Source organism: Indicator indicator, chromosome 2, assembly GCF_027791375.1.
Source record: "Indicator indicator isolate 239-I01 chromosome 2, UM_Iind_1.1, whole genome shotgun sequence".
Taxonomy (NCBI): domain Eukaryota; kingdom Metazoa; phylum Chordata; class Aves; order Piciformes; family Indicatoridae; genus Indicator; species Indicator indicator.
Window position 1 is genome coordinate 50438755 of NC_072011.1, and position 121896 is coordinate 50560650.

General features: G+C 39.1%; 2 protein-coding genes across 4 annotated transcripts; one reads left to right on the forward strand and one right to left on the reverse strand.

Moving 5' to 3' along the window:
* Positions 1-72484: 72484 nt before the first annotated feature.
* On the reverse strand, positions 72485-118054 carry BICRAL (BICRA like chromatin remodeling complex associated protein). Of its 3 annotated transcripts, none has more exons than XM_054392972.1 (12): positions 118042-118054; positions 91551-91599; positions 89129-89177; positions 88978-89046; positions 83024-84724; positions 81161-81260; positions 79848-79945; positions 78080-78141; positions 77809-77954; positions 77562-77656; positions 75987-76089; positions 72485-74263 (listed from the first exon to the last, which is right to left on the reverse strand). In XM_054392972.1, the coding sequence occupies exons 2-12, from the start codon at positions 91592-91594 to the stop codon at positions 73464-73466; spliced, it is 3267 nt and encodes a 1088-aa protein (XP_054248947.1). In that variant the 5' UTR covers positions 91595-91599; positions 118042-118054; the 3' UTR covers positions 72485-73463. The 3 variants fall into 3 exon arrangements, with proteins under 3 accessions (XP_054248947.1, XP_054248936.1, XP_054248956.1); XM_054392961.1 differs by lacking the exon at positions 118042-118054 and adding an exon at positions 107023-107053; XM_054392981.1 differs by lacking the exon at positions 118042-118054 and adding an exon at positions 105997-106199.
* Positions 118055-118230: 176 nt separating this feature from the next.
* TBCC (tubulin folding cofactor C) lies at positions 118231-120784 on the forward strand. The gene has a single exon (XM_054397126.1). The coding sequence runs from the start codon at positions 118231-118233 to the stop codon at positions 119266-119268; it is 1038 nt and encodes a 345-aa protein (XP_054253101.1). The 3' UTR covers positions 119269-120784.
* The last annotated feature ends 1112 nt before the right edge of the window (positions 120785-121896 follow it).

Below are 121896 nucleotides of genomic sequence, written 5' to 3' on the forward strand. Positions count from 1 at the left end.
GAAGGACTTGGAGGTGCTGATTGATGAGAAGCTCAACTTGAGCTGGCAATGTGCACTTGCAGCCAAGAAAGACAACCAAATCCTAGGGTGCATCAAAAGAAGCATGGCCAGCAGGTCAAAGAAAGTGATTCTGCCCCTTTACTCTTCTCTTGTGAGACCCCATGTGGAGTACTGAGTCCAGCTCTGGAGCCCCTAACACAAGGAAGACAAACTGTTAGAGCAGATCCAGAGGAGGGCCACAAACATGATCAGAGGGATGGAGCACCTTGCCTATAAATACAGGCTAAGACAGTTGGGGTTGTACAGCCTGAAGAAGAGAAGTCTCCTGGGAGACCTCATACCAGCCTTTCAATACCTGAATGAGGCTTACAGAATAGCTGGAGAGGGACTTTTTATAAAGGCATATAGTGACAGGAAAAGGGGTAATGACTTCAAATTGGAAGAAGCAAGATTTAAATTAGACATTAGGAAGAAAATCTCCACCATGAGGGTGATAAGGCACTGAAACAGGTTGCACAGAGAAGTTGTGGAGACACCAGCTCTGTAAGTATTGAGAATCAAGTTGGATGGGGCCTTACGCAACCTGGCCTAGTAGGAAGTCTCCCTGCCTATGGCAGGGAGAGTGGAACTCAATGATCTTTAAGGTTCCTTCTAACTCAAACCATTCTATGATTCTATGATTGCTCAAGTTTCTTAACATCATGACCTAAGTGCATGCAGATTCCATCGAATACAAACACTAATACTAGAAAAAAGCAACCATCATCTTCCTGAAAATCATTTGAAGACCTAAGTTTTTTGTAGTCAGAACAGATGAGTTATTCACTCCACAATATCTGAGTAAAGCAGCAGATTTCTTGTGGTTAAAGGGTTTTAGAAAGGGTTCATCAGACCTGGCATCGTTTTGCAATTCCACATTGATATTGATTCCTTCATAAGCTGATCTTGATTCCCTCATGGTTCTGGCATCAATAAATCATAGTAGTTTAAAAGAAGGTCATGTAGTAGTTTAAAAGAAGGTCATGTACACATTTTCATATTTCATGCACGATCCTATTGCACAAAATAAATTACCTGGATTACTTTGTTTGAGGGTTGTCAAGTCATCAGTTCATTTTGGATTGACTTTAATACATCTCCATGGAATACTCTCTTCCTTTTCTCTTTCAGAAGGACACTATACACACATTTGTTCCCAAACTAGTTTCAGGAAGGCCTAAAACTCATCCAAAGTTTAACAGACCACAAAGTTTTCTCTTACAGACAAGTACAGTCCACCTCATTACTGTCTCCTAAATGGAATGTCTAACCCTCTTTTAGGCACCTCAGCTCCTTTTGTAGTTTTTGAGGATGTAAAAGAACCTGACAGTAATACACAAAGCCCACACCACACCTAGTACCTGCGCCTTGCTGGGAACCTCTGATCTCCTATACTACCCCTCAGGAACCTCCATCTAGCTGTTTCCACATGCTGAAGTCCAGCTAATCCAGTCCTCAGGCACCCACTCAGGACATACTTGTCCTCAGTTGCTCAGTAAGGTTGCTCTGGTTCTAATAATTTATTTAAATATCCTGGCATGACCCAGAGCACAAAGGAACATGGTACACAGAGACCTGTATACTAACGAAGTGACCAGGTTATGCTTAGCAGGGCTGGCATTGGACTAGAATTAATAATATAAACTGGATCCATGCTAGCTCCATGCTAAGTCAGACTGATGCTTTCGCTCCCTTGATGTCTTAGGGAATCACTGTTATTCCAGTTTTCCCATCATCATTAGGGATAGCTCTGTGTGGTATTATGCACATGGTAATTATGCTTGATATTACGGAGTGACTACACAAAATCACTTCAGGACAGAGCCTACACCTGAGCATACTTGTCCCTAACAACTTTTCATTCCTTTATGAGTCTAGTTTTAACTTTGCATCTCCAGGTTTTGTAATTGGCAGTCAGAGGATATCACTCTCTCTTTGCCATTTACTTTGCCATTAATATGTTTGCACAAACTCTTACAATTATTACTCGGTTGTGGGGTTTTTTTTAAATATGGTTGCATTTACTGATTTTATTTGTAACTCAACTTCTGCCTAACATAAAATACAAACCAAACTGCTGTATATCAGGAGCTTGTTCTGTATGATTATGTTGTTAGACCTACATGAAAATCAAACTTAAGACAATATAGAAAATGATATCCAGTACTTAGAATAGGTCTTATTTTTTAAAAAAGGATTTGGTTTCATGCTTTATGCATCCTTTTTTTATACCATACCAATACACTTCACATGCTACTAACTTGAGCTACAATTTTTATTGTGGTTGACTCTTCCTCCCGGCAAGACTGTCATGGTCCACACTGTAAACCCCAGAGCTAGCAACAGGTATCTATTAGTAAGAGATTAGGGGCTAAGGGGGTTGCTCCAGACCCTATTTTCATGCTCCAGAGAAAAGTTATGTATTATTTTGACTGCTGCTCCCTGCTGTCTCCCTGCTTCACACATGGTCAAGAAACTTTCCTGCTCCCACTCTCTCATGCCTCCATGCAGGCAACAACTTGTAATTACAAGCCAACATCAAATTTATTGAAATGCTACTCTGAAGTGCTTACATCATCAACACCATATGGACCCAGCAAAGGATGTCAAAGAGAGGGAGGAGAGAGAGATGAGAGCTTCTAGCTGAGAAGCACATGGATTCATGCTAGCAGCACCCAGCAAGCTGCTGGAACTTATTTACCACTAGAGCTGTTAACCAGTAATTGACTTCTTCCAATTATTGTTTTCACAAACAATAATCAGGTTAAAATTAGTAATCTGAATGCACAAGTTTTCTTGCAGAAAAGGGAATGCTGTCCTGCAGGGGTAGGGAAAGAGGAAACACTCGAAAAGGGGAGACATTGAAAAACATTGTGGAGGTGGGAAATGTGTTTTGTATTGGTTCAGAGCTGCAGGACACCTTACAGCACACTTTCAGCTCCCTTTCTCACCTCAGGGATTGCCAATTGCCACTGCGGTGACAGTGGGGATGAGTAGGCAACCAGAGCAGAGACTGTAAGGCCTGAAAACATGTAGGTATAAGAGAGGGAGAGAAAGAAACTGAGAGATGAAAATTTAACAGCCCAGATTAAAGTCTCAAATATATAACCCAGTTTTGTATTACTTTTCTTGCTCAATTTTCAGTTTGCAATTAGAGACTGAAAGTAACAACTCAGTGTGCATGTTTGCGTTCTTAGCTAAACCATTGCATTGCAAACATGTACCAAAGTCTGTTTTAAGAAACAGCATTATTGAGAGTTGACAGATCAAGAAACAGAGGTACAAATGTAAGAAACAGCATTTTCAAAAATGAGGTTCTGATTCTGACTATTTTGTTTATCACAAACCAGGGACTTATTTTAAATCTTTCATTCTGGTGACTGTAGCCAAATATAAGAGAGAAAATTGTAGACTGAACACAAATATCTGACTCCTATCTTTTTCTTAGGCCACCATGTTGGATTGCCACCAGTGCTAACAGCATTTCCACTGAGAATTGGCAGCTGGGCCCCTTAACAAAATGTGGAGATATGTTGATGGGCTTTGAGTATTTATTTAATAAAGAAATGCATTTAAATCTTTTAAGCCAGAAGTTCTACTGGGAAATAAGCAACAGGCATTGCTGTGTTCCAAATGTCAAGACTTCCATCATTCTCCTATAAATTGTAGGCAGGGCAAATACAAGGGGGAAAATTCCCAACACAATCCTGCATACTGTGCAGGCCAGAGCTCTGGAAAAGTACAACACCAAGAAACTGTGTTATCCATATAGTTTTCCAGCCTTTTAACATGCCCAAAGGAAAAAGCACACCCCAGGACAGGAAGTGATTTTACTTAGTGTAGAAGTTAAGGTAGAAATTATGGGAAATACTTGTGCAGGAAGAACTCGGTTTCCTACACACTTGTCAGTGTCACTGACTAAGAAACAGTAATAACATCTCTTCAGAGGTTGCACTACCCTTTCTAATAGCCATGTGCAGAGTGAAGTGTTTCCACCAGTCTGCAAAATCCCATATACAATATTGAAGCATGTTAGAGGTGAAGGAAGTGAGGATCACTAGCTACAAAACACAAAGGTCAAGATGCAACCCTTGCCCTGGGAATTCCCTACTCTGCAGATTACTATCTGTTCTGACATTTTAACGATGAAAGTATCACTCTAATATTGCTCTGATTTTACACCCATCTCTACATCTGCTACAGAGCAACACATCCTGGGCTAAAATGAAGGGTGTTGGCATTTTTCCAAGCATTTATTGAATTTTTGCCCCATGTGTTCTTGCCTTTAAGGTATATTTTCTTCCTTCTTCTGCAAGTAAAAACACTTTCAGTCAGTAAATAAGAATTTCACAGCCACTATTTTTAAAAGCACACAGGAAAGTAGGCTTTAAACTCCATATTTAAGTAATGAATAATTTCTAATCAGAGCAAGTTTTAACATGATTTCCTGATGTGCTGAAAGACAAGACAGGAAGTACCAGGACATCCAAGCTGACCTCAGACAACAGATTTTCACACAAGGGGCTTGCCCAGAGCATCACCACCTCCTGCTCTTCTTTGTACACAAGATAGACTACTTCATTAGATTTGCAACCTCAAGATCATTCCCATGGCAACTCATTGCACAAAAAAACATACAACGTTAATCACCATTCTCAGACTTCATCAGGAGAGAATAAACTGGGCTATGAGCTGACAGACTTGAGTGACTCTGAAATAAAGTACAACAAGGGAAAGTAGAAGGGAACAGGCTGCCCGGATAGGTTGTAGAGTCTCCTTCTCTGGAGACATTCAAAATCTATCTGGATGAGTTCCTGTGTAACCTAATCTAGGTGATACTGCTCTGGCAGAGGCATCAGACTAGATGGTCTTTCAAGGTCCCCTCCATCCCCTAACACTGTGATTATTCTATGATAGCATGCTACAGCACCCTAGGGATAAAGAGGATCCAAACCACTCCGCAAAGATTCCCTGTATGGATCTGGATCTTAACTCCCCCACTGTTTGACAATATTAGGAGTCAGTGCTTCAACCTGTGTCATTCAGACTTTGAAAGAGATAAATCTGGGCTCCATGAAAACCCTGGAGCCCATTCCCTGACCTGTCACTGTTCAGGGCACAATCAGACCTAAGTCACAATGCAGTCCAGAGTCAACTGATGTAGCATTCAATTGATCCACTTATTCCTGCTAATTGCACCTCTAGTGGAAATGTTTCCTTATCTGAAGCCCCAGTTGAAAGATTCTTTTTTGAGAGGGTGTGAAAGACTTATTTATTCTTATGCTTCCCTCCTTTGCATGTTTTCATTTTCACTGATAATCCTGTTTTATTGCCTGGATTTTCTTTCACTCTCTGAGATAAAGCTACCTCAGTACTAGAACCTTACTGCTGATGGTGACCCGCTTTCAGTGAGACTGCTCTGTAATATATTTTCAGAAGAAAAGACATTGCAAAACTCACATCTAAGCATTTTTTCTAAGTATTCAATTTTGTAAACTTGCATCCAATTTGGATAGCAAAATAAATATTATCAATACTAGGACAGAGGACAATATATATTTAGATAAACTAAAAAGGTTTCAGACAGCAAACATGAATCAAATTCATACCTCTTTCTCAGGTTGAGAATAAGAGTTTGATTTGGGAAAGGCCACAAAGCAAACCTTTGATTGTAAAAAGTTCACTGTACTGTATCCTTCAAGTAAGTATAAATCCCCTGTTTCAGCTCTCCTTGGACCTTGTGTATAGAAGCTAATCTTTGATTTGCTATATAAACACAGTTGCACATTCCAGTTTAAGTATATCTAGGGTGTATTCCTGCATCCTGCTGGTGTGGGTATTTCTTGAAAGCCATTACCTCTAGACAATTTGTTCATTAATATCTTTCTCCCACTCAGTGCTTCATTGCATTGGTTTCATCTGGAGAAAAAAAAAAATCAAAAACAAAACAAAAACCAATTCCAATAGGATGTTCCTAGAAGGTGAATGATTACAGTGTTTTTATTCAAGCATACTCTCCAGGACTGGGTATTTTAAAAAGACTGAGTGCAATGTGAAGTGTGCAGTTTAAGTATGCCAGACTGGAAGACTCCATTCAGAAGGACTGATGAAAATCTTTTCTTAAGCTACAGTTTTCACAGATCCATGTCTATGAACTTTATGCCTGTAAGGATTCATGCACAGAAGAAAACAGAAAGTTAGCCAAATTTCAAAAATCTGGAAATCCCACAAAATTACTGAATCCTACATAGTTCCTGTTCAAATGTATAAATTAATTACAATTTGTTTGACAGTGCTGTCAAAAATTTTTGAACAAGCAGTCTGAACTTTGCAACAGACATTTCATGTGATTGAAGGGCCTAACAACAGGCCTTAAAGATTTGAAGGGAGTCTCAACATGCAGCTGGTCCCACAGAGAAATGCCAATCAGAGCAGCACATCCCCTGCTGAATGCTGAGTTCAGTGGAAAAGCCAGGAGCTCAAGCTGAGTGCTGATGGTTTCCAAATTCCTTTGAAAATCACATGAGCTCTTCTGAATTTCCCCTGCAGTAACAGGCAGCTCCAAAAGCATAAATGATTGCTGCTGTGGTGAAACAATCACAATGATTTCATAAACACTAGAAGCATGACTTGGGAAGGCATTTGGGAAGTAAGCTAAGCTTTAGATTTATCCTTTGTAACTCCGGGTACCACCAGAAAGTAAGCCAGATCTAACAGCACAGTCACTAAGCCTTTCTCCACAGACTGGAGGAAGCATTGAAAGGCTCCTCATAGTAGTATTCTTGATATAAGGTCAGATAAGGAAAATGATCGAAAACTTGAGAGAATGAGCACTACATACTTGTGTATGTGTTTGCTTAATGAGCTTTCTTTTAATTTCTTTGCTTACTATATCTCAGCAATTTTTTCCTAGGTTTTTTGGTATTGTTCATTTTGGGGGGGGGTTATGGTTTGTTGTTGTTAGTTTGGTTTTTTCGTTTGTTTGGGTTTTTTGTTGTGTTTTTTGTTTGTTTTGGTTTGGTTGATTGGGTTTTTGTAACTTACCTTCATTAGACATGGAAGATGTCATTAAAGACAATGTCAGGTTGGAAAGAGGCATCTGTTTTCTAGATAAATCCTCCTACAAAGACAACAACTAGCAACTGGCATGTATAGCAGCTGAAACTGTAATGATGCATAACAATGTTTAATTGGGCATATGTGACACACACTATTTAGCTTTCTCTTCGTTAATTCTCAGGAGGCTAGAGAAGGTCATATCCATGGCTGAGTGAGAAAATAACATTAAAATTATCATTACAGGCCTTCCTCCCTTTGTCTTAGCTGGGTGAACCCTAGAAGATTTAGAGTTCAGGTTCAGTTCAGATAAACATCCAAAAGTTCACAGGTTTACCAAAACTATCTGAATCTCTAGGGCCTCAAAATAATCTGAAAATCTCTAGAAATGCATTTTCTTCTGCACTTCCCAGTTCTGAACAAAATTCAGAAGTGAACAAAAAAAACCAAACAACAACAACAACAAAACCACACTACTAAGTATTAATTAAATATTCCAATACCTCAGCACAAATTATTAATTTACTCTCCAAAAGTCAGAGTCTGCTCAGATTTCTTATCAAGTGTTTTGGTAATCTTTCTGTTATCTTTGAATCCAAGCATATTACTTTTTCACCTGATTTCTCTCACTATATCCCACTCATTTTTACCATCAGATTTTTGTGAGTGGAATCCAGATCACATGATAAAAGGAAGCTCTTTTCTTCTACACATTTACAATACATCTACACAGCACATTTAGTTCTTGCAGAGAATATCTCTCCATGTAAAATATTTATTAAAGCAGAGGCTAAGAAGTAAAGAGACAGGGAGTACAGTGAAGCAGTTTACAAAGTGCTGACATCCATGACAGATAGCCCTCTCATTGGCATAGGAGCTGCTGGTTTCCCTCTTTGACACTGATATGGAAAAAACATCAGCAGCTGCACTACCAGCAAGAACTTGAGCAACCCTCTGATCCACCATTGTTCACTATCTCAGAGCAGGTTCCCACCAGTGGCCACTCGTTCTCTCTGTTGTAAAAATGTGGTTTCAATCACCTTTGGGATGAAGACACATGATCTGTATTAAATGAAGAGCACATTGCCTTTTAGCTCATCCCCTTTGCTTGTAAAGGCAGAGAGGAATGTGGGCACCCTTGCCACAAGCATGGTTCTTCTGGTACACATTGCGGAGCCCACCTCATCACAAAACACCTTCCCCATTCATTCAGTGATGTGCGGCACCATTTGTACCAGGCTAACAAGAAGTCACTTATTAGGTTTCCAAGTGAAGAAAAAAATATATTTCATAATCTGGCACTGCCATACTGAGCCAATCAAAGCTTTCTGTAGGCCAGTTCAATAACAGTTGTTAAAAAAGGAGTATATACAGAGTAATTCTCTCCTTACTGTACTCACCCACCTACCATCAGCTTGGAGACTTCCTGAACCGAGACTTTGCACTTGCACCATTGTATTTAGTATGCACTCATAAATTTATCCTCTTCTTATTTGCCTAATTCTTCTCTGAGCCTGCTTGTGCTTTTGTCCAGAACAATGTGGTCCACAATTTCACTTCTTTTTTGCTTATCTAAAATCAGGTATCTGAGAATTAAGGGAGTCTTCATAGTTTTTGTTTAGTGAGAAACAAAGACTGGAGAAACATTCACCCTTACTGCTTTTAAAGATAATGATCATCTGTTCCCCCACAGTCAGTCTTTTCTAGCCTAGAAAGTCCATCAGGCTTCGTCATGTAGAAGGCATTCCATAGCATCATTATGATTCATCTCTGTTTTTTCTTTAAAATCTTAGGATTTATAGACGACCAGGCATGAAAACTCTATCACATGATGCCCTATACTTAGATTTTTAATCTCTTCCTATCAACTACTAGCATTCTAATTCTGCCATTGTCAGAATTAGCCATAATGACACCTGAGGTGCTTCCCCCAAATGGGAATGCCTATCTCCTCCTAGTCATCACATAAATAGAATTGCATTAGTTTCTGCACTCTTCATTTATTAAGATTAGAAAATAACTTGAGAAAAGAAATTCATCCATTCAGCATCCTACTATCATCTGCAATTCCCAAGGGATGATTTGAGTTTCGATTTTCCTGAATAGTTTTGTGTCATTGGCAAATCTTGTCCTTTTACTGCTTATCCACATTTTTAGAAAAAGAATAGTTTGAATAACATAGAACAGATTTTTGTCAGTAAAGTCGTCCTCCTGTGATTGCCATACTTTCTATTACACCATTGTGATGTTCCAGTTAATTGAGAAAGTGCTGTGATATGTTAGCTCTTTAAGACCTGATATAGGAAGTTCAGCTGTATCTCTTTTGTTTTTCTTGGTTGGCTTTTTGTTTTGGGATATTTTTCTCAGACCTGTTCACTGTTTATCCAGGGCTTGCCTCCTATCACTGTTGGCTCAAATGTCTGAAATTACTCAATATCCCAGTAATGCTCTTAGGTTTTTTAGTTCTGTCCCTCCAACTGCACAGCAAACCCAGACCCTGCTACAATTTAACACTCTCCAGAAAAACCTATCAGTCAGTCTGGCAGCTGAAACTCATGTTTGCTGCACCTTTCCAGGGAAACATGTCTCATGGGGTTTGTCCAGCTGCTGCTGAAAGACAGGCTTAAGCATGAAATCCACCGTGACTTCAGTGGCAGCTCAGTGTCGCTGTACCCAGTGCATTGACACTGAGGGAAGAGGGGTACGCCACACATGCATAGGCAGGCACACAGTACATCTTCTCACCAGATGGTGCATCAAACCTCTGGGAGTTTAACTTTTAATTAGACTAAGAACTAGGGGCCACATTCAGTCACCACACCAGTTTCATCCAAACCAGATGTCTACAAGATACTGCAAAAACTGTATTCATGTGAGTCCAAACCTGGGCTGTGGGTGGCCACTGCCCAACCCTCATATACAATCTCTGTCATGACAAGTCCTCTCCAGCAGTGAACTGATAGCCCCTTTGTTTCTGGCCTGAAAGCCTCCTCTATCCTGCATGGCAAACATGAAACCAACACTCCTGCAGCACGCCACTCTTGCTAACTGAGCACAGAAAACAGCCTGCAGAAAACCTGACTTAAATATTCTGTTTGGTTTACCCAACACTTCCCAAGGCAGCGTATTTCTTGCCAAGGCACCCAGTAACTCTGCAGTCCCAGACATGCACTGTAGTCTTGGCTAAGAGCAAATGGGCAGGAAAACATGGATGCCTCTACAAGGCCTTTAAAAGCCCCTGGATAACATTTTCTGTAGGTGGATGGAAAGAAAATTGAAAAAAAAAAGACCCAGGCCAAGCTGCATGATAGCCCTGCATCTTTCCTGGAGCCCTGACTCTAGATCTCCTTCAATGTCATACAATTTATATGAGTAAAACCTAAAGCCAGCAGCCTACCTATAGTGTTATCTGTCAAGCAATGGTTAACAGACTAGTACAGATTTTTATATCCTAGGCATTGACTCAGTGTCAAATATTTAATGGGAAGAAAAAGAAAAAAAAAAAACTTAAGAAAAACAAAAATTAGCTGATCCAAGGACTGGCAGTGACTGTACTCAAGGATCCAGTCCCATCCCCACACTTCATCCTAACTTTCCCTCCCTCTCTGCCTTTCTCACTTGGAAGACATTATTGTTTTACATGGCACATTCCCAAGCTGCTAGACCAAGACGGTAAAATTATTCACTGACTTTACTGTACTTTTCTACTAGCCACTCATTTTTTAAGCTTTCAGCCCTCCTTCCCCCTACCCCCACCTCCTCCATTCCCCAATGAAATTCAGTTTTTCCCTTCTCTCCCTCCCTCTTTGCTAGGCAGAATCTGGAAAAAAAGAAATCAAGGCCAAACTCAACAAAACTACTGCTGCGTAATAGCAATGCCTTTTCACACACAGATGGTCAGTCAGAATAATGAGCGCTTTATAAGACAGACATCGTGCTGGTCTTTGCAATCCTGTTCTTCCAGACCTCAGCAGGAGTTTTTCGTCACCAACGTGGATAATAACTCTGTCAGACACCTCATACACACAGGTATTAATAAAAAAAAAAGAAAATACTGTAGTGATTGATTTTACAAGAAACTGTGAATCTTAATGTGACAGTTAAAAATGCACACAATGATTGTGCACAACCAATCGCTGAGTCAACAGGGGTTTATAGCAGGTTGCTAATAAGCAGGGAATGTGCTCATGTGTACATCTATGGTTTTCCACTTTATTGACAACTTTTCCATGGCCAAAGCCCATGTACTGTTTCATAGTCATGAACATGCACATGTTGTATGCTTGTAAAAACATAGGTGGCCCTAGACTTCTCCATACTTGCATATGGCAGCGCCATTTGCATAGGTATTAGCACTTTACAGCATTGCTGTCTGATACACGACAAGGTGCTACCAGTTACAGATAACTTTATTTCTGAAATTTGGCTGAATGTATAAACAGGCTTAGACATGTTATTTTAAAAGAAAATTCTGTTTTTCCCAAGACTGAGTTTTGATGGCCAAAACAGTAGATTCCTGTCATTACTAATTCAATGCCAAACCATTGTTTTTTTCTTGTGATAGAAACAAAGTGTCAAGATCACATATGAAGACACATACATTAGTACTTGCTAATGTAGAAACACAACTCCCTTTCATTAAAATGGGAAAATATTTTCGGGAGCTCTATATTTTCCTACAATAAAAGAAGCAATGCTACAGAAAATCACTGCAGCAAGTTAAAAGTAGGAGCTCTGTTCTAATAAGTCACCTTCCTCTTTCTTCCACAAATGGAAATTCTAGGAACTTCTGTAGCTCAACATTTTCAAATTCAAACAGAATAAAATTATGTGTGAAACTCTCACTTCATTAGTCATCCCTTTCATTAGTCAGATGAGAAGGGGTAGCACTTTATACTTATGTTCATGAAAGAAGTTTCTTGCAATAAAGTACTTGAGAGCTATTCTGATATTGAAGCTTTTAAATATTGTACTTTGTACTCAATACAGCTCAATGAAGGCATGAACTCCTTGGACACAGTAATAAGAAATATCCTCTTTTCCTACTCTGGCTATCCGATTTCTCCTGTTCTCCTTCACTAGCCTATCTTTCTGAGCCATTTCTTTTCACTACTGAAGTTTCTGAAAAGTACACACCACCAACAGCATCACACTGATGATTTGTACTCTCCCCTGGGTGCAAAATTAATTCAGGATTTTGCCTAGGAACTGCCAAAAAGTAGCATATTACCTATCATTAGAGAGATGCATGGACAAAGCTGTGAATGAAGACTGCCAAGGACTGGGCTTTGCTATGCCCACCTCAGTTTGGTGCTGTCAAGCCTTCAGCTTTGTTCTCCAAACACAATGAAACAAATTAAGTCAGCCTTTTCATCATCAATCTCATCCATCATAGATTAATTTTTAGGGGCATTTTCCCATGGATGCAATCCAACTGACCTGGATTCCATGCTTCTCTTTCACACCAATCATAAAAATTAACAATAAGTGTTCGAAATGATGTCTCATACATACAGAGCTCAGAATAAGGTTTAGGAATGGGAAGTTAAAAGCATTTAGCCACTGGGGAGAAAAATATTCTTTAAAAATATGTATAGTTTAAACAGCAAGTCTCTGAAAGTAACAAGAAATTACTTAAAATGGGTTTGTGTTATAATGTAGTACAGCACAAAGAGATTACATATTAACTCTGAATGCACAAAAATTACATATAGTCCTGTTTTCAATCAGACTTTTCAAACCTTCAGACACTATATTTTTATTATTAATGACAAGCACTCAGAATTCAGCACAGCAGCAGAAGTCTTAGTAAAGGGGTTAAGAGGAGAGAAGAAACTTCCCTTAAAGACAAGTTTTTCAGCAACACCTGTCTCAGCAACTCATGAAACCTCTGTCACAGACAGTGCTGGTGTCTGAAACAGAATGTAGAACTTGGCTGGGGTTGGGGTAAGCAGGCTGGTCCTGACATTAGGTGAACCAACTTTTTCAACTGAGAATCATAAATGGAGTAAGAGAAAACAAGCAAATTTTTCTTTGATAAGAAAATACATGGAAAAGGGGAAACAATGAATTTCAGTGTATATACTCATCCTCTTTCTCTGGATATCTTGGTCTGACAAACTGAGTTTCCACTCCCAAGAACATCAGTTGCAGTGATTACCAAAACAGCCATCTTTTCATGGCTAAAGGTCAGGAAATCTTAAAACAGATAGGGTGATGCATACTCAACCAATATTTGTCAGCCTAGCTTTGGACAATTTTTATAATCCTACACAAGTTCCAGAGTCTTTAAACAGAAACTTCTGTATTTTCTTTCAGAATTTCACTTTTTCTGATTTGAGTTTCAGAATGTTTCAAATTTAGTATGAAAATAAGGGAAGGTATAAACCAACCCTGCAATGCTCTTGCGTAAACCAGAAATACACATATGTGAATTATCTGTCAGAGACTGATATCCCAGGCTTGCAAAACTAACCAACAGACTTCAGTATCATCAATGAAGGCAGAACTGATCTGTGGTAATCCAGAACTATTAAGGCTGTATTTAAAAAATTGAACTAAAAACATATTTCAGCCAGATTTTAACCCAGGAAAACTCTTCTGATTGTAATAGTATTGCTACCTTTTTATTCCCACCTGCACTCTTTCCCTGTACAGTTCCCTCTGCCAGCAGCTCCCCTACTTGCCCTCCAACACACAATGTTCTTTCTTCATCTCAACCTCAGTCACACAAATTGCTCTGAAAGGCAGAGTCCCCAGGCTCTCATGAAGCTCCAACTGAAGTTAATAAAACTTGGCACAAGATCCTCTTATAGAGAATGATTTACAAGAGCAACACTTTACTTAGTATTGGAGACAACACAAAATTAATCTCTCCATTGACAGCTTTCATCCTCGGCTCTAATTTTTACCCATCAGGAATATTTTTTGCTTTGTATCTGACTTGACAGTTATTAATACTACTATGAGTACATACCACCTGACTTTACATGATTTAGAAAGAGGAGAAAGAGCAAAGATAACAGTTTCACTATAAATTTGAAGTGCCCATAGGTCTTCCTACATCAATCTCCCAGTCTCCCAAGAGGGACCCTCCAAACACTGAAGCCATGCCTATTTGGCAAGAACTACAGACAGGGATTTCTTTTTTAGCCTTCTTCATCTCTACAGAGGGCAAAAGTCTTGGATAGAAAACTTTGGTCCACAGGCTTTTTTCTTTTCCTCCAGCAGTTAGAGGAGCAGTAATGGTTTTAACAGAGTTCTCTAATGACTCTGTTGCTACTTTTTATGACTATTTCTTGGAATAATAAAGTGACAGAGGCAATGATATTGAATCACTAACTTTCCTGCAGTGAAAGAGAGATCATAATGAGTAATGCCAAAGGACTCTTTCTTTTTTTTCCTACTTGTTCTTCTTTGTCATCCTCTTCCTCTTCTTCCCTTCTTTCTTCTTCTTCTGCGTAGTCCACTTCTTTTGGCTAGAATAGGCTGCCCTGGGAAGTGGTGGAGTTGCCATCCCTGGAAGATGCTCAAGAAGCATGTAGATGTGGCACTTCAGGGTATGGTTTAGTGGCTGTGGTAGTTGGGTTATGGTTGGAATCGATGATCTTAGAGGTCTTTTCAAACCTTAATGATTCCTGTGATTCTTATTCATATCCCAGCACCCAATGCTGAATAAAAATTCTTTCTCACCTGTGTGCTCACCTAGTTAATGTCCGAGACAAGCTCACATTGTCCAGCTACTTGAGGGGTAATTTCAAAAGCGGCACCTCGACTTCTGTTTTGTGACTTTCCAGCAACTGTTCTTCAGAGTGCCCGCAATAGAGCAAATCAAGGCTCCCTTGAGCACCTGAGGGTCTTGTGCTGTCAAGGAAAGTGCAGAAGTAGTGAACAGCTTTCCAGTCTGGCTTTTCCCATCTTAAAGGCAGCTGCTTCCACAGTCACATCCAGAGGATGAATCAGATCATTTTATCCCAGATGGCATAAATTGCCCAGTCTCTCTTGGATGACCTTAAACAGGGACAAGGCTCCTAATTTGGGCACTTTGATGACAAAAGCAGAAGTGGATGGTTCTAGACCCTCACACAAGCAGTTTTTCTAACATCAGGGACCTTGCAATATAAAATAAAGAGAATATTTTTTACTACAATCTTTACAAAACTGCAGAGTAAGATTGGGAGACCCACGAAATGGCTGTCAGGTGAAACACAAGTTCCACTGAAGCAAACTGTTTGAGTTTTAATGGTACTGGAATTTCACTCCTACTTATGCTCAAACAGCTAGGTTTATTAGAGTGAGATTCCCCTAATCTCCTCCAATTCAGTAGAAAACTTAATGACTTTACTAGAGTGTATCTAAAATCACTATCTAAGCCAATCACAGTTGAATGCACACACCTCATTAACCAAAGCCAAATGCATTTTCCTCTACAGTTTAGTTCTTGATACAGCTGTAGCTGTGACATGGTTCTGTGTTATGCTGCATGCTACCAAGTCATGTCAAAAATGCAAACTGAAGCGTAAAATTATTTCATTTCCAAAATAAATAAATCCCTTTGGTCAACATGTACAAAAAGGGAGGTATTTTAAATTAAGGAACTTGAAGGGAATTGGTTCCTCACAAAGTCTCAATTACCTTTTAGATTATCTCACTCATGATGTGTATAAATATTCCTAACCAAAATTCACTGAAAAATGAATTCTCGATACTTTTATTTAGCTAATAGTCAACAGAAGGATAACAACACACATGCAAATTTAAAATAAAAACACATGTGCAGAATTTTTGCACCAAATAAAAATTTGAAACAGATGTGCTCTTTTAACTGTATTCTCCACCCAGTACTTTTTTCTTTGCTGTTTGAATTTTTAATGTTTTAGGGGTTTGGGTTTTTTTCAAAGGTACATAATAATTTATTCCTCCTTTTATCTGACAAGCGTGGCTTTCAAATAACACATTCTATCTTTATTTCTTGCTGGCATAACTCATTTATATCAATTGGTGTTTTGCACAAAGGGAACTGACACGGTTCAGCTATAAGCAGGGATATTCTTTTCATTAGAACTGTATTTTAAAAATCAACATAACAAAGTTGCAGGATGAAAACATTATAGTATTTGTTTGTGCTTCTGCCAGTCATGTATTCTCACATCTTCCACTAGACCCCTGCTTTTATTGGACACTGCTATTCTACTTCTCTCTTCATGTTTTCAAATAGTAGTACCTAATGTTTAGAAGGATAAGTTAGCTGTAACAGCTTTTCAATCCCAGAACCAGAAAATATTGGAAAAATATATTTGATTTCTCTTTTTTGCCCCCAAACTTGAACTGTAACTTTTGTAGAAAAGCACTGAACATCTGGTAAAGCAAAATTCCATGCAGCAACAGAACACAAGAGGTATCAAAGAGTCAACTCTTTACCAAATCTACCAAACCCAAGTGCCTTCTCCAAGACTCAGAATTTAGGGTATGCTCATCTGCTCTGCTTTCTGCTCAAGTTATTGTCATGGGCCATGACAGGGCCCAGCACAAACCCAGACAGGCCTTAAGATGTCTAGACAGGTCCCTTTTCTCTCCCCTCCTTCCTGCAGAAAACAGGGCAATGTGGGAAAAAGAAGAAAGGGGACAGGACTCCTGCCTGTCTGGTAAACAAGATGTTTATCTGGGGTGAGAGCACATAAGCTGACCACTGCTCCTCCAGATACAAGGCTTTGCTTCTGCCTTTTATAGTTATAGCCTGGCAGAACGCCTTTCCATTGGGCAGCTACACATTAGCTTCAGTGCCCCACTGGACCAACCGATCTCTGGCAATTTGTATATATCCAAGCGACTTGGTAGTCACTCTTGTCTTGCCTTGCTCAAGCCTTGCCTTGCTTCAAAACTCGCTTCAAGCCGACTTGGACCCTTCTTGTAGAAGCTGCCTTGAGTTGCCCTGCCCTGCCTCAGGTACCTGGTCCAGAGCCTGGGATAAAGCCATGAGCCATACACATGCAAGCCAGAGAAGCCACAAGTCTAGAAGCTGAATGCGCCCAGTCTGCTTCCCCTTGCCACCAGAATCGTGCCGTGCCTCAGTTTACCCAGGCACCAAGCAAGCGCCCGTCACCAAGAGCGTTGTTAACTGCCCGCTGTCTGCTGAAGCCAGACCAGCCTGGGACCAGGCAGTAAACCTTTCTTGCCAGCAATCTGCCATGCTAGTGATGTATGAAAGCACTGTATGTAATGCAGCAGCAGCAGCATCCTCCATGTGGGTAAAACTAGCTGTGAGTAACTAATTCACTGCCCTTTGGGTTTAATGCTTCTTACCGAGCCTCCCCCGCACTGTAACTGAGCACTATCTGCTCTCGGGGACTTTCTCTTTCCAAGCTGTTGCCTCCTAATTTGCATAGAATAGTTTATATTTGCCCTAAGACTGCATAATTCCCATTGCGAATATATCTTCCAACCGTACAACGATCCTATTCAATGAGTTTTCGCATATTTATATTAATAAAGGGTTACTATTTTTATTAATACCCATTTGCCATACTGTTTATTACTGTTGTGAGGGTAATTAATAAATAATATTCCCCCCCTCGACCACAACAGTTATTCAAGAGGTTATTAATAGCAAGAAAGATCCCAACCAGGAAATGCCAAACTGAATTCCTGAAACAAAACATCTTTAGATTTTCTTTTATAATAAATTTTGTTCAGATTTTTCAGGGACTTTTAACCATGTCAAGCTTCATTATCACTCACTTGGTCATGAGGTGTCTTTACTGGTCATTACAATACAAACTGCCACTGCATGAAAGTATTTTTGTTCAGCACACTCAACTTCCAAATAGCATACTCACCTATATGATTTCATATTCAGATGATCTGGAAATAGATTTGTAACAAGCCCTCTATTTACAAAACAATGTATATTTAAGATGTAAAACCAGGAAGTAGTAAGTTAGGAAATGTTCCTAAATATCTACTGGGCCTAATTGGCAGGGTGGGGATAGCCAAGGTCTACAGAGACTCTAGATGGAGGATGCCTGGGGCTGATCACTGCAAGGTCCTGCTGACCCTGCCACTACTGTGACCATCTGAAAACTGCAGCCCATCAGGGGACCTACAGCAGCTCTGCTCAGACGTAGCTAAAGACAGTAGACACTGGGGCAGCAGGCAGGCAAGGATGAGACATTGATAGGATGATGAAAGGTCTGCAGGCATGCAGGCATCACTGCAGACATGGCTAGTGACATGCTCTTGAGAGGAGGTGCTCCCTGACAGAGGAGAGACACCCTCAAAGGACTGAGGTCATCCCATACCAGGGAGGATACATCTCTGAAGGACTGCAACAGTGTGCGCCCCATGCAAAGCCAGGGACACGCCTGAAGGACTGCTGTCATGGGTGATCACAATGGTGCAGAGGAAAACAAGAAAGGAGCAGAAGAAAGTCATTAGGCCAGTGACTCCAACGTGCTGTGCCACCTGTCACCTCGTTGAGGGGACTGAGAGACTGTGAAAACAACTGTGGTGACAGGGGATGCTGAGACCAGGAAGGAGGGAGAGAGGAGTGGGACTGAATCTGAGACCCTGGAAGGGGGAGGAAACCTGTTTCCATAAGTATTCTGTTAATTGGTTTTTCCTCCATACTTGAATAAGTAATTAAAAGTATATGTTAATTGGCAATAAAATAAATTAAGCAAAATTCTTCAAGTGTTGTTGCCCACAACAAGCTTTACATTTAGGAAAATCCTCATCTGTCCATATCTAGTGTTTTCACTCATGCCTTGTTGTTACATGACAGAACCTTCAACTGTACATTCAATGCCAAACCCTACCACAATCACCATGGGGGAAAAGAAAGTGCTTTCACATGACAATGGATTTTTTTGTTAGTTCCTCTTTCACTGTGCTTCCAGAAATTGGCAACCGGCTTCTTAGCACTTTTAATGGTACTCCCTAGAAGCTTCAAAATACAACATTCAAAAGCAATTTACCACATGGTATCAATGAAGAAATTACCTTGGTAATAGCTGAGCAAAGCTGAGTTTTTCCACCCTCACAAAATGTCAATGCTTCATATAATTCAGACTTTATAAGCTAAAACATTTCCCAAAAACTATGTTTGGATTCTGATTTCTGGAAGAATGTGATAGTTTCATCAAATAAGTTAAGGTTTTCTAAGGTAGATGTCACAGATTCACAAATTGCATTGGGTTGGAAGCGACCCTTCAAAGGTCATCTTGCCCAGCTTCCCTGCAGTAAGCAGGGGCACCTCCAACTAGATCAGGCTGCCCAGGGCCACATCAAGTCCAGTCTTGAATGCCTCCAGTGATGGGGCCTCAACCACATCCCTGGGCAGCCTGTTCCAGATTTTACCACTGTCATTGCAAAGAAATTCCTTACATCCAACGTAAATCTACCCTGCTCCAGTTTAAAACTATTACCACTCATACTATCACTACAAGCCCAGTATATTTCTGGCTCAAATACTCAAACCTCTGATTCAAAGCACACAGCTAACATTATTTTTTAATCTTTTTAATGTTTAATAATTAAAATATAAATGAAACAGCGTTGTTTGGATGTTTTCTTTTCATTTCTCTGAAAAATGCTAGAATACATTGGTGTCTTTTTTGTCCAAGCAAACACATTCTGCTCAATGCAGACACCTGACAAAATGTAAATCTAAAAGTTAAAAAGTCTGTCAAAGATAAAATGACTGAACATGGTGTCTTATTTAATGATGTCTTACAAGAATAGTTTTATGAAAATGGATAGAATGGTCAGGCAAATTCAGTAACTGGGGAGCTTACTAGGACCACGATTACTCTGAATATCAAAGAGTTAATTAGAATACTTTTGGAGCTTTGCTGTCCTTGAAGAAGTGTCTTTTCACAAAATCAGATAGCAGCTTTAAATATAGGAAGATTTTGCAGACCTGGTGCCTATCACTGAAAGTTCACAGCAGAAAACTGCTTGGTTTTCTGCTTGGTTTTGACTGCACCAGTCAAAAAAAATCCCACCAGCTATTAAGACTGAGACTGGGAGATGGTGCTATAAAAATCATAATCAGACTTGGGAACTGGATCGAGTGAATTACATGTTGGCCTTTGAGCAGCAAATCAAAATCAGTAGAGAAATCGAAGGAGCAATTGAACATTGACCATTGGAAACTAAAAGCAGCAGCAACTCACTGAGGTTTTCTCTTTTTTTTTTTAAAGTGAACTCAAGTAATGCTAGTAAATCTCAGCAATTGCTAACATACCACCATAAATACAGGTTTAATAATGTCCCATAAATTTTAAGAATTTTAAATTCATTGCTGCAGAGCAGCTTATGCATTTAGTTTGCAACACACCCATTTTCACACTCAAAGACATCAGAAAAGCAGATGAAAGTTTATTTTTCTTTTGATAAAGAAGTTAAGCAGGTTTTGGCAGCTTGCCAGCAATTTGACCCCATCCTCCAACTTCCCCCCAGCTCAAACACTATAAATTAATCTTACACTGGTTGAGAAGGGGGGGGAGGGGGGAGAGGGGGGGAAGGAAAGGAAAAAACCTAAAAGAACTTAAAAAATAAAAACTTCCAACATTCAAGTCCTTTGGCTGAACCTCTCAAGGGCCTCTCCCATGACGATAATCTTTAGTCTTGACTATGTCAGCCTGCCTCTTCCCCAAAACTATGCCGATAGTGGAAACTTCTCCCTTATATTCCAATTCTATTTTCTCTTGGTCTTGATTATTACCATCTCTTGGCTTATGATATTGCAATAAACCACAATTTCTCATTCAAACTCTCTAGAAATACCCACTATGAGTCTCTTTTTTAGAATAGCTGCTGGTCTCCACACAAGCACATTTACAGATTAACTTCACTCATCTGAAGTCACACCAGGTTTCCACTATGAAACCTAAGAGCAGAGTACAGGCCCTACAGATTTAGTCTCACAAATTAGCAGCTAAATCCTGGAATGATGCAGGGAAGAAAAAGTTTTAGCTGATTTTGACTGCAAGGCGAAATAGAGTAAGATTTTTCATAACTTGTCTGCATAGCAATGAACGTACAAAGAGTGAACAAATAATACAAAGGGGTTCCCACTTCACACACACTAAGTGCAACACCACAGGTTATCCTAGGCCAGTTCTTAATCCTAAGAATACTAACATCTCAGTCTTCCTTCTGAAAGTTTAACCATTGTTTTCTGATAGTGATGCTTCAATGATTTCCTACAATGCTAAATCCCACTTCCTCACCTTTATAAGCAACCACCTGAAACAATTTTTCAGGACAGGCTGGAAACTCTGAATTTTGTGAAACAAAAAGCTGGTTGTTACATCGCTCTGTGAAACAATATTTACATTGGCTCTGGCTGTAAGGTTACATTTCTCAGTTCATGCAAGTGGCAGGAAACATGCAGAATCTAATCAAGGGATAGTCCACAAGGCTTGTTAAATGAAATGTTGAATAAAGGTTCGTAATGAAAACAAGAAGATGCAGCTCAGGAAATTAGTTTGGTCATCTCACAAATCTCTGTTATTCCACAGCTGAACACTGGCTCAATGTTAGATTATCATTATAAACAATACAAAGGGGAAAAACTGCATTCAATATTTATCCTAAAAGTAAATTTGAGGAGCACCTAAGTGACTTATGAGCCTCATCTATATTCAAATATGACTTAAAAGACCATTCAGATCTTCGTGAAAACCTGGCAACGTAGGCTGCCCAATCCCTTTTGACACCTTTACCTAAAATCTAAAATTTATACATATTTTATGCATGATCCAGAAAAACCTGCAAGAAAATATATTCACAAACTGTGAGCTCATATACAAGGAAAGTCTTTTCACATGGGAGAGTTCTTCTTTAAGAAGGAAACTTTTTATTTTTCAGTGCAGAATGTCAGCGCTACAAGAAAATAAATAACATGAAAGAGGCGGAAGAGGACAGGGGAAATTGCTCTGGAGAAGAAAAACAAAGAACAGCAGTCACAAACTTCTCATGAACTCCTGAACTACCAAATTAACCAAGGTAATCTGTTGCTATCCTCCATATTTCTGGTCCAGCTCTTCTTTTGTTTCTCCAGCCTCGTTGCTGTACCTTTTCTACATTCATAAGGGTGAACTATGCATTAGCATTGTGAATACGATCTCTGACTTTTCAGTGGGGTTCTTGAGCTGGTACACATCAGTCTCTCATTGAACATTTCCTAAGATTGAGATTGTTGCTTCTGTTTTTATTTGACATCATGATTGCATTTATATTGGAGGGAAAGCCTATACAAAGGGATGGCTTTTGAGCTTGGCTCCTGTACGCACTCATAGCTCATAACATGGTGAAATTAATAGCTATTTTTATTTCCTCTGGCAGAGAGTTTTCCAGTCAACGTAGGATTGCATCTCCTGTGCATCCCCTGTGATTCTCAGATTTCCCAACAGTTTCATTTCTCTATGCTACTTGAGGCTGCATTTTCAGCGAGAGAAGGGGCTATCTCATACAACTAGATCTCTGCAAGCCAGTTAGCATTCTTGAAACACAGTCTTTGTTCAGTGACAAATAGGAAAAGAAAATTAGTCAAGTTTCATTGGATAAAGAACCATAACCAAATAAAGAACTTAGGCTTAGAAGTTACTATCAATCTAATAAAATTTAACTAACAAAGTTTAAAGCAAAACCCAAAATTTTCAGCAAAAGCTTGACTACGATGGAATGATATTTTAAAACATCTTCAGTATCTTCATTGCTAACATTAAAATTCAATATCCTTTTGTTTCTAAACCAGAAAAAAGGGGAAAGGAAAAAAGTAAAAAGACAGCCAAGTGAGCTGGTTGTCTGGACAATCAATGAAACCTAGACAATCAATGAAAACAAATACATGGTTTGTTTTTACTTTCTTCTCTTCCTGAATGAATTAATGAAACTTGAACTTTGGCCTCTTCTTCAGGCTAAAGCAGCGCAAAGACTGACAGACTTAATATCCCCCACAGCCCACAGTAATGCTGATGGGAGATTTTAATGTGAGAACACTGTGTGCTCACTTTGTGTTGTGTTCCCTAGAGGGAATATGGTAGACATTGTATAGATTAAATTTAGCTGGAATTGGACACTAACAAACACATACTTGGTGCCTCGATAGTAAAGATCAAGAGAGGTCACTCTATACTTGGTTTCCTTTGTAGGTTTACTATGCCTTTGCCTTTCTCATTCTGTTTTTTCCCTTTTATGTCATAACTCTTGCATAGAAGACAACCATTTTCTCTTTCTTAGTGATGCTAGTTAGGAGCTAGTGTCAGGAAAGTAATCAGGATTCTCTGAAGCACTCTTGAAGTCCTTTCAGCATGACTCATAACTGACTTCAAGCGCCTAAAGAAAAGTCAGATCCTGCAATGCAATTTTTCTTTGGCTCCAAAATCAGATGAATTAGCGTTCTTGCCATAGGAAAATAAAAAAATCAGGTCTGAAATGGGAGTTTTCTTGGATTTTCTTTTTGTACATGAAATGTCACTATTCAGAGGTACCCTTGGCATTGTATGAGCTAATAACACAAGGACAGTGATCAGCAGCCACTGCTTTGTACACTATAAAATGCTCATTTTTAAAGTGTGGTGCCAACAACAGTATCATGTCATTTCCCAGCTGGCTTTTCCTGTCTGCTATGCTTTTCAGAGGTTTGACTCTGTTGTCTTTGCAGGTTAAATGAAACAAAAAATCCAAATGGAATCCACAAAACTCAACAACTCAGCCTTTTTGATCTAAGTGTTTTTAAGCCTGCTTATCACCATGGGATCCAAGTGCACTTTTTCACATTTCAGTGTTTCTAAAAGGGTCAAGTCATGGTAAGATCATAATGCTTGAGTGGTTGTTGCGAGAAAAGATTGCTTTAGAGAAGAAACAAGCCTTCTTCTGCAGAAGTAAACCTGAATAGGACAAATTAAATGTGAAATAGGACAGAAAAGAGAAGGCTGTTTTTTCTTGGCAAAAAGATCAGTACAGTTGGCAGCTTATGGAAGCAGAGTTGTAAACAGCTTGAAGAAAATGCTTTCCTATATCCTATATCCAGCAAAGAGGTCACAGTTCTTTCAAAGGGCTTCCCTTGGGATAACGGACCATCCTATACATCACAAATTGAATAACCATCTGAAAGCACAATCATCTGAGATAAAATGAGATTCGCTTCTTGCATTGACATCTGCTCTAAAAAATAACATTGAAAATCTAGTGCAAGGGTCATTTGGTTTTCTATGTTAATGATAACACTGCCAACATCCAGTACCAAAACAATGACTAATTTATAAAGATTGGGCATTTTACATCCTGCTCAATAAACTCAAAGGTTTGAACATGACGGCATATTGCAATGTAGTAACATAATATTATAAATTTGCAGAGCCAGATTCAACCCAGAAGCAGATCCAACATTGATTGCAATATATATGCTTACTGCAAGCTGAATGAATAATATGAATACATGCTTGGCTGAATACACCTTAACCTCTCTATATGTGGAATGAAAAAAATTTATGCTGCTTCTCTCTAGTTATTTTATATAGTCATGTAAAAATGGTTGGTTTTTTCATGCATATTTGTGTCTGTATTTTGGCAGTGAGAAAAGTACACATTTAAAAGTAGGACAAGATCACTGGTTTTGGAAGACCTAACAGGCATGCTTTAGTTAGCATAACTTAACAGAAATACAGCTAAGGCATTCATTCAAAAAAGGCACAGTAACTTTGGAATGAAGAGAAAGCAGTCTAATGGAAGATGCAATCTGCTTGATTAACCCAGTATTAGACAAATAATAATGGAGAGTACAGACTGGTCAAAGTGACAACAGGAAGAGGGACACAATAACCAAGCATCAACTCCTGCATAGGTGAGAGGCAAGTTAGTACCCTCCAGCAGATTGCTAGACTGATCACCCACCAGAATGCCTAAAACATACACACACCCCAGCCATCTTACACTGTCACTCAAGGAGTCAAAATGAACAACCAGGATAAAAATACTGATTCTGGGAGTCACATTGACAGGACTTTATCATTTGTCTTCCCAGAAAAGGGAAGTTTCCCATTATCATGCTGGGATGTGGTGGGCTAACTGCCTAGCTTACCATGGGACAGGAAGTCAAGTTGATTTTGTGGCTTTGTGTCATTTACAATCAGCTGCTGTTTGTGTTAAATGAACATCATCAGAACTGGCCTGCAAAACAGCTGAGGGAGGGAGTCTTGTGAAGATAAGACAGCTCTGTCTTGGGTAAAACTAATGAACCAAGGAAAAAACAACATAAACATCCAACTTCAAAACAGATTTTGAAGGCCAGAGCACCCAAATGAAGACCTCTGCCTAATTATTGCAATTTTTAATATTAGAGTTAACACCCCTTGGAATGCTAAACATATATGACTATATTACTCAATTCTCTTTCCACATCATGCTAAATGTCACCTAGAAGGCAGTGACAGCTGGGGCTAGGGTATAAAACCTGCAAGAGCAACATCTCTCAGTGCACACTGCCACCGGCACCAGCACCACCACCATCAGCAACAGGTGCAGCAGCAGCACTTGGGAGAGAAAGACAGAGACAAGGATAGTCAACAGGCTGTGCTCCTTTTCCTCCACTCAAGACAGGAAGACCTTTCCTGGTAAGAACTGGACCTTTAATACACAGCTTACCTCTTGCTGCGTTTCTGTTATATATTTAGAGCTACGGCAAAGGTTTGTGTCTCTGACTTTTTCAAATGTTACCCAGGATTTATTAACCTGAGATTGTCTTGCAGTTAGTGGTTTTGTCACTGGCAATCCCAAATCTGTTGTATCTGTTGCTTTAAAACATTAAACCATTTGATTGTTTTAACTTTCTGAACTTGTGTCAATGCAAGTCCTTATTGGGGCACTGGAAAAAAAAAGAGAAGGAAAACATTGATTTTGTCAAATAGTTCCAGTAAGAATCCTGGACTCTAAGACAGGCAGACATCAGGATCTTACCCATAGCACAACAGACAGGACAACCACCACTGTTGTCTTCACTCTCCTCCTGAACAGCTGATGAGACTGCACTCAGAGTAGGAACTCATCTGGAAGGATCACAGACTGAGCTAAAGACTGGACAATTCTTTCACTTCCACAAGATAAAAAAAAAAAAAAAAAAGTTACAAAGAAATGGATTACAGACTAACAATTTGTATTCTTGCTCCAAATATTGGTTAATTTTCCATGTGAAGAGTGAAAGTCTTCTCTAATAACAGAGTTCCTCTGTCAGAAGCAAACATGGGAGAAGTGACCCAATGCTATTTTGCTATTCAAGACCCAAGATTATCTCTTTGGCCACGTAGAGCTGGTGGAGGCAGAGGGGGAAGCTGCACAGTGTGGAGAGAGAGCTCTCTAATCTTGTCAGGAGAAAAAGTGTTTCTTGTCACTCAACAGCATCTCCACAGGGCAGCTACAGAAGAAGCGTTGACAGCCTCTGAAAGGAATCACATCCAGTCATCCTCCAGCAGGAAGAGGTTGCCTTTGACACAAAGCTTAAAAGGTGGGTGAGATTAAAGTGGGGGGAAGGGCCTTCTGGGCTCCATGTAGGATTTTGCCTTCCTCTGCCCCACTAGGAGCCAGAAGAGGAATGCATTAGCAGTCAGCTAGCCTGTATTTTCTGACCCCTTCACCAAGCAGCTCTGTATCTCTCTCATTCCCTGCTTTCCAAAATTTCAACTTGCTAACTGCTGCCAAAAATAAAGACAGAAATAACATCAGAGTTGAAAGCCGTTTCAACAAATGGAAGAGCTTCAGGTACAGACTGGGGATTCTTGCCACATGACATAGAGTACATACCATCCCACACCATATGCTGATAGGTACATTTTGCAAACAATTTTAAAGGCTTGTCCTGCTTTTCTTTAGAAAACATTTATTCAGGCTCTTTCAATTGCTGGTGTACTTGAATGATTTCCAGTGGTACAAATAGATACAGTGTAAACAAATAAAGTGTGGACAAAGAGGTGAAGAGACGAAGTCACCCAAGATATCGATGAGGTTAAATAAGAATTCATTTAAATAATATAATAAATGTATCAGTGCAGAGTTACCTTCTCCAGTGTACAAATCAGAAATCATACAAAATGAATGCCATTTGCATTCTACCTAAGAGCAACAACTCCTTACTGAGTGCACGGGATTCACCATCCCTGCACATGCAAGAGCGCTCCAAACACCAGGGTATTAAGCTGTGACTAAGAACCTAAATCCTTTTCCCAGAAGTCACTGCTAGAATCATGCTTTTAAAACACAAAGGTGTCTAGGATAACAGATGGGTATCTGAATTTTTACACAAGGTATTCCTGTCTAAGAGGTTTATACAGCATTTTTACTCCAGCACGCTGCCCGCTTTCTACATTTCACTCTGTGCCAGCAGCCACACATCCCTCTCAGAGATCCTTGTCCTTCTAGGCCCTCAGCACCTCTTTAAAGAGACAATAATTCCTGCCTCAGAAAGCAAGTGAAAATTGAAGGTTTTGATGCCAATTGAGAACACAAAGAACATCCTCTTGCCTATGGATGGGGAATAACATTCAGAAATCCAGCTGTTCCTTTGTTTCAATTGTGTTTAAACATTTTCCCCCATTTGGTGGATTAAAGCTTAAGGGCTTTACAGGAGACATTTCTGTTACAGTAATGTAATCAATAAATAATAATAAAAAAGAGACAGAAAGACTGATTTATTAAAGGCTAGTCACATCTATAAAGTAAAGAACTGAACTTTCAATTTAAGTGGACATTTTTACTGCCAAATAAATCTCCTTGCACAGATATGAGAGGAGCAGAGACTTCATGCAGTAGACATAAAAGGAAAAGTTAGAGAAACTCAGATAATGCAAGTGAGCACACAAGGCCAGACTCTTGACGGATGCTGCTGTTGTACACAAACCTAGGATTGTTTATATATTCAGCTGCCATTGAATGAAAATATTATACACTAAGATACAGTAGAAATAAATTGGGTTTGAGTACATGAAAATACAGCCACATGCCTATTCAGCAGCCTTTGCGCTACAAAAATTCAGAAGAAGTTGATATTTGCTTTGCCCAAATAAGGACTACCAAGACTTTTGAAGTAAGCCCCTAAAGTTAGGCATTGCATCTATTTTTACACTTCTAAATGTCCTGAAGCACATTTGGGCACCCAGCAGCTACCATGGACCATAAAGAGTAGTGGCATTTTTCAGCAGAGCACCACTGATCTACCTTTGCAGATTATGATGGAGATGGGTCTGTAGATTGGGATGAACCTCCAGAACCAGAGTTCAGGTATGTTCGGTATTGTCCACTACTTGCCTCATTGTTCCAAAGCATGAGAGGCCAAACCACTGTTACTGTACAGAGAGCCACGTTGTAAATGAGAATGGACTGATAGATCTGATAGACCGCCACAAGAACCATATTTGCACCTGATTCGTTACCTGATTTGGGCATTATATGTGGACCAATCCAGTTATTAGTGAAGCAGAGTGTGACCTGAGCTTCTGATTACTTCTGAGACATGTTCTGACCAAAACCTGGTGTCTTCTCCTTAATATTCTTCACTGATTTCTGCTCCTCAGTGCAGTGGTAGCAATAGTCCCATTTCCTCATTCTGTGTGGATTCTTCCAACAGCCTATAGAAAGGGAATTTAAAATCTACTCTGTTGAATTTTCACCAGCTCCACTCAAACTGTACTTTTCCAGTGAACCACATCTTATTTCTCCTTGATTTCCCACAAAGTCAAAAGTACAGCTGACACTCCCTGAAGTAACATAACAGATACGGGTACACCTAAAACATGGGAACTCAAGAGTGACTTAAAAAGTTTTATGTATGTGAAATAATTGAATTCACACACCAGTGACTTTTATCTCAAAGAATGGCCACATAAAATACCGAGCACGATTCCTAAGTGGTGAGATATTACCGCACTTACAAGATTTCCACCTGATCTGATGGACAGTCTTGACAATTTTATGGAATGTGGTGTATCCCCTCAGGCTTAAAGTGAATTTTGACAGGTCACAATTTTAAAGGTCCAAAACTTGAATTTCCAGAACAGATTTGCAAATCTAAAACTTTTTTTTTTTTTAATTAACAAAGCAACAAAACAAAAGAATAAGACAGCTATGGGAGAAAGAGAAGAAATACACCATGCAGGGGTTTTATATTTGTTTTATTGATTTATTTAATTTTATCTGCAGTTTGTTTAAACACCTACCTCTGAAGCTTCTTCTATTTGTTTCCTTAAAAATTAGAAGTTCACACTTTAACAATGAAGAGCCAGTTAATATTATGTATTATACAGGTACAAGTACAATTTAAGAAAAATAGAGTAGCCTTCTTCATTCTTGGCTGATCTATTTCAAGAGCTTTGCCTCTTTTTTTGATCACATAAAACAAACCCACATTTCTGTAGCCAAATCAATTGTGACCTTTTCTCTAGCCTTGAAGTAGGCTTTGAAGTTAGAGAGTCAGAGTGATGAAATTTAAATGCAATAGGACATTAGTTCACTGAGTTCTTGTACCAGCAAAAATCTGTTTTAAGATTTGAAAATGAAGTTAAAAGCACAATAAAGATACAAATTCCTGCTAATCTGAAACTTTCTCTTTCTCACTTTGTCATAAAAGCCCTTTATGCCTGTAACCACAGTCCCTTATCTATCCTCTAGACTCTGCCAAAAGGAAGCTGACACCTCATCAGAAGATAACTGGGGAGAATGGTACTGCTTGAATCCTGCACCTCTATCTTCAGAATGGTGTTTTAGTCTTCAAGGCATGGCAAAGGATTTCCACAGGCAGATAGATCCACAGAAAATGTAACTGAACAGCTCATAAACAACATGTCTTCTTCATATCCAGCTAGCTGGGTTTCTGTTTCATATTCTTTTAAGGATTCAGCTGTGACTATGTATTTGCCCAAAACCTGTGAATTTCGTTTTCCTAGCTGCTACCATAGAATTAGAACTGATTTAAAAATTATTGTAAATTTTTCCCTTCACTGCCAGTATTACTCTGGTTTTGCTGTGGTAGTCACATAACTTTGGAGGGTTAAATAGAGCTATCACACTTAGCAGAAGCTAAAGCAGTATAGTTTTTCTAAGAGATTGGAAGAGAGAGGCAGGAGTGTTAAGCCTATTTAGCTACTGTGCAGCAGAAGTCTGTAGCACCTCTTACCTCACGGTAAGACTAAGCAAGCAAGGGTTATACTGCAGTTAAAAAAAAAAATACTCTTTTGTAGTAAAATCATGCACATAACCACTTCTTCACTGCTTTTGTATTCTTAAGCTATATTTCATTTTTCTGTGTGTTTACAGAGCATTTCTGCAAAAGAAATCTTGGAACTTAAGATTTTTGCTCAGTCACTTGGCTTGGACAACTTATTATATCAAACTGCAAGTGTTCATTGATGCCTCTTTATTACAGTTTTTTATCCAAGATAAACAGTTCAGCAGGAGCATATGTAATGATGAGTATAGAACTAGGGACAATGAATGATATGATATGATCTCTATTCAAGAACATCGTTTATTGTGCATGGCACAGTCATTAAAAACAATGTTCTCTCAAATACTCAGGAAAAATGAGACTCAGAGTTAGCAAGCCATTTAAGCATGTGCTTATCTTTAAGCCTGTGGAAAGTCTTAGGAATGTTAACTGGAGTAGTCATGTGCCTGGAATTAAGCATGCTTAGAAATACTTCACTGGACTCAGAGCCAAAATCTGTTTGCATTATGGTTTGGGAATTGTAAAGGACAGAGAAGAAAAGGAACATTAACTCAGAATTTGGACAAATAGCTGTAAATACATTTTGTGTGTGTGTGTTATTAAGCCAATACTGGCTCCGCTAAGAATGCACTGACTGAACACACAGTCCTAATAATCACAGCTGAAAAACACAGCCCATGGATGTTTATTGATTTAGACAAGATCACTCCTCACAGGAGAGCAAGCCTCTAGTTTTACAGACCTTTTAATTCCCTGTACACCATTCCTTTCGCTTTTACAAATCTCCTGCTGTGAAACTCTAATGCACTCTTGAGACACTAGAAATCATGGAACTAACTCTGTAAATTGTCCATCAGCCCAGAGAGGAAGCAACTCCCAAGATCATGCTCTTATCCATACTGTATTTCTGTCCAAGGATAAAACAACAGTCACTACATACACCCAGAAATGGAAATGCTATTGCAACAGAGATAATAGCTGCATTTTGTTGTTGTTTCTATTGGTGTTATTCTTTAGTCACCTCCTACCTCCCCAAAAATGGTACCTAATATTTGGTTTGCCTCCTGGCCAGAAACATAATTTCTTATTTTTAGCCAAATCCAACCTTCCATGCAAATAGAACTTCTGCAGTACAAAAAGTCCCTTCAGAAAATGCGGAACTGATTAGCATTATGGAAAAGTGGAACTAATTACTACAGTGATATAACAAAGAAGCAAAGTGAAAAATTAAAGCCATCCAATTCTTACAAATAAAAAAAGATGGCATATTTCCTGCATACTCAGTCTTTATGCACATTCATTAAAAAGTATAAGCAAGAAAATCATAAATCCCCTATATAACTCATCAACACATGACTCTGCAAATCCTTAAGGACCAGAAGTTTATCAAAAACTGTACAAGATGTTCACACCTAGGCTTGAACACTTTTCAGGAACTCACCAAAAGGGACTAGTTCACCCCTTAAATTTGAGGTTTGTTAGCACAAGCCTTATCTATCAGCCAAGTCCCATGCAAGGCTGAGGCAGAGACCTCTCGCTGGCCCTTCATGGTAAATTTCACCTTTGGAAAATATAGGCCATGGCTCCTCTGAACAACACGTGTCTCTTTTTTTGAAGGAAGACTGTCAAGGCCATAGGGCCAAGTCATTAACCTACCCCTCAGCAGTCCCATCTGGATGGTCTTATCTTGTAGGAATTTAGTCGTTCATTTATTTTTTCAACCACCGTTTGTGACAGGGTTTCTTAAAAAGCAGACTCATGACTTATTATTAGCACATGGGCAGGTCAGCACAGGGGTTTATTTGCTGTTAACCAACATCCTAGCCTGCTGTGTTTAAAATTTCCAGAGGGACTATGAATAGGTTGTAAAAGTAGGAGGTTGAATTCCTGAAGGTAAAAGCTTATGATGGGGCCACTGTCAAAGCAAGTCATATTTTGCTCTGATAACCCATGAAAATTGCTATGCAAAAACATACAGTTCATACACACAAGTTTCTGATAATTTCCTTTTTAAAGGTACTTTGATGTCCAGCCATCAGCTGTGCCACCTAGGGAAAATATGTAAGCATTAAACTTTGAAAATGTACAGTCCAACCAAGAAAGGTAAAAGAAGGGGAGAAGTTAGGGTCAAGGAGAGAGATTAAGGGAAAGAGAAGAGAAAAAAACAAATATTCCCACCAAAGCATATGCAGCAAAATTCCTGCAGGCTATTAAGGAGAATAAATACTTCCATCACTCTTGTCAGGGGCAAACCCTGAGCACAAGGACATCACCTGTAGGACACTGGCAAGAGTATTCGGAAGGGAAGATCCCATTTTCTAGCTGGAATGTCTATCAGTTCCTAGGCTATTAGGAGCTTCACCACTGGAACGACTCACCAAAGTACCAGTGTCCATTATTGTTGACATAACACTGTATGCACACAGCTGGACATGACATCTCAGGAAATTATTCCTAGTGGAAGAAAACATACCACATCACCTCCAGAAAAAATTATCCACTTGCTTGCTTTCATCTTATGCAGAGTATTGAAAAGTCTGGAAAGAGATAAATATCTATTATACAGGGATTTACACATTTCATCAAGACAATTGACTTAAATTTCAAGCATGAAGCCAAAACTGACCATTTGTCAAGTTAATCTTCATGATGTATTTAGTGTCTAACAGTAATACACTCAATTCTTTCACAGTCTGCAGAGCACTGGGCAAGGGGAGAGCACCTGTTAAGAATAAAGAACTGAAAAAAGATCTCTGCAGTAGATTACAATTACAAATACTGGTCCTGATCCTGCAAATGCTTGACATCCACTGAGCACCAGTGTGAATGAAGTTACAACTGGTCACCTTAGTGGACTGATGATTGTTTTAAGCAAGGACCACCTTCTCAGTTCACTGAGGGGCATGCAAAAGGATTAAATTATCAGCACAATCCACTATTTCTATCCTAGTGAAAGAAAGGAGCAAATGAACCTAACCTGATTACTGCATTAACTTAAATTGTTAGGATATCCAGCAGGTTCCTTTCACCACTACTGCCTTGATGTTTAATCATCACCAAGAAACTTTTGGGTTGATTGTCACTTTCTGTAATACTCCTGCCAAAAAAGAGTATTAAAAAAAACTGTAAACTCACAGCTCAACCAACTCTCCACTGTCATACAGAAGACAGGGTTTTTTAATTATGAATTCTTCCACACAGTTAAGAGTCAGAATATCATTTTCTTTCTTGAATGAACGGAAAAAGGCAAAAATTTCTCAAACAATACCCTAATGTCAGCAGCACTAGGAAAAACTGTGAAACCAGTGATCAAAACTGAAGATTTAGTAGGTAAGCATCTTAAAGCCAAATTAGTCATTTTCCAAAGTTCTGCACATTAAACTTAAAAATAAAATAAAATATGTTAATAGAATTTATCTTTTTGATAAACAAGTACAGATATTAGTGAAAAATAGTCAAAACCTGTATGGGGTTTAGAATACAAATCTGCTGCCTGGAGATAAAAATCTATGCTCCTAAATCTCTTAAGCATATTTTTAAACGTTTCCCTGTTTTGTGAATGGACACTGTCAGCTTTTAACATTTGCTTTGATTTTCTAGTAATCATTCCTACATATTTCATCTAATTTCATTTTCACTGAATCTTTCCTCTAGATCTGTTTCACTGTAAACAAAGTGAGCAAACTACTCATTCTTAAAAGCAAAGGGTCTCATCTCTGCCATATAAATGTAGAAGAGTGGGCATACAGGTCAGTTTCTTGGCTGCCTGTAATCATCACACATCAATGCATGCCGACTTACAACAATGCTACATTCTGGTGGAGGAGAAATGATCTCTTAGATCTCTAATTAAATCACCATCTTCCCTCTGCTTTTTTTTTTTTTTAGTTACAAATTTTTTAAAGGAGGGGGAAAATAATGATCCCAGGGTGCAAATTCACACATCTGGGTAGCAGGGATATAAAGCTATTTTGTCCATTTATACTAAAAAATGGGGTTTATGTCAAAATGAGAAAAATACATAGGCTCTGTAGCAATTTTTGAGTAATTTGAAAAACAGCAAGAAGTACAAACTACGCTATATGCAAGGAATATAAAAGCTACTTTGGCCTGAGTTTTTGCTTTCATTTCTGAACTGATGCTTCACTAAGTGGCAAGCAGCTGAGGTCAGAGGCCAAACAAAAGGATAAGTGTCAATGGGAGGCCCTGTGGTGTGACACAAGTGTGTAGTGGTATACTGTCCACAGCCCATGGAGAACTTGTCAACAGCTCAGTGAGAATCCCTCAAAGGAGCATCTACAGTTTCATTACATCCTGCTCCCTGGAGGCAGGAGCAGATACCCAGGGAAGGAACAGCTAGATAAGCAAGATGGCTCTCGAGGAACTCTACTGTCTTATAGTATTTGGGTTTATTTATCAGAATAAAGACTATCAGTAGAAAAAGCTTCCAAATGACTGGAAAGTTCTATGTGAGCAAGAACTGCTAGAAACAGAATAAAAGAGCTGGGTGTGCAGGCAAACCTCATGAAGTTCAATAAGGACAAGTGCAGGGTCCTGCATCTGGGGAGGAATAACAACAGACACCAGTACAGGGTAGGGGCTGCCCTGCTGGAAAGCATCTTCACGGAGAAAGGCCTTGGAGTCCTAATGGACAGCAAGTTCTCCATGGGACAACAATGTGCCCTTGTGGCCAAGAGAGCCAATGGGATCCTGGGGTGCATCAAGAAAAGTGTGTCCAGCAGGTCTAGGGAAGTTCTACCTCTCTACTCTGCCCTGGTGAGACTATGCCTGGAATACTGCATCCAGTTCAAGAAAGCCAGGGAACTGCTAGAGAGAATCCAATGTAGAACAATGAAGATGATTACGGGACTTGAGCATCACTCCTGTGAAGAGAGACTGAGAGACATGGGGGTGTTTGGTCTTGAGAAGAGAAGACTGAGAGGGGATCTCATCAATGCGTATAAATATCTGAGGGGTGGGTATCAAATAGAGGCAGCCAAGCTCTTTTTGGTGGTGCACAAGGAACAACAGGTACAAGCTTGAACATAGAAGATTTCACCTCAACATGAGGAGGAACTTCTTTACAGTGAGGGTGACAGAGAATCTTGTTCTCTCTGCAGAGGGTTTTAAAGGAGCTGCAGCTTGAGTGTCTACAAAATAGGTAAGGAACTTGCCTGGGGTTGCAAAGCAGATTTTAGTGAATCTTCTCTGGCTCTTGGTGAATTCATGCATTCTGTATCTTCTATCACTACGCTGGCTGCCAATAACCTTAATGCTGTAGAGAAATTTTTGCTATCTGAGAGGCTGAGTCAGGTGGCTGCATTATTTTTACCTGTTTGTAGTGACCTATGGGAATTTTCTCAACTTTTCTATCACATACATTATTCCAGATCAGCTGCGTTGAAATAAATAGGGTTATGGCAGCATGAACCAAGCCTTTGCACTGTAAATACAATACCACTTGCAAGCTGCAATGTTACGTGTTTTCATCCACGGCTCCCCAGACCAGAAGGGCTCAAGCTGCCTCACTGAGCAAAGCAAAATCTGGACCACGTTTTTGAAGAAATGACTGACAGGGAACCAAACCATAACTCATAGATATTAGAAGGTGGTTTGAGCTGCCCTGAAAAAAATACTACTGAACTTATAATAAAATCAATACATTATGACTGTTAATAACAACAGTTTTATGCAGTTGTTCAGTCCCCTGAGGAGTCTTAAAAACACTAATAAGTCAGCTCCTGTCAATTCTAGCAGGAATTGTGACTTCCTCACATCTATAAAAATTAGGGTTTCAGACCTAGCCCAAAAGCTGTCTTTGGAGCACAACTCCTTTGCTCCAAGCAAGATATCCGCATGCTCATGTCAGAGCTGAGTAAACAATGCCAAAGAGGAGTCCCAGTTCCTGGACTTACAGGCCACAATTTCTCAGTCTGCTATAATTAAGTTTATAAGTTACGGTTACAAGCACTCAAAAAACAACCTTGGCACTTTCTTCTCCATAGTTATAATGCAATCCCAGTCTTTACAGTAAGCTTACCTAGAAACAACCTGACTAGAAAACAGCTTCCTGCTGAGAGATGTTGTCTTCACAGAAGAGGAGCGATGTGGTGAGCAGGCTTATGGGGAAGCACAGGCTAGCACGTAATGCTGCTGCTGCTGATGCTGCTACAGGGAAGGAAGTTGATTTGGGTCCATGTGAAGTGTGTTGTGCTCTCTGCACAATGGCATGCTTTGATTAGTTGCTTTTAGAAACCTGGGGGAAGTCCCTTTAAACACAGTATTTGAATCTTCAGCAATAGGAATCTATTCACCTTTCCATCTAAAAATTTCCTACTAGGATACAATGGCCTTCAAAATCACAACCATACTCATCCCCTGAGGCCATATTTATTGGCTTTTGCCTTCTGAGCTCATTCTTCATTTACATCAACAGGAGGTGTACATGGAAGCTAAAGACTTTAAGGGATTAGTCCACTTCTGATCCCTTAATGCTCAAAACCCTAAAAGAAGGGCATCTTAAATTAACTAGACATAGCTTTCAAATTTCCTTTCAAATCTGACCTTGGTGCAGTTTCTCCCTTCTTTAAAGCCAAAGTGGTTTCAGCTTGTGGAAGCAGAATCAGGATGTTTGTCTATCCACACAAAGATCAAGATATTGCCTCTCCTCCAATGAAACATTTTAAATGCATTACCTTCTTACACAGGTCATGATAAAGTTGGATTTTGGCCTTGTCTCAGTTCCAAGTAAGAAGTCAACCGTATTTTTCTATTTTCCCATAAGGGATTAACCTTTCAGAGGTGAACATTTATTTCTGAAAAGCAAGACTTTCCTCCCTCCATTGTGGTGGCACTCCTTTGTCAATAGCACCTCTGTATTGCTCTGATGCTTAAGGAGCTCTTCATCCTCTAGCATACCAGTATCAGCATTAACCATGCAGTCTGCTTCATATGTAGGATGTCTGGGGCCATTCCCCATGGTCACACTGTGCCTGACTGTGTGACACACCAACATGCTGCCATTTGTTACAGATTGTGGGTCTGGACACAGCTGAAATCACTCCCAAGGATATTCAGTGTTAGTAGAAGGGAGGAGGAGGAAACCAGAAACTTTTTTGCTGTAAATTGCATGAAGGATTTCATAGCATTTTCATAAATCATAGAAATGACAGTCATTCACAAACCTCAGCAACTGTTGAGTGATCACAACACAGAAACAATAAACTCTTCAGATTTCTTTGTGAAATGGAAGAGAACAGTCTTTTGAAATAAAGGATAATTATCTGGCCTCTGAATGTAGAAAGTTGGCTGACTTGGGACAAAATTCAAATGACTTACAAGATCCTGCTAAACTTCTGCTTGTCTACCTGACCAAGCCCATCCAGCATTACTAAAAGCAACTTGACTTCACTGCATGATGGGCACTGTAAGGAGATGCAGAAGTGAGAGTGACTAAGCAGAAAGAGAACAAAATTTATGCAGGTTTTATTCACAGACCTGCCAATCTCTGGACAATCATAATATGGGAAACCAGAATAATGCACTGAGCTCTAAAGATGAAATGTATGTTGAAAGCAATAGGTATCACTGTAAAATTAAAAGATAAACAACATCTTTCCCTTCAATGGCACCAGTACCAGGTGACTCTTAATAAAGTATGTGAAAACAGATTTACAGGCTCATGCCCTAAACTTATTCCTCCTTTGATGAGAAAATGTGCAAATATAATGATCTAGAGAAGGAAATTAAATCCCCAGGACCGGATCATATTCGGAATGAAAACAAAGAGGTTCTTCAAAAACTAATCTCTCAAAAGTCTCAGTACAACATGATACTCTCTCAAGGTGCAGATTTCTCTATCTTGGTGCTTAAGTATGCACATTGTAACAATAAAGAGTTGTTGGTTTTTTAATTTGTTTAAAAGGTAACAAATTATCTTAAACAACAAAAGAAGGGAAACAAGATTCTAGAGCATGAAGTTCTAAGTGGTAGGAATCAGATTCTCAGACAAATACAGAGATGTCACTTATTATGTGCTATTAGATATATTTATTTTATTAAAATCTAGAATATTCTATTCTTTATTGGCTAGGGTATCAGGCACTTCTGAAAAAATATATTCAGATATTCAAAGCAACTCCTCCGACAAAAGAAAGTGAACTTTATTATTACACTGACTTGCAAATGAAGCCAACTGCCAAGGGTATTTCAGGGAGTATCACCTTAACGAAACCAAAGCTGGCAGTTGCCTTTCTGCTGATTTCTCAAAATCCAGAATAATATGAACTGTCCCACAGGATTTACAGAGACTCCTACCCAAAGTCTTTGCACTCACACCCCTCTACTCTGTTTTCAGCTGGACAAATTATTTCTCATCACTATAAAATCTGCCTGCGGAAAAGATTGTTTTCGTTTGTACCATCACCATAAAATACAAAACGCACTCCAGTGCAAAAGGTCACCTGTGGAGTTGGAGATCTAGTCCAGTGAAAGTTGCCACCATGGAAATACAGAAACTGTGGCTCCTGTGGATACATGGCCACACAGGAATGACAGTAGCCACAAACTTAATGAGTTGTGTTTAGCCAGATTGTGACTTTAGGGCTGGTAGTGAAAATAGATGTGGGAAAGAGCTGTAGATGTCATATGTTCAAATAAACCAAAGGAGATACAAGCTCATATCCTTCTGCGGAGGGTTAAGCCCTGTGGTGCAGGGTCCGAGCATGAGAGTTACTATTGCACAGGCAAAGGAGATCTCTAGCCATTATATCATGACAAGCTCACTCTCCATACATTGTCAGAAACCCAGACCCAATGCTCCAGGGCAGCAAGGAACCCCTGCTTCTTCTGTAACACAAATTGCAGCTCCTATATTGGTAGAGTTAAGGACAAACCCCAGAGATTTGACTCCAAATCTCCAGTTCAACCAAGATGCCATTTCTTTCTCCTTTTATCTTCCTCAAAATTAATTAGAAGAAAACACTACCACAACCTCTGTTCCCTAGCCACAATTAGGGAAAAGATGCCACCCATCATCTTTGAAACATGTAACTTGACAAATTATGAAGACAGCAGGCATTTAGTCCCACTTCTGCATGGATCACAGTCATGCCTTGAACTTTGACGCTGGTGGGAACTTCTGCATGCAGCTAACATAAAAGCAGGGAAGTGAGTTTTCTCACAGACTGTGGCTGGCAAAGACCATGTCAGGGGAATTCTACAGCAGTGAGATGTAGACCCTTTTTATTGATAGCTCCATCCCTGCTGTGGACACTACTTCTTCAAAATCTCTGTGTAACCACAACCCCAGACCACTCAAAGAAGGGGAGGAGTAATGATTTGCATACTTACTGTACCCTTTCTATGATCTTTGGTGCTGAAACTTTGCCCAGCCCTCTACTTCTTCCCTGCCATTTAAGGACAAGTCTTACAAACTGCCAAGATTATTAAATGTCTTTTGACTTGGTGTTTCAGGCTTTCATTGAGTAGAGGGGCTGAACCTGGAAGACTCCTGATTCAAGATTTACACATTAAACTTATTATTGCCTTTCCAATGGTGTTTCTTGCAATTATCCAACATTATCTCCAAAAGGCCACAACAGAAACTTTAAAAATAAATAAATACCTGGTTCCCAGACTAGCTTCTTCCTAATTTCTGAACCAGTGAGGAATACATGACAGAGGTGTCAGGTCAAGCACATGATTGACCTTATTCCATCTGTTCATTTTAGGATAGTTACAGAATTCCAAACAAAATTTACTTTAGTAAGCAAGAAATTATGACGTTTATAGATTAAAACATACATCTTTAACACACTCTCATTTTCTTCCACTGGACCTGTGAAAAACTTAACTATTTGTCAAATACCTGCAGACTGATACCCCTATAGCCCACACAGCTTTTGTTTTTTCCTCATACAGGTTTTATTCAGAAGGTAGGCACTAAATATTGAGTGTTCATAGTACTAAAAACTCAGCAACTGGGTAAATGCATGAGTCCAGAAATTGTTAAATTCTCTGTTACATTTTGCTAATTATGTATCAGGCTAAAAGGAGAAAACAGGGGGGAGGTTTTGTTAGGTTTTTTGTTTAATGAAAGGTCATTCTCTCACATAAAGTCTCTTATATGAACACGTACCAAAAGCTTCTCTGTCCTGGGACACACTGATGACTGTTCTTCAATTCATCTTCAAAACTTAAAACTGTTTGCTGACACTGTCATATTTAATTAGTATACTTATTGGCAATAATTCCACATTGTTCCAAAGAATTTCTCAAATCATCAAGCATGACCGAAAAAAGACAAATATTGCTTTCATTGTTTCAAAAATAAAAGTGCATACATGATGCAAAAATGTATTAAACAATCCAGTGTAAACTGGATGATTACTTTAAATACATACTCCAAAACCCTGAATGTGTCAGCCTCCAAGTTCACTTCCTATGTTTTTCTGTCTGCGAGATCTGTAAGTAATTTAGTCTTGTTCTCACAGAGCACAAAGACGTTCCATTTCTTTACACCAGAGAAAAATTTTACTGAATTGATGCAATTCAATTGATTAAGTAATGGTTTTCCTTCTCATTTGAGACAATTTTGTCCTTACAGCATGACATAAAAAGAGGTAAGTGATTGTCATCTGTGTTCATACTATGTGACAGGCAATTTATCAGGTGTGAGCCTTCCTGCCTAATGACAGGACCTTTTTAAGAACTGAATTCAGTTTCAATGCTCCTAACCTGTTCTGAAAATTAGGCAGGTGATTAAATAAGTTAACAAAGGGTCAGCTGTAGGCCAGCTACAGGTGATTTAACTGGAGGGACCTCTAGCAGTTTAAGTGAGATTAAGCACATATAATTTGTCCAATTTATACATTAAAAACACCAGCTTCTCATTATCTATCATCTTTGTGATAACCCCTCTTTAACAAGATTGTTGGACTTTCAAGTCCACTTTACTTTTTTTTTTTTTTTAAGGAAAAAGCACACAAAACTCTGTATATTCTGTATCAGCATGGAGTAGTATCTTAGAATAAAATGCACAACTAGCTGCTGCTCTTGGAAGATAAGAAATCCTTAGCAATCTTAGTAAATAGAGCACCTTTGCAATACTGTCACAACAAGAGAAGCATTTGCCCTAACATGCTTGCACAGTGCTAATCTCAAGAGTGTTACTGTACCCATCCACAGGCTCTTCAATACCTTAACATAGTCTCATTTTCTGATATTAAACTTGTGCGAGGTACTAGCCACCACAAACAAGCCCAGGGATGGCTCGTTTCTCAGGTCATCATGGGGGTGTTCATGGAGAGACAGTACATGCCTCAGCACACGGGCAAGCACAGTGATGATGCTTACCTGTACATCATCCCTAACGACCTACCAGAAAAGGTTTTTTTAGTCTTACTTCTGTGAAGTACCACTGACATCTAGTGGACAGCCCTTCTACAGTACTGCATCTCTTGGGGTAAACCCGGGTGACTTTCCAGTTTCCTTGGGGGAGGCTACAGAGGCTCAAAGAGTACCAGATTTTAAAACAAACTGCTCTAATGCAGAACCAACTATACCTGTGTTGTTCATTAACAAATACTTGCACAAGCAGATCTTAAAAACCTTCTGTGATGTAGTCACAGTCACACCAGTAACATTCACTCCTGAGCACTCCAGCAACAAGTTAGACAACGAATTACTTGCTGTGCTGCAACACCTTTTCTTTTCCCTCTTGTCATACTCACGACAGGCATGGAGGACCATGAGTGCTTATAACTTACCTAGTTGCCTGGATGAGCATGGCATATAAACGGCCTGGACAGCTTAGCAAGCAAGTCATTCTGCAACACGTGCAACCTCAGCTTCTCACAAATGCATGGTTTGTCCAAAATCAGGTGAAATTTCACAGATGCTGCAAAGAAGCACATCCCTGGCAAGAGAACAATGCCACAGCCAAATTTTAATTCATTATTCCAAAAGCATAAAGCCATTTTACAATCTCATTTTCAGCAATGCATTAAAAAGTAGCCTACTCAAAACTCTCTGCTCACACTGAAGCTTTTAGCTCCAAAAGCTAATATTTAGAAAACATGTGCAACAGCAGCAGGGATTTTTTAAGAGACAATACCAGGCATTTGTAGCTCTTAAGTACAATTTACTTGCTTCTACCTGTATATAATGTAGCAGCAGTTAATCTTTCCCTAAATAACAATGCTCAAATGATGTTTCATTTTGTATACCATGGTACAGACTTGATAGGTTTCAGCAGTAATTCCAAATAGTATAACCATCTAAAAGCTACAAAAACAACAATCAGTTATTTTCTGAATAAGATTCTACACTAGCACTTTGTAGACACTCCTGAAACTTGCTTGAATAACACAAAGTTGCTTTTTTTCTAAGGTAGTATCCAGACCTTGGTGATTAAGGCTGCTATGTGTGCTTCACACCACACAGCAACATCTGCTAGCAGTTAATTTGGAAAATGGGAGACTGTCACCACAAAATGTAGACCTTTTAAAATAAACACAAGAAAAATATTACCAAGCAAAAATAAAACTGCATAATAAATATAAGTGGGTGGTATAGAGGATTTTATAATAGATCAAACAAATCACCATACTGAAACTGCCCACTACAGCATGCTTTCAAGAGACTGCTGCTGTCAGGCTGAGATCTAGACCTCTCTTTCAGCCCTCTTTCCTATTTCTCCCCCTGTAAAATAAGTCATAATTACCTATTTACAGTCATAGGATGGTAATATTAAAAATTCAAACCTTAAAACCGAATTTCCAAAGTACTTAAAACAAAAACAAAGTCAGAACTCAGTTACTGGGACTCAATGGAATTGTTCTTGGATGGACAGTTTTCTGTTTGCACTAAGTAACGGAGTCTGGAGGAAAAGTAAAGTTTTTCCTTATATCTTTATATTCCTCAGTATGAACAAACAAACAACAACAACAATAACAAGAGTAATTCTGCAATTAAAAAAAAAAAAAAGACCAACCAAACACAAACAGACACATCGAATAGATAATTTTAACATATAGGACCAAAAAAAAAAAGTCAGAGCATTAAGGCCCTCAAATTGAGTATTCTCTTTTGGTGCACAAAGTGACCTGGATTTGGCCAGTAGGTTTGACACAGTTCCAACTGAAGATAGTGGAGGAAAAACAAAATTAAAAATTGTGTTATCAGTGGGGCAGGATTAAATTCCTGCTGAACATTGACACTGCTGGGGGAGATTTTCAAAAAGGTCATGGAAATCAATTGCCTGTTTACCACTTACAGGATTTTACATTTCAGTTGCTTTCTTCCTCGTTCTGTGTTTTTGCTGGGAAGACTGGAAGATGCAAAGTGAGTGCAGAGGCAGCTGTTTTCATGGCTCCAGCACATGAAGGCTGCTCTCAGCAAGTCACATCTTGTTGATGGGCAATGCTTTCAGGCAGCTTGGTCTAGACAGCTCAGGTACCTCCATCTCCCCACAGATGGTAACTAATTCCAGGAGTCTTGTGTTGAGTGAGAGTCTGAACCAGATTTCTCTAGAATGTTAAGGTCTTACAAACCAGCTGAAATTATTGGAGACTCTCACCATCACTGTTGTCATCCTAAAACCCTGTACCACCAGTTTGGGACATTTCCTCATCCAAAACGGCAGAATAAATATTAATACATTGATATGAAAGTCTCAGATAACTTCATGATCAGCACCACAGTAAAGTCCACAAAACCAGAAAGCTTTATATATAAAGGATACTTTGGAAGCATAGGACCCAGAAGAGCTGGTAAACTACATGGAATTATAAAGTGAGACACTGAATAACTGTTCATCCATTCAGTGAGTGCTATCAATCCTGTCCCCTGTGCAAGGCAAATATGCCCTCAAAGTTGCTTGTATGTACAAGCAAAGAGGGCCCTCTTTTACAGTGGAAACGGGAGTTTCAGACAGTCTTGAAGAGACAGCTCTGCCCAGAGGGTTCTTTGGCCCCTTGGGTCTGGCAGAAGCTACAGGAAATTATACTCCCTAAAGAAAAAAAAAAAAAGGCTGGCTTTTATAGGCAATTGAATGCACTGCAACTGATAGTACTCAGGTCAGATGTCAAAGAAGGACTGGTGCCAGATGGTGATATATGGCTTGGGGCATCACCATCGCCTTCTATCAAAGACACAGCCAGACATGAACAGATAACATCCACTCACACTTGGAGAAATAGGAATTCCAGTGCTTCGAAATATTCCCATTCCAAAGGCAGTTCAAATGAATTAACTGCTGAAGAACTTGTAAGTATTCAAAAATACTTGTTTATCAAGCTAAACACATACAAACAGAAAAACTAGATTCTGACAAGCATTTTCAAGTATGCTAAGTGACCGATTTTGCTGTTTGATCTGATAAGGTGTATTAATGTAAGGTCCCTCTTCCTTCAGTATGGGTAGATATAGCAGATACAGTTCCCTTTGCTAAGGGCAGTGATAGTTGCTGCTGCCACACTCTTCTAGCCACAAGGCTGTTTCTGTACTACAGCCAGCCCCTGATTAACCAAGCCTCAGTATGTTAGATGTACTCTGTTTGCTCCCATTCATCTGTTGCCATGAATATAGCTACTAGTCCATCTTCATCCTTTTCCTCTCAGGTGAGGCAAGATCAGAACACAGCATCCCCTTGGGTCCCACAGCACTGGAAAATTTTACATGCAGGAAATCAGTCTCTGCTGCCAGACTGAAGAGCACTAGAGATCACTTGCCTGAGACTCTTATGTTTATTTCATAGCAATGATTTTGACACCAAATCTGTCCTTATGGGAACAGTGCTGCTTGTTGGCTGCAACTATGCCCGGAATCCCTAGGAATTTCAGATGAGAATATCACATCATCTGATTCTTTTAATAGAGCTTCTCATTACCCTTTTATTTTTACAATATAAAGTTAATGAAACCATCAGGCATTTAACATTAACAACCTAATTGTAATTGTCTAAGGGGTTCAGCTCTTTCTGATGGGTGCAAATGTCTCAGCCACAGTGAGGACTGAGAGTCTGCTCTCTATGGTAAAAGTCAATCTCTCATGTCTTATCTGTCTTACAAGCTTTTAGAACTCAGATCTCCATATCCCTACATGGTTTTGTTTCTCCAGAAACCTCACTATTATACATTTCACAATTGTAAGTTATCTTTCACATTTCTCTTCCATTACTCAAAGGAGACAGTTCTCGCAAGAAGTATTTAAATTGTTGTACTTGCACAGCCTGTGTTAAAACTGGCAGGCAACAATGAAGACACACACGAGTCAGTGCAGCTTTTGCTCACATGCTCGATTTGCCGTTCAGATTCCATAGCTGGTTTTTACATCTGTCACAGAGTGTCTGTCATCACTTCTCTTCAGAAGCCCAGCAGGGCATCCCAAACAATACCAGCCTTGCAATGGGGAAGAAGGTTCTTTTCTTCCCAAGGTTTTAGTTGCAAAATTTCAAACAACAGAGTGAAATACTGTGTGACAGACTCCAAGCTGGAGAAATTAAAAACAAACAAACAAAGCAAGCAAAAAAAAAAAAGCCAAACAAATGAAACAAAACCCAAGCTTTTCCACACACCCATCTTTGCCATGAACTCAAACTCTCCCTGACTTATGCCAAGCACCCTGGAAAATATAAGATTTATCCAAGTTAAAAGACTTTATGTCCCAACCTTCCCTCCTTTCCAGAGAAAATCATAGAAAGCCCTCCTGAATTCAGTCTGCTCCAGCAGGAACAAGAAATTCTTGCTTACCCTTTTTCCTAAGACACTGTGGGAAGAACAGAGAGAGGTTTTGAGGAGGACTATGTGGTTCTATGTCCCAGACATAACCAGTATCACTAATTTATTACCAGATACCTACTGGTACCTGCATTTTGTTCACGGAGAGAAGAAAAACAAACCAACCAACCAAACCAGAAGTTTTCCCTGGCTTCATGGACTTTCTTCTCAGCTCAGGGTATGTACCACCACACTCTGGTGTCCTGCCCATCAGACTGCTGTCGTCGCAGGTGCATTGCCCTTCCAGAAGCTTTTCCAATCATTTGTCCATGCAGGATCCATTTAAAGTCCCCTTGCACAGTTTCTTAATCATACCAAATACCTGCTGCACTGTGTCTGGAATTTAATAAAACAGACCCCATGTTTCTGAGTTGTAATGATTTCTTTGGAGTGTTCGAGGCTGTCTCAGCAAAGCTCTCCTTTCAGGGAGAATATCAGAGGAACATCATGGGACTTTAATCCCTTCAGACTACAGACTACTTTCAAGAGCTTTTTCAAATTACCTTCACTTTATTTGGTTAGATCATGCAGGAAAGAATCCATGGAAGATCTTATCTGAGCCCTGGCATGCAATGACCTTGTTGCTCCATTTCATCACTGGCTCTGGGGCCATGTTATTAGGAATAATACTGGGAATTATAAAATTATCTGAGGGTTCCCAATACATTTTACACTGAATAATTTATTCTGCCTTCCCTTTCATGAATGCTGATGTAATTTATGAGAGAGAGGGTTGATAAGACTCTAAATGTATTAAGCTTTCACGCAATCACTATTGTTTGAGGTTTTATGGAAACTCAGTCTGATTTGCAGCTGGGTATTACTAGTATCTGACCCCAGACATGTGATGGTACATTAAAAGTGCTAATAAACTATCTGGTTAGCAGATTCATGAAGTGAAGTTAATGAACTAGTACTATATGTACGCCACTGTGCATGTAAGTTATATCTGGCTGCCATGTGTGCCCAGAAGCAGTTCTTTCTCAGAGAATGCTGAAAAGCTCTGTCACCACAAGTCAGGCACACCCTTGATACTTTTCATAAGGGTCCAGAGGAAATTAATGTTGGTTCTTCCAGGGTATAGAATTTATATGATAAAAAACCCTACACCAGCTGTATCATGTGGAAAACAGAAACAGATCAGAACAGAGACAGGTAACATAATCCACATGCAAATGGTAATTCAAGTACAAGTCCGATGTTCAACATCTGACAGAATGATAGATGAGGCCAGGGTTTACCTTCTTAATACATCCAATATTGGTGCAAGAAATGAAAGTAAAAATAAAACAAAGAAACAAACCAAACCAAACAAAAACCCAACAACAATTGTGCAGCCTGATTGTGACTGAAGGTGATCTGCAAAAAGGGAATAATAGCTATCGAAAGCAACCTTTTAGACTGTAGTAAAGCCCCTAGTTATTTCAGTGTGCTTTATGCAAGGACATATGTGACCAATATTCAGATATCAAGGGATTTTCTGTATACCACCAAGCTCTGAAATATTTGGTCCTATAGATGTAGTGGATATACAACAGCAACTAACACTTTATCCTTGCCAAAGTTACTAGCCTTATGCACAGGACTGAAAGGCTCTTAGTTAATGCCTGGGTGCTTAATAAATGCCTCAGTGAGACACTGAGATAAAAAAAGCTTGGAGATTACTCCCATGGAGATGCATCAATATAAAACTGGAATAATATCATGGCAAGTCAAACCAAGAACATACCAACCAACTAATGTAAAGGCATATTTCTTGACACAGTGCATGAAACTGGTGAGAGCATCAAATTGAATCCTGCAGACAGAAGACATTTTCAAACTCTTTTTGTGCAAGAATGCGAGGCACCCTATACAAACAAAGACAGGCTGTGTTTTATGGGAACAGAGGAGGTGTGATTACAGTGAAATCCATCTTGTCCAAAATTCTGTGCCAAATTTTTCAGTAATTACCTCTACCAGTAGCTTGTAAATGCAGTCCTTGGATCTTAACTCAAATGTTAAATATAGCCATACAGAATTTGTCATTGTCCACACAAAAATTCCTCTTCAGAATCCATCATTTCTTCAGTATCCCAGTTTGCTATTTTCACTATCTCTGAGATTGTTTCATCAGAATAATTCTTCTTTTGACCTGATTTCTTCTTATCAAAGCAAATTCTATCTTCATTAACATACAATTTATGACAGAGAGAATGAAGATTTATGACATCTCATCTACCCGAAACAGGAAACACTCTACACCCAACACAGCTCAGTGCGTCTGCAACTGTAATGGGCTGTGATGGAAGCCCATTGTCTCATGACATTAAAAAAAAAAAAAAATCTCACTTAGAGAGGAGGTTTCATACTTTGCCAAATTTAGAAATCTTAGAAGTCTATTTTTTTCACGGCTGAACTACTTTGCCAATACAAAACAAAGGCCTTGAGCTGGGGCTCCACTGTTCTAAACAAGAAATTTATCATAGTTCTCAGATATTACAGCGACAAGCATGGTGGGTATGTAGAAGTCAGATAGCGAAACTTAAATCCCCATTTTTTTGACTTTTTGTCTGTCACCTGGTGCACTGAACATTCTTCCATACACATGACACCAGTAACCCAGTTTGGTGATATGGAGACCAGGGGAAACAATCACAGAAAGGTACGGGTTGGAAGGGACCTCCAGAGATCATCTAGTCCAACCTCCCTGCTAAAATAGGTTTGCCTAGATCAGGTTGCGCAGGAACACATCCAGGAGGGTTTTGAAAGTCTCCAGAGAGATATTTTTTTTTTCATAAGCTACCAGACAGCCCTGCAGGCAGGTCGTTGGCACCAAAGCAAAACCAGATCTTTCTTCTTTCCAATTCCTATATCTACTGAGCAAAAGAAAGGGAAGAGTAGAAACACAAGTAAGACTAGCATGTCATTGGCTAACCTAACCCTAACCCTAACCCCTAGCCCTAACCCTTCCTTTTCTTTTCCTGACTGGCTGTATGCTCTCATCACAGCCTGCCTGGGGGATAAGAGACCATGGCAGTGCAGGAGCTCCAGTATCTTATAGTGGGAAGTTGAGGGAACCTGCTTGCCACTTGTTTCATAATAACTGGTGGCACTGTCAGTGAAAATGAGTAAGCCAAAGGTGAAGTAAAGTAACGTGAAATGATCAAGGCTCTCTACATTTTTTTTCAATGGAATATTTGGAATTTTCATTCCTAATTAAATTTTATCTTGGAAAAAAAAATGTACAAAGTGAAAAGATAAAAGAGATCCTCCTCCTCTCAAATCATAAAGGAGAACCTTTTGAGCCTGCTGACAGACTCAGAAACAGACTCTTGATTCACAGTAGTGACAAAGCTATCCAGACTCCACAATTCAAACTAAAAATAATTTATTATATTTGTCTGTCCTGATGCATGTTTTCCTAGCTCAGAAATGTATTATATGTGACATCTGGGAATAAAGCATTCAGCCTTTAAAGGAAGAGGAAATACATATGAACAAAACCTTGTATGGGAATAGTCAGTGCTGTTCTTTCCTGACTAGCTGTGCAAAAATGCTACTTCAACTTTGGCTATGTTTTCTCAACTTCAGCTGCACTATGACCTCAGATAACCAAGACTGTTATGAATCTGTACATTTGATCCAGACTACTAAACAATTGGCGTTACTTTCCATCAGCGCTAAATCAAATCTGACCTAGATAGAAAAGCCCTTACATTGCTAATCCTTTCTGTTCCATCCAAGCAGTGAAGCCTTTAAGCAAGTACAGCACACAGAATTTAAGAACAGCAGGCAAAGTTTCACAGAAATCTAAAAATTCAGGCTTCAGGAGATCAAGACAAGTAACAGTTTCCATATTTCCTAGAAACATATTTCTCCATGTTGCAAAATGCTTTCATGCCATTCTGTGATGGCAAGAAAATTTATCTTTCTTCTGTGTTTGCCTATATAGGATCAGACTAGAGCAACAATATAATCATTCTCTCTCTATGGTCTTCTAAAAAGGTACATCTTGCATGAACCCTGTAAGAAGTTAAAAAGAAAAAGGTTACAATTTTTAAATATTTTGCTTCAGCATGTCAGACGTACTGTTTTGCATTTTTTCCCTTAAAAATTGTGATTCTCAGCCACAATCACTTCATCAGTATAGAAAAAGCTGATTTACCCCACAGTCTCTCCAACAGTCAGACAACAAACCTATACCAAGATGGTTCAATTTCATTGGAGTCAGCACCTACTGAGCAATGTGGTTTAAGTTTCTCTTCAGCATTCAAGAATGCTTTTCATAATAATGCCAGATGGCCTTGCAATCAAAACATTGACATTCAGGTCCTTACTTCCAAATTCACTGCTGACAGTGTGTGGAGATTTGACTTTGAAAACATATACAGAACCTGGTTAAGATTTTCTCAAAAAAAAATTATCTCTGTAGTGACAAAATTTTCAGCTACATTTACTCTTCTCTGACATCCACAAACCTTTCCAAATATTTTGTAAAGAAAAGTGAAAGAGAGAAAAGAAAGAATAATTTCTTGACTATCATCACAAAAGAAATTGTTCCTTAATTACAAACAGGACACCCTTAAGCTGAGAACTGAAGAGCAGGGCAATGACCTTTCCCCATCATTTTGCTTTGAAATATGGAACAGGCAAAACCAGTCAATGTGAACAGATGTAGTAAGAAACACTGGTGGCAACTTTTTATGTTTAACAACACTAGGCCTTCTCTGGGACAAAGAATGAGAATACTTGTTACATACTCTTGTAAAATGTAGCATGCATTTAAAAATACCTGATTATCAGGTGTGGCTGTATAATGTCAAACATACGGTAGCTACATGGTATGTTAACCTTACCCCCAAGCTATAAAGAAATTGGATAGATAGTTGGTTTTCCAGTGTCTTTAAAGTAACCAAAGATAAAAGGTCAGACTTAAAGAGAACAGTAGATAAAGCTGCCCAACCAGGCCAGCAGAGCTGAGGAAAGGTGCTCATGTGCGACAGATATCCCAATGTTTGCTTAGAAATGCGACATAAATGTAGCATTTAGTGATGGTTTAAAGCACCCTACATGAATAAGCAATGGAATTTACACAGTAATGGAAAGGATATGAAAGAATGATTCAGAGAGTAGAGAGGTGGCCAAGTTAACACTCTTAGACCAATTTTAACTGGCTCTATGATACACTACCATAGTTATTGGTGTTATAATCATGCATCACAGTTAATGTAACCACATTTCCTACAGATAGCCTGCAAGAAACACCCAGCCTCAGAACAGTACCCTGTAGATGTTAAAGTCACCCTGTAACAGCCTTCTGTGATGACAAAGTGATGAAATGGGGAAAACGTGCCTGGACCTGCTTGGGCTGGACTCAGTGCCCTCTGAAGTCAGCTGAAATAAGTTTTCCACAGATTTGACATAAAATTTGAAGAATTATAAGCACAGTTTGAGGTACTTCCTATTAGAATTTGTTAAAACTTGGAATAATTGTTGGAGGGAAGTTGCAAGTTTGCTTCATGACAATTTAGAATAGTCCAGTGTTTCAGAGGAGGTCCAGTAATGCTCCTGTGCAGGCAGACATTGCGATCTTATCAGTAACATGACAGAGCCTATACCTATACACAGGACTTAAAACTCGACTGTTCAGCTGGTAGTGAAGTAGTCTTGCTCCCTTACCACACTCAGAAGCTGTCCTGAGATCTTTCCTGTGTCCCATCTCAGTGGAGCAACATTCGTGGAGACATGAGTGGGATTCATGGGACTGAAAACATCACATGCCTCCTCCCACCACAGTCCTGAGCCAAAGCCTGTGCTCAAAAATGTTAACGGATGTTAGAAAAATCACTAATTTAATGGAGATGTCAGTGCCAATCTGAATAAACTGTTCAATCTGATATTCCCCCATTGTAGACTTGTGATACTGTACTTGGCCTTAATTTTTAAGAAATTTTATTTAATTCAAGTTTCGAGTGTCCCCTCTGACTTCCATAAGTTTGAGGTTTATTGTGCACCAGTCAGTTCTCTCACATCCAGCATACACTGCCTGTAAATTTCAGGTTAATTAACTCACATCTGGTTTTCCACAAGCCGAAGTACTAAGTTCTGCAGCCAACTACTATTGCTAGATGAAGTGCTTTGCACTCTCACTTGTCTGGTGATGAAACTAGTGCATCTTTGACTTTTAAATCTGTATTCTTAAAATCTGATGCCTTGTTAGTAGGCCAAGGTTTATTAATTTCAAAAACAGAAGGTAGAGTTTAATGAATAATGAATAGCAGCTGTTGGAAACAAATCTTTGTAGCCCTGGGACTGTCTTTCCCTATGTTACAATTACACTTTCATTGACCTCAACAATAACTAAGAAGCATACCCAGCTGGATCATAAACCAAGTACATACTATGTCCAGATATGGTGTAAAATTTCGCATCAGTGAAACACTGTCAGTCTAACTTTGTCCCATCATGTGTCAATCTGACTTATAAATAACTTATTAGAGCTGGGATATGCATTTCCTGTGGAGGGGGGGGAAGGGGAAGTTCTTTATTGGCAATGAAGGCACAGTTTTGAAAAATTTTGAGTACATAGATACTGCTCTACCTCTGAAGAAAAGACTTCTGTCATGACAGACATGTGGGGCTTGGTCACTGTGTGAATATGTAAGGCTTAAAGAAGGAGAGGCATTTTTCCAGGTTGCCTAAAACAGCCATATCCCCAGAGTTAAGAGGCCAAAAGCAGAGAAAGATTAAGTTAGGGCTGATCAAGCATTTGACATATTTTCTCTTGTAGAGGTATTTTCTGCACTGGGACATCGTGCTTTAAGGGGTCTGTGGGTGGGAGGCCCCTGTAGTTCACTGGGGGTTCAGTGCCTCTCTCCTGTGGACAATCGCAGAGTCTAACACTTTAATTTGGGATCTGTCTAAATAAACAGGAATAAAAATGTAGAGACATCTATACATGCAAAACCAGAAAAATCTAGTTTGTGCTGTTTGGTGGATGGATTACTCACAGTTTTACATCCTGTTTTATCAGATAGTAACTTTGGTATGTAGCCAAACAATATTAGGGATGAGCCTCTGGTGAATAAAATATTCCAGACTTGGGATTTACATATACATTCAGCTTTCTAACACCTTATCTTCCCTCTCCTGACAGTTCCAGGTGAAACAGAGAAGCAACAGATCTTTCTCTTATCAAGTGATTGCACTCCTCATAGGCTTCTCATGTAAAACAGGTATGTATTATTTGCATTATTATTATTTCTATTACTGAACACAACAAACTGATTTGTCACCATTTCTTCCTATTCATAGATTACACTATTACAAACCTAAGAATACTTTTACAAACACTTTCCTAAAGTGCACAGCACAGCCATACGAAATTACTTAGATGTCCAAACATCCCAGGTTTAGTTTTTCAGCTTTAATTTCCTCAATGTACCCTTTGAGATCGCATCATGGCACCTCATACAACCTGCACTGAACAAGATCTGGCTCGGCTTGCAATATGTGTTGTGCATTGCAGGACTGTAACTGCATGCCCTACCTCTCTCCATCAGAAATTAAGGTCAATCACATTCCATCCTTTTGCAGTTTCCCCTCTTGTATAATCAGTTGAGAATAAGTCAGATTGCATGACAAACATCAACATTGACTTTGCCTTCATTTGTACTATTGTTTGTCTTTGCTTTGTTTACTCCAAAAGATATTTCTGCTCTATAATGGTGCATCATTGATCTCGGTCTTAAAGAGAATTCCTGCTATAAGGGTTTCCTGACCTCATTTGTCTTTACAGAGAATTTCTTTATAGATTCTTATCTGATCTCAACAGTTTTTGCTCAGGGGAATAAATCCTGATGCAGGGGAATGAATTGTATACTCCCACTGATTTCAATGGAATCAGAAAAGTTATCAATTAAAATGCAGTTGGCAATGCCTTGATTCCAGCCACATGGTTGCAGATACAAGCTGTAGTATACTTTTTTTCCAACATAAAGAAAAAGGGAGAACAACTCCACTCACCAGTAGGTAAACCTACATACCAACACTAGCACAATGCAAACCCCCAGTACCTCACACCATCCCCTACCAGTTCATCAGGCAGAGAAGCTGAGCTTACAGCACACTAACTTTTGACAGATGCCAGTCCAGGTGGATGGATTTGGGAAGTGAATTCCAAACCCAAGATCAAGATTCTCTGGCTGATCCCAGTTACAAGTGTTGTATTGCATGAAGGGAAGCAGCCTCCTGAGTAACCACTTGGGGCTTTATAGCTTCAAACTAACACCTTGAATTCTGCCCAGGAGCTTATTAACAACCAGCAGAGCTGATCTAAAGTGTTCTTGGCATGAAGCTCCACATTGTGCACCAGCTCCAGTTTCCAAGAGTCTCAGCACACAGGCCCATATGGAGTGTGTGGCAATAACATAATACAGCATCAAGGTGTCAAAGGCATGGAGAACTGCAACAAGGTTTCTCCACTGGACAGAAAAGGCCTATTTTTCTTAATAGCAACATTGAGGGGAAAAGAAGTGAATATTTTGTCAAAGATTTTTCTTAACATGTTTTTATGCCCTGGAAACCACTAATCTTGGAGCCCTTGTAAAAGTTTGGTTCCAAACCTGCTCTGTGCTTTGAGAATTTTCTGACCTCACCCTGAAGAAATTAATAAAGTCACCTAGGTGTGAAAGCAACCTGGGGGGTTGCGTCAGCTCCAAAGCTCCTCAGGTGTAAAGATTAGCTAGGACAGACTGGAGAAATTTTAGTGGATAAAATTTATGCCTTTTTTCTGCATGGAACTTATTTCTGCCATGCCCTACTGAAGGCTTCTGGAGTTTATTTTTCCCCAATCTCAGTTCAGGACTGAACTGCACCAAGCCGATTTTTCTGAAAACCACTTTAAAATCATGTACAGTTGAGCTGGTTTTCTCTACATTTCTTCTTTTGATACTTCCTGACTGTAATTACAAATTGCTTTAATAGTGCAGAAGAATCTAAAGTAATACTCCATTTTGCTGTAACAGACTTGCTGGACCAAAAGCAGAAATAAACAAATACTGTAGATTCCTGCATATGTAAAAGTAATATGAGTCTCAGATAATCCAGGTACAAACGTCCAGCACAACCTGGGGACACAGTCCCTGGAACACACAGACTGTGTTACCAATTTATGAGTAATAATATGTAGTAGGTATACAAATTATTCTACACCAAACTAATCAATGAACTAAAGTTAGTAGATAAACAAAGCAAGGCATTATTTTAGCTTCTTGTCCAGTCTGGAAAACTGTAAGAATTCCCTCTATGATTGAATTGATCTATGTAAACAGGAGGCTATGTGTTAATTCCCAAGGATGCATCAGGGCATTTGCAGCTAAGTATCATCTTCATGAAAAATTAGTCAACTACATAAAGTTCATGGCCTAAGTAACAACCCTGGCTAAAAAAGCAGACATCAAAAGGACATTTCAGTTAAAAAGCTTTCTAAGAGAAAATGGTCACAGAAACTATCTAGGGAGGAGAGACAGACTGACAGAAAGAGTGACTGAAAGATTATAGAGTGGGAAAGCTACCTCCTCCATGATACTGTGAACAGCAAGCATTAAGGAAAATTCAAGAAGTCTGATGCCTTAGAGATTAAAAAAAAAAAAAAGAAAAAATTAAAATAAATATTAAAAAAGAGGAAAAATAAAAAAGACCCATTTCTGAAGCAAAATCATTTTATAGTAAACATACGTTCAAAAAGTATCTCTACTTTAAAATCCATTTACTACACTTAGCTAGAAGAGAACTTTGGGTCACTCTTCTCTCAGAAGAAATAAGAAAAATGTAGAGTTCAGAATCATTCCCACAGAAATGGTTGCACTTAGAGATGGATACACAACAAGGAGACGAAATTCAAAAAATTGAGTGATTAGGGGGCTCTTCCACATCTTTCCCCTTACCTTGGAAGGTACACAAGTTGGAATCCATCTTCAAGCCCATTTTCTCCAAATTTTCAACTCAAAGATAAAAGCTGGACTCCAGAGAATTCTTGAAAAAAGCATGTGCCATGCAAATCCTGAAAAATACCAGTTATTGCTATACAACATCTCAAGAGAAAGCCCATGTTCATTCAGAACTGGTGATTTCAAATAATAGCCAGGACATTCACAGGTTTCCAGAGTCTTTGGTAGAAGGAGAATGGGAACAGAGACTTTCCACAACACAGCATGATTCCAAGACATTTTAGCAATGATACTGTGCTTCGTATGGTATAAAAAATTGCTCCAGGCAGCTAACCTGCAGACAGAAGTTCTTTTTAAAGATGAATGCTCAGCATTTTACTAACTTGAGCTCCAAATATGATTAAGATTATGGTTAAACAACTGAAGAACTTAACAGAGCCCATCACTATCCACTCTTGAAATCTCTGCACAGAGGTGACCATTCCTTTAGGGCTTCACTTTAATAAAGACAAATTATTTTAGATATTGTGTGAAGGCCCTGAACATGAAAAAAAGAAAAAGTCTTTCTCATGTTGCTGTTCATCACCAGAACAGAATAGCCACAAATACCAGGAAAGAGGTCCCTACATATATCACAATCAAACCTTACAAAGCACCCACAGAAGTACACACAATGAAGTGTGTTACTTCCACCAATCTGAACATCCCTAGCTTAAGATTTTCCCCCACTTCCTTCATGACAGGCAAGTACTTGTTCCTAAGTGTATTATTACTTTTGTTTTTGTTAAATAAGTAAGGTCTCCTGCCTTCATCAACAAACGCTGAGACAATCCAAGCATAAAACTTCCATCCTATACACTCTGAAGTGCCTTGTACGCTGTACTAATTCTACCAGCACATATTTCACCTCCATTTTAGGAAGAAAGCATACAACTATTTAGATTGTATTTGGCAGGACTGAAAATAAACTGTAAAAATATTATGGAGATTAACCAGTCACATAGCACTGGAATCCAGGAACAGTGAGCCAGATAATCAGAAAAGTATTCATTTAGCAAAGGACAATTCTCTGTACCGAATCCCACAGTAAAAATGCATTATATTAATTTTGTTAATTGTAACTCCATTTCAGAAGGGCACTGATTTTACTTGCGACTGACAGAAGCTCTAAACAGTGAGGTGTAAGAAATCTGAAATCTTTCCTCTGACAGCAGCAAATATTTTGATGTTATGTCACCGATGCAGACATTAAATAACCTATCTTGAAAACATCAAAAGACAAAATACAGAATTTGAGGAAGAGTTTTTTAGTAATCATGCACTTATGCAAGTAGGTCCATTACTCACTAGGAAAAATATTTTTTTTTTAAATGCAAGAAATACCACATCATACTACAGAAAGTGTTCCTTACAGGAAAAAAAAAAATCCCAAACTACTACCAGCTCTCTCCACACATTAAAAGAAAACAGAGGTCAGATATGACTCTAAAGAACAGCAAGTTAATAAAGTATCCTCCTCCAAGCTTCCAGAGAAGAAAAATAGACAGGAGTGTTAAATCTTCTAATAAATCTTCAGTAAAGACAGCCAGAATGATGCTGCTTTTAGCCACATGAAAGAGAATAGCAGGATTTCTCTTTTTAAATTAGTCTTTACTGTCTGCTTCATAAGTTGTGATCACATGTGGTATTTATTACAATGAAATTTTATTGTTGCTATAACCCTCTTGCTTGCATTTGGTGTTTTCTTTTTATTTTAAAAAGAAAAATATCTAGAATTCCTTTGGTTCTGCAACCAAAATTTTATGGTTCTGCACATAGCAGGTGGCCACAGTGACAATCAAGGCACCTGTGTAAAACATACACATTTTTAAGTTCAGATTCGATGCAGTAGAAGAGTCTAGATCATGTTATCACATCTCTCCATTTCATCCTCACACAGATATCTTTCTATATGCAGGATGGGAATTTAAGTCTAACGAGATTTTCCTGTGGCCTGTGTAATTTCAAGACTTGCAGCCCACCAGAATCATCCCATTAGGCACAATTATTTAAGGCTCTCAACAACTGACCAAACCCTTTACAAACTTGCAAACAGGCAAAGCCAATTCACAGATTGACACAAATTCACCTTCCCACTGAGGCCATGAATCACCACATATATAAAACCTAAAAGAGACACTGATATGACCACAGATAAACACATTCCTCATTTCTTTTTTTTTCCAGTTGGAAATTGACCCACATTTGGTTTGAATTAAAGATTCATCACACTGAAACAAATAACTAAATGGAAAGATAGGAGTCCCTTTGAAGAGTGTGCAAATCAAATTTGGGTGATAATTAGCAGCAGACAATTGAAACCTACTATTTATTTGCACAGAACCTAATGTTACTGAAATGCGGCTTGAATTCCAACACACTGAGAACCCAGTGACTGAGTTTTCAAGAATTTAACAGTTTAATATCTGAAGCAGAAACAACCATGTTTTTAATAAAATGAGACAGATGGATATATGTTCAGACCCTTCATTCCAGCTACTGTCCCCTACTGTACAGTTATTGTGCTTTTAAGACTTTTCCCCCCAGCACACACACACACACACCCCCCCACCCAGAATACTCTCTTGGGAGAATGATGCACAGAGATGCCATAATTGGGAAGGAGAATAAGCTTCCCATAGTCGAGTTGTAATGAAGTATTACCTCCTATAACGTCTGTCCAACTCAGTCCCTGTTTGTTTAACTTAGTTTGCCAGGGAGTATAAATACATGTGTCATCAGCTGCCTGTTTGGCAAACCAAGCACTGTTTTCTCAGGATGTGTTTGGCCTCAGCATAAGAGGAAGCACAGTTTTGCAGCACAAGTGAAGACGAGAAAAATTGCTCTCCAGAACACAGCAGGCTAGAATAGCAATTTCCAGAAGATAGATTTGGCAAGAGCACTGAAGTGAAATTTTGGTGTATTTTTCACTTCACCACATTTTATAGATTTTTTTTTTCAGTCAGTTTGAGCAATCAGCAAATAAAAGAAAGCCTGATAAAGATTTTTTTTAAATAATAGAAATGATAGCATTTTTGTGATTAAGGCAACTAGCAATCAGGATACACAAGAAAAAAATGCTGCATACAGATCTCCCTGCATCAGAAAACTGGTCCCAGTTTGAGCTATTAAAGCTATCACTCCAAAAACAGACAGCATTCATTTCACCTTTGCTCTTGTCTGTGGAAGTTTCTACCCTACACCAACAAAATTCTACTCCTGTTATTATTGCCTCATTTTATATCAATCATCCAGAATGACAAGTATGGAGGAAGAAGTCATTAGAGCAAGGTCACCGGCAGGAGAGCAAGAGTGGCATCCCAGGTTCTGTATGCCAGAGGCTGTTGGGCAGTTTTAAGAAGCACCAATGGCACCTACAGAGTGCACCATTACAGAGAGACATTGCTGGTGTTGCCAGCCGCAGGCATGGATCAGCAAGGAGACATTCATTGCTAAGGAGAGCAAGGACCAAACCCAACAGTCTGGTCCTCACTCCAGCCCAAATCAGCAGGGATGTCATCAAAACTTTCTCTGCAGCTGCCCATTAGTTTTTGCTCTGAACTTGCTATAGCTGGAGAATTTGAAGCAGCCTCTCCCCTTCACACCCAGAGAGAAAACAGAGTGAAGCTTAAACGCATCTGCTCTTTTACCTTGCTAAATATGACCTACCTCCCACATAGCATATGCCCAACTTGAGTCCTGTATCAATAATAATATAGCAGAGTCATGTATTCTTCTGCATCTCTGGAGATAAATTTTGCCTCTTCTGGGACAAATAACTGACATAATTTAGTACAGCTCCAGAGAGCAGGTATATGTGGCCAAGGTTATGTTTTTCAGGATAAGCAGTTTTCTTCAAGTAGTTTGGAGGGTGTTCTCATATATTTATCCTTTCACCTGGAGAAAGCATGTTACTACTAAATGCCCACATTACCAAAGCAAAATGATTTATATTAAAACTAAGATTCTATTAACCATAAATATGGTCATCTGAATTTCAAGCCTCTAGAGAGGAATTAGGACTTGGTCATCCTGCTGATTTACCACACTAACAGATTGCCACTAATTAACTTCTGTTACAAAACATACTCTTTTCAGCTGTCACGGAAGCTAGCAAAGCTTGACTCCCGTAAATCTCTTTCAGCAAAGTTTGTTAACGTTATTTAGTTTGTCACAAGCTAACATACATGGAGGAACAGAGACCAAACCTCAGCTGAAGTAGAGATCACATATCCAAACTGTTAGAAATTTCCTACTATTATAGGCATATCAGTCAGTAGCAAAAAGAAATTATGTCCCTAACTGGCAAAGCTATGCTGGAAGAAGGCTGCATGTATTTTGGCAAAAGTAAGCATTTTTTATTTCTTTTAAGGAACCGGGATAAAGAATACCAGTTTATAAAAAACAAAAACAAACAAAAAACACACCCCACACTAAATTTTCCGTTCAACAAACCATCTGCCCTTGGCCTCAGAAAATAAAAGCTTTGAAACATTATAGAATACATTCCCTTGTACATTTCAGCAGAGGTTCATGAACATTTTCCCTGATGACAATACTGTTCTTTCTAATCTCACAGCACAGCTCACAAAGTCTTCATTTACGGCAACATAATGTTTGAGGCAACATCAAAAGCAGCAGCCCACAGAAAATGCTTGGGCTACTGGGAAGCCAAAGAGTCTTTTTTTTTGTAAGCTTCTAACTGCAACACTAGACAAACTTCTGCAAAGAATGGTATAGGCATAGAGGATCCCGTATTGAGGATGATAGGGTTCCCCAAGACCCCCTTTTTCCTTCATTTTTTCCAAGGAATTTATTATTTCAGTCTTCAGTTTTAGTCCTGTGCTTAATTACTGTAAATCACCTGAATAACATTCCATTCCAATGGCTTTTTATCTTGATATAATAAAGTTACCCCCATGCAACTCAGAAACAACCTTGGCACAGCTGCAAATACACTTTAACACTTTGAACAATAACTTGCATGACCAGCTAAAACAGTGCACATGAGTATTTACACAGACCTTTTTTTCAACATGAATTAACTGAATTTTAAAACTAGCCAATATTTTCTCTTCTGGGCTGATCTATTTCATCTCATGCGAAAGTGAAAACGGGATGATAGGGTTTAAGACAAGGAAAGGAAATTGCAAATTACATGGGGCTTGATTTTTAGGACCTGCAAAGACTGAAAACACAGGACTCAAACACACAAGCTTGGGGCTAATTGTGCAAAGCAAATCCTTTCAAATCCCACCACAGTCAACAGAATACCTAAAACACTGTTCACAAAATCAGAACCCTCAGCAGAAATCTAGTAAGAGTTACAATATTTTAATTACAGACACCAGCTGTTGCTTTTCCTGCTGGCATTGTAACCATAAAGAACACCAATTACATAGTGAAATTGACGTCTAGGAGCAAATACACTGCAGTACACTGAATCTCAGAGAACCAGGTTTATCTGCCAGATGACAGGAGAGGTGCTGCACAGCTGTAAGACTAAACTTCTCCAACGGAAAAGCAGACATGATCACGCCCGTGACCTTCATGAAGCCGTGAAAGAACTGATGAATCATAATATTGAAATTCTCATTATTGTTTTTAAAAGGAGAAAACCAGCAAGAAAGGACAGGAGGAAAGAGCCTCAAGTTGCACCAGGGGATGTTTAGGTTGAATATTAGGAAAACTGTCAATGAAAGGGATGGAAAAGGAATGCAAAAGGCTGCCCAGGAAAGTATTGGAGTCACCATCCCTGGAGGTATTTAAAATACATGCAAATGTGGCACTCAAGGACACGGTTTGGTGGTGCACTTCACTGTGGTAGATTACTAGTTGAACTTGATGACCTTAAAATCCAAACAATTCTATGATTCTAAATCCTCAGAGTCTGTCCTTGCACACTCCTTTCATGCAGTCCAGCCAGCTGGGCAGCGTGGGTGGGAGAGGAGCGGAGCCCGAGCCCTGTACTGTTGCCCCCAGCCACTTCCCCAGCTGAAGTCCCAAGCATAAGCTACTTCCTCCACCTCGTGGAGAATCATGAAACTGATGTGCAAACTCGCACCCACCAAGAATCAGTAAAATACTGGTACTTTAAATCCAGAGAAAAATCCTTTCCCCAGCCCAGAAAGCTCCAGAATTTTTGGAAATAGTTCCCATTTGATCTACACTAAGTGGTTAACCTCACCCTGTTTTCATTTTATTAGTATAGAATGAAGTGGGGAAATTCACTGATTGTTTTCCACAAAGTGTTTTTTCTTTCTGTTAGAATTTCTATTAGAAAACTTTCCCAACAGCTCAGAGAGATTAGCTTCTAGACTTCTAGACATAAATAATTGTGAGGCCTCAAGTGAAAGATAAAGAGACAGCTGCAAAGTGGTGACCCAAAACTTCAAAGGGGCCAAGATAAAGATTCACACACTAAGAAGCTGACATCAACAAGAAGTAAAATGACTCCATGCGTATGTAAACCATTTCCCAGAAATTTAATGAATAGCTCTAAGCATATAAAGTTGGGGCCACTTTCAGGCTGACGCAAATTTGGAGGGCAATCCCTTTGCATTCAGCACCGTAATAAAGCAATACCCTGGCCTAATGGTTATCAGCTATTAGGTTTTGATCCCTGTCTCAAGAACATCACTAAAATTACAAGATTCAGAAAAGCAACTTAGAGATCACCATTGAAAAACAAAGGTCAGGTCTTAAACTGCCTTGAAAGTTTATAAATTTTACAAATTGTTTTCTCGTTAGAAAGTGCACAGAATCCTCAATCAGGGTGACTGCTCCAAGTTTCAAAACTTTTTATCAGTAAATACCATTACTGTTGCACAAGAGAATAACTACCATTCTGTTATAATTCTGGAACAGTTATACTCTTCACTAAAGTTTTTTGACCTCACTCAGTGCTTACCTGTGTTTCATTACCTGTTCTGTTCTTTATTTCAAGTTTACATAGATGTATCTGATTGACCTTCTCTGCATCAGTCACTATTTTGCCAGGTGCCTTTTTACCTTATACCCACAGGAACATTTTTTAATTTCCTGTCTCTCAACTTTCTTTTTTGCGGTTGTTTTTTTGGTTTGTTTTTTGTTTGTTGGGGGTTTTGGGGATTGTTGTTGGTTAGGTTGCCACCCTCCTTTTTTTTTTTTTTTAATTTTTTGCGGGGTTTTGATGACGTAACAGAAATTAACACTTTATATTCACATTCATTTTAATAGAATTACAATATGACCATCTCTTTCTGGCTTATTCCTGCTTCCAGAGCCTCAGATTTCTTTTGATCTTTGATTACTCACTTACCTTAAATGGGTATTTTGATTGAAGTGCCCGTACTGACACCCACTCCAGCACAAAGTACCATGCAGCTAAACCAAACAAATGTATTAACTGGGTATTAACTGCATAGCAAGCAGCAGTGAAATTAGATTTCAAAATCAACACTCCATTAAGACACCTGGGACAAATTCACACTTTGCAGTACTATCCTGCCCGTCTGCTTACAGAATCTATGCATGCTATTTCTTTCTGAAAAAATAGACAAAATTCAAGGAAAAAAAGAGTCTGCAAAACAAATTCTAGCTTTTATTTACCTCAAATTCCTTCCTCCTTCTCTTAGGAAAAATTAAAAGAAAACCTACACCTAAAAATCTCCTTTTCCAGAGGGAACAAGTGATTTAATCTTAAACCCACTCACCTGGCTGATGGTAAAGGACCCTTGAAGAGGCTCAGTGCATTCAGGAATCCCAACAACTAAGGTGGACTCTAACATCTGCACCCAGCCAGCACCACACAGCCCTGTTTGACCCTGGAAGGTCTTTTGTCCCTACAGGCAGAAGAGTAAATGGGACCATGCAGTCTTGAACACAATCTTTCTGCAAGAATCTCTACCAAAACTACATGCAATTGTAAATAGCTGTTATCCATTACCAGAGCTTGTTAGTAATTTCACTACCACCTTTGCAGGCAGCAGTTCACTCACCAGATTTACCCTTTTCCCTGATGTGGCAGTTAACCCCCAAGCCAGCTAGATGGCAGGTTGTTCTTTGACTGGATCCACTGTCATACAAAAGCACTAAATAAATTCTAAGTTTTTATCACAAAGACTGATTTCAAGGTGCAGAAAAAGCAGGCTTCAAAAGTTTGCCATCTGTTCTCAAGAAAGCATTTTCCATCACTGCTTTTACCATCAGCCAAAGAAGAGATCAATATTGTCCTCAAAGAGGAAGCTGGCAGCTACTGCACTAGTGGGTAGCAGCGTAGATAACAGAGACTGTAGATGAGGATAGACACAAATATTTTTAATGGTCACAAGAGACAAGGCCTGTTAAAATGAAGAGCACTCACTCCCATCCAGTGAACCCTTTATAATGACTGCCTGAATTAGGAGCTACTATAGCATTTAGCAGACTCCCCAACACAGGACCAGTAGCTGTGGCATTCAGTAACTAAACAGCCACCTCTGCTAAAGATGACATCTACTTGACTGCCAGTTGCTATTTTGGCTTTATAAAGACTAGTATTGACAGCATCTGTGATATTGGCACTCTCTTCCCAGCAGTGAGAAGAGGAAATTTGTCTCTTAGAGAATGCTTAGGAAGCAGGAATAGATGCTAAGCATTTTGCTAAGGGACAGACACCTACCTGGGAAATGGAAAGGCTGTTCAGAAAGGGCTTTGGCCTTTGGTGTAACTTTTACATAGAATGCAGGCAAGCCTTTTGGGTAGACCTGACTACAACACAACATACCTATGCTGTCCTGCACACCAAGACAGGCATCCTAGGAAGAAAAGCAGGCAGACATGTAATTAAAAAGCTGTCTGGCAGCCAAGGATAATTGCAGGTGCAAAAGGTCAGATTATGGTGTGTGTATGTGAACGCACTGTATGACAACATGCACACAGCAGTGCTAACATGCTTCCAGCACTTAAACTATGAAATCATAAAATTAAAAATATGCTCCTTTAAACAGAATACATAGTTATAGAGGCACACATAATTTTTAAACTATTATTACCATTTTCTAAAATACTAACTGGTAACAATTTCTTAACGTGTTTCTGATGCTATGTATTCGTCTAGGACAAGAAGAACCAAAACTAGTGTATTCTTCAATACACCCAGAAGTGCAACTCAAAACTGCAGTCAGCTAAGCAAAGTTTAGTACATTTAGTACTGCATAGTTATGTATCTTCACTATTTTTTCTTAATGTTAGTGTCAGAATAGTTGCGATTGGAAGGGACCATTTGAGGTCATCTTGTCCAACACCCATGCTCAAGCAGGGTCAGCTAAAGTCAATTGTCTGGGACAATGTCCAGGTAACACAGTGCTGTAAGAATTTTAAGGCAGTGCTTGACATCTACTTAATCAATCACTGCATTAGATGTTTCTTATATTGTCAGATTTTCTCCTTATAGGCCTAAAGTTTTTAGTTGATGCTTTTGATGGAGGAAAGGCAAGCAAACATTATTCCAATGTCCTCTGAGACTGTAGGCTGCATCACTAAAAAGGAAAAAATAGCCTGCCTATAAAGATTAAATTACTAAAGTAGAATATGTGTATGAAGGACCAGCTGACCTGATGATGCACAAAAGAAATAGTATCTGGGGGAAAAATCTTAATCACAATGAAATTTGATTACATCTGTGTAACTTTCAAAGTTCCCCTCGTTGCTCACAGAACCACAGAATATTAGAGTTTGGGAGGGACCTCTAGCAATCAAGCCTAACCCCCCACACATAGCAGGATGACCTAGGGGAAGGCCATACAGAACACATCCACGTGAGTTCTGAAAGTCTCCAGAGAAGGAGACTCCACAATGTCACGGTAAAGAAGTTTGTCTTAAAGCCCACCAAAACCACCCAATTATTTAAGCAGAACTACACAAGCCCTTCTACAAATAGCCAAACCTTTTACAAACTTGCTGAACAAAGCCAGTTCAGAGACTGATACAAATTCACCTTCCATGCATACACACAACAAAGCTAGATTTAAAGTCAAATATTGCCTTTGGATTGCAGATCTACACCTATGTGCCTATGACATTTTGAAGCTCCTTTAACCTTGTCTTGCCATTCCTATCATGGCTAGCTCCAGCCTCCAATCGTATGTTCTTTCAATGCCTGGATCCTGGTATTAGAGCTGTAGCCATAAAACTGCTATTATCATCATCTCCAGGTCTGAAAAAGAATGGCAGATGCTCTTCATTTCATTGTCACCAATAATCTTGCCCTGATATCTAGATTAGCATTTAGTTCTACTAAACTAGCCAGGTATTAAAGAAAGTAACATCACATTGCTTGTGGTATATGTCAAATATATCTGCATGCAACTAGCATAGAGGTTCTCCTACAAAGTTTACAAATTAAAGGCCTGCATTTCCCCCAAAGATACTACATCTCACTTAAGGAAAACGGGAGCACAGATAAATAGTGATTTGTACAATTCTGCTCGATCACAATGGCTCCAAAACAAACTGGGCTGGGCAGTCTCCAACAGAACACTATTGTGGAAACATGTCAAAGTGACTTAATGTTGGAAGTATCCAGAAATGCTTCTTTACTTAGGGGTTTCACATTTGATTGACAATGGGTAAAATAACAATACATAACTGAATGGGTAGATGCAGGGAGAGCACTGGATGTAGTCTACCTTGACCTTAGTAAGGCTTTTGACACTTGTCATAACACACTTGTGAGTAAGCTCAGGAAGTGTGGGATAGAAGAACAGACAGTGGGAGGGATTAGGAACTGGTTACAAAACAGAGTCCAAAGAATGGTAGTCAATGGTGCCAAGCCCAGCTGGAGAGCTGTAACTAGTGGAGTCCCCCAGGGATCAGTGCTGGGTCCAGATCTGTTCAACATCTTTATCAATGACACTGATGGGGGGACAGAGAGTCTGCTCAGCAAGTTTGCTGACAACACCAAATTGAGAGGCTTCGCTGATATGCCTGAAGGCTGTGCCGCCATTCAGCAAGACTTGTGGACAGGCTGGAGCGCTGGGCAATGAGGAACCTAATGAGGTTCAACAAGTGCAGAGTCCTGCATCTGTGAGGGAATAATAAACTGCACCAGCACAGGTTAGGAGGTGATCTGCTGGAGAGCAGCCCCATGGAGAAGGACCTGGGAGTCCGGGTGAATAACAAGTTATCCATGGGACAGCAATGTGCCGTTGTGGCCAAGAAGGCCAATGGGCTCCTGGGGTGCATTAAGAAGATAGAGTGAGTCTAGCAGATCGAGGGAGTTTCTCATCCCCTTCTACTCTGCCCTAGTGAGACCTCACCTGGAATACTGCATCCAGTCTTGGGCTCCCCAGTTCAAGAGTGACAGGGATCTACTTGAGCAAGTCCAACAGAGGACTACAAGGATGATTAAGGGACTGGAGCACTGCCTTGTGAAGCAAGGCTGAGAGACTTTTTAGTCTGGAGAGAAGACTGAAGAGGGGATTTAACAAATGTGTATAAATACTGGGTGTCAAGAAGGAAGGGACGGCCTCTTCTCACTTGTACCCTATGACAGGACAAGGGGCAATAGATGTAAACTACAGCACAGGAAGTTCCACCTCAACATGATGAAAAACTGCTTTACTCTAAGGGTCATGTAGCACTGGAACAAGCTCCTCAGAGAGGTTGTGGAATCTCCTTCTCTAGAGATTTTCAAGACCCATTTGGATACATTCCTCTGCAACCTGCACTAGATTCTATGGTCCTGCTCTGGCAGGGACGTTGGATTCAAAGATATCCAGAGGTCACTTCCAACCCCCAACCTCCTGTGATCCTGTGAATACATCAGAGCAGGGTGACACCTCTCATTTGGCTTTGACAAATCAAATGCGGTACAATTGAACTCAAAAAAAAAAAAAAAAAAGTCTTCAAATCTTGGTGAAGTAAGTTTTAGCTCTCACACTGGCTGTGACAGAATTACAACTGCCTTCCTTACCAAGATAAAACTAATGCAATGTATTCCCAAACTGAATACTAATTATTACAGGTCTCGTATGCTTGTATACTTTTTCTCTAATAACTCAAAATCTACTCTTTTCTATCAATAGGGAAAATTTATCCTCATAAAAAACTACTAGCAAATAGTTCACACATCCTCCTTACCACTTGGAAAGGAACATGCTGTAAACAATGCTCATTCAGTATCATGAAAACATTTCCCCATTTCCACAACATTTTGGAGTTTATTCACAACTTTTAGTAATGTTCTTGCTCAGTTTAAAACCAGACCTTGTACATTAGGTATATTCTTTCACAACTAGCTTTCAAACTGTGCGGAGCCTATCCTTGCAACAATAAGGCATACAAATCTACATCTGAGTATAACATTCACTACGTTAAATTCATTCTTTGCCCAGTACCACCTACTATTTTTACAGAGGTGCAAGGGTGGGAAAAAAAGACATTACGTTTAGTATTTTTTTCAGTATGTTAGCTATGTGATCGAACACAGAAATAGAAATGGTATAAGATTGTATCAATGTATACAATCCATCCTTTGTTAAAAATCAAATTTAGTCATTCAAATCTCAAAGGTCCTCAACAAAATCCATCCCCCACATGCCTATGTGGCCTTCCTGTAAATTTCTTCCAAATCCTGGAGCCACAACTCCTTCAGTTTCATCTGAATTTCCTTCTCCATGTACAACAGTGTCTAAGTCCCTGCTTCTGAGCACTCAGTATGCAACCTTTCATGGACACAGCAGACTAGTCTGTGATTTGCCCCTGCTAACAGAGGCCTTTCACATTCCTGATTTTACCTTGAAAGCAAGGTGAAATGCAATTCTTCAGCCTCAGCAGTATTAACATGTATTTTTACTGTTTGACACGTAAGCCTCAGGGACACCTAGTAGTATCACGCTGTGAAATGAGCTGCAGTCTGTTTCCAGCAGTGTTATTCTCTTCTGCTGCTCACTCAAAGGATATGCACCACACATGGCCATACAAAGTATGGCTTTTAAAAGAGCCTAAAGCATCTACTAGGAAATTTCTGTGTATTACTGAGTTTCAGAGTTAGACTTTGGAAAAAGCTCTGAGATTAAATTACTTTAAATTGAATTTTAAAAAAACATTCAAATTTAAATAGTGCAGCAATACTGTTTATACCACTTAAAGTAGAAAGCAAATCAGACGTTTATATATATATATATTGTCACTGCTGGTCCCAGTGGCTGAATACTGTGATGCAAGAAAAGCATCTGCAATATCTCTATAATAGTAGACCCTTGACTTCCAACAGTAACCAAGGAAGTCAAATTTGGCCCAATTTCCTTTAACTTAATTTTTCTGCATGCAAACAAGTACATGCTCTCTTGAAGGCTGTCAGCTGCCTGATTCATCAACAAATGGAATCCACTCACAAAAAAATTATAATGTAATTTAGGATTACCGCTTCTGAAGTTACATGCAAATCTTAAAAAACAAGCACTTTTTCCAGAGTTATGTGCCATCTGATTTCAAAAAGCTGTAAGTTTTGAGTATCTCCAAAGTAATTCCCCAAGCTTAAAGTCAAGGAGAATCCAATTGCTGAGACACAGCTCAGAAACTACATGCGTTATTTTAATGATTCCAACCTTGTACTTCTCAAATTAAATGTCACAATTCCTAATTCCTGAATTTCAGCTGTAGTTTCGGTAACAGTAATCCAGACAGAACTTTAGCCTAATATAAACACCAACTAATTTAGCTGACTTTTATAATTTCAGACACTTTCCCACTTCCTAACTATTTGTATTAACATCTCACCATGACTTGTGCATGGTTCCACATCTCAGTACAAACATCTGAAAACTTGAGCACTTCCCCTATGAAGAGAGACTGAGAGACCCGGTGCTGTTTAGTCTTGAGAAGACTCAGAGGGGATCTCATTAATGTCCAGAAATATCTGAGGAGTGGGTGTCAAGTGGATGGGGCCAATCTCTTTTCCATGGTGTGCAGTAGTAAGACAAGGAACAATGGGTACAAGCTTGAACATAGAAGATTTCACCTGAGCATGAGGAGAAACTTCTTTACAGTGAGGGTGACAGAGCACTGGAACAGGCTGTTCAGTGAGGTTGTGGAATCTCCTTCTCTGGACACATTCAAAACCAGTTTGGATGCATTTCTGTGCAGACTACCCTAAGTGATCCTGCTTTGGCAGGGGGGTTGGACCAAATGATCTCTGGAGGTCCCTTCCAACCACTAACGTTCTGTGATACTACCTGCCTAAGCGTTGAGATGGTTATTCCTGTAGAATCTGGAAGCCTTTACATTGCTTTCCACCCAAGCCTACTAAATTAAAACACTGTTTTGTAACAGTGCTGAATTACAAAAGTCACAGGAGTAAGAGTATTTTGCAACCATATTACTTAAAACTGAGAACAATCCTCTTCTGGAAATGTAAATACTCAGCTTGGTTAAATCAAGACAATCACAGATACACATTTTTTCCCAAATCTTTGGCTGTATTGCAATGGTTGTTTCAATTTGTAATCTTCAACTAAACATTTCCTATCCATGGATTAACAATATAATTACTGACTTGTGTCTTTTAACAGTATTTCTCCAACATAACAAAATAAACTGCAATTTGTTATACTTTTTTTTACAAAACATTTTATAAATATTTTTACAAAATGTATACAAAGCAATTTCAAGTGAGACATACTTTACAAATGAAGGTATTTAAGCAAATAAAGTCCATACCACACAGACAATAAGTGACACATCCTCTTTAAGTGAAGTCAGTCTGTAAGGCCTCCCTAATCTAATAGATAAATTATACTAAAACCTTCAAAATTAACATAGTTTTCTTAATTGCCAGTTTAAAATCTGGTTTACTATTAGGCAGTATTATATAACATTGAAATCACCATGCTGATCCAGCAAAATAATGATAACATGTTTAAAGTCATGCACATTCACATTACTTTGCTGGACTTAAGCCCACATGATTAATAAATTCATAGTTTGTTTGTTTGTTTTTTAAAGCAGAACAAAAATACAATTCATTTACTGCTTCATCACGTACCAGAATTCCTTTAGAATTGAATTCAAAGGAATGAACAACAAAATATCAACAATCTCAGACTAATCTTGCTTGGATTATTCAATGGGTTCCTCTCCTAAGCAGTTCAGAGAAATGTGTCTGACCAAATCAACCACAATTACTTCTTGTGATTTGCTATTTTCTATATGCTATTGTCCCCCATCCTCAAATGAGAACCAATAGAAGACACTTAGCCTGATACCTCAATTATGTATTTGCTGTAGAGAGGCTGGAAACTCCATACCCATTTTGATGTGGTACAAAAGCAAGTGAAACGGCAAGTACACAATTATACTTTTTTTTCCTACAAAAGAAAACTTTCACTAGTCAACATACAGCTGTGTGACTTACTGTTTTCCTTCCCAGATAGTTTAGAACAGTTAAATTTCCAAAATGATAAAATATGCATCAGGATACACACCATGAGCATATTATTAAATGTAAAAAAGGCAAAAGGTGAAGAGTTTTGCCAATATGAAAACAACTAACCGCCTGAGAGTCTATTCTATGGACACCCAACTACAAATTTAAAACTGGCAACACCTATTATTACCTTGAATATTTTATACAACACTTGGGAATGTTGGGTTTTTACAAACATGTAAAATTGGCACAAATTTTTTAAACGGCAATTAGTAACACAAAACCAGTATTTCTATTCACGATGAAAGGGAAATGAATTTTAATTAAATTCATCTTTCTCACATTGCTTTCTAGATTTGGTTTCCTTTAGTGGTCAGACAGTGGACTGTAGCTCAATACTGAATTGCACTTCTACTTTCACAAGGATCGAACTCTCCTTTCTTTTGCTCTATTCAGATGGACTGAATTATGTGACGGTAAAGCCTTTTTGTATTCTTCCCTGGCAATCTGACTTACAACCACAGCTAGTCACGATGAGCCTTTAGATCATGAAAACTGTCATCAGCAAGTCTGGAAAATGACTGGTAAGTTTTGTAAGAAACTGTGGAGAAGGTCTAGGGGAGAACATGAGCCTACTTTTGGAACCACAAAACCTACATCCTCCTGAGAAGACACATGTATTACATGCATGTGACAAATGACAGCACATTGATGTGCACAAAAGCACTCATGGCCAAAGTAAACTAGGAAAAAAGCAGCATGGGCAGCAAAAAAAAAAATATATAGAATAAAATAAATAAATAAAATAATAAGATTCTATCTTAACAATATGACAGAAAGCCAAATGCAAACCATGCAATGGTTTCACTTGGCTCTACAACATGAATTTAAAATTACACACTTTTTGATATGTTTAAACAATGGGATTGCTGATCGACTTTGGTCTGTACATATCTTGATAATTACAACTGCTATGGTGGATGATTTAACATTCTCTGATAGCAAAACAAAAAAAAAAATCAAAAATTAACACTGGCCTTTAAATTTAACCGGAGTAATGCTAATGTCCTCTTAAAATATAAGCTACAAATATCATAACAGTTTTCAAATAAAAGTGCTTTTGACACTTGGTCTAAAGAAAACAAAACAACAACAAAAAGAGTAAAAAAAAATTTATGCCACTTCAGAAAGACTTACGGTTGACTACATCCAAGTATAAAACGCAGAATCTTTTCCTCAAGAGTTAACATATATATGTATTATATATATAAATTCATGGCTCTATCTTGGCCTCATCCTGTACATTTTGCCATTTATTGGCTTCCATTCCACCTTCCTTAGTCAAGCATTTATTACTTCATATCATGCCACTGTGACTAAGATCATATAGTATCATCCCACAGACTAAACTTACCCACTACAAATATATCATCAAGTAGTAGTTTCTGCTCAGAAAGCAATAGAAAAGCACTTTAAGTTTAAATTATGATGCCTTGTAAACACACTGATGATATCCTTCCAACTTAAGAATTTTAAAACACAGATTCATAACAAAGCATGTAACCACTTCTGAATAGAGGTACAGCGGGTATTTCAGAAAAACTAAAGATTTGATGATTTGTAGAAGAGAAGGGTATGGGAGAATTGTTGCTTCCACCACTTTTTAAAAACATTTTCTTAATAAATATATCCTTTCAAATGACTGTGATTGTCAGTATATTACCGTATTACATAGGGCCTAACAACCTGCAACCTTGTTACATTGCAGTACTGCACAATTATCAAAAGCACTATCATAATACTTGAAATAGTAAGGCCCGAACAGACTGCATTCTAAAAAGGATTAACTTTACTGGATATCTCACTGTAACCACAATGAGTATTGCTCTCAAACACAGAACAGAATCTAGTTTAGAAAGGTTAACCTTAAATGCATGTCAGGCTGTACTTGTGGTGTCATTCACATTTGTTTCTGCTAAGAGAAACATAACTTGTCCATGGTACTGTAACTATTAACACTCTAAGATACTATTTACAGCTGCTTCTAAAACAGAGTCAGTTTCTACACCTTCACTGTGGTCTGGAATAAATTTTTCCAGGCAGTTTTCCTGTGAAGCCATAGGTGAAAAATTAGGAAATTCTAATTCTATCGCACCACTACTTGTTGCCTCATTTTGTGGCTGTTTCCCAACTTTTTTAAGTTCCAGGATGTTTTTAAACGTAGTTTCTAAACTCTTACTGAGCAGTAAGTCTTGCTGGGGTTCATCAGAGCCTTTTCTGTTATCAGGATGTAAAACCTCATTCTTTGGAGAGCTCCTCAGAATTTTGTCTTGGAGGGAATTATTACATGTTACCTTTGAGAAAGGCTGAACTATATTCCTTGATATTTTATTGTGTGTTCCATGGCCACCTCTTGACATGGTTTTTGACAAGTCTTCAGAATTTGAAGAATTTTCAGTGGACTTGGCAAGATCTTTCCCAATCACCTTTTCTTCAGAAAGGGACATGTACTGACTCTCAGAAGAACAATTAGCTTTTTCAAACTTTAAAGCTTTATTGAGGTTCTCTGATTTTTTAGTAGAAGCTATTCCTTCTTGTGGCGTCAGAATGTTGTTAGGCACTAGAGGAAGTTTACTGTGATTTGTGGACTCTGCGGAGCTCAATTTTGGTCGGTCTCTGGCTTGGGTTTTGGTAGTCTGACTTCGAGAAGGTAATGTTTTGTTAGACTGGTAGTCGCTTTTGCTGGACTGTGCTTCTTCAGCTGTTTTATCAAATTGTTTGGCAGAACAACAAAAATCAGCCTGATAACCATCTGAAAAATAAGTAGGAATATTTTACTTAATTACCTACACATCAAAATAACACTATAAAGTAATTTCTGAGTATTAAAATTCACCTAACATCCACAGCCTGCAAATTCACATCTGAAGAGATATACACATGCTTAAGTGTTCCACTGGGTCCACTGTAGAAGATTATCACCAAATTAATCAGCATACAGGCACATGTAGTCACTATAAAACTATAAGGACACTTCCCAGCATTCTAAATACAGTACCTGGAAGACTAGTACCTCCTTCAATACAACCTCTGAGTATCTTTTAAAATATGCAGAACATTTTAAAAAACAGTAACTGTTATCTTACACATGTCTCTAGTTGCTACAGTCTGGTTAAAAATGCTGCCATCTAGCATTCCAAAAGCAGTACTTCATTAAGATGAACAAGAGTACTCATGCTTCATACAACACTCTTCTTTCTGGCAGCCAGCAAACTCACAGCTGCTTCGCCACTAGAACTAAGACCATACAGGAGTGATGACTACTGTTGAAAGGAACTCAGAACTATTTCTGTGCCAAGCAGGTCATTTTTTTTTTAACCCCCAAATAACTAACTGTAATATTACAGTTTCTCTAGATTGTTGAATTTGAGAACTATTAAAATTTAACTTGCCATTGCTTATTCAACACTATAATTCAATTACTGGAATCCCTAGCAATCACAACTTTGCTGTTACCGTAACTATTTATAAACCCACTAAATGTGGATAAACTCAGTAGACCTGAATGATGGGATTGAGTGTACCCTCAGCAAGTTTGCTGATGATATGAAACTGAGAGGGTTGGCTGGTACACCAGAAGACTGCGCTGCGCTGCCATCCAACAAGATCTGGACAGGCCAGAGAGTGTAGAGTCCTGCATCTGGGAAGGAGTAACACTGGGCACCAGTACAGACTAGGGACCATCCTGCTGAAAAGCAGCTCCACGGAGAAGAGACCTTGGAGTCCCAGTGACAAGCAAGTTATTCATGGGACAGCAATGCACCCTTGAGGCCAAGAGAGCCAATGGTATCCTGGGGTGCATCAAGTCTTTTCCAACCTTATTGATTCTGTGATTCTGTGAAGTGTGTCCAGCAGGTCTAGGGAGGTTCTCCTCCTGCTTTGCCTTGGTGAGACAACACCTGGAATACTGTATCCAGTTTTGGGTTCCCCAGTTCAAGAGAGACGGGTATCAACTGGAGGGAGTCCAACAGAGAGCTACAAGGCTGATTAAGGGACTTGAACATCTCTTCTATGAAGAACTGTGACAACTGGGGCTGTTTAGTCCTGAGAAGGTTGAGAGGGAATCTTATTAATGTCTATAAATATGTGAGGGGTAGGTGTCAAGATGAAGGTGACAGTTTCTTTTTGGTGGTGCCCAGTAACAGGACAAGGAACAACCAGTATAAGCTGTAACACAGGAGGTTCCACTTCAACATGAGGAGAAACTTCTTTATTGTGAAGGTGACAGGGCACTGAAGTAGGCTGCCCAGAAAGGTTGTGTAGTCTCCTCCTCTGGAAACTTTTAAAACCTGCCTAGATGCATTCCTGTGCAGCCTGCCCTAGGTGATCCGGCTTTGGCAGGGAGGAAGGGGGAAGGAGAGGGTGGTTTGGACTAGATGTTCTCTAGAGATCCCTTCCAACCCCTAACATTCTATGAGATTCTATGATACTTGTGATACTTTTTTTTAAAGATTCTTAAGTTAACCGTTACTTACCAGGATCCACAAGTGCAAGACGCTTATCCCGGGTTAGGGATGCCCTTTCATCCTGGTTAAACATCCTATCAATCATAACCATTTCTGCAGAGGGATTTATCCGCTGTAGGAAAAGAAAAAAACAAAAATAAAGAAACCAACCAAACAAAATAAACAACCAAAAATATGCCTGTGACTATTCATATGTTGCTACCCAAACAAAACATTTTTCCTTAGTTACTCTCCAGAGAATATTATTTTCAGAGAATGTTTACAACTCCACAGCATCTTCAACAATCCTTACTGCAACCCCAACCACTACTGAAACTGAGCCACAAACTATTAGTCTCACTTTATGGCACATTACCTGTTAAAGATGATAAAACAAGGAATTACTATTCCAATTGCAAGAACTCTGCCTTTTCAAAACTGAGTATGCTTATCAAAATACACCAAAATTTTTTCCATCTTTCTCTTTTAGAGAGAAAGCCAGCAAAAACCTTGCAATGGGACCAACCCATCATCTTGTCTCTTCCCTGCACTTCCCTTCTATCCTCAGTTATAACTAGCTAGTGCTGAGCTGAATTTTGTTGACAATGCCTTCAAGCCAGGTAGATCCATACATCACACAACAAAGTTTACTGGCTATTTAAAAGTTACAACATGGACAACTAGTTTCAAATCTGAACACTACGTGAAATAACCTCTTCAAAATGACTGAACAGGATTTTACCATACAACATAACAGATGCTAAAAGAACAGATTTTAAGCTCCATCCCTTCCTTTGCACCTGCTACTACATGCAAATATTTCATGGTTAGTATGCTTTCTAACGGGACTGCTAGATTCCAATAGTATTAATTCTAACACAAGTATTCTTGTCTCTAAAGCAGAGTGATTTAAATGTCTATTATACTCAAATTCAAAGCTTTTCCAGGCTTGAAGACTAGCGTGTCTGAAGCCACAATGACATTTCCTGATCCTTGCAAAATACATTTTTGAAGTAACTTCAACAGTTTTCTTTTTACCTCATGCCTGGGATTGTGAAAGCACTTAAATCAGAAGAATTTGAGATGAAAATGTCAGGCTCCATCTAGCTTCTAAGGAGAGGCAATGATTTCCTAAATTGTAATATGGTTTGGCTCCAATTATTGTGTGGTTAGAGACCTCTGAAGGGAGATTTTCAGGCTCTATCACTCACAGAAATCATCTGCCTGGCTATTGCAGCTTGTTCAGCGCAAGAGAAAAGCATAAGCAGAGAGCAGAAGTTCACTTCAATTACTACAAACCTTCCTAAAACAGCACCCTTATTTAGGTGACATGTCAAATAAAAATTCAACTCACTTCACCAATTTTAAGATGTGTGCATACCCTTAAGGCAGGTTGGCCACCAAGGCTACTAGCATGGTAACAAGTGGCTATAAACATGCAGGTCCAAACTTTACGTATATATTTATCACCTTCATAAGGTGACAAATAGTATCAACAAAATTAATTTCACTGCTAGCTCTCACCTTCCTGTAGCTGTATTTTTGTTTTATCAAACTGAATCACATCCTATAAACATAAAATGTACCTGAGTTTATAGACCTTACCATTGCATCTTCTATAAGCAAACATCTATATTTGTTTAGCATAGCCTGTGTCCTCTTCAGAAGCTGTGTAGCTACAGATTCAAATTCACTGTCCACTGGAAAGAGAAGAGAATACTTTCAAATACCATTCTTCAATAATGTGTGAAAGTTTTAAAATGTTCCCTTTCTTACTACTCCAACTTACACAAAGAATTCTCTCAAAACATTGATTACAAATTTATTGGCAATTTTTAAAAAAGAAAATTACCTTTTCTTAAGTCTTCCTCTGTGGGCAGTGATCCCTGGCACACATGGTATGAAAGGAGTCTCTGAACCGCATCATTTAATGATCTGAACTGGCTTTTATCTGGAGTCACAGCATGCATTTGATCCTTCTGTAATTGCTGTAGAATACTATGAGGACAATTAATGACAATTAACAGATACTCTAATGGAAGTTCATATATGCATAAAAACTAAAAAGAAATTAAGGTTAGAGAAAACATCCGCTACAAAATTACAAAAGAAGAATGACTTACAAGGCTCCTTTAGTTAACTGTTTAGCAGCAGGCCTTTTCTGTCCAACTAAATGACCATCCACCTAAGTTCAAAATAAAAGAAAAATTACAATGTATTTTCTCCTTTACAGAGATTGTATTTCAGCATTTATTTCTGAAAACCAAGTATACTAAGTATAATCACCATGTAAGTATATATGCTTTCAACTGCCTCCTATTTTCACAGGGTACTGCATCAAAGAAACGGGGTAATCACTTCTCTTACACAAACCAAGGGTCTGAAATATTTTCTGCAAGCCAGTTCCACTGTAGCGCACATTCACTAGGATTCACTAGGAAAAAGGCTGGTTGTTGCATTTAGCAAGTAAGAAGAATGAAAGGCACAACTAAAACCTTTTCCAAAGAAATCTGCTCTTAAGAACTGTCTCTACATGTCTCAGCTAATGCCATCTTGCCTGACTTTGATGGATTAGAATATCTGCCAGGAAAGCAGGCTAAGGTTGCATACTTGAATTCTCAAAAGTCATAATGGCTGGGTAGAGGGTACAAGCAGTTCTAGGAATTCTGTTCCAGTGCTGATGCTACAGATACATCCACCAGATACATCTACTTTATCTTCTTTCCTTAAGCATTTATGAAGTCAAAGATTTTCAAGGGAACACTATCCTAAGATGTGAGGCTCTCTGAGGTGGTAAAGGCTCATATTCCTACTGTGGAACAAGACTGCAATCCAAGTACTCTCCAAAAGAAACCATCTGGACCAAAGAGTCTTTCCTTAATATGAAATATTTTGGGGGTTTAAGTCAATGGAATTAGTCACAGAGCAAGAATTACTTACAATTAAAAAAAAAAAAAAAAGATTGCATGGCAGCTCTTTTAACTACAACAGTCAGAAGTAACATGAAAGCATGTGGTAGAGAGAATCCTTCTTCGCAAAGCAGGAGTAGCACACGGTAGTGGAGCTTGCTGGCCAGAAGGCCTTTAACCTCAAAGCATTGAAAGTGCTGACCACCACAGGAGAACCAACAATTGCAGATACAGGCTGAACTCATAATTGAGCACTATTGTTACCTTCCGCTCTACTGTACATAACTATGATGAAGAAAAAAGAAACATTCCCATCATACCGTGAGGAACAAAAATTCTAAACCAGATCCTCCCTTCTGCTTCCATGATTTACTAGTTTAGTTCCATCCACAATGAAGCCCACACTTTGAAGCCCCCATCATCTAATCCTTGCTTCTTGCTCTCAGCTACTCAGTCCATAAGTGTAACAATCATATCCTCCCTCCAGAAATTCTTGTATTACTTCTCCAAAATAGCTGGCCTCCCCCCTTTCAGCCCTAGGCCTTGGACATAGTATTAAATATATAGGAAAACTTTTGGTGGTTAAAAAAAGAAAGAAGACAATGCAGTAAAAAACAAAACAGAGACCAGTTGGAATTTTTCTGCCATTTCTCAGACTATTGCCTTCCAATCAGCTACAGAATAGCTGAGTTTAAGTCACAACAGCAAGTCTAATATGTCCAAGTCAGTGAAGAATTGCTATGTCATACGAAATTATCTTTATGGAACAGTCAGAACCTGCTTACTGAATTAAATCTCAAAGCAGCATTCACATTACCAATTTGTAAAATATTCACCATTTATTATGTCACAGCAGAACTGGACAAGTTTAAGCGACTTTATATACTCCAGAAAAACCTGCAAGAACTCCTAGATTACCATGTTGAAATATCTCTAATTTCACTAAAATTTTAAGGGAAAGAGAAATAAAAGTATTCTCTACCTGTATACTCTGTTGAAATGATGATGATCCTAATACTTTTTCTTGTGGCTGTGCTGTTCCTAGAGATTGCTGTATGATTTTTCCTCCAGAGTCCTGTCCTATAAAAAAAGGTGTTAAAAAGACTCTCGTCATCCTGAGCAAGAAAAGAAAAATATCTTGGACCTATCCTGATCATTTTACTTAAATTAACTTTTAGGATAAAGATACATGTCCCATATGCTTAAAAAACCATTAGTGCAACTACCCTATGGAGTAACTGACTCATAGAAATTCAAAGGGACTTACATTTTGTGACAGAAACTACAAAAATCCTCAAATATAAATAATACCCTACCATAGTACTGCAATATAAGAAGATATTCAACTACTGTAAGAACAGTGTCAAAACAACTTACTGAAAATCAGAGTGTATTTCATGAAGTTTTTCAATATTAACTCTCCCACATGCATATAAACCAAACGCTTCTAGAGCTCCTGAGAGTATTTAGACAAGAATCATCTTTTCCCCTTCTAGATTCTCTAAACAGGCAGGTTTCCTGAAATTGCCGTGCTCAGAAATTCAAACAGCATCTTAATCAGACAGAATTTATTATTTATTTTTCATTTAAAAACCAAACCAAAACAAAATAAAAAAGCCAGAAACCACACACACAAAAACCCCCACGCTTATTGCAGAGAACTGCCCGGACAGTTTGCACATAGAAGTACACAAGTCAGGGGAGCAGGTAAACAACAGCACCTTATTCAAAAGGGCTACTTATATATAAAGGAAATATGAAGGTCATTGCATTTTGCCATTTCCTTTGAATATATTGGGTTTGAAAAGGCCAGGATTTTGCCATGAACAACATAGAAACTATTGAAACTGAAAGTGACACATTCAAAAACAAATCCAACTGATGACAGCCTACACATAAGTTTGGAACCACCATTTTTCTTTCCTCTACATCTGAAGCACCCATCACAAGAGAGGGCCTAGAAGTTTCATACAATTTTTAGCAGGTGTCCATATTTTGGGGGAAAAAAAAAAAGGAAACAAGAAGAATGAAAGAAGGTAGAACTTTCAATTTTACAGAGGTGAGAAATAATCCTTATTGTGGAGCTTCCAAGCTGCAAAATAAAGTGCCATGGCTGGGGAGAGATAAAAGCACATATTCGGAAGCCAAAAATTTTGTTTGCATTCTACTAAAAACGCAATTTTGATAACCTTTAGGACCCTATAAGCATGAGCCACAAAAGTCTGCCACATCAAAGGATCAATTTCTGTTGCTGGAGAAAATTAAGAAAATTATTTTAAAAAGACCTTAGTTGACCTGATAGTGTGTTGCTCAGAAGACTGGTTAGCTGAGGCTGTCTCAAATTATCTTGCGTCTTTAATGCAGAAACTGGTGATGTCTGGTTTAGAGTTTTCTTCTGTGCATGAAAAAAACAACAAACAAAAAAAAAAACGCTGTCAAATATTTACCGAAAGCTTTAACAAACAGGCAAAAAGTGAAAAAACAACTAAAATTCAGCTCTATGCATCCTTTTTAAAACCTCAAACTCCTAAAAGGTGAAATCTCAAACACCTCAATTCCTCCTAAATTCAAGATTTTATGAAGTGAATCAAGGGGGAATAGAAATTACACCAACACTACAGGTATACATCAGTCACATTCTAGAAGACTGATGGATTTACCACTAAGAGTGGTTCTCAGAAAGACCAGCTTTTCAGTCTCAAAACTGCAAGATGACTCAACAAGCAATCTCTACAACAAAAAACATACACAGTGGAACAAACAGTCCTATGTTTAGTGACTAACTGATATATATGGTTTACAATGCAGTTCAATATTTAAAATTCAAGTGCAAGCAAACTAAAAAGATTATGGTAATCAGTACAAGTTGTTTTGTAGTTATTCACTTTTAGCTCAAAAATTGTAGCAGAAAAACAAAATAATTTTTTACAGCAATAAGAAATACTATGCTTTTATCACTGCTGAAACTCATTAGCCCAGCACATTATTCTAGAAATAGGAATATGTAGACACCTAAAGATACAGTCAAGCAAAACTCAAATTACTCATCCACAAACAAAATGTTGCACCCTATGCTAGCAGCTTTGGAAAAGACTAAAAATGTGGCTCCATAGTATTTTTGCCCTTATTTTCCAAATATATGTTATCTTCTAAGACATGTTATTTTGTTGCTTTTTTCAGTGTTGGTTAAAAAAAAAATCTATTACTGAAAGAAGAGGAAGTTCTAAGATAATTAGTGCAAATGCATTCAGAGACAGCAGTATTTTATGATGACCAAGTCAAGCAGGGGGAAAAAAAAAAGGTCAGAATTGAAATAAAAGCTTGTTCCTAACTGTGTGACAAATCACTGAGCTCAATCGTCACAGCGTTTAAAGTTCCTTTATGAAAACAGACAATCTTGAACTGAATATACACATCAGCTGCATCAACTGGACGAAACATGACCACTTCTCACCTAAAAAGTAAATCCAGGAATTTTTAAAATTTATTTATTACTAAGCAGATCCCTTCTTAGAGAAAATATTTTTACATATTATTTTACACACCGCTTTAAAAGGTATTTCCCTTTTAGGGATTCTCAGGAATCCCTCTTGCCTTGCCTTTGCTTCAAATTTGAAAGCTTCTAACTGCTTCAGACACATAGAACAGTGGGCAAAATGCCATTAGGGTAAATAACAGAAGAAACTTTGTAATCAGTTATTTGAATAGGTCAAACCTTGAACAAACATGTATTGCTTTTAGTGAGGACAAAAGGCTTCTAAGTGCAAAGAAGGTACCCAAGCTTTTACATCTATCTATCTGTATGGTAAGGTTTTCAAAAGACCTCATAGTTGTATAATCTTACAATGTCCATTCCTATTCTTTTAAATGGGATCAGAATGAGATCAGTGTTGAGCAGTTCTGAAAACATTACTATAAATTAGCAACAAAATCTGAATTAATGGAAGTGATACACTCATTCAAGCAGTGAGAAGATTTCAGAATAAACCAAGTGACACTATGACTCTGGTTTACAGTAATTTTCATCAGCTGCAGGGTATTTGCAACAATACAAAATAAGTGTTCTCTGTATTAGCAGCAACTTCAATATTTTGTTAAATAGATTTTGGCACAGCTTAGAGGCATTTATTTGGCTACATTCTCAAGCAGCATTCATACCTGACCACAGGCAAACTGTTGTTGTGTTACTCCAATCGAGGTGTGACTAAAGGTGCTGACGGACTTGGAAGAGGAAGCTGGAAGACGATGCGATGCACTGATGGGAACTTGAGTTCTGTTTTGTGTGAGCTGATCTCCAGTAAAGTTTCCTCCTGATGCAACAGACTGAACTGATGGTCCCAAGCTAGGATGCACTGAACCAGAAGAACTTGCAACAGCAAATCGATTAGATGCCGACATATTTGATACTGTAGACTGCCCAGGTGACATTGTAGTAAAACTTGATCTGCCTTGAGAAACATTAGCTTGACTGGGTGACAAATGCAACACTGTCGGTGATGCCTGCTGCAGTGGCACCTGTCCACCAACAATTTGTGATGTTCCATGATTTACTATAACTTGGTTTCCAGGAGCTGTGAAAGTTTGGCCAGAAACAAGTTGAACAGCTGTGTTCTGATTATTCAACATCTGTCCTGAATATGACTGGTTGGCTCGTAGCATGTTTGTAGAGTTCCTGTTGAGCATTACATGCTCAGTGGACACTTGGCTAGGAACCAGCTGGGAAGGTTGAGTCTGAAGAAGCTGTCCATTTATGGCCTGGACATGATGAACTGAATTGGAATTGACAGACAAACTTGTAGGTATGAGAAACTGGTTTTGAGGTGCATGAGGCTGTCCCATAGGAGAATGGATAACAATACTACCACCAGCATTGCTAACTGTCTGAGGTGTAACTGATTTTCTTGTACTTTGTTGATTAACAATATTAACAGACATATGAGGACCAACTACTGAACTCTGAGGTGAGTTTGCAGAAGCAAACGGAATGCCTTGCTGTACGTGATGTTGCTGTATTCCCAAGTTGTTCACATTGTAAGCAGTCTGCTGACCCATCTGGACAGGCTTTGGTTGGATATTAATGGGAACTTTGTTAGAGTTTGGTGCCAAACCCCTTTGAATGATGATATTATGGACAGGCAATGATGTCTGAAAATTTGTGCTGTTAAATGGAACAGTTACAGGTTGTGCTACCGGACTTGAATTTGAGTTACCAAACAGTGAGTTACCATTTGGAGTCTGTCTATGAACCAAGAGGCCACTACTCATGTTGGCAGGTGTTTGTTGACCATTGCCTTTCAGTATTATCTGAGAACCATCAAGGTTATTAATGGTCATCATGGAAGGCTGACTACTAAATGAACCAATTAGCTGTATCTGCCCAGAACCACTGATCTGGCTGCTATTAGACAAATGCTGGCTAGGAACACTAATTCCAACATGTTGCATAAAGCCATGTTGCACACCAACTGTATTGCTTGCAAAGGATGCTCCAACAGGTTGCTGTACCACTTGAGTAACTCCTATAGGTTGCAACGTCTGACCTGAGTAATTAGAAACATTAGAAGCCTGAGTAAAGGATGCTGATGAAGAAGGATGAAGCTGAGCTTGTGCAAACTGTTGGCTAGAACCTACACTGGCATCCAAATATGCCTCTTCTGCCAAAGTCTGTTCAGTAATATTGGCCTCCTGCAAGGACTTCTGAAGAATATCAAAAGGTTGATCCTCAGTAAGATCAGGTAAAGGAGATGATACAAGTTCATCTTCAAGAAACTGAAGGCTAGTGGACAGCTGCAGTCCATCACTAGGCCCCTCTCCAAGCTGACCACTTACACCTTTCACAGACGACTTAGGATCAGTGTTCTGAAATGTAAAACAAGAAATAAAACATTTTCAGAAAATCCAAGCTCTACCTTGTTTCCCCCTTAAGCTTTTTTCATCCAAAAGTAATCTTTCTTTACAGAATTAGACTCTTTTGCATACTATGTATATACAGTGACCTTTGTTCCATACAGTGGGCCAGCATAAACATGTGTTACTTACATCCCACTCATGCCCTCCTAACAGACTGCTGCAGATACTGCTCTGCTTCTCAAGTCTCCCAATTCTGCAGCACTCAAGCTCTGCAGCTGCACTGTTTTCAAGAGGATGTGACATGCTCTTTAAGAACCATTTTCCCTTCCTCAAGCTCAGCACTGTCTAGACAAAAGCATAAAAGAAAGAGGAGTGAAAAGACCTCAGAACTCAGTTTGGGGCAGGGTTTCTGTAGCAACAGTAGTGGCAGAGAAAGAGCAGTTCTTTCAATGACTCCCTCTATTAAATGAGATCCAACTTCAAAACCCTACCATTATTTCTGTAGTCCTGATCATTTCATAAGGCTAAGGAATTACACTAATTCTTGTGTAGATAAATTTTAGAAGCAAAGCTGTAAGAAAGTCAGTGCTACAGAGACTTCATGGTCTATGCTAGTAAAAAGATTACAGAGAACTATAAACACTGAAACTGCAGCAAATATCAAGTGGCACCTTCAATGAAAAAAATCCTTCAAATCTACATCCATAATACTGTGATAAGTAAAATCAGAATCTGCTTCTGAATGTCTCTGTGTTTTATGAAACTTCAGTCATGTTTCAAAATATTAAGACAGTTTTTAAAATCCAAGAAAACATTTTCAAATGCAATTTTGAAATGACAATAAACTTTTATATTTACGGTAACAGGAGGAATTAAGCTATTTGTATTGGGTTTGGCTGAGCTGAAGTTAATTCTCCTCATAGCATCTGTCTAGTGCTGTGTTTTGCAGCAGTAGTTGATAACACAGCAATGTTCTGGCTACTGTTGAGTAAGTATCCAGGCTGTGTCTTTTCAACATTTCCCTTCCCCAAGAGTACACTGAGGGGTCGGCAAGATCTTGGGAGGTGACACGGCTGAGCCAGCTGACCCAGACTGACCAAAGCTGATGCCATATGACATCAGCTCAGGTATAAGAATGAAGTGAAAAAAGCAAGTGGGGAGATTCATCCATGGTGTCTATCCTCCTAAGGAATCACCAAACTTAGAGTCCTGCTTCCCAAGACCAACCATCATCCTGCTGATGGGAAGTAGAGACTAACATCTCTCTCTCTGCTTTCACTTCTGTGTGGTCTATTGCCTTTGCTTATTATTAAAATTGCTTCTATCTTATTACTTGCTTTTCCCCTCTCCCCTGTCCATTTAAGGAGGGGAGTGATAGAGTGGCTTTGGTGGGCATCTGGCCCTTAGGCCAGGGCCAAACCACCACACTATTACTTCAATGTCTCGATGTCTGCACCTCATGAACAACTAAAATTATGTATCAGGCTCTCAACTGTACCTAGCTACCAGCAGGCAGAGCAGAAGGGAATCTTTAAGTAGGGCATTATTAGGACTCGTAATTGAAGTTCTTGTAGAGATTTTCCTAGTATATCCACAACTAGTCTCCAGTTACAGTAACCAATCCAGACTCTTTCACAACTGTGTAATTTAGAAGCTCCAATTAATGCTATTCCAGTTACTATCAACAATACAGCTACTACTACTATTAATAGCAAAAATAAACAGTATTGCAAGAAAAAGATTTATAGCTTGAAACTCTCTCACTGGAATGAAGAATCTCAAGTTTTATTCCCTGCTCCCAGGACTGCTGAACATCAAAAACAATTTTATGTGCATAAACTGGAAACAGAGACCTTCCAAATCAGCATCTCAGTTACTAATGACCACACTTAGAACAGCCACAGAAGACCATACTGATTTCAACAAAAAACAGGTGACCGCAATTTCATCAGTCTGATTACTAACGGGAAACTTATTCACACTGATTCCATGAATATTCTGCTTTCTTAAACTGTTCTACTGTAATAGGAAGGTGGAAACAACTACTGAGTACAACCTAGGTAAGAGGGTAGTGGTTAAATCAAAGGAACTCACTCATCAAGATTATAACAGAGACTGAGGATTGCCCAAGGAAATCAATCTGCAATCAGCAGAGGTGGAATGCAAAATCAGAGCAAGGGGGCAAGACTGGACACTGCCTGCTTGTCCTTCAAGACAGCAGAAACTTAATCTTGTTTGTGTTAAGTGATGGCTAAGCATGCGTATCAGCTGAGACACTGAACCCTTGACATTGCCTCTGTACACTCTGCCACTGAAAGGCACCGAGACAGGCAGGCATCAAGACAGTCAATCCTACTTCACAGTAGCAATTCTGAATATATACCAAGACAGAACTTTCAGTATCTGCAAAAACTTTAATGACAAAAACATTAGAAGCCTTGACCTTTCCAGGTATCTCATGTTATAAGCAGGAACTGTGGAACAATGTATTTTAGATATCACTTGTTCCTTCACAATACACTATGAGAATATCTTTGCAATCAGGTCGTTCCTCACTTAGGTCAGCACAGGGTTCTCACACGAGGGAGGGAGGGAAGCAAAGATGGCACTGGCATTCATTAGGAAGATACAAAAGGATGAGAAGAGAGCATGAGAGGAGTAACTGTTGGAGAATGAAAATACAATAAAGCCATCCTAGGAATACATGCTGGAAATCCTGCTCTTTTGGTAATCTGCCTTCCAGGTTACCTCCCCTGCCAATCTCATACACTAGAAAGCTCTCCAGCTTTTACCAAGTACTTTTGTTTCTTCCAACTGCTACATTCTATGCAACAACCATATCTTTCCCAGAATCTCCAACTCCTTCATCACAAAATTACTCCAAAAACTCACTCTCAAGAAGTTAACGCTAGAAATACATCTGAGATTCCTGCCCACCTACTCATGCTTATCAGAAGAACCTCTACAAAGAACAACCAGGAAGTCTAGGCTATGACAAATACATGCCATAGGTCACCTTTTTTCCCCCGTAACCTCATTTTTCTTAGGATGAGTCCTCAAAACCCACCTCTGCAATGCTGCATATAGAAAGCTGATGTCTGATAATAGCTAGCCCATTACCAAGTTCTATTGTTCCTCATTAGCTGAAAATTGCGCACATCCTATCATCAGTACTCCACTCCCCCATCATTAGCTTAACCAGCTTATCTGAAGTAAGAACTGTCGCTCAACATATGCTGCTTCTACAGTATTTTATAATGATATTAAAAGAGAAAGAACAGGGCAAACACTTCCCATCAGACTACTGTGGCTACAGAAAAGTCACTAGTTCTCTATGCATAGATAAACAGCTTTACAGATTTATTTGTGCCTATTATTTAAGGTCCCTACACACCTACAAGTATATCCATGTTTCTGTCAGGAACATGCTACAAACAGAGAGTCAAATTAACAGTACAACAGAAGAAGAATTACCAAGAAAATCTTACTCTATGTATCCAAATAACTGAACTGTGGAATGAGGTACTAATTTTTTGTTTTTAAACACCCACACTAATGAAATCAAAGAAACATAGGTCAGAAGGGATCTCTGGAAGTCATCTATTTCAATCTTCTACTCAAAGCAGGACTACTGCCAGCACTAGAGCATATCAGCCTAGGCTTCACCTCCAGGGATGAGAATTCCACAACCACATTGGCTAAAGCTTGGTTCAGGGTTGCAATATACTCCTGGCAAAAAAAAAAAAGAATACTGAACTCTACTGGCAACATGTAATGAATTTAAAATGACTTCTCTAACACTGAAGTTAAAGCAAGGAAACATCCGAAGCTAACAAAAAAATGCTGTTCATTAACGAAATTGCTAGTTCAGATTCTACATTACAAATAAGAAATAAATCCATCCTAACATATGCAAGAAATGTACAAATTACTAGCTTTTAAGGTCTACAGTCACTAAAACTGCAATTCCAGTTAACTGATGAGAGTTACAGCTGAGAGTATTTCCACTGCTCAGCAAGCTGGTTTACCCTTTTACAAAACACAGCCCAACACTGCAGTATCTTTCAACTAATCCCCCAATAAAAGCCAATGAAACACTTAAATTGTTAAATATAAGGTGGTTCTATTTTAGAATTCAGAATTTTCAAGCAAAAAAAGATCAAAACCCACATCTACTTCATTCAGTTTTATAAAAGCCAAGTACAGACATAACAGAAGTATGCAAATTTAATACAAATAGAATTTATGTCCTGACCACTCACATTGGAGTTGGCAAAAATTGAATTTGAGTTGGCCACAGAATATTCTGCATTCGTCAAATCCTCATTGCTCTGACAAAAGACAAAAATCACAGTTAGAAATAATACACTCAAGGAAGCTTATGTATGTCTAGTACAAATGAATGCTACTTACAGATTTACTACTAGGTCCATGTAGAAAATAATTCAGTGCCTGTGGGTCCCTTAAGGAGGGGAAAAAAATGAAAACATTGTTATCACTTTTAAGAAGCTCTTTCTACTAATGAGGCTAGTTTAACTAAGCCAGATACTATGTTCATATAAATCAGGTTTATAATACAAACACATTTCTTTCACTGACTCCAACGCAAAGTTGAAAGTTTATACCATCTGAAAATTAGTTTCTCTATCAGCACAATTTTCAGATGTTGATCATATCTGCTGTCATTGTACAAAGCCACTCTAAGCAATATCCATGTTCATCACACAATTTCAGTTTCATTCTACTTTTTATGAAGGTGTTATTCGTATTCTTTTAAAACACAAAGTAATTTATAAGAGCATAGTACAAAACCTATACTAAGGAAATACTACCCAGTACGGGCAACAAAGCTGGTGAAAGGTCTAGAGAACAAGTCTTATGAAAAAATGTTGAGGGGAACTGGGATTGTTTAGTCTGGAGGAGGGTGAGGGTACACCTTATTGCTGTCTACAACTACCTGAAAGAAGGTTGTAGTCAGGTGAGGGCCAGTCTCTTCTCTCTAGTGGTGATAAGACGAAAGGAAATGGCTTGAAATTGTGCCAGGGCAGGTTTAGATTGGAAAAAATTTCTTTACAGAAACAGTGGTCAGGCATTGGAATGGGTTGCCCAGTGAAGTGGAGGCGTTACCATCCCTGGAGGCGTTCAAGAAACAAATGGACATGGCGCTTTGGCATATGGTTTAATGGCCATGGTGGTGTTAGTTGATGATTGGACTCAATGATCTTTGAGCTCTTTTCCATCCAAAATAATTTTATGATAACTAAAACAGATACCATCTCTTCTGCCAATATAACTAGAATGCCCGTTTTGCTAGTGTCTTAAGTCAATAAGCCTGAATCTCAAACACATCTTCTGACACCCTTAATACAAAAACTTAAGCTTGCCAGTCCCTTTACTTCAAGAAAAAAGCAGCACCTTCTCCAAGTGAAATCAGCCACAGAAATAGCTGCATAAATATGAAAAACAATTTCCAAGTAATTCATTAACCTAGCACTATCACTGAATAAAACTTAAGATTAAAAATGGGGTCGAATAGAGCAAGTTTTGAAAAATCAAAACAAATTAAAAATACATTACTGTAACTGTACATACATACAGACCAAGTAAACAACATTAGAAGGTTGTCCTGCATGGGATTATTTTAACACAAGAATTACACTGCATTTTCCAACACACCCCTTAGCATGAAGAATAAAATGACATGGAAGGTTTTTTTTTAGAATATCTTTATTGATTAACAAGTAATAATAAACTGTTTCTGAGAAGCAGGAGATTCTTATATAAAAATATTCAAAACATCTCTCCTTTTCTCTTGATCATCCTAGAAAATAAAGAGGGAACAAGTTAAAGATGTTTCAGGTTTACAACTACTCTCTTAACAGCACAAATACGCCTCTCTTCCTGTTTTTTTTAATTTAAAAATATAAACTGAATTCAGGTTTTTACAAAAGACATGTTAAACAGGAAGTGCTCAGAGGAGAGCACTATGGTACAATTAGGTTTACAACGCCGAAGCGATTACATTTATTTTCAAACAAAAAAGTTATTTTCATAGTACATGACAATAAATTTCAAGAATTAAGAAAAACAGAACTCGTCATCTCATATAGTGCTCTACTGCACTTCTGAGTTCTATCAAGAAAATAACCAGGTTGTTTAATACTAATTTCAGTTATTGGCTTTAAATCGTGAAAAAACAATTAAAAATGTAGAACACTTCATCACTTCAAATACTGTTTTTAGTACAGAAGGGATTTTAAAAGGAACTTACCAAATCAAGGACCAGATGTAAAAAAAAAAAAAAAAAAAAAAAAAAAAATGCTCTTTTCCATTCTTCTAGATGCTTGGGGCAGTAACTGCTGCCAGCAGCAGGAAGAACACTAATTTTTCACACACACACTCATCTGTATGGAGAGCACTTCATTTTCTGGACCACCTGTGAACTTGTACAAAGATCCTTGCGATTCATGCCCATGACAAAGCACTTAATTGTCCCATACAAACAATTACCTTCTTCCAAGCAGAATGTGTTCAATCAGTAATCTTGCACACTATACTTCGCAGAACGTAACTGAGCCATTACACTTTTGCTGTAGCATCCACAAAGTAACCCCCAAATTACAACAGCCACTATGGTGATACTCTGATTTTTCTGAAGTAAAAGCTCTCATTCATTTCACTAGAAGCTTTGCAAGCATGAGAAAGGTGAAAAGTCCTCTTTATTTATTACATGTGAGAGTAAACATTGCTTGTGTGGAAACGATCATTCAGAAAATGCTTTTGCAAAATTATTTTTTACCAACTTTTCTGAAAGAAATTCTTAAGGAAAACTTACCCAATAAGATCAAGGAGACAGGATTCATCATCATCATCATCCATGACAACTAGAACAAAAAGGGAGAGGAATGATATTCAATACATATCAGACAAAAAACACTTTCAATAATAAAACCAATTTAGAGTATCTCAGTAGTTTTTATCAAGCAATTTATGAAGTTGACAGCTACTACTGGCAAAGTTCTTAAACTTGCGCCTTCTACAGAAGCCCACAGATTTCAAAATCAAGTTAGGTTACATATAATAATATACAAAATCCCATGCAATGTTTTACCATTTAGATAAGTTTTTTAAAATTTTAAGATGAAAAAAGACAAATTATTGACCAAACTCATTAAACGGAACTTCTGTGATTTTTAAGAGTAGTAAAAAGTTTAAACCTTAAAAAAAAAAAAGAACACAGAGTGCAATCTCAAGACTCCAATTAAAACGCTTCTATGTGAATTTACTCCCACCTAATCCCAGTGAGGGAATAATCAAATGTGGTAGTTTAGGGCTATGCCTTTAAAATTTTTCACAGATCTTGAGCAGAAAGTAGTAAAAATGTAAATAAATCACTATTGGGTGTAAAAAGGGAAATAATGATTATTCTAAACAATTCCATTGGAGGGTTATCTCCTATAAGACTTGGTTCCCCAAACAATCTCTAGTTCTGTTCTTCTCTTCTTGCTTCTTCCCTGGGGAGATAATAACCAGCTTATTAACCTTGGCTGCATCGCTCTTATTTTTAGCTAAGTCTAACATATCTCTGCTTCTTTCTCTCTTCCCTTTGTACAGGGGGGTCAGGGAGGGGGAAGCAGAGAGGCAGCTTCCCGGGTCTTTGACCAGAGGGGTTCTTGTGCTGTTTTGTTAATTATAAATACCTGCAAATATTGTAAATACTCTATATTTGTACATATTTGTTGCATTTCATTGTAGACTGTAGTTTGGCTTGTAAACACAGCTCCATCTGCTTCCAAACTGAGCTAGTCTGGTAAGGTTAATGTTGAGGGGCAATTTTCACCACACCAAACCCTACAAAACTTAGAGACTGTTACAATGTAGTGACTGTAATACTGTCCAGCCAAAAGGCAAATCAGTTTAGATGAATATCTGACAGTGTTACAGGCTAGAACCAAAACCATAGCCAAGGCATTACAAAGCAATAAAAAGACCACTGTTTTCTAGCAGGTGTTTCTTAGCTATTGCTAATGACAAAATGTCCACTTCCAGTTTCCCCAGAAGTGTACTTAAATGAACTTGTGATTAATAGTGCAGAGTTCTGACTTTTAGCAATGGGTGGGGAATTTATCTGCATTACACAAACTGAATACAAGTGTCCTCCATTCATTGGACACAGAGCATTTTTAGCTTCACAGTATCACAACTACCAACTCTCTTACACACTGCCTATTTGGTCAGGTACAGCCTGTACCAAACGCATTCCATCACTCTTTCCTCCACGGTTATTCCTTCAAACCTTCCATTTTGCATATCCTGGTTCTCCTGTAATTCTCACAATGTCATCAGAGACTGTACCTTCTTCCTTTTCCCTGTCATTAACTCCAAGGATAGCTTCATCCTCCCTTGCTCTCTGTGAAGATCACATACACCCACCACTTCAATTATCAACTGATGCAAATATTTCCTAAACATCTTGGTGCCCTGGTCTCCATTTAGTTATTCAATGTCATATTCACAGTATCTTCTAATCACCTCAAATTGATCACTGGGCATGCTTTTTTCCCAACTTCACTTGAAAAGTTTGCTATCATATTTATCAATCAAATTATTAACAGTTTTGGCTTCAATTCACTTTCTTCTCCCTCTTACTTCATACCACATAGAAACTTACTCTCCCTGACCAGATCCACATAAATCATTCTTCAGGTTCTCCCTCATAGAGATCTCCATAACAGTTAAGGCAACGAAGGGACTGAAGCATCTGTTAAACAAGTGGTTGAGAGTACCTTAATTGTTCCAGCTGGGGAACAGAGGCTTTGAGGATATCTTATCCGTGTGTTTTAATGGGATGGTGTAAAGAAGACTGAGCCAAACTCTTCTCAGTGGTATACAGTGAATGAACAAGAGGCAAGGGACACAAATCTATTTAAAAAAGAAATGTTTGGGTGTTTTTAATTAAAAAAAAATAAATTCAGAGGGTAGTAAAATACCAGCACAAGACTTCCAGCAAGGTTATGGAGTCCTCATCCTTGGAGTTACTCAAAACCCATCTGGACTACATCTCTGAGCAGCCTACTCTGGCTGAGCCCACTTTGAGTAGGATAGAGTGAGGTGAACTCCAGATATCCCTTCCCACTTTAGCCGTCCTGTGATTTGTAACCTCTTTCTGAGATTTTTCTGTATGTCACTGATTTTGGAACTGGTTTATACTTTCGGCTAGCAGAAAGTACCCTGTCCTCTATAGCTCACAGCCACATTCAGATTTTTTTTTTCCTTCAGTCTCTTGTGCTTCAACTTATACTGAAGGTAAAGCAGAATCAGAGAAAGTATCACATAAAGCACCCCTCAGTAACAGCTCTCTGGGAAAACTTGAAAACAAAGCATAGCTACAGAGAACTATGTCAACAAAATCAGCATACATGAGGTGATTATGCATCCTAAGAAAATTAATTTCTCCCATAGTTCAGTTTTACTGCTGCCCACTGTTGCATACAACTACCAGCACGAGCACTGTTCTTGATATTTTAATGCTACGCAAGTAACATTTTATGATGTCATGAGATTTAAATGTAAACGTGTATTAGTAAAAACAAATTATTAAGCAATTCGTATTAAGAGATTAGCATTCTGACTGTTGTTACTTACAGAAAGCTTTTATTTCCTCTAAAAGCTAATCCATCTCTCAAGAGCATGGCTTCAAAGACTCCTAGCTAACTAAAAGTAAAACTTAGCTCCATCAAAAGTCACACTTTATGCCTACTTTTGAACATCCCATCCCATGTACCTATGACAATATGACATCATTATTTTAAAAAAAAAGGTCTTCACTTGCTGGAGTGAGTCCAGAGAAGGACCACAAAGATGATCCAAGGGCTGGAACACACCTCCTATGAGGATAAAAGAGCTAGAGAAGAGGAGATGGGGGGAACCTTTCAATAGCTGAAGGGATCCTACAGGAAGGTTGGAGAACGACTTTTCACAAGGGATAGGACAACAGGGAACGGTGTTTTAAACTGAGGGAGAGCAGGTTTAGACTGGAAATTCTTCAGCGTGAAGGTGGAGAGACTCTGGAATAGGCTGCCCAGAGAGGCTGTGGTACGTACTCCCTGGGGGGTGTTCAAGGCCAGGTTGGATGAGGCCTTCAGCACCTCAGTCTAGTTAAAGAGGCATCCCTGCCCATAGCAGGGAGGATGGAGTAGATGGTCCTTTCCAACCTAAGCCATTCTATTATTCCTAACAAGCTTTAACAAAATGCTTGTCATCACTAGCAGAATGAAAAATAAAGTTGTGGGGTTTTTTTTGCTTGGTCAGTTGGGGTTTTTAATGCTGGCTTACCAAAATGCTAATCCTTATATAAAGTCATTGCTTGCATTATACTTCTATGAAGACTCCTTCATACAGCTCGTCACCATGCCATTGCAGAAACAAGAATACACCTATGATACACAGGCTAAGGGCCTACATGCTCCTGCACTTTGCAAACTGCCAGTAAAGCACATTACCACCATGTCAATATCTCCATAAATTATGGGTAGGTAACACTAACATGATGCTGCATGTGAAATACCAGAGTATGAGCACACAACACACAGAGTTATGTGGTCTGTGAAAGAACAATCAAGTTCACGTCTAAGCCACAAACCTACGTTTTTCAGACTAAATTCTATCCGCACTTCACCATACCCAAGATCTACAAGAGCACGTATATGAAGATTTAAATGTTTTAAACTGATACAGATTTTCATTGCAGATTAGCGTCGTGTTCAGGCCAGCAACAGAAGAGGTGGACAATCAGATTGTGACCTTGCGCACCCAAAAGCAACTACTCATTCAGTCTATCTGGAAAAGAGGGCAACTTCAGCAGTACGTGACCTTAACACAGATGATCATTTAAAAAGGTGTCAACAAAAGCAAGTCTGTCCTGTCAAAATTCTTCTAACGCTTTTTCTACACCACAAATCATAGTTAAGTTTGCTGGTTTTTGCTATCTTTTCAGGTTTCCTATACACAACTTATACAAATTCTGTCCTCCTCACTGTTGTTAACATACAGTGGGCCAAATCAATGACTGATGTATGAAACACAGAAACTGTAGAAGGGAAACTGCAGATGTATGAAACGTAGAAGCGAAGACAGTTTGAAAATAGAACTCAACACCATGAGTAGAATTAGAGAAGGAGAGTCAAGTAGCCTATACCAGTGACCTCCAAAGTGGGGTGAGTGCAAGACAATCCACTGGGGCACAAGAAATTCAGCACTACATGCATATAATTTGTAAGTATACATGCTTCAAAAGACTTTTACCAATAGAGGTTTGCACTCAACCATTTGCGTAACACTGGCCTAGATTCTTAGAGGTTAACTCACTTCTGTACTCAGATCAGTTGACAGAGACTTCAGGTGGGATTTGGTGGGCCAAGGTGGGCCATCAGGGCCCATCAGAGCACTCAGAGCCCTGACAAGAACCCACACTAGAAGTGGTAGGGGGAAAATACAGGTTGGAAAGATTCATACAACCTGCCGTACAACTGTTACAATGTAGCCTAACAGATATCTAGTCATCATCAATACTGCTTTACAGCATCATCTTGGGGAAAGAAAAAAAATACCACCACACCAAACAGAACACAAAAAAGACCTTTTTATCAGAAGTAGTCAAACTCAGCCTTGCTGGTGCATCCAACTAATCTAATCCTTACCAATTAGCCATTAACCCCAGCACAGCTATTCCCTGCAATTCATTATTAGCACACCCTCTACTGTTCTATTTTATACTCCTGCCACTGCACTGGTAAACCCAGTCTACACTTCAACTCGGGTCACATGTACTCATGGAACAAGCACTGCTTATCCTTTTGGGGAAAGAACCAGAGTGCTCTATTGCACATTCCCAAACATAATATAGGAAAAGGTGAAAGTAATGAAACTGACAAGGAAATCCCAGCTATGGAGGCTAATCCTCTGCAGGTCTGGTATTACTTGTCTTTAAAGCCTATCCTATGCCTCCCTTTCAATATTTTCACCTACTAAGGAGCAAAGACCAACAAAAGGAGGATAGAGCAGTCCTGCAACCTTCTCATCCACTTTCTTCATGTCAGCTCAAGGCTTGAACAGTTACCTAGAACAGAAAATTGTTCTGACAATATACACTAATCTGCTTCAACCTGGATTCGCTTCTTGGTTTGGTTTAGTTTTGCCATAGGGTTACACAAGTGTATTAATGCCACCATGAGAAAGGATAGGAATGAGGGAACTGGGTAGATAAATAGAAGGGAAGGCTGCAATGCTTCATCCAGATTAAAAAGCAGCTCATGGGCTGTATTAACATATAGTTAATACAGTTACCACTCTTACATTAGCTGCAGTGCAGGCAGCAGGTTGATGGAAGCAATTATTCCCCTCTACTCAGCACTTGTGAGCTCCCATCTGAAACAGCGTCCAGTTTTGCCTCACACACCCTCCACACACTCCTCTGAGTCCAGTAGAGTGTGCAGGCACATAACAGAACTCTGAGGGAATCACATTTCTTCAGGCTGGAAAACGGAAGGCTAATCAAAGCACTACCTGCAGTCTGCCACTAGCTAGAACACTACTAAAACACGCAGATGGCTTCTTCTCATCAATGCACAGCAAGACAAGAAACTACAAGCAAAGCATACAACACAGAAAATCCCAAGCAGACAAAAGGAAAAAAGAAGAATTCTCAAGCAAGAGAGTGGAATTACCATCTTTGGAGATTTTCACAATTCAAACAGCCCTGACCAACCTGTCCTAACTTTCAAGCTAGTTCTGCTTACAGCAGGGGCATGTCCAGATAGCCACAGTGGTCCTTACCAACCTAAATTTTTAATCACTGAGCTTCACAATACACAGCATCATGAAACACATGCAGGGTCTACAACCTGAAGAATCATTACAATTGGATTTGTATAGAAACAGTCCAGGTATTTATTCATGCTTCATACCCTGTATGCAATTTTTATAACCAAAAAAATGGGAATATTCAAAACTACCATAAATACTGGATTTTAAATTCAAATTATATTGAAGCTTATCACAAAATAATCATTTGCCTTTCTCAAAGTAATTTATAATTTTGTTCAACCTTAATATATACCTTCAGATACAAAGTAGTAAAGAATTATTTTCACATTTTGTTAAAAAACTACAAGAATGGATAGTTTAGAAAAGCAACATTAAAAACAGCAATTCCCAAAAGTGTGATACAATCGACATCAAACTCTGGTAAGCCACAAGTAAATTGGTTCATGCAACTACCGCATGCTAGCCCATAACTTCTGAGAGTAAAAGCTGACCTTTGGAAATCAATTCTTTAAAGTAAGGAAATGACTGCTGTAGTTAGTGCTTTATAGTGGGAGATTATCAAACTTGCATACAGTAACATAAACAGCATCTGAAGCAACTACTGTTTAAATTACAATATATTCCCACTAATCCTCAATCCTCACAAGCTCCGGAAGACTTTGGACACATCCAGCCAGCAGGAACTCTGTTAATACCTCCATCACACTTTATAAGGGATCTGAGCCATCGATTCTTCTGTAATATCCTGCTGGCTCTACATCATTCTCCAAAATTTTAATCTACAGTATCGACATTAATAGCAACTTCACTGTGGAATACACTGTCACTGTAATAGTAATCATCAGAACACAAACAAAAGAACTGTTACTCTAACAGTCACTGTAGAAAATGGTATTTTAGTGAAATGAGTGAGCTACATCATCTTTATGACATCTGAATTTGTTATAGATACTAGCCCAACACAAGCATCCATCCCTATATGAAAGGATCATGGCAGTATGAAGTGATTCCACACTGATTGTAGAGGCAAAACACTTGGCACTAAAGTTCCTCCTTCACAAATTTCTACAACTCCCCTTAATCCTCACAGTGCTACGATTTTGCTCAGTGTGCTCCTGAACTGGGGTGGGCCGGGGGCAATATGCCATTTGACCACATATTAGGTAAAGCCTATCATTTAAGCAGCACGCACTTCAGGTTGTCAAGGTGCTGGAACTACTGCCTTTGTCAGTTATCTTTCAGGTTCCTAAAGAACAGGAACACTTGGATTCATTGAAGGAGACTTACCTACACAAGAACAACCAGACCTCATTTGCATTCTCTCCAACACAGGCATGTAAAAACAGAAAATAAACTTGAAGTCTTACTACCACATATTTTAATCTCAGATTTCAAGTCTGTACGACTTTTGAACAATGTAGTATCTTGCAAAGTGGACAATTTCAGATTCTTATAGCTAAGCAAGCATGTACTTTATGAAAAACTTAAAAGCTGCTCATCACATCAAGCCCTTTATTTTCAAGAAACTGATTTTTACACAAATGGAATAAAAAAAAAATCTCATCTTCTCATTAGTGTGAAAAAAAATGTGCAGCAGAATAACGACAGTATTCAACAGGAAAGAGGTACATACTGAAAAAATAGTACAAATTAAAATCTCACTCTATGTTCTACTCAGGAAAAATATAGAAGGCATCATTATCACAAAGTCATTCAGTCATTTCAGGACAACAGGAGTAAGGAAGCCACATTATTGTTTAAAATGCATGTAGATTTAACTGCTCACTGGTGAATCAAGATGTGCTTTTATTCTACAATATGTAATTATTCCTTATGAATAATTTATGTTTGAAAATAATCAATAAAAAGCAAGTACTAAACTGTTGCAAAATCTACCAGGATATGTACTTTTAAAAAAAGAGCTAACAAAGCAAGAAATATGGGATTAAAGCATAGTAATGCAAGAGGCAAGCATCAACTTCCTACATATATGAAAATGTCTTCATTCCAAGAGTCTAAATCTAAGTAGTACAAAGTAGCACTTTTAAGATGAATTTAGAATGCCTGAAACCAGCTGTGGAACTGAAATAAATCAATGTCAGAGACGTCTGTATAGAAGAGTATGATGAGATGTATTTTTAAATGTTCAGAATGATGCAAAGCTTCTTTACAAAAAACTACTCCAAAAAATGGGAACTATTCAGAAATCTGATAAATAGCAACAAGAAACATGAAAGCTACTAGCTCTCATGAATTGCTAGTTGTGGCATTATGCATCTTCTTTACACAACTGTGAAGTACCAGCTCCATATACAAAAGGGCAAAGAAAAAACACTAAAGCACAACCTAGAATAGGTTCCATTTAGTATAGCATAAATAGTTCCGTTTAGTATAGCATAAACACAGAAAGACTCTTGCTTGTAGTAAATGTAGTAATTTATCAAGCTTCCAAAAACTACAGTGAAATTTTACTATATTATCAGAAAAAAAAATGGAAATGTGGTTCATTTGCTAAGAGTATGTATAATAGTAAAGGTTAATGCAGCTACACTCAAGTACACCAAGTACATGCGGGAACTCCTAGTGAAGCTGTCTAAAATCTGGTTTCCCTCAACCACACATATTGGGCATCAATCTTTTCATTCAATACACATTTTCCCTGCTGCACCCAGAGCTCCTTTTGACAACACTAAAATCTTGGTAAGACTTTCATCCAGGCGGAGATGTTTTAAACAGCATAGAGAAAATCCAGTGTAACTTGCAGTCTTGAGATAAGGAAACATTTAGAAAGGCCCTGGTTTCATTCCAGAAGAGAAAAAGGAGGCAGCATAATCTCAACCTTTCCTTAGAAAAGTTTGCCCGATAAGTTAGACACTCTTAAGTATTTCTAGAAACCACTGTATACAGTAACGCAGGCTATTGTGCAACACAATACTTGCAAGAAATGTCAAGGTAGTTCTTCAGATATTTTTACTGTGTTTCTACTAGAAAATAGCAGTGCATCGTATTTCTCATTCTGTGCAGTTTTCAAAGATTTGGGAAAAAAAAAAAAAACAAAACAAAAAAACAACACTCAGTCCCAGAATGTAACTTCCCTATGAACTCATTTCTCAGTTAATTTATAAACTAATTTAAAACCTTTCCACTCTAGCCCACAGAAAAAAAATTATCACGCAAAACTGGTTACCTTGTCACAGACATGGTTCGCACAAGCTAGTACCAGCTAACAACTGGAGATTTATACTTTCAGTTACTATGTCTGGGAAACCAGTGGAAATTTTCATATGATTTGACAGATGTATAACTAACTCAGCAGTGCAGTCCGTATCAAAGCCCCCAAAACCAGACTGAAGAACCTCCATATTATCAATCTTGGCTTTTCTGAAGCCAATGGAATTTTGCCACCTACATCAGTGGAGTCCAAGGTATCTTCTGTAGCTGACATCTCCATAAATCAAAGCTTCAACACCAGATTTTTTAAAATCCACACTCTGATCAAGTTCACAGTAAAAGTACTGCAAGTTCTACCTGATAAAAGGCGTAAGAGCAGCCCTTATAAAAAGCCCTTGCAATTAAACTTTCTTCCTGGGCTGCCCTTTTTTCACCACCTAATACTTTCAATTAAAACAATTTAAAAGGATATTATATAATGTTTTGACAGTAATTTAGACTGGATCTTAGGAAGCAGTTCTTCAGTATGAGGTTGATGGGACTCTGGAATAGACTGCCCAGGGAGGCTGTGGATGCCCCTCCATGGCAGCGTTTAAGGCCAGGCTGGATGAGGCCTTGAGCAGCAGAGTCTAGTTGAGAAGCATCCCTGCCCACGGTGGGGCAGTTGGAGTAGATGATCTGAGTTCCCTTCCAACTTAAGCCATTCTATGATTTGCCCACTTTCTTTTTCTTTTGGTAAGCATTGCCTTACACACAAGTAATACTGGAAGTAGCTCTAATACATTTTAATACTAGCAGAAGAAAACAAAGTAGCAAGAAAACTTCACAACAGTCCGTTGATGATAGTTTATCATGTGGGTTTTTATTTTATGTAAAACCTCAGCAGTTCTCAAATAAGAGCAAAAACAATAGACACAGTAGTGTTTTTCAACAATGAAAGCAGGGGTGAATGAACATTTGAAAAATAACATTACACATTCATTTAACTACATGATCTTGAAAAAACACCAGTTCAGGTCAGTGTTTATGCATTTATGTTCAACAAGGGCTTTACCAATATTGTCTACTCCAGCTTTCAAATTAGAACAGCTGCAGATCTCAATTAACATCAGAATAGTTTATTAATCTTGCTGCTTTTGCACTCCTGTATGAAAGGATATGATGGTTTAAAACTGTCTTTTTAATTTTTCTTTGCCAAGTTCAAGCAGAGAAAGCTAAAGAGCGTAAATAAGTCACTATTGGGTGTAAAAAAAGCAAACTAATGATTGTTCTAAACACTTCCATTAGATAGATAAAAATGTTTAAGAACCACTACTCAAAACAGAGTTTGGGCAGTCGGAGTGGGGAGTTCACTTCCTTGCTGGGCTGTCTGGCTGCTGCTGCTGCTGCTTCTCTTCTGGCTGAAGATAACACACTGACCTTGGCGAGCTAAGTTAACAGCCTCTCTGCTTTTAACTAACTCTGCTTTCTGCCAGTGGGGTCTGGGGGGGAGGCCCCTTGGGAAAGGCCCCTTTGAAGGGGAAGCAAAGGGAGCTTGGTTGTGCTTTTCTGTTGATTGTATATATGTATTTGTAAATGTTGTGAAATTTGTATGTTTGTACATATTCATTGCATTTCATCATAGATTGTAGATTTGCTTGTAAATACAGCTTTCATTTGCTTCCAGACTGAGCTAGCCTGGTTATTGTCAGTGTGGGGGGAATTTCAGCTCACACTGATACAAAGGCAAACACGCTTAGTTTTATACAACAACCCCCATATCCAGACCAGACCAGGTATAGCATCATGAAAAAAAAGAAACCAAACTAAAAACCCCCACAAGCACTACTTTAACACACAGTGTCACTTATTCCAGCCAAACTACTAGAAGAAATTATGCTAACTTTCTAAGTAGAATGAACTACATTATTAAAGCAGCTCCTATGCCTGAATTATCTCTTACTAGAGATGACTGACACACTTTCATGCTCTCACTGCTGTACTTACTCTAAAAAGCACCAGCCATTAGACTTATCACCAGCCTAATGCAGCATGAAAAGGCATGATCACTGACTACTAGAATCCCATTATAAAATATAACTGCAGTTATGCAGATACAACTTTTCTGGAACCGATATGGCAGTATACCAGAAAACTCTGCAAATACATCTAAAGTACAATGAATGTCCAAGTAGCATACGAACGCATCCACGTGTGCAAAGCTCTTCAGTTCTACACTACGGGCTTAATCACGTGATGCAATATTTTACAGACACAGAAATGGTCCCTGGACAAAACTGGAAATGAGCCCTACACTAGCAGGACTTTGGGTTTCTTTCAGTACCATTAAACTAAATACTCTACTGGAAAACAGCACATGGTAGGCAGAAAAACTGTACATTTCTAAGATGACGTCAATATTTGAGATACAATACCATCTCTGTCAAGGGCCCAGCTATGTACCACTGGCCTCACCTGAGGCCACACATATACTAAGAATAGTAACAACTCAAGAATAGGTGTAATACGTAAGACAAGTGCTTGAAGTATGAACAAAGTAAGAACACTTAAAATACATATCACACTAGTGAATAAGCCAAGATGCACTAACTAAAGCACAACTGGGCTTGTGTACCAACCATCACTCCTCCACTAAGATAAATATGCTATGTGAAACACGAAGTATTACTTGCAAAAACCAAAAAAAAATTATGCTCAGACATGGCCATATAGACTTCAAAGGAATAGATCTGTTATACTGAAAGATGATGTTAACTCAAAATGAGAATACATTCCCTTTTAATTCAACCAGGTCAGAGAGTGCATGGTCATTTGGCAAGTATTAAGCCCTGAGAAACAATAAATTGGTTGGTTTTATCCCATTTTTGTCATTTCTATCTCATTTTTATAATTTCTCATTTTCACAAATTAATTTTAAAAATACACATAATCTGCCAGACTAATACATAAGCTTTAATGAATTTTATTGTACACACCACTAAAAAAAAAATTTACTATCTTGATCCCACTACTACTTTTGACAAAAAATGTAAAATCAACACTTGAAGAGAGTGCATTTCATGTAATAGGAATATTTCTATAATATGTTAACAAATACTGTATACCACACTCAATAGATTTTTTTGACTTTTTAAATTATTAAACATTTAGTAAGTGCATTGTTATAAAAAACTGTTAACATGTTTGTCCCCATGAAGGTCTTTAGAAAACAGTCACGAGCTAGGGTCAGAGTGAAGCTTTCCTCTGATCTGCCAAAAAGCATAAAATTAAGAACTAAATAAGCATTCCATACTCTTTAGTGAGCACAAGCATGAATTGGTCTGACAGCATATTTGCTGCTCCTTGACACAAATGTTAGCATTGAGTCCCATGATCATTGATCCCATTACACAGAAATGTAAAAAAAGTTTTGATCAAAAAAGGACACCATTTTCTACACTCTCCCCAGAAAACCCAAACAAATGAAAGCAAAGAGAAACTTAAAAAGCCTATTAAGAGGAGCTGCCAAATTTAAACGATGAGAGAAGCAACGCTTCTTGTGACACATACATGACTGATAAACACTTGAAAATAAGCTAATCCCTCCCTGAAAAATAAAAAAAACCTACCGTGGGAGTAAGAACAACAAAATTAGTTATCTACCCACTGACCAAAAACTTCCTTGGCCCTTCTATTTTTAAAGAACTTAAAGGCGCTGAAGACTCTTCACTGGAGACTTATTTTGCTCTATATGCTACAACAATCCGTTTTTAACGTAGATGTGTTTTTTAAGGTCATTCAAGATGTCTATTTTTTGGTCATTCTACAGAGGATGTTCATTCAATTTTGTTTTTAACACTCAATGCAACTCATGTCGAGAAACGTGTTTTCGAAACATGAAAATAAGGTCTGAAATGGTGTTCACAGGATTTAAGACGGGAGTACAGACCTCTTTGAAGCAAGCCATAATTAGTAACTCACAGGCCTAAACTACTCATACTCAGACATGGGGGAAGCCTGACAAGGCAGAAATTCAAACCGATTCTGACAGGCCTTTCCCCAGAAGACCGCGCCCGAACGAATCCACCCTTTTTGCTCCCCTGCAGGCACACTGCCAAGAGCCATTCACTTCTCTTCCCAAAGCACACACAAAAGAAACCCCTTACAGCAACTTTTCTAAGAAAGAAGGGGAGAAAAAAGGCAAGCAGCTTCTAGGATTTCGGGAAGAGGATCCGGAGAGAGCAACTCCTCCGACACATAAACCAGAAACGGCCCGAGAAAGGCGAGACGGCAACGCCCCACACGGAGCAGCATAAAGGACCTTAATATGGCGCCCGTGAAGGGGGGGGTAGAGTGGGGGAGAGTCAAAGTGAAACTGCGCAACAAACACTGGCAGGGAGCCAGACACCGCCATCTTCTCTGCTGTCTCCTACTTCTACTCGCACCTAGAGCTGCACCGCAAACGCTGGGCATCGAGCAAGGCTGAAGCCACCTCCGCCGGAGCCTAGCACTCTCCTTCGAATCCTGTGTTGCTCGTACTGTTGAGCCCCGCGAAGGAGAGGCGCATGGAATCGGAGAAAAGCAAGGGCCTCCCCATCGCTTTCCTTACTCCAGTGATCATTTAATAACAGTTCTAAATAAATACAAAGGGGTCCTGTCTGCTTCGTTTAGTTTTGCTCGGTTTTTAACATTACTACACCTGCTTTCTGCCATAATCTGTGAATATACTTTGCAATTAATAGGAAAAACAAATCGAGCGACCCCCTCCCCAATAACCTAGTAAAGGTGAACTGCAAGGATTTCAGATAATCCGCTCCACAAACAACTACTGCATTAAATCACTAGTAAAATCTATATAGAAAACATTGTTCCTTTTACAGAAAATAAGCTCAGCAAAAGATCAAGTTCTCATCCACTACAGCAAAGCCGAAGACGTTACTGCAAAAGGAGACGGTTGTGTTTTTAAGAGAGGCATTAAATACCATGTCTCCAAAAGGGGAAAAAAAGTTAAAAAAAAAAAAAAAAAGAAAAAAGGGCACAACAAACACTGCGGAAAATCTGATCCCCCGAAAAAAAAATCGCATTACCTCAAACCTACCGCCCGAGCATTTTGCGCACCCACTAAAAAGCAGCACCGTTTCCATTCCTTGGTTAAAAGCAAGAAGCACGGAGCAATTCAAAGGAAATTGCAAATAAAGAACCAAACAAGTCAAATCAAATCTAGTGGAGACACCGAAAACGAGGAAACGAGTGAAAAATAAATCCCCAAAAGGTACAAATCTGAGACACAAGCTCAAAGAAATTACAAGATTACGGTGGTGGCGAGCGGTCGGGGGAAATGAGAATATCAAACCAGGGCTGAAAAAGGAAAAAAGAAAAGAAAAATCCTTCCCAGCTCCACACTCAGGAAAGAAACGAAGTGTCTCCATTTTCCCGACGAGGAGAAAAAGTGTTTCACAGACCACAGAGCTTTAGAGAAAAGCAAAGAAACGAGGGGGGAAAAAAAAGAGGGAGGAGATTTGAAAAGATTATTTTTCTTTCTCCCTCACACTCTCTCTATCCCCCTCGCTCCCTCTCACTCTCTCTCTCACACATACAGACACACACACACTCTCTCCCTCCTCTCCCTCTTTCCATCCCTCTCTTGATGGCCATCAAGGGGGCGGAAAATTAAAAAAAAAAAAAAAAAAGACAACAACAACTAATTTTAAACCAGCTCAATCAATGAGTCATTAAAAGAGATTTTTCTTCCCTCCTCTCCTGAATTTGCATGGCATCAGCAAGGGGGAAAAAAAAAAAAAAAACCACCAACAAAAAAAAACCCACCCCAAACCTCTCCCCTCTCTGCAGCTATCAGGCTGGACCTGAAACCTTATCTCTCCCTTCTACACCACCCTCCACCCCCCCCCTCCCGCCTTTATTTTAAGAAACTACTTTTTTTTTTTTTTTAAGTGCCCTCAGCAGCCACCACCACCAGCCTCGCGGAAAAAAAAATATAGTTCATTTCCATGTGGATCCACATCTGCCCAAACAACAGCCACCCACAAAATAACCCTCTTCTTCCTCCTCGTCTCCCCTCTCGCTCGCTCTCTCTCTCGATATATATTTATATACATAGCCCCAGAGCCAATAGCTCTCTGGGCTGAAACCTAATATCCTGGTTTTGGCAACTCCTGGTTGTTAATTTGCTCCTCTTTCTTTTCTGTCTGTCTGGAGATAGATTTCCCCCCTCTCTTTTCCCTCCCCGAAGGAAGGGAGGAAGGAGGTTGTGTGTTTTTTTTTTCCTTGAAATTTTTATCACAAAATTATAATACACTCAAAGGGAAACTCACCGTCATGAAAAAGCAGTGCCTTGTCAACGGGGTTTCTTCGCCATCACATCAGGGGCTGGCAGTGTAAGAGAGAGAGAGGGAGAGCGAGAGAGCGAGGGAGGGAGGGGGGGAGGGGGAGAGCGAGCAAGGGGGAAAGAGAAAGAGAGCGAGAGCAGCGCGGAGCCGAGCCGGGCACCGCACCGCGCTGCACCGCGCCGGCGGGGCCCGGCCACGCAGCTCCGCCGGGAGACAATACCGCAGACCAGCGCCGGGAACACGCACTGCCGCCCTGACATGATGGGTCCTCCGCTCCAACGCCAGTCTCGTTTCGCCTATTTTACGGGCAGTCCCTTTAAAAAGTTGAACAGCGGGGTTTTTTTTCCTCCTTTTAAGAAAGCCGTAGATCTGGCACTATATGCGTGCCTGAGCTGTTTTACTTTCGGTTAAAGTTGGGCTGTGGTTTGGGTTACAGAAAAGGAAACATTTTTTTCCCTACTAAAACCAGCATTAATAACTTGATTTCCATCATATTAAAGTTGTACTACACACACGGGGTAACCAGTGGGGAGGTTCCCACAAAAATAAACGCAGAGTCACCTTGAAAAATACATAAAGACTTGACCCTCTTACAAGCTACAGTATTTTGAGTATTTTTAGATACAGTCTTGCCACCCTTGGTGGAAACACATTAATTTCAGCTGCTTTCATATTTTGGGTAACCTGAAAACACTTAATTTGGAGTCAAAGCTTATAGCACTGAGAGTTCATTGATGAAAGTCTACAATTTAGCTAAAAGGATGAAACTATGTTCAAAGCTCTTTTTGGTTATACAAAACTAATTCAATCTAAAACACTCTGTTTATTAAAATAATTTAAAATTCTTGGATAATTAAGAGAAGCCTAGTTTATTTTTTTTTAAAAGGCAATTGAAAAAATAGCATGTAGATAGATGTATGCCTTTAAAAGAAAGAGAATGCTTTTAAAACTCTCTTTAAAACCCTTTTTCTGTTAGCAATCTTAATTCACAAAGACTTGCACACTGTAATATTTTCTATTTTTTTCTTGCAGGTCTATAGTAGATAATTTAGGTGAAGTTTCATATCAGGGTTAAATGGAAAGGTTGTGCCCTAGCAAACAGGCCTTAGCATGAGTCCAATAGAACCTTTATACAGTCCACGCATATTGAACACAAATACAGTATCGACCTGAATAGCCAACGAACACTGTGTATCAAAGAGCTCTGCATCCTAATTGCTGTTAGAGCCTATACTCCTGACACTAGCATTACAGTATCACAAAGGCCAAACTTCAAGGTCCATAACTTCAGCAAATGCTTCAAGCAGCCAGCCTGCCCTGAATTAAAGCCTACCCAGCATCACTGGCATTAGAGAGCATTGCTCAAATAAGAGCTTGTGAGCTGGAGAGACACCACAAGCATTCTTCTGATTTAGTTAACAGGAAGAAACTTTGCTTCAGAGGTTGTGAGGCAGAACATCTGATCACTATATTATTATTATTGTTCTCACAGTCCTACAGAAACCACAAACAGGAAGTCAGTAATACAAAGAAGAAATAAGAGGAAGGAGGATAAATGATTTTACATAGACTTCCTTATCATAAGAATCACAGGGAAGCCTACATAAATCGTCCATGATTGTGCCATAATTGCATTTACTTTCCCTGAAGCATGTTTCAAAGCAGCGTTGGCAGTAACTCTGCTAAGCAGGGACAGTACAAAAAGAGAATGAGAGCTAACATCCGTATAGCAAAGCACATCAAAGCAAACAGATTTCTCCAGGTCTACACAAGTTAAAACTGTATGGACAAAACCAATCCAGAATACACTGTACCTTCTGCAGAAGCAAATTCGTATACAATTATATATTTTCTGTGTCTGTTCAGAAGCAAAATTGGCTCAGGCAGAAACAGTCAAAAAACCTCATGGGTTGGATTGACTTTATATGTCAAATTGAAGTAAGCACTTAATATAATGTTAGAATCATAGAATTGTCAGGGTTGGAAGAGACCGCAAGGATCATCTAGTTCCAACTGCCTTGCCATAGGCAGGGACACCTCTCACTTGATCAGGTTGCTCAAAGCCCCATCCAGCCCGGCCTTAAAAAAATCCGTATTAATCTTCAATATTAAGAAGTTCACATGCAGTCTTCAGCTGTAGTGTTACCACTTTCTGATGTACTAAAGAATTTTCCAGACCGCATTTGTAAAGAAACATTGCTTTTAGCCAAGAGGTACTCATGCTTTTTGAGGAGGATCACATGATGTTTCTGAATTGTAATTGCCACAGGAGGTTGCCTCTCTTCTCACTGCCTTACTCAATTAACACAAAGGACCCTAATACGTCAAAATTCTGCTACCCTAAAGTCACCTACCCAGAGCTGTCATTCTCAACCAGATTCTTATTCTCTGAATTACATACAACGCACAATCAGTTGCTGTCTCTTAGCTTCCTCAATCACATTCATTTTCTTACTCATTTTCCTGTAGCAGCTTCTTCAGAAGGACTAAACGGAAATAAGTATGAGAAGAAAGGCAAGACCAGTGTCAAAAAAGAAAAGGAAAAATCTTTAGAAGACAGATGTTGCATAATAATCGTTCGGTGAAGCTACCAGGAACATCATGTGCATCTATCACATAACATACTCCTTGGCTATATTTTGACATCAGCTGTCAAACTGTGACCATGCTATTTAATAACTACCACTCTCCTAGGTGTGCAAAGACACCAGACATTTGGAGTTAGCAGAAATAAGGTAGCCCTGAAATTACAGATTGTGTGGAAGAGAAAACTAGGCTTAGATACTGAGAAGGAGAAAATAAGGGGGTACAAAACATCCCACCATTCATTCTGTTTCCAGCTTTCTCCCAGATCAAGTCACTTTATTAGTATTGAGCCCATTCTTCCAGGTCTGCATCACAAGCAGATGTACAGTTCTTGTACAATCATACATTAGTACCCCTAAAGAAGATCAAGCAGCAGTAGATTCATAAGAAAGAATTTAAGGGCTAAGCTATTTGAATTAAAGGAATGAATTCCACAGTCATCCCAAGATTCTTGCATGAATAGCTTTGTAACTTAAACACACTGAATCCTCTCTGAGGTATGCTGGATGGAGAAGAATTCCATTCACTCCACTGCAGCACGGCCTCCTCAGACCAAGTGCTTCAGCTCTACTGATGGCACTTCTTCCTCCCGTACTTCTTTATGTTTTCATCCCTTAATGTGTTTCTTGTATCAGCTCACCAGGCACACCATTTTTTCAACTACATACTGCTTCATCACTAATTTAGATAAGAATATATCACTAATTTAGATAAGAATAAATAATCTTGAAGACAAAATCAAATAGCTCATTCAAAAGTACAAGCATTAGAAAGGTAGAGGTCACAACACTTTTAAAGTCAGAGGCTCAAAAAAAGGCATGAAGGGAGACAAGGACTTTAACTTGGAATATACATACAACACACCACATGAAAAAAACTGCCTTGATAGCTGTATCAACTGCCAAATTTTGAATAGTTGCCACCAATACTTTGATGACTCACCAGTAAAAAACATAAACATAACAAATTCAGCTTGATACTATGCCTTACTTACACAAGATAGTACTTACAAAAACCAGATCATAATTGCATGAAGTAACAAGCTGTATGTCTCCAGTATCAATCATCATACCAAACACAGGACTATCTAACCAGTATGTCTCTTAAGGGATGATTGCATGGGTAGTAAGAAGAGATAACAGAGCGAACCTCAGAACAAGAGATTTACACCAATACCAGAAGACAGACAGTTTCCCATGACTGGAGAATGCATGAAGGCCAAGGGAGCTATTCCGTGATGAATCAGCTTTTGGGGAGCTGTGCTTCTCCAGGATGTGGATCTGATATATGGAAGTCAGTCCAGTAAAACCAGAGAAAATGTGGTGACCAGACCTCCCATCAAAATAAATAACAATGCAAAATTATGAGTAGGACTGATCAATAGCATGATCTAGGTTTATTTCAACAGAGTCTCATATTCTTCAGCTAAGACTACCTTAAAAAGGAGAATTAATTTTGAAAGATTAATACCTCTCACTTCCAATTTAGAATAATCTTAAAATTCTTAGTCACTGAAATGTAATGGGGAAAACCCACCTCTGGAGACAGAACTTTACTACAGTATCAGGAGAACTAATCTTTGACAACTAACTCCACACAAATTTATATAAGAAATTTAAGTTTTATGGAAGAAATTGGGAGAAACTTCTGTAATATTCCTAGTTAATTTGGTTAGCATAGATGAATTCAGGAAAAAAACAAAATAGGTTGAAAAAAACAAAATAGGTTAAGTAAGGATAAAGAAATACACAGGAACATGTTAATGACTGGATGAACATAAGGTTTTTCAAATAAAGTATTAGTGATTAAAAACAGCAGTCAGGCAATTAAGCTAACAAAAGGACCATTCCTAATACATCTGAGCTGCTATGGATGATTTTCCTTTTTTTAATTAAATAAATTTTAATAGAAGGAACCTAAGCAAAAAAATGAAGGCTTAAAACCTGAAATGAGACCTTACAGGAACAACAGAAACACAGTGGAATATTAAGGTACACCAAAAGCATTCATATTCAGGAAATAAAACCAAACATGCTAAGCTATACTTGAACGGGGAAAAGATAAAATGAAGGGAATATTATCATCCAAGTCTCAATTTTTGAGAAAGAATTATTTTACATAAGTATTTCTAGGACCCTACTAGAAACCAGATGGGTAAGATTGGGATATGAATAAAGATTGCTTTAAAGATGAGTCTTAATATTATAACTAGAAATATGAGTGGAATGATTTTTCTCAGATTTAGACTAAAGAACAAATGCTAATAAGACGAGGAGGCAGCCCACCTTCAAACTGATAGTTGATAAGACTTTTTTACATGAGGTAAAAGGCAAAAAGAATACAAGTTTAGCTTTGTTAACCAATTGAATATACTACAGAAGAGCTATCAGAAAATAAGTAAACTTGGATATGATGACTTGAACTTAATTCTAGGTAAATTACCGAGAAAAAATAAATTGAATGTATTTGCAATTAAGATTCACAATTCCAAAATGGAGAACACTGATCTGTTATTGAACCTAGGTTGTTCATTGGGCTAGCTAGTTCAATAACCAAACATCGTTTCCTGAAATACCTTAAAAAAAAAAAAAAAAGTAAAAGCATCTGAAGTCTAAAGTAAAGTACTGAAAGAAATCTCTTAGGAACTCCAGAACTAATAAAAGAAGATTCACCCTCTCAAAGGAGAGTCTGTAAAGCAGTATCTGTAGCTTCTATGCTTAGGTCTTTGGAATTTAATGAATGTGAACTCAGGATTCTAAATACCTGTTAGCAGTTAGGCCTGGGCCACACCTAGGTGCTTTCCTGCTTTTGAGCTTTTTTGTTTAGGTTATTTGGGTCTTGTTTTGTAAATCTTGAAGTGTCTCTGCTCCTGATCTGTAATTCTTTGAAGTAGGTCCATGGTTTTGGAAGATAACTCATTTTTGTCAAAATTAATTTGTTTCTCTACTTTTGACATTAGGAATACCAGGTTCTCAGAAAGGAGGAGCTCAGACTTGTTTCAAAACAAAGGCACTTTGACTGGTTGGAATATCATTAGATCATAAGCATTCCCAAGGATTACATTTCAAAGCTTATGCATTATTCACAGCAATTAAGATGCACCAAGTTAGGTTTAATAGTTTTAGCTCTAACTCTCTAATTAGTGTTTTAAAAACATATATATTTTACATTGTCTTGCCTTTCCATATGGCCAGATAAAGCACAGCATTTTAGTCCAAACAACAGCTTTCTAAAAACAATAAGTATGCCAAACCTAATAATAATGGAATATTTTTTCCAAGAGATAAACACGGAGATATAGTGACTTGACAGTCACTTCTAGTGAAGCCATTCCACCATGAAAAATGTACAGTCTATAGTATCTTAAATTAATCACAATACAGCTTACATCTTCAATGCTTGATCATGGTGTCAGAGGAGTTCAAAGAGCCATTACTAAAACCAGCAGTAAAATATGGTGGTTGCACGAGCCACTGAAATACCTACTTTGTAGCCAGAAATAATTACATTCATCTGCTAATGTCTTCTGGGGAAAAAAAAAAAAAAAAATCAATCTAACAGTCAGAGATCACATCTATCAAATCAGAGCTCCATGCAAGACACAGGGGCTGCTGCTTTTATTGAAAATACAGCTAAAAGACAAAATAGTGGGCTTTGTGTACAACAGTGCAACTCTCTGGAATAAAAAAACGTGAGTGTTGGGAATACATCCTGGTGATACAGAGTAACTGTATTTACTTCTTTTGCTTGAGAGAGCCGGAATCTGCATCTAGAGGCCATGCCACAACCATGAGGCTCTTGACTGTCACAAACTCAGGAACCTCTGGTTTAAGAAATCATTATTACAAGGCCAGACAACCAGTGATCACTGTGGATCTTGCTTTTACTCCCCACCGTTCTTTAAAAAATGATGGAATAACACGGGATCTTAAACCTTCACCTGAACTGTGCAATACATCTTGCTTCAAAAGGCTATGAGTTAAATGCTTTGGAGCTAGTTTAAAACAGTACAAAGTTTTTTAGGTTATAACCACAAGATATAGATTTAAACTTGGCATCCTGCATAATAGAGGTTATGTTTAGAGTTTTATGGCACTGAAAAATTAAAAAAAAATAGGTACAACCTACAACTTCATGTAAAAACAAATGACACTATAGTCCAAGCAACAGCAAAAGGCCTTATTGAAATTACTACCATCTACTTTCAAACCAGAGAGGAACTAAAACACAAGGGGGGGGGAGGCAGTAGGGGGAAAAAATATAACACAGGCAGAATTATGTACCTTGCTTTTACCCAGTATCCTCAAAGAGCTAAACTGCTTGTTGCAGCTTACCCAAATGAGTCCAAGCCTGAGCTAGAAGGCTTTTATTCAGGTGGTTGCTGTTTGGGAAACTGTAAATCTTCTGTTCTCTGTGGCTTACAATCAAGCACGCTAAAAGCTGCTCTAAAACATAAAAGTTGCTGCCAGAAAAGTCAGGAAGATAATTGTCAGTCTTTGTATTACCACAAACCAAACTGTATGTATATAAATCAGTATCAGTTATACCAAAACCCCAATCTGTAAATGTGGAAAGGAACTTTAAAATATCAAGATGAGAGGAAAAATTTACTGCTCCTTTTTTCATGTTTCATTATGTTCACCTTCTTGTGTCTAGAGTTACTTTGTTTCTAACCCAAAAAAAATAATTTGTCTCACAGAAGATCTTACTCCCAAATGCATTTGGTCCTCATTAATTTAAACCTCCAATCACCTCTGGAAAAAAACAATTTAGAATACCTAGTTATCTAAGTGCAAAAATGTAATAAAAAGTAATCATAATACTGCAGCATAAAATACTTAAAATTTCTTTTGAGCTGTGTACACTAACATTTTCTTGTGATCTTTTCACATATAAAGTTGTTTTGCATACTACAGTTCATCTACCAGGTCACGTCCGGGAAACAATAACAAAGCTATACTCCAGTAACATTTGTGCATACTGAAAAACAGCAAAAGCATTTTTCTGTCAATATTCTCATGTATGGCATAAGCACTTACTGCACTGCCACTTCTATATTACCTACACCTCATGGGAGCATGAGGCAAAAAAGCCTGCTGTATAAAATGACACACATTTTTCTAAGGAAACATGATGGAAATAAGGATTTCTTTTCTTACAGTGAATTAATTGCACCATATTCCTACATAACAACATTACTGCAATTACTGCAGGAGTGGATTTGACTATTAGCAAAAATGCCTAAGACTTACTAATGGCATCATTTAAACACATCAGTGGAAAGAAAAAAAAAAATCAAGTGAGAACACTTCAAGATATCCTTTTTTCATGACTGAGAATTCTCCCTATCTACAATGTAGATAAAGAGCTTTTAATTTTTAAGATTCAACATCTAAATTTTCGTAAACAAAATTCTAGACATTAACACTGCAGTGTTGTGATGTGTTGAGAGCTGTGATGCATTAACTGATCCTGCTGCCACCCATCCAACCTGCTCCAAAGTACTACTGTTACACAATAAACCCCCCCAAACCCCCTGATTTCATATTGTAACAATGATAAGGAAAGAATAATCATAGAATCAACCAGGCTGGAAAAGACCTCGGAGATCATCAAGTCCAACCTATTACCTAGCACCTCATGACAACTAAACCATGGCTCCAAGTGCCACATCCAATCTTTTTTTTAACACCTCCAGGGACAGTGACTCCACAACCTCCCCAGGCAGTACATTCCATTGGCCAATTTTTCTGTGAAGAAGTCTCTCCTCACCTCGAGCCTAAACTTCCCCTGGCGCAGCTTGAGACTGTCCTCTTGTTCTGCCACTGGTTGCCTGGGTGAAGAGGCCAACCCCCACCTGTCTACAACCTCCTTTCAGGTAGTCGTAGAGAGCAATAAGGTCTCCCTTGAGCCTCCTCTTCTCCAGGCTAAACAACCCCAGCTCCCTCAACCGCTTCTCATAGGGCCTGTGCTTGAGACCTCTCACCAGCCTCGCTGCCCTTCTCTGGACATGTTCAAGTATCTCAATGTCCTTCTGTGGTGGTAAGGCTATGACACATGGCCCAGTACAAATCCAGACAGGCCTTAAGATGTCTAGACAGTTCCGTTCTCTCCCCTCCTTCCTGCCACAACAACAGGGCAATGCGGGAAAAGGAGCAAAGGGGACAGGACCTTGCCTGCCTGGTAAACAAGATGCCCATCTGGGGTCAGAGCACATAAGCTCCCCCAGATGCGAGGTCCTGGCCTCTGCCTTTTATGGTCATAGCCTGGCAGAAGGCTTTTCCAGTGGGCGGCTACATGTTAGCTTTAGTGCCCCATTGGACCAAATGACCTCTGGCATTTTGTATATATGCAAGTGGCTCGGGAGCCCAGAGGCTGCTGCTCAGATCCACCTTGCTCAGATCTGCCTCACTCAAACCTGCCATGCTCAAGCCTTGCTCACATCTGCTGAAGCCTTGCCTCACTTTAAGCCTTGTCGTCTCGAGTGTCCTGCCTTGCTTCCAGTGCCTGTTCCAGAGCCCTGGGATAAAGCCTGAGCCTCGAACTGGATTACAAACCGACAGTTTCTGGAGCCTGTCAGCAGAGAGAGTGAGCTAGGGACCATCTCCAAATTCCCACTTTAATCCTCGTGAGTAAATCCTGGCCTGCTCATATTTTCCTAAGGGTTATTGGTTGGCCTTTGGTTTATAAGTGGGTGAAGCTATTTGTGTCATAGCTTTTTCCAGTCTCTGAACTCTCTAAATTGTGTCAAAATTGCCACTAAGCATTCTGGAAGAATTCACGACCGAATAGAACCTGTAAATAATTCTATCAGTTTTGTACATAGCTTTAGGGTGGAGTTTTTGGGAAAATAAAAATAACTATATTTTATAATTCCCGCCTCGTTAATTTAACCCAAAACTAATACACCTTCTTAAATTGCAGAGCCCAGAACTGGACACATAATCTCTATTTTAATACAAGTTGTTTATGCATTGCAAGGATTAAAGGTATTTGGCTGCCTTTCTTCTGCCATCCTAACTGGGCTGACAATAACACATACAACATTCAGGTACTCCCTTACCCTCTAATGATGTTCTGTCATGTGTATCACAGAAATTAAAAAGCATTTTTCAGGAAACAGAAAACAAGCTAAGGGTGCTTTCAAATGATAACCTTAAATAGCATAACAATCTGTACTTCCAAACAAGAACATTAAACCAAAAAAAAAAAATCATAGTATCACCAAGCATAAGACAGTAAATTTGAAATACATACTTTGGGTTTACCACCTTTGTGTTTCAGTGGATAGTTTTAGGTCCTGTGTTATTATAGCACATTTTGAAATGCCATGAGAAGGGAGATGGTATTTGTCTAACTGGACAGGAATTAATCTTATTTTTGTGTTTCTAAAAGAGCACTTAGTGTTAACTTTCTTTGAAAAAAATTAGTATTCCATAAATAGAATACATCAGAATGATGGTCAGTTTCCTTTTTCTTATCTAGGTATACTCAAGTTTCTGGTTCCTACTGCAAATTTTATGTATCTTAATTACAAAACTTAAAACAGGTAAAGAAGGTATTCCTGGCATGTTTCCATATGGACTTCTGTGGATTTCTCATACAAATTTCCCAATAGAGCATAGCAATCCACAGGCACTGTTCTCATGTTTTCCCCTCAAGACTTGAGCTTTCTTCTGGAACAAACCACTCAATAAAGAATACAAGCACCTAAGAAGAAAACCAGCCCATTTGCGACACCTTGGTGGTTACCTGCAAATATTAACAACCTTTTTTATAACTGCTTCACTGCAGAAGAAGAAACAGTAGGGAAGGTTTATTAAAGCACTGCCTTGTCAGAGGCTCCCAGAGACATCAACCGTGTTTACACAGCCAGGCGACCCCCATGCCTGGAGTCCAAGCCCACCTGGCCCGGGGAACGCCATGGCCAGGCACCACACTCGCCCATGGCGTAGCCCGACACATACCAGAACTACAGACCAAGCTCAGGCAAAACCCGAGCAACCAGCACGACCGGATTTTTATTTTTAACGGCAGGTGGAGAGCTGCTGCTGCCGCCTGTGGCAGGCAGCGCAGCTAAGGTGTCTGCGGCCCTCAACGACTCTCCGCGCTGCGGCCGGACCCCTGCAGCGGGAGACGCCCTCCCCAGAGCCTCGCGGCGGGGAGATGACGTCCCCCCCCGCCCCCAGGAAGGGCGACAGGTGAGAGTGGGATACCCTAGCAGTCGGGGGCGCCCCTACGCCAAGGGCCGTCACATTACCAATAGCAGGCGCGGCCTAGGAGAGGGAAGAAACGACCACCTATACTCAAGCACAGGAGGAAAGTGAAGAAAGACTGTGGGTTATTTATAGCCCAGCTGCTCATTTGGGAAGTGGGATAACACGCCCCGCAGAGCGCAGCACCTGCCATAAAACTTACCCCATCCCGTAGAAAGGCGTCGGCCCCTTTAAAACCGCAGGAGACCACTCCCTCCAGCCCTCCTCTCCTCCGCCTTCGTTCCCGCAGGGGGACCCCTAGCACACCAATCGGTGGCGGCGACGTAACTGGGGCCTGCCGGCAACCAACCGGCGGCTCGTTTAGTGCCCGGAGGAGAGGCGAGGAGAGAAGATGGAAGGAGAGGCGGCGGCTGAGGAGCTGCTAGTGCCGGCTGCCTTCGTGGCTCCTCTGCAGCCTGAGATGGCCGCCGCTGTGGTGCTGCCGGAGCGGCTCCAGCGGCGGGAAGCGGAGCGGCAACAGGGCGTAGAACGGCAGCGGCAGAAGAAGGAAGCGCAGGTGGTGAAGGAGGAGCAGAGCGAGTTTTTCATCGCTGCTTTCGCCCAGGAGCGAGAGGCCGTGGAGGCGCTTATTGTGGCGGGGCAGCTGGAGGAGGCGACTGGCCGCTTGCAAGGACTGCAGAAGCTGCTAACGGAGAGCGTGCGATTCTTAGCGCCCTATGAGGTACGGCAGGGGCAGGAGGCCGTGGCGCGGCTCCAGGGGGACCTGGCGGTCCGACGCCAGCAGCTGCAGCCCAAGAAGAAATTCGCCTTCCGAGCTCTCAAGAAAGAAGCGGCTCCAGGGAGCGAATCGCGCCCCGCGGAGCCCGCCTGGCCTGTAACTGCCGCGCAGGCCCTCCGCCACGGCACCGCCGAGGGGGAGCCGGGCGGGCCGCCGCTCTGCGGGTTCAGCGGCGTCGAGGACAAGGAGCTGGAGCTTGGTCCTCGTGAGCTGCTGCAGCGCGACGTGATGCTCTCCGAGCTGCGCGGCTGCCGGGTGCGGCTCCGCGGCAACGCTAACACGCTGCGGGTGCGGGACTGCCAGGGTTGCACTGTGCTCTGTGGGCCCGTTTCAACCTCGGTGTTGGTGGATGGCTGCAACGACTGTGTCCTAGTGCTGGCCTGCCAGCAGCTCCGCACTCATCGCACCCGTGACACCTGGTTCTACGTGCAGGTGACTAGCCGAGCCGTAATCGAGGACTGCACCAAGGTCTCCTTCGCCCCCTACACCTGGAGCTATCCTGGCATCGAGGGAGATTTCGAGTCTTCTGGGCTGGACAGAAACAGAAACAATTGGAATCTCGTGGATGATTTTGACTGGCTGGCGACTGACAAACCTTCGCCCAACTGGAGCCTGATCCCCGAGCAGGAGAGAATCAGTTGCTGGGACTAGACTGGAGAGGCAGCTCGGTGCTGAGCAAGAAACTCTGGTGTAAACACATTGATTCATAAAGTGTGGGATTTAATCCCCGAAATGCCATTAATGGTTGCATTCGGCATTTAAATTGTGAATTGAAATGTACGACTAGTGGCTTTTTTTTTTTTTAATTAAATACCAGTCAAATACAGTTTACTGTTCTTTCACAAGTTGCTGCTATAATCTTTATGTGGCACTGTGGAATTTAACAACTGCTGCAGTGCCTCATTGCTGAGTTTCTCTAATTTGGTGGGGCAAGGGGCATGGATGCACAAACAGCAGTGAGCATCTATTACAGCTGTTGTGCTACTTTTGCTCATCCAGGTAGAAGCTGAGTTAGCTGCAAGTAGTACAATATAAAGATCAAATACCACATTTTTCATGTTTTGTTCTCAACTTGCAGGTAATAGTACGCTGTATCTTATGGTGAGTATGGGAGAGGACTCTTGTAATGGGGACAGAACGTTGAAACTGAACAGTGTATCAGACTGAGATGAATCTTAGGCTATGATATATTTATGAACCAGGTTCTTTTAATGTGGGATAAATCTGTAAGTCTTATTTTCTTAGGCTTTTATTTCAAGTGAGATAAGCCTAAAGGATAAAAAGTAACCTAATGAGTGTTCAGTACTCTCCCAATATTAATGATTGTTAACAAACCTATCGAAGCTATATCAATACTAAATCTTTACAGTCTGAAAATAGTGTGAGAGGATCCTTCTTCCATTAACAGATTTAACCAGAAACGGGTAAAGTGAGTGCTTTTGAGGGTGTACAGTAAGTGGTGATTAACATTACTGAAGCTAGGTAAATTGCTTTGCTGAAGTCTGAAATTTCAGGGGAGAGATGTTGAGGTATATCCTACCAGCTGTTTCATCTGTCTACTAGATAGTAGGCTTTATGGTGCTGTCATCTTAATTTACAGCACTGCTACTGCATAAGTGTCGTGTTGGCAGAGTGAGTTAAAAAAATAGGAATATGCGGTGCCATATTCCAGTTCCAAAGCTGCATGTTATCTTGCATACAGTGCACTGTAATTTAAGCCCTATTATTTTTCACTCCTGATAAATTAAATAATTTAGAGTATTGAATACAGTATTTTTACTGAATACAGTATTTTTACAATGCCTTAATAGTTGTGGTGAGATGACTGCCACCCATAAAGTGTACATAGTAGTTCTAGGTTTCCAAAACCACTGCTTGACTTGTGACATTTTGCAAGAAATTATTATCCTGCCTAAGAGTCAGCTTAGAGTTTTATTTTTAAAATGCCAAATTTATACTGCCCTGCCCTCATACATGTCTCTAACAGAAAATGAATACTAGCTGAACCATCAAAACTGCTTCATTGCATTGAGAAGTACTTGAAGCTGAGTACCTGACTGGTTTCGAGCAGAGAAACTTTTTATCTAAGTTGTCAGCATATTTAAAAGGAGAGAAAAAAGGGTTTGGTTTTGGTTGGGGTTTTTTTTGATTGGTTTTTCTTTTTGTTTTGTTTTGGTTTTTTTTTTTTTAGTTCTTTACAACTTTAGTGTTCATTTCCTCCTCATAATAGATATGTTTTTGTATTTCAAATGTATTTGTTGAATTGTTTCAGTTGGCCCTTCAGTGATTCTTTGCATTGACAGCATCATAATTTAATAAAGAAAAACTTAGCTTTCCTTTAATGTACATAATTTTTAATATTTGTTCTTAAAGGGATGAGGCTCTTAAGTACTTTAATTTTAACACATCCATGTTAGTACAGAACTTGATTTTGTAGTTAACATTTTTCCCCACTTGTCACTTCGTAGTGACAAAACAATTCCCATCACATGTTCTCATCTTAGGATTGCAGGTTAACTACAGAAATTCCTTTGTTCTGCTAGCCAAAAGCTACAGGCATTTACATTTACTTGCTCTGTAGATGGACACTGGCAAATCTAGATGTGAAGAGGCTACCATTAGGGTATAGGAGATGTCAAAGATACATGCTTCTTGATACACAACTGGCATGTGAGTGCATTTCTGTATTAGCTGTTGGTTCCTAGTGTTCAATATTGCTTGGATAAGCAGAGCATGAGTCCAACCAAGGAAATTTAGATTTCAATTTCAATCTGAAAATGCTTCCTTAATGATATTTTCCAGAGGTCAGTTACTGACATCCCAGTTCCTAATGTTTTCTTTAAGTGCTAAGCTTTGTCAAATCCCAGTCTAATCTTATTAGATAATAGGCTTTAGGAGCATGATTTTGGGGGAGGCTGCTAAAGATGTTCCAGACAATACTTTCCCTTAATTGTTTATTATTACCTTTGTACTACAGAACAGTTAACTGAATATTGGTCTCAAGCATGACATGAAAAACAGAAAGCTCTATTTGAAAACAGCAAGTCTGAAAAAAAGCAAGCTGTTACATATATGTCCCAGAATGCTTCCTTCTGACAACAGTGCCCACAGTTCATGTGTTACCTGTGCTATAACCCCCAGTATTCTGCAAGCCACTGTAGGCAGTAAAGAAAATGCCATGCAAATTACAGAATATTAGCTGATATCTTAAAACTACAGATTGAGAATCCATTTTTCAGTCACATCTAGTGGAAAGTGATAACACACCACAACACATGA

Excerpts from the sequence above, each read along its gene's own strand:
- TBCC (XM_054397126.1), top strand. The coding sequence starts at position 118,231 with ATGGAAGGAGAGGCGGCGGCTGAGGAGCTGCTAGTGCCGGCTGCCTTC.
- BICRAL (XM_054392972.1), bottom strand. The coding sequence starts at position 91,594 with ATGGATGATGATGATGATGAATCCTGTCTCCTTGATCTTATTGG. Across the intron at positions 89,047-89,128 it reads ATGGACCTAGTAGTAAATCT|AGCAATGAGGATTTGACGAA; the intron begins GTAAGTAGCATT and ends GTCTTTTGTCAG. Across the intron at positions 84,725-88,977 it reads CAATTTTTGCCAACTCCAAT|AACACTGATCCTAAGTCGTC; the intron begins GTGAGTGGTCAG and ends TTTACATTTCAG.